This window comes from Melopsittacus undulatus, chromosome 8, assembly GCF_012275295.1.
Source record: "Melopsittacus undulatus isolate bMelUnd1 chromosome 8, bMelUnd1.mat.Z, whole genome shotgun sequence".
In the NCBI taxonomy this organism is placed as follows: Eukaryota; Metazoa; Chordata; class Aves; order Psittaciformes; family Psittaculidae; genus Melopsittacus; species Melopsittacus undulatus.
In genome coordinates this window covers 40997001-41141179 of record NC_047534.1, presented here as the reverse complement: position 1 = coordinate 41141179, position 144179 = coordinate 40997001, and the positions used below count along the sequence as shown (strand labels likewise).

The 144179-nt window shown below is 39.5% G+C and overlaps 5 protein-coding genes across 6 annotated transcripts in view; 2 read left to right on the top strand and 3 right to left on the bottom strand.

Moving 5' to 3' along the window:
* The window catches only part of OLA1 (Obg like ATPase 1), a 102543-nt gene extending 62580 nt beyond the window's left edge, over positions 1-39963 (bottom strand). Inside the window, exons 1-4 of the mRNA XM_034065582.1 lie at positions 39872-39963; positions 39534-39634; positions 37481-37624; positions 26396-26523 (exon numbers count right to left, since the gene is read on the bottom strand). Coding sequence (XP_033921473.1) covers positions 26396-26523; positions 37481-37624; positions 39534-39634 — 373 coding nt within the window. The 5' untranslated portion in view covers positions 39872-39963. The remainder of the gene's footprint in view (positions 1-26395; positions 26524-37480; positions 37625-39533; positions 39635-39871) is intronic.
* Positions 39964-68342: 28379 nt separating this feature from the next.
* On the top strand, positions 68343-70469 carry SP9 (Sp9 transcription factor). Its single transcript, XM_005152596.4, has 2 exons — positions 68343-68363; positions 69114-70469. The coding sequence occupies exons 1-2, from the start codon at positions 68343-68345 to the stop codon at positions 70467-70469; spliced, it is 1377 nt and encodes a 458-aa protein (XP_005152653.2).
* A 6228-nt stretch (positions 70470-76697) lies between these two features.
* Positions 76698-101307, bottom strand: CIR1 (corepressor interacting with RBPJ, CIR1). The gene is made up of 10 exons (XM_005152595.3): positions 101190-101307; positions 100355-100449; positions 99418-99491; positions 97671-97684; positions 97522-97577; positions 97126-97174; positions 96790-96907; positions 81553-81659; positions 80000-80085; positions 76698-78288 (listed from the first exon to the last, which is right to left on the bottom strand). The coding sequence occupies exons 1-10, from the start codon at positions 101259-101261 to the stop codon at positions 77559-77561; spliced, it is 1401 nt and encodes a 466-aa protein (XP_005152652.2). The 5' UTR covers positions 101262-101307; the 3' UTR covers positions 76698-77558.
* A 130-nt stretch (positions 101308-101437) lies between these two features.
* On the top strand, positions 101438-108795 carry SCRN3 (secernin 3). Its single transcript, XM_034065646.1, has 7 exons — positions 101438-101605; positions 101771-101952; positions 102704-102903; positions 103563-103775; positions 106437-106599; positions 106951-107131; positions 107896-108795. The coding sequence occupies exons 1-7, from the start codon at positions 101438-101440 to the stop codon at positions 108049-108051; spliced, it is 1263 nt and encodes a 420-aa protein (XP_033921537.1). The 3' UTR covers positions 108052-108795.
* Positions 108796-111457: 2662 nt separating this feature from the next.
* Positions 111458-140236, bottom strand: GPR155 (G protein-coupled receptor 155). Of its 2 annotated transcripts, none has more exons than XM_005152594.4 (16): positions 139654-140236; positions 135459-135964; positions 130877-131276; positions 129368-129533; positions 127964-128119; positions 126825-126908; positions 125391-125511; positions 123981-124065; positions 123810-123900; positions 122493-122766; positions 121736-121837; positions 119939-120072; positions 118304-118399; positions 116458-116522; positions 115604-115741; positions 111458-113445 (listed from the first exon to the last, which is right to left on the bottom strand). In XM_005152594.4, exons 2-16 carry the CDS (start codon positions 135916-135918, stop codon positions 113223-113225), a joined length of 2595 nt encoding a protein of 864 aa, XP_005152651.2. In that variant the 5' UTR covers positions 135919-135964; positions 139654-140236; the 3' UTR covers positions 111458-113222. The 2 variants fall into 2 exon arrangements, with proteins under 2 accessions (XP_005152651.2, XP_030908123.2); XM_031052263.2 differs by lacking the exon at positions 139654-140236 and adding an exon at positions 139288-139314.
* Between the last annotated feature and the right edge of the window lie 3943 nt (positions 140237-144179).

The following is a 144179-nucleotide window of genomic DNA, read 5'->3' as shown; positions in this document are numbered from 1 at the left end:
ATAAAGATTTAAGCAAAGATTGTTTGATTAGTGCCATTATGTACACATATGCCCTGCACAAGTTTATAATCAAGTGCTGTGTTGCTGAGTGAATAAAATACCTTTAAAAACAAAAGCAAAAAGTCTCTGAGTAAATTTACCTTATATAAACATGTTTCATCATACAACCTTCCCTCTGGACAATCTGGCCAACATTCCTAACGTATTACATAAACTTAATGCAAAAGTAGCAATACAGTTCATCCAGATTTTTCCTTTGCAAATCAATTCACACTTTATAAGAGTTTTGCCTATTGGTTTCTATTAATAGAAATCCTGTTAATAATAATTTAAAAAATTTAATCATTAGCTGGTTAAGGGAGTTTGCTCTTCATACACGATTTTCCATATGCAGTGATTAATTTTCAACAAATTAAAGGTGATTCCCTAGCTCTTAGGACCTCACGTAATGGTACAGGCTTAGAATTGCAAGACGTATCCACTGATCTTTTTAGAACACCACCTGAAATACTGAAAACAAAAGGTAATATATTATTTGCACCTTATTTGAGATGTTAGACCAGATAAAAGGGGGTTGGAATGTTTCCTGTTTGATATTCAAATCTGAATGTAACAATTTTACTTTAGATGTTAGTCCCTTCTTCCTTATAAAACTCAAACCAGCATCCCAACAGAAAACTGAGCATATTACTTGCTACAGATTGGCTGACCAACTACATTGTAAGTTGAGAACTAATTATTTTGTACATTTTAGCAGTGAAGTAATCCCTAAACTCAGGGATTTGCTTTTCTTACTAGTAACATTATATTTCAATCATAACTACATGTCAGTTGTGTTCTGTAACTATCTGGCACCATCTAGTAGCCATTGCAGTCTTCTTTACTAAATCCCATTAACAGATTATGCTAAAAAATTGTGACAAGGGAGACTCACTCAACAGACATGCAAGAAATAACACAAGCTTCTTTATCTGAGTTTCATATGGTCAAGAATGTTTTATGTTTAATAAGATACAGTTACAGTCAGTAACTACTTGTACACTACGTAAATGCCTTCTGCCTTCCTTGAAAAGGTACATGTCATGGGTACACATGGGTCTCCACCAAGAAGGAGAAAAAATGACTGCTACTGCTGAACCCATTACAGTATATTAGATATTTGTGTGTGTTGAAGTTTCCAAGAAAGAATTTAAGAATCTACTGACAAATTTTAACAATAGTTGACAGAATGCATTTTCTTTATGCACTTACACAAACGTTTTCTATTTATTCCCTTTCCCTATCCTGAAAACATGCAAGTTAGAAACTAAGAGAGAAAACATATGCTTTGATTAACTTGAATCCTGGATATACAGGGTGAGTTTTTCCACAACTGCCAAAGCAGCGTCTCCTAGTCTGTAAAACTGGGAAGGAATGGAAGCGGGCAGCAATATGAACATATTGAGGCTACTTCATTATGTTCCCAATGTGTGGCTGGGTAGAAATCTTAGTTTCTTAACAGTACTACTCCTTTAGCCTGCAAGCAAATACAAATACACAGCCCTACCATTCTGCTTCTTGTAAAATAAATACATAAATGTGATACTTTTGCAACATCTAACCACAGCTTTTTAAGCTGAAACAGTTCCTCTCCTTTTACTTTAGATGTCAAATCCATCATAGAAAAGAATTTTGTTTTTAAAAGACTTCCTCAATGAAGCAGTTCATTTCTCTGCCATTTAGCTCACTGTATTTTTACAAGCACCAGGCTGAGCAAACTATGATTGAGAGAAGCCATCTTATGCACATTGCTGTTGTCCCACATCATTCAGAACAAACCTTTTTAGATCGTTAACTACCACAGGAGTGCTGATTACACAGGCACCAGCAATTTCCTAACCAATGACCACCTGAACAATGATGTGTTCAGCTTCTCAGACCCTGAAGCCTTTCAGAGGTGAATCATTTCACAGTTTGGAACTAGATCTCCATAGCAACTTCCCTTTGAGGGTTTTAGAATCACCATCCCGTAATTCTATGATCATCAAGCTCAACCATTCCCAATGGTTCTTTTCACAGCAGATGGAAAAGGAAGCCTTGAAATTTTACAGTCTATTTCAAGCAATTCATCTGGCAGCCTATTAGAATTCAAAATATTTCGACCTTCAATCACAAAGCATGTTATCTGAAGCTGTGGTGATCTCAAGTCAAGACAAGCAGACGTTTTAGTCTAATCATCCATGATGAGAAGAGACTGACAAAAACTCTTAATTCAACCACCATCAAAATGCTTATTTTAACTGCATGAAAGTCTTTCAACAGGCAATGAAAACACACCATGTACCATTTTATCACAACCTTCCATTCAAGGGAAATACGAATTCTGAATATTGGCATGGATCTTTGCACTCCCCGACTGCTTTTGAACAAATATCTGCTTCCTAAAAGTCAGTATAAACCCAATTCTATCACAGTATTTTTCAACAGCTGTCAAGAAAAATGATGGAAGAAAACTGCAATTAAATTTCTCATGATTGAGTACAATAAAGCTGTAAATTAGTTACTTATTGACGGACCCAGTTTGTTATAGGCATCTTCTAAGAAATCCAAATCGGTTACGTCTGAGAAAATAAATACCAATTAAATTATAAAAACATAGCATTGGTTAAAATCTCAGAGCAAAGCTCAGTTTCATGATAATCATCATCAGAGAAGGGGTTTAAAGTTCCTTTCCCCCTCTGTTCCCAATTCCCAACTCAATTCCCTCTGTTTAGAGTTTAAAAAAAAAAAAAATTCTCCTTCTCCTAAATGTTTCAGCCAACCACTGAAACAATCCCATGAGGGCCACAAAAGCTTTACATTTCAGAATCTTTTCACCTAAAGACCAGGTTGATTCATTCATATTTTAAATCAACCTTAAGTACAAGTTAAATTCAAGTGGTTTAAGATCTCAGTCATACACTGCCTACTCTGTTAAGAAAATCAGTTCATCAAATTCCCACCCCTCCAGAAAAAGGGAAAAAAGGGAAGAATACTTTTCCCCACCCCAACAACTCTGTAAGGCTAACTCTAGAAATACCTTATTCTTGTTACGACATTTTCAAAGCACAAAGCATCAAATCACAGTAGTGAATAACTGCTAGCTACATAAACACAAGTTATCTAGGACTAAAGATTCCAGAAGACTTGCAACTTTCCATACAAAAATGCTTCCAATAAGTATTTAGTAGGATGAGCAGTAAGTTTACTATAAAAGTAAAAAAAAAAAGGGGGGGAGGGAATATTACCATTTGGTGACTTGACAGTGAGATCTTGATACTTGAAACAACTGCTGTGAAATATACCTAACTTAAAAGAAACAATGACCCCCCTGTACCAAAGCCCCATTTTCCAATACAAATAGTGAAATAAAAAAAATAACAGGTTTGTTACATTTTATAACATTTGTAGAGGCAGGAACACTTAATTGTTTTATTTTCTTTGAATGAAAATGGGTCTTCAGTGTCCCTAAACAGTTTCTTAACTGCGAGAGTGGCCACAATTGAGACCCTTTCTACAGCACTTAAAATGCCACATTTTATTAGGCTACAGGGGAAAAACAGTCAACCCACCCCCACAGTTGACCTTACCCTCCTTGGTACCGACACAGTTGAGCCATACTCCGACTCTACTTCAAAGAAAAACTCTTTAAAAAGAGAAACTTACTAAACCCCCCCACAAAACTAAAAGATCTTGACTATAACAATGTACTGATTGGTGGTTTATTGAGAGTTAGCATTTTTGGTGAAGTCATTTTGAAAACATTTCTGCAAAAGGAATTATGATGAAAATCTCTGAGGGAATAAACTAGCACATATCTGTCTTCACAGATTTTGCACCGTTTGCAAAGTTAGCTCATGAACAGAGCTATACAGCTGCTTACATTGAACTTCTTGAAGATCTGAGGGGGCGTATGTGAATATAACCACATGGATGAAGCTAGAGTTAAAGATATAGTAACACAAATGAAAAAGTTATGCATCACCTGAACACGTAAACTGTTCATACCTAAGCACAATCAACTGAAATAAACACGAATTTTGTTCTAGCAATCTGAGGGAGAAATACCATGGGGGGGGAGGGGAATAAAAATCTGTTGAGTATTTAAAGCACCACCTCCTGCAAAGACCAGAGATTAAAGCAATTATACATGAACAATATTAACATTCTTAGTAGTTTCCAGTGTTAGATCAGCTATGTCAATAGCCAGTATAAAACAGCTGGCAACATCTTCCTACGGGAAACAAAGAAGTTACAGGATACATTTTACGATATTCTAACGTTTTGCTCAAAAAAAAAAAAAATCAACTTTTTTACTTTAATATGGAAGGTAATCAAATGTATTTATGATAAGTTTTAACTCATCTATAAAGCTTAGCTTACTTTTATTTTTTGTCTGTTGACCAAACGCAACTTCACCATTAAGTACATCCTTTTATTTCCCATTTTCTTTCAAAACGGAATATAAAATTTCCCAGAAGCACCAAGTTATTTAAGCATCTTCCTAATTACAAAGTACAACTACCACTGCAGCAATACTTACATGCACAGAACATATGTGGTAATGCCGCTATTACTAAACGTAATTTGAACAAAAGCATATTTTGAAAATTCTGAAGTGATAGCAAATTATAAGTATTTTGCATTGTACAATTAGACTGTCAGCAAAGGATGCCTATTAGTAACACATACACAAATCATCTGAAAGTTACATCTTTACAATCTATTCTATGATTACACACAGTTGTGATTCAAAGTATTTTCATGTTATTTTCCAGATATTTCTCATAAATAATAATTTTAAAACCTTAAATTGTCTTCATATACTAAGAATAGGACTGCATTTTTAGGTTTTCCTCTTCTCAGTATCCCCACCACCATCTCTGGAAAACCTCATCTTAAGCACAGTAGTTACATATTAGCTCACCGTTTAACCATCTAGAATAACCTTAAGTTTATTTCATAACATATAATCAAGCAACATATGGTAATTAAAGCACACTGAAAACAGCAGTTACTAGCTAATTAACATTACAGAAACACTTTTCTTAATGATAGAAAAAGACAAAGATGCTATAAAGTACCATAGCTCGAGGAACAGTTTGTTAGAAATCTTTTTGTTTAAAACATTAAAAAGTTCCAACCTGGGAGCTTGAAATTACAGTACTTAATGAATTAAAAATGTCAATGTAAGTTATGCTCAGTTAGGTAAGTGGTTTGTTTAGGCACTATGCTTTCACCACATCATTCATGCAGGGCAAGCACCACTAATGCAAATTGCTGCACCCCTCAAGATGGCTCAGCATTTGCAAATACCCCCAGCCTCTTTATTATTCATGCAGAGTTTCACTACTTTTATGACAGTAAGATTTATTTTGCCATCACCACAGCACCTGAACTGGAGTTAGGGACAAGCAGCAAAGAATAACTCTAGCTGTGACAGTGGCACCCTGGGCTGAAGTCAGGGACCACTGCCAAAACAGTCACTGTGTTCTTTTAAATGCACTGGTTTGCAACATCAGTTCAGCAGCATACTTTGTTAGATAATCAGTTTATGTTTTGCAATTAAATTACCACTTTAAAACAGTGGCAATATTTTACCTTCACATGCTATTTTTAAACCCACCTTTTATTTATTACATCATGCTTTATATTTCATATTTGTCTATATTAACAGTAGCATCTGAAAATGTTGACAGGCAAAACTGTGTGTACCCAGTCCCAGCAAGTAGTCTCTTTGGAGATCAACACTTTCGTATGAAAATATCTTCTGATTCTCCCTCCCCCACCCCATAATTTGTATCCCACCATTATTCACCAGCTTTCATACATGCTTATGCATATGAAGGTATATTAGCTTTCCCCACAGACCCATGATTACTAGATGGGTAAACACAAGGTTTACAGCTGCAAATTAGTTGTGAGTAATAAACAAAATCAGGCCTTCCATAAAGCTGGACACATAACCACAATTAATTTTGCACTCACATGCAGGAACAGGAAAGAGCACAAGCAAAAACACATGGCCAACACCAAACGGGTGGAGGACAGCCTATCTCAGCAGTATTGCCATAGTTTCCTAGTCACTACAAGCTGGGAACCCCCCACCTTGGAAGATTTTTTAATTCTGAAATCCAAAAGAAGTGCTTCTATAACAGTACACTCAAGTTCTCAAAGTATCCACAGCTCTCTGCATATGAACACCAGCATGAACATTTGTAGCATGCGGCAAAAAAGTCAAGCAGGCCACCAGAAACTGCCTCTTTGCACGAGGAAACATCTATCTTAGAACATTCCCTCTCTTGATTTAAAGAAGAAAAAAAGATCTATTTCAAATCCAAACATTTCAGAATGAAAAATAATCAATACTACTGTTATCATCCTTCTTTTGACCACTGCCTTTTGAAGCATCACTGCTACTGCAACTTTTTTAATAGGTTGTGATATAAACTATCAAACTCACAGGCAGTCAGAAAGGACTCTAAAAAAAAATTATGTTGGTTGCTAATTCTAGCATGCAGCGTCTTTTGTTCAAGGTCTGGTTTGACACTGGTCTTTTTCTGCTGAAATAAGCCTAAATATCATTCTTAGACAGAATGAAGATCCTCTCCATCTCAAAACACTCTGGTTTTCAAAGAAACTCTCTAGAAGAAAAGGCCCATTCTGACCATCATGCTTCTGGAAATTCTTTAAGTCCCTGCACAAAGTCCCTGTTAATCAGCACTTAAATCTATCTGTTAAAACAAATACGTAATATTTATCCAATTACTGTAGCAAGGGTCCTTGCATTTTTTTCCCCAAAGCTACCATTTTGCATTTGTCTTGGACCTTGCCTATCCTGAAGGTTATCATTTTTATAAAAATATACAGAATTATCTTAGGGTTTCTAAGCCTAGAAGACTCTCAGTAGATACTGACCCATAGTACTTACACTTTTTCACATTAAGTGAAAGACGACAAGGACATGAAAAAGAACATATAATATTTAAGCATTCACACAGATATCTCTAACACTGTTATTACAGACAGCAAATCAAGCCCCATTATGAAGTTTCAACCCAACTTGCAGCCCGTGCACCATTTGTCCATGGGAAAGAGGGCTAACAGGAGCAAGCCAGAGGCCAGAAGAACTGTCTCAGCAGACTTCACATCACCTGCTAGTCGAAAGAGCAGAATATGACAGAAAATAAGATCTCTTCAGAGTTACATCCTATTTTTCAGTAACCTTACGATTTCAAACCAGTTTAACTTTGTTATGAAGACACAGTTCACGGTTTGATTGTTCCCTTTTTTTAACAACCCTGACAAAGAATACTATACATACCTTTTTACATAATGAAATGTTCTACCCTAAATTGGATCAGGGATAAAAAAAATCCGTATCACATAACACAGAAAGAAAATGTTGCCCATCTAAGATTCTTTCCCTTTCATTTGGCAGGAAAACCCTGATGTTCAGAGCTCATGAAAATGTCACGCAGAAACTTCAAACAGGTTAGAAACACACCACAAATCAACAAGGGGCTTCTTTTCTACTACAAAAGAAAAAAAAAATAATGAAGAAAGCATAGCTGCTGCAATGGTGCAAAAAGGGGCCACATTTTACTATTGGCCAGTGTTCACTCAATGCTGATTTTTCAAACAATTTGTTTCTATGAAGTAATTTTCTGAAGTTTCATGAGATGTTATCACAGAGGTGAGGAACTCCCAAAGAGCTACAAAAGCTGTTAGGTTTCTGTTCTGTCATTTATTTAATAGTTCATACACATGTAAAATCTTTTTCTTTAAATAAACTGGTAGGCAGCGTAGCTAAGAAAAAACATGTTAAGTGAGCAGAAGATAGATTACCCTTGACTAGGCTCTCGATTTCAGTGAAAAATCAGAACTCTGATCACAAGATAATTTTCTTTGTGGTTTGCTGATTACTAACCTTAAAAATGTTCTCCGAGTCATTAAAATCATCTGTTTCTTTACAATGTGCTTTCAGTTACTGGTTTTCAATTTTCAACACAACATTGCTGATAATATTACAATATCCCCTCCTCCTAAGAGAGGCCTTTAGAGCCTGTTTGCATTCCACAGGAAGATGCTGCCTTGCTCTTGGATGCAGCTCCATCTGCCTTCCTCCCCCACACTGCCATCCACAAGCCCAGCTTACCCATCTAGTCACTCCATCAAGACATTAAAACTGGTGGCACACCATGCATATGAGACTGATTTATGCATTCAGGCTGCATCATACAAGTAAACTTTTCCCTTACCAAAGATTTCCTAAAGGCTCTTTCTTCTTAAACATGTAAAGTATTACATTCTAGTTATATGGAAATGCTTCCACGGAGTGCTTGTATAAACAAAAATAATGCACTTCAGCATAATTATGCTTATTCTGAAACAAAGAACAGCTATTTATTCTCCAAGGCAAAGCTCAAAACACAGAAAAAAAATGTAACTTCACACTGGTTTTATGGTGAGATTTTTACACCTGTGTTAAACTGGGGGCAACCCATCAAATTCCACCAAATGTAACACATCTATTTAAAACAGATTTCCTCCAACTGCAGTGGTCCCAAAACTATCTAGTGAAGAAGCTTTTAGCTTTCTAAGACTGCAGACAAATTACTGTTTCTCATATACCCTGTTCTTGTATAATAAGTTAACAACATTCAAGTAAATAGCATTGCTGAAGTACAAAATCCTGTTAACCAACTTGATCCTACTGTTACATAGCAAGAAAACAAAAAGTAGGAAGGCAAAAAAAAAACCCAACCAGCAACTACTACCATGTGCAGAGGAATCTGGGAGGGGGGGGGGGGGGGGGGGGGCAAAGAAGAAGAAATCCATAAACAGAAGATGAGAGAAAAGCCTAACTTGAAGTTTTTAGCTGACACAGGCAGTGTTTCTCTCCAGCAGGGAGGAAATTTGGATGTTGCTTATGAGAACCAGATGAAGGACACTGAAGTAAGGTCTCCCTATGTAACTGCGACACACAAGCTGGAAACAAGGGTGATCTACAACAACCTGTCAGTGTGCAGGCGGCTCAGGCAGCCCGAATGCACTTCCCAGGTAGGTAGCACTGCCACCCCTGCAGGCTCCTGGCATCACCCTTCCTGGGAATCCCACTTTCCTCTCCCAGATACGGCCTTACATGCGTCTGACATATAACAGAGCAGAAATCGAGCAAGCTGTCCAGCCTGCAGCAGCAAGGATCAAGCAAGCACAAGGCAGACAAGAACAGGCTTGTACGCCATAAACTAATCATCCTTCCTTTAAGGGATGCAGAGGCATCTGCACAGGACAAGTATGACAACCACAGTTTACATATCCAGACCCCACATACACTATGCCCCTGTACTTAATTGATTCCCTTAGTTCGTTACCCTGCAAGCTGTACATTCCCATCTACAGCAAGACTAGGAAAAGCTGTGACACACTTGGCTGAAACAGTGGCTGCTGAGGAAGATCAGAATTGTGACGTGTTTGCCTTCTGAAGTGTCTAGTCCATCAGATTATTCAATAACAATGCTCAGCTGAGGTAGTCAAAATTTCTTAGCATGATAACATTGCACTGACAGCATGGGAGGAAAATGAAAATCAGATGAGAGACATTTTTTTAAAATAAAAAAAAAGTATAGGGCTTCACTGAAAGTGAATTATTAAATAATTCTGAATGTTTTTTCTTCTGTTAATAACTGAAACCCTGTTGAGATTTAGTGAGCAAGGCACCCAAAAAGCTGAATAGCTGATTTGGCTGGCCAGTACCTTTGCTCTGTGAGGCATATGCCTGCTGCACCCTCCTGTTCTAACAACAGCTAAGGCAAGTCCAGCAGAGCACTGTAACGCTTCTGCAGAAGGGAAAAATATATGCATATAACGAAACTCCCCAATTATTTACTCAATGAGTGCAACTGCATCCATTAATACTCAAAACCACTCACAGTGAAAACATGCAGAAGGGAAAAAAAATTAATCTAAACAAGCATATGGATGTTATTTTAATTCAATATGGGGTAAATCAACTACAAGGAAACATTCTTTCCACACAGGAAGAATATGTATTTGTAAACGATCAATTAATTCATACACTAAATTATTCATTCTATGTAGCACAGACACGTTATCAGTCTGCAAATTTAATCAATACAGGAGAGGGGAGGGTGTTTATTTTTGGTTTTTGTAAATATATACTGATTAGTTTAGGTTCAGACCAAGCCATCTTTATTCACACTGAGCAGAACTTGACTGCAATTCATGGCACTTAAATCACAAACGCAGTAGGAGTAAACAAAAGAACTGCACCCTTGGAAAGGACATAAAAGTGCTTTAAAAGGTCACTTTCGTTCTCTCTTCCTACTTGCTTAACATGCATTTTCCAAGAACAAGAACAGGAAACCATACAAAAGGATGAGAGCAAGAATAGGTAATTGTTGCTAATAGTTTATCAGTTCAAACGCAACTGTGAAATGTGAGCATTAAAATTATCATACTCTTATCAGAGCCACTACATGGGAAAAGAGACTATAAGAATACATTTTTTATACTGTTCAGCATGGTCTTTAGCCTGTGTTTATTTCCTCTTCATATCCCATCACTACAGGATTACTGTTGGAACAGTGCTGTAATTGTTATTTGACTGTAAGCTACTTTTAACTATATTTCTGTCTATGGATTGGGGGATTACCTCAAAATATAATTGCTTATTTTCCCCTTCTCTTGTCAAAACTTTAACTAGCAAAACAAGAAACCTACCAACATCGTGATACCTGGTTTCAAGACATTCAGTATCAAGCTTCAGTAATTTCTGTCCAAGTTGTAACTAGTACAAACAGGCCCCTTGCTCCACCAGAGCCATATAAAGTGGTTGGTACAAATGATCAAACAGAATTGGATTTATTTCATTTCATCATCAGCACAAGGGGAAGGAGGTTTGAGGGAAAAAAATAAATGGATTTGCTAGGGCAAGTGGTCCCTAATCTGAAATACTCCTCAGAAGGATAAGTTACCAGATCAATATTACATGAAAGAATAGGAAAATTGAGTTTATACGAGCATGCCTCAGTTCTTTTGGCCCAAGGAGGAGTGACAGGGTGATAGGTAATGGCAGCCTTCAATGCTCTAGGACGAATATGTAGCCAGAGATTTTATCACAGATTCAGCAGAGCCAGTAACTCCTGCATGCAAACTGCTACAGAATTATGCAGTTGTCACGTATTCCCTACAAAACCAAAGCAATTTAATATGAAAATCAGTAATAATGTAGCTTTCTTATAACCTAATTTCTTCAAATGGGAACTACGCCTCATATAATTTTAAGTAATTTTAAGTATATGGAAATTCTTAAGAGATGTTACTCCTTTCCTAAGGTTATGTGGAACAAAGACAGACCTATTGCATATTTAGCACAACCAACATACAAAAAGCTATACTAATTTTACCTGCTTTATTGAACTATCCACAAAAAAAAAATCACCTTTCACTCAAGACTACAGAATTTGAGGAGGATACAGGAGTATTTTCCACATATTTCCATAGCACTGAGTATCTGTTCTAGCCCAAGGAATACAATTTAACATTAAGAAATCATAACCCAGTCACATGCAAATTTTTCCCATTCACTCTGAAGTTGAAAGACATGTAAATAAAAAAAAATAAAAGCAATAAAAGAGGAAGAGAACATCACCGATTAGGTATTTCCAACAGAGAAAGCCATTCCATAGGTATCTGTACAGTCATTAGTACAGTAGGGTCAGAATGAGAAAACGCTGTGTGCATTATGAAAACCAGAGTTTGCTTTAGGGTTTTGTTTTAAACCACATAAACTAAAACTATTCCGTTCATGTCAAAATGTGTTCATACGGAACAAAACATCTCCTGCAGTCCAGATCACTTTACTGCAAGGCTTTTTTCTCTGTTGCAATATCATCATGTGCCATTAATTTGCCAGTTGGAGAAAAAAAAATACTGAAGCCTAACATGTATTTACATCTACTTGTTAAAAAAAGTACAAGAAAAGCCTTCCATAATGGAGAAAGGCGGAGGAATGGAGGGGGTGGGAGACAAGAACAGGACACAAAAAAACACCTTTTCCAAAGACTGTTCAAGGCAAAAGGGACATGTCATGTTAAACAGTAGTCAATAGCTGTATACAACCAGTAAACAAATTCAGCTCTATGAAAAAAGAACTACATCACCGTTTAGTGGTTGCAATTTAGATTATTCTAGCGTGTAATACTTTAATTGTATAAAACAAAGCTGATGTCACAAACACAAAAGAACTTCTTGCAAAGCAAGCACCACAAGTAATTTTTATGCTGCCACTGATGGCTGACAAGTGATGAGCACTTTGTTAGAATTTATATACTTACGCATCTAAGGCAACAGGTGGCTTCTAAAAAGAAAACACTGGGAGCTTTTTAACTCTTCATTATCAAAATTTTTATAATATGCTTTATCATAATGACTAAACAATCGCTACAAATAAAAGCTCAACACACTAACTACAAAGATGACCTATGGCTCCTGGAAAATTATCCATCATTTTGATAAAAGCAGAAACTGAGGTAAGGTTCTGGATCCCACTGACTTAAACTCTGCCTATGCTCACAATGTTTTGTAATTCCACAAAGCACTCAATATTTAAACAGCACTGTGTGACATATAAATTAAATCAATTTAAGACAAAAAATTTTATATTTTCTGGCTGACTGTCTTTTATAAATCCATCTCAAACAACAGTTGAATATTGTAGCACAGTTGGAAGTGCATTTTTACATTGAGGTCTTTAAACCAACTGAAAGAGCGATGAGTTTGCAGTTGTTTTCGTTGTTACTGTAGTTTTGGGCCAAGAGTGGTATTACAGAAGCACATCGGATTCTTCCCAAATACTGCACAGTCCCACAAGCAAATTTGTTTTCTTTAAGCACACAGAGTTACATAAAATAAAATAATTAAAACATCTACACTACACAGAATGCAGGATAATACTTCACACTTGCATTTTCCAGGCAAAATAAAGGACACTATAAATACACAAGTAATTCACATTAAGATTAAAAATAAATAAATTTTTAAAGGGAACTTAGAGTGGCACTGACTTAGTTACATTAGAAAAAAATGGATGATAACTTGAGAAGGCAAAAAAATGCAGTAAGAATACAAAAACAATCTTCATATTCTGCCTTGTAATTAAACTATGAAATAACCATCTGCTTATGATTAAAACATCTTAGTGTTTGCTGTTTTGGGTAGATTAAATGCACATACCAAGATATTAGACTTTTTCCTCTTCATGGTAATTTCATCATATCATCCTTAACAATTAAAAAATATGACACATCAATATTTTTATCTTGCACACTACATATACACACACAATTTCTATGGTGATGTTCACTGGATTAATCTTTCTGCTTTGTGACAGTTCAGAGCAGCTCAACCCAGAGTCTTAGACTGCCTATCTTTCAGATTCCCTCTTCTTCTTTCCCTATTCTCTCTGAAAGCAAGCAATCCCTCTCAGGTAGACTACATTTTTGTAGCTACATATTTCCCCCCTATTGCAACTCTTTCACACACTTGACTTCCCATTCCTACTGCTGTTTGGTTTTGAGACATCAATTTTCACATCAAATTACCAAAGCTTGGTGCATAAAAATATTCAATAAGCCTCAAGGAACTGTTATCTCAGTAACAGCTATCTCAGTAAGTACTGAAATGCAAACCTATGCTCAAACGTATTTTAAAAGTTTAAAACTAGTAAAGAGAGTTTGAAGTATAGAAGCTTATCTGCCATGATCGTTATTGGGAGAAAAACCTGTATGATGGGATGGTGGTGGGGGAAGAGAAGGAAGAAGGCAGAAAGAAGGAAAAAAGAAGCACTAGTCCTTGATTTCATAAAGACAGCTTTTTAAACTAACTTCAACAGAAAAGAACTTCACTATTTAATGCTTGAATACTCCGAAAAGTAATTTCATATCTAGGGACAAACACTGAGGTTCTGCAGAATCTTGTTGCTGTTGTACCCAAAACCAGATGAAGTCCCACTTTAACTGTGAAACTCAAAATAAAAACTGAAAGTAGCATTTCAGAAGTACTCCAGAAGAGCAAATGCTTGGGTGGATATTTAATGTATTTTATTAATTGCTTCTAGGCATTAAGGCTTAAGGATGTCATTTGAGGCTAGAGACCCTGACACCTTGGCACCAATATTAAAACAGCAGCTTTCAAAGCATCTCTAGCAACTACTGCTAACATCAACATCCAGAACTTAAATCCAGCCCAATGCTAATTTATTCTTCTGTATAAGATTTCAGGACAAAAATACATCCTGAAATACACTAAAAAATAACTGAGACAAACCTGAGAGTAGAAAATGCAACCTCCAAGGAGAACAAAAAACCCAAATCATTAGGTTTTCTGCTGAGATACTATTGATAACTGGCTAATAAATGATCACCTGCAAATCCAAGCAGAAAAGTACAACTTTATCCTTACCCAATAGGAAGCTGGGCTTCATCAAGACAGAAAAGAAGTTTTGGAAAGCACACTGGAAAAATACCAACCATCTTTGTTGAAGGCTCACCAAAAGCAGTCAGCAGATCTCCACATCAATACTTCATCGTCACAGCAACAGCAGAGAGACACATTTGCAATCAAACCCTGCATTTCACTATCATCTCCAGCAATCATTACAGTCATCAAAAAGTCAGTTTTCCTCAGGTTCCAATGGACAACATGCAAGGTTTGATAGAAAACATCTCCAGGCCTTGTAGCCTTGGAAGAGAAAAAAAAGTGCTAATAAAAATAATGCAATTTGCATCACATATTTCCTATGACTGCCTTTTTACAAACATTTTTCAACTTACTGTGCAAGCTTAAATGCTCCCTCAGCTAGAACAGCATGACTGTTTGCTGGATTATATGTTGAATCTGATTAGAGAAATGACCTATTTTTAAATTAACCCAGCAAGAAGAATATGGTTAGTTTTATAAACCAAAAGCCCTATTACTACATGGTTCTACAATCAGTTCCAACAGCACACAAGAAAGTGGCAGCATACAGATGAGAAAAGGTGCTGGTGTACAGAGCTGCTTCAGCTACCAAAAGACAGGCTTAGCCAATGTACGAGTTAGGCACAAAGTGTGACTTGGGAAGGGGCACACACCTATTTTTTTAGAAGCGGCACTTTGGTCATTGTGGAAACCAGGATTACTCCAATAAATGGTGGCCATTCTGAAAGAAAATCAAACCAAAGCATTTTCTGCCAGGTTCTCAAACACTCTCATAGGCTGAAAAAGGTTACACCTGAATTGAATGACAGCTTTTGCTCAGGTGTGACCTCTAAAGCAATTCCTTAGGTAGAAGTAGATATGCTCTTCAGCTTTCTAATGTATGCTAACTGCTGCCAGGAACTTTTAAGCACTTGAGGGACTATGGTTAAAGAAAAATGAATCACTCTGAACTGACACCACGAGGATCTCAGACAGATTTGCTTCACACACACACGCACACAAAACGAAATTGTATTTAATTCTTACAATTACATGTCTTAACTAAGCTAGAAACCTTGTTTAGTTTATCTAGGATAAGTAACTTGTAGCCAGCATAAGAAACCCAGAGCCAGCTTCCTCCTGGTCTTCATTTGCAATATTTACTCTACTGTTCAGTACACAGCAGTATCACAGACATACATCATGGAAATAACAATAAAAGAAATACAGACAATGAGGGAGAATTTAATTCATACATTTTGAGGGCCAAAATACCCAGCAGAGCATAAAGTATATGCAAAATAATTTGAAAGCATAAATACAGTGAACATCTGTCCAATGATGTGCATGCTTGTTTTAGGAACATGAATTGAACATAAGCCTATAACTTGGCAAAATTCTTTTTCATAAAATAAAATAAACCAGCACAAAAGAGCATTTACAGAGCTGACAACTGCTCTTCTTCAAACATATTTTATCCCACTTCATTTAGTAATTCCAGACTTTTTACTTAACATTCTTAGACTTTAGTTCCTATTTAAAGAGAGAAAGAAGAATCTTCAGAGTAACTTGATCTCTTGCCTCAAAGCACTAAAAGCTTTATTACTGCACATCTAGCAGAAGCTGAAGCATTGGTTCCCCTCACCTGGAGGCCACCACTTCCACAGATAATGCACCATAGTCACTTTTGTGAGTGCTCCTTGTCTATTTTAATATTAACTCACCTAATTTCACCTAGTCAGCCTCAGAATTAAATCAGCTCATTGGATGCTGACACACTTGCATATTTGCTTGACATACTCAACTCTGGAGCAATGAAGGGCAAAGATGAAGACTCCCTGAGCATCAACAGTTAGCTCCCACTGCTGTTTCCAAACCCAACATGGGTCTATGCTCTCAGCCATGTAGGGAGCAGAGCCATCTATGGATAAATTAAGAAACAAACAGCGCAGAGCCTATTTCAAAGTTTTCATTAAAACTCTGCATTAAGAAAAATACTAAAAGCAAGAAAGAACAACATCACAACCCAAAATCCCCAAACCTAACTCACTGTCTCTTCTGAAGAATGCACTTTTGAGAAAGCAGCTTTCTGAAAAGAAAGCTATAATATTCTCGGTCTATAAACCACTCACCTTTCTGATGCAATCACTGCACCTAATGAAAGTGATGCTTACTAACAGTCAGCCACTTCTCTTTTTCCTGTTACCAAATGCTTGCAAAGAACTGTTGATTTACCCTGAGGTAGCCTTCTTCCAACCGAAGGAAAAGAGGCCTTCGCATTTCATGTTATAGTCAGGAAAAAAAAAACCCAACAAAATGCACAAGCAAACCTGTAGTGTTTCTCCCTTCAAGCTTTCAAAAAATTCCATGGTGTAGGAAAAAAGAATTACTTCAAAAGTACTAAAGTCTCACTGTCTTACAGCCTGGATATCCTACACCATCAGTAATAACACCTATTCAAACAGGTAAACATATTTCAAAAACAGTCACCTGAACATCCTCTAACACTATCACATACTGATAATTTCTTTGAAGCATTACAGAGACTTATGTCTCATCTGTATAGCAATTACACACTGCCATATGACACACAGAACTATAATAAAAGTAGTTGTAGGTCAAATAATAGCAATGACTTGTAAAAAGAACCTGCCTGGTCTTTATTCTCAGGGAAGGGGGGGGGGACTTACTGGTCAAGTACTTTATGACTCACAGTACAGTATATTAGAAATTTTCTATGTATTCTTTAGAATTGAGAGATTGCCCTTGTAGCTCAGTAGGTAGCTCTCCTGTTTCTGGCCTACGAGGTCATAGTCCCTGCTGAGGAAACTTAACAAGTTCCATCTATAAATAGAATGGCATTAGATGCTGCTACTCTAGCAAGGGTGGTGGCCTTTAGACAAGAAATTTTTATGTTTTCATCTGTTCCGATACGAAAAAAGAATTGCACATAGAGACAGGCAGGATATAAGGCTAAAGATGAATGACAAAGTGGGCTCCAAAAGCCATTGTATCTTCAATTAATATGAGACTTACAATTCCAGCATTATCAAACAACAATAAAGGCTAGAGACGAACGCAAGAACAATAATTCTCCTTCTCAATGAGCATAAGTAATTAACTAAAATCACAGACTTTGTAACATTTGAGACTAAAAAGAAACCTAAGTACTGTACAATCAAAATCTGACTTGCAACATCAAGAGACAACCTCAATATAAAACAAACTTTGGAGTTTCTTATTAGTAACAAAAACATTTGAGCAGTCACAGCTCTCATCTTACTCCTTCTGAAGAAGTATATCCTTGAGACATTTATTTAATTATCAGGCATCAAAATGATACCACTCTGCAATGTTCAAATTTTTGCTTCTCATACCCATATATTTGGGGCACCTTATTCCGGTCTCAGAATAACAATCACCTGTGACAAGTTTCAGAATAAAGCCTATTTAAAATCCTTACCTGAGTTTATTTGTACTTTAAACCGTAATTATGCAGCTTTAGAGGAATATGGATTAAAGCTCAGGTCCCTCTTTCACTCAGCCTTGGCAATGTAATTTACTGCTGGATAAAGACAAAGGCTAACTCAGAGAGCTGACAATTTTCCAGCACCTGTTTCACAATCTGCACCCACAAGCCCAGGAAAACAAATGCACCCCTCTGTGGGAGATAAAGCTGTAAACAGCATACTGCAAACAGTTCTGAGGTACAAACCCGTAAGTTGTGCTCATATACACACATCAAAAGCAAAGAAACCCCAGCACCAAAACAGGAGGTGAGAGTGGTTTTACAATGTGACTTCCTACATCTCAGAAACACAGATATTATGCTCCAGTAAGAACAATGACAGGTCTTGCAAAATTCTTCTGCAATAGTTTAGGTTAGGTTAATGTCCCACCTGTATTAATCTTATTTGCCCAAGTGAGAAAACTGATAAAAGTTTTCCACAGCTGGCCGAATTAAGCTAGTTGATTCCTCACTGGCACTGACGTATTGAACAGGATGTGGGTATTCAGAACATCTCCCTCTTGCAGGTTTAGGATTAGTGGTAGCACTATTTGAAGCTGCACATTGGAAGATTTGGAAGAATCCCATCCTTTAAGTCCACTACTTATATCTGGGCCAATAATGTACTACAAAAATAGCGTCCAAAATGCACACAAAGCTCTTTTCTGCTCTTCATGTTCTTCTACAAAGTAGACTACAACAGACAACTGCTTTGCAGCATAAGCCTTCATCCTGGGGCCTCTTCCAATATAATTGTATTGAAGAGCAAGCATGCAAGAAAAGTAAGAGCCGTTCTACCACACCATGGGATGCCTGGTCTCACGTGTAACCTCCTCCCAATTTCACTTACATCCACTGTCTCTGTTGACGGATGCTACACAAATGCTTACTCCAATCCTACGTAGTTATTTCTCAAGAAGCTTCTTGGAGTGGGTGTCTGCATGTTGGTTTCTTCTCCCTGCCAACACTTTTTCTGAGCAAAAAGATCATTGTGCTGCCATCCTTCAATCAAAAGAGAAAAATTCAACAGCACTAGAGAGCACTAGCTCTCCGAGATAGCTTAAGGCTAGTACATAATGACAACTGCATGTGTTTCTCTGCAACAAATCTTTTGTCGAGGCAATCCTTCTTGAAAAGTAGTCTTTCATGATTCATTACTTCTTCCAATCTCTTTCTTATTGGACATTTTGTGGGTTAGATTTGGGGTTTTTTGGCCTTAATCTGATTTTTGTGACTAAAAGAAAAACAAAACAAAAACCAACCAAACAAAACCCCCAACTTTATCCAAATGTGCTTCCTTCTGGCTGCCTCACGTTATTTAAAAGGGGAAGACTTGTATGCATATAGAATTCCTCTATACAAAATTGTTTGCTTCAGAACTTAACTTCATCTGTCTCCAGAAGGCACCTACCCCAGTCTTGTTCATTACCACACAGAATGTGGTACAGTATCAAGAAAAATGCCAAGCCCTGATCAAATTCAGCTAGTGGTCATTACACATGCAATCTCTTTCTACTTGCGGGTACATAAGTGCTGTAAGGAGGAGAAATCCAGTACTCCACTACTTCTGCTCATATCATCTAAACTAACAAAAGGTCTGAAGTAAAATAAAACTAAGCAGCCTCTGAAAAATCTGCCTCTCCTGCAACAAAAGCGTTTCCTTTTTATATAACAAAAAAACTGTTATGCAAATGTATATGCAACCCTGAGAATAATTTTGCCAGCCTCCCTTCCTTTTCAAGGTGGTGGTCCTCGTGTCTGAATGCTGAGGTAAAATTAACACATGGCCTAAGTCAAACTACCTCCAAGACTGGTGTTTTTTGGTGACCTGATATTCTGAAATTGCAACACAATACAAAAGCAGTCTTGCTAGTAAAAATTAGTTTGGTTTTATTAAGATTCTGCTAAGACAACTGGAGTTTTTATTGTAACTTCAAGATAAAAACAAATGAAGAAATGAATGTCCTATCCAAAGCCTCTTCCCTGAATCAAACCACTTTATAATATTAAATAAAAAGTGCTGTAGGTTAATACAATAAAGTTTTCCACATGGCCACAATCACCACACTTCAATTTGAAAGCTTTCACAATTTCTGGTTTTAATATGAAGAAGTCACTTTAAGCTAATTGGAAGTTCAGCTGAACTGTGAGCTACTCCAAATATTTTATTAAATGTTAATTTAGTTACTCTAACAACAAATAAGAAAGAAGAGAAAAAAATCTCATTAAGAACTATTATCTACGCAACAGCATACAGAAATACATCTTTATTTTGCAATATTAACAAGCTTTATATGTGCAAACTACTTTTAAACTTTGGTAGCTCAGGAGTGAAAGGTCTGTATTTGTAAACAAGGAACCCTAATCGTAACAGGTGACAATTATGTTCTATATTATAAACCTAAAACAATGCATCTTCAAATAATTGAACTGAAATATGTGAAAGACAAAATCTGGTAAGACAACTATGCTTACATCATTTCAAGTTCAATTTTGACACACCATAAAGATGAAAAAACAGCTTTACATATTAGAAGTGACACAGCAGAGATACAGCTGCATAAACAGAGTCACCATGATTCCCAATGCACAGAATACACATGCTGGAGAGAGGAGATGAGACTCATACTTTGTTCACCCAAATGCTAGTGCAGTGGAGTATGGCTAAGTGATATCATCATATGTCTCCTCTCTGTAGCAGTCAGCTTCCAAGAGCAGCAATCAGCAGGTACAGTTCCTTCTTAGAGAACATGGTAGAGGGGGTGGAAAATGCACTGTCTTAAGTACATAAAAGCTCCAGAATGACTGGAATCTTTATACAGAAAATACACACATTTTAATAGAAAATCAAAAACATAAGTCAGAACAGAGGATGCATCTTACCCAGTTAAATAACTTTGTCATCACCACTGATTTTTACATGCAAATCAAAACATTGGCGAGTTCCCAATAACCCTCACGATAATAAAAAACAAAGCCAAGTCAACTTGATTTTAAATGCCGAGCAAAAATCAGTGCAAATATTGTCAACTGAGTTTTGATTAGTTTTTATCTCAAACAAGAATACACTACACTCAAGTTAGGTGATTCATATCCATACAAGTTTTAAATTATATCTATTATAGACGTTACCTAAAACCACGAAGGAGGCAGAACCCCAGGGTGTACTAAACATTTCCAGTTATAACAGACATAAAACTGGAGTAAAAGCAATTAAAGATTCTTAGGAACCAATTCACATTGGTCACATCAGTCCCCTCTATAAGACTGCAGGGGATGTTTACCTAGCTTCATGGTTCTTTCACTCCTGCCACAAAGAACAACATTTCACGGATTACTAGTTGCCAAGCTCCCCATCCTGCCCCTAAAAGGCAGCTGAGGCATCAGAGCACTTCCAGGCACAGGAGCAAAGCAGGAGCTCCTCACCCCTTCCTGCCTGCACTCCCCCAGCACTGTGTCACGGCAGGCAAGTCACACTCTCCTCTGCAGGTCTGTAAGACTAATCGATGGCATGCAGGTGAGCTCTCAAGTTCTGCCACAAAAGCCAACATTGCCTGCCCTACTTCAAACACTGGACATCAAACCCTAAGGTTTTTTAATTTATTAAAAAGAAGCATTTGATAACAAAGTACTATTACAGACAAATCTCCTTCCAATTTCTGTAACTTAGAAGAGACAGACTGGCTTTCATCAAAGAAACTAAAAATAAGAGAAAATTGTGGAACATATTTTCTAAAAAACTAGGACTTTGGGATATCAGTGGGAAGAGAAACTCAAGAACATTAAGAACTCTGGCTACTTATTATCCAGTACACTCAAAAAACTTTTCAGAGCTGTAGCAGGGACTAAATGCTGACATCTACAGTTTTCTTCACCAAAGCATTATTTAAGAGTAATTTATAAATTTACACTTGTAAAAAGGTTGCCATTTTTAGCCCACCATACAAAGTGATTTTCCACAAGTACTTGTGAGTGAACCGCCATAAAAGTTGAAAGGTGGTTAAAACCCTGCACTGCCACAATCCTGAAACAGCCTGCCTTCAGCCACCACTAAAACATTGCTGCCCCAGTTAAAACCCTAATACACTGAGAACCATCGTATATTTACAGTCAAATGTTTCGAATTAAACAGTGAAACCTGGCAGATTAACAAAGCTGTAACTACTTTAAAGCATGTGTCACATTACTATGGTACTTACGCTGTAAACACCACTATCTAGAACAGAAAACCATTTATAAATTAAGTTTCCCATTCATTCAGCCAGTTTAGTAAGCAAGTGTATCTGTCTGAGGTTTTCACCATTGGATTTGGCAAAAATTAAATATACTCCTGCCTTTAAGAAACTGGGATAACCTCTGAAATATTTTAAGTGTATTGAAATCACATGGTTTCTTTTAAATGTCAGTCATTCATTTTCAGTTTGTACACTTTAATGAAAAAAAAATACAGGAAGTATCAAAATCCAAGAATGTAATTTTGTATAGGAAAGCTTATTTGCCTTATTTATTGAGCTAAAAGACTCTATACTGTTACTATCATGCACAAAAATACAGTGGTGCTCAACACAAACTTGCCTCTCTTTCACTTGCCCTATCACCTTACCACGTGCTGTTCTCACACACATTGCTGCTTCTTTAGATACATTAAAATATGTTAAGACATAAAAGCAAAGTTTTCACTGATTTAATGAACACTGTGTCTCCCAGGGAAAATAACAGTGTGCCCAGGAAATGGAAATTTGAAGGGTGAAAATCCATAGCCAGTTCAAGGTGGAAATACTTTTATTTTTCAAATGAGGTACAGAATTAGCCAGACAGAAATAAATCCTGTTTTCCCTCAGCTTTACACCATGCAAGAAACAGTCTCAGTAAATATCACACAGAACTTTCACAGTTCCAACAGAAATGTAGTTACAATTACTTTGAGAGTACTACAGCTGCAGCTCATCTATGCGTCCTGTCGTGGATAAACTGAGAGGAAACAACCTTCTTCAAAAATCATCTCATAACACAAGAAGGTAATAACAGTGATCTCTGTTACAGCAGCTGAAAAAACCCACAACCTTTTGTCATAAAGAAAACATAGTTTAATACATTCTAATGAATGAAAGAAACAGGATCAAAACCTTTAGCCTAGGACTAAAATAAGTCCAGTGAGACTCCCAAAGTTTGCCTTATCATACTCAACAAAAGCTCTCCATTCCTAGATAGCTACTTTGCTGCCCATCATTACCTTAATTAATACAACTTGAGTGAGTTAATTCTCAAACTGCTTTTTCCAAAAAATGCCGACTGAACCAAGCCTTAAGAAGCTTTTTCTTCAATATACTCAGGCATGAAGACCTTGAAATCTACATCACAAAACCCCACAATGATCCGCTTCACATACTAGCCATTGTAATGCATACTGCAAACAGCATAAAAACAGGAAGGTTTCAGTGCTCAAAGGTGAAAATTGGTTCCAGATCAACTCAAAACCTTAGTGAAAACAAGCACTAAATGTTTCATGCTTTTCAAGCATGGTCCACAGATCACTTCCTTACTTCAGCTCTTTAAGATTTGCATCATTCTCATCTCCTCATCTTCATCAACATCTCCTTTCCAGCTAGCTGGTAAACAAAGCATCACCTTCCAGTCCATTGCCTATTACCCTTTAATAGGAGCAACATGTCTGGCTTCCTTTTAAGTTAGCTTCCACCAGCCTGCATAGATTCAGTGCCTACCTCTGAAAAGTGAGAAATGGCCTCAGGGCACTGGCTCCTAAAAAACACACAGTCCATTCAGAACGTGGCCCAAACCCTGGTAAAGGCCAACAAAGAAGCTCAGTCCTCTCAGGATCTGGAACGTTTAAGGATATACAAAAACAGTTTACATAGTTTCTGTAATCTGATACAAACTGCCAATTCCAGGTATGCCACAGACACATAAAAAAGTAATTTTAGATTGGAAGCAATTTTGACAGGTGAGTGGGTATAAAAGCATTACAGCGTTTTAAAAGTTTTATACATTTTCATAAGTTGGCATGGTATGTTCAAAACATCAGTGAGTTACAGGCTTTAACTAGAGCCTGTGCTGTGTAAACCAACAGATTCTTTTATTTTATTATTATTATTCCTTTACTAGAGGGCTATTAGTAACTTTTAGTGTCAAACCATCAGTTTTATAGTACTGTGGGGAAAGTGGAGCTAATATGCATTTTGCGGGGGGGGGGGAGGGGGGAACACCAAAACCCAAAGAGTTTCACATCTCTCAACCACAAAATTTTGCATTAGCTTTTTATTACTATTATTCCTAAGTAATATTTTGAAAATACTTTGTGTTTATTGGGCAGTCAACACACAGAATTTCTACCTCAGTTCATCACTAGCTTGTGTTCTAGTTGAAACGTCTAGAACAGCAGCATAAGAGATAAGGTTAAGATTTTAAAAGGAAAAAGTGCTACTTAAAAAGTAATTCCATTATCTTTTATGCTCCCAAAGAAGAATAGCCACAATTCTTTTATAACCATTACATTTCAGAATCCTTGAAAGAAACTAAAACATGTAACAAGTAAATGAAAGACTATATTAGAAGAAATCGATGCTATTACAAAGTAAGTGTCCAAAGTGGTTTAAAAACCCATAACAATAATCTCATTCCTCTCAATCCCTAGAAAAAAAAATAAATACAAACGGTGTTAACTGTCACAATAGCTATCCAAAACAAATGCTTACAATTTTCAACATACAGATTAAAATGGATCTTCTCCACTAGCTATTACAGTAATCTGTTCCTTAACAAGCATTTATGATACAAGCATCAAAACAGAGTAAGTATGAATTTATCACTTGTTTTCAATTGACACCATGCAAAACAGTAACTACAATGCCATGACAGCAACAGGATTTGGAGGAACTGATCCCCCATTTTTCCTAGGGATACTATAGCAATCATTCTTGTGTAGTTACAAATATTTAAAATATACTGATGTATTAATACAGCCTTCACATATTGAATTTATTCCTAAATGATGCACAAGTTCAAAAGACTTAATTCACTCTATCCGGTAAAGATCTGACCTCACCTTTTCAAACATCTTAAATACTATTAACTGCTTAGCTACAGTCAATAGTTTTATATTATACTGAAAGCATGTGTCAAAAGACTTTAAACAGAAAACAGTACTACTAATAAAAAACATAACGAGGCCAAGTTTGCAAAGGAGAAGTAATGCTCCATCCTGGCATAGTTAAAGACAGCTTTCAGGTACTAGAAGACCTTGAAAAAGTCCACTGACCCCAATAGCATGCTCTGTTTAGCAACAGTATAAGCTTATGAACATAATACCTTTCCCCACAAAGTTTGCCTCACTTGATTGGAAACACAGTACCAGTACTTTGCACCAAATCATTGTCTAGGTGTTCTTAATGCATAATAAATTGCATATGACTCAGGTAGCATACTTACCTACTTACTAAGCATACAGACTGTAGAGGCACATCAGTTCAATGTTCTGTATAGATAATGCTTCAAAAAATAAGCTCATGGGAACAAGGGCTCTAACCATCTAAATCAATACTATCAAATAACAATACTGCATATGCCTTTGGATTTTGTTTTAGAAACAATCTGCCCACAAAATAATATTTTGCTCCAATCACAAAATAAATTTCATTGTTGTTCTATTATTTCATCACTCACTGTATAATAATGGCCAACAAAAAGACAGCAACAAAGGTGTCTGGTTTCCTCAAATCTGAATAAACATTATCTAGTTCAATCTTTTCAGACCAGAAGCCCTTTTCAACAAAGTGTGTCACAAACCAACATACACTTTCAACAAGCTGTTAAGTGCCAGGTTTGTAAGTGCTGTTAATATGACTCTGAGGGCCATTTCTGCATTGTGGTAACAGGTGATGACAGAAAGAATCAAAGCCCTTGGTCTAACTGAAAAATGTTCATAATTCACAGAGATGGGGGCAGGGTGGTGTGTACTCGAGACTCAATAAAAGTCACACAGAAATCAGGAAAGAAAAAGTGAGGCCTGCCCTGTAAGAAACAGAATTCCAGAGTCTGCCACTAGGTCCACATTTTCATTTTCTACTTCCATTTCACTCTATTATCACATTCCATTCCTCCACCTTCATAAAACTAAACAAATCAACTTGCATGCACTGCTGGCAGAAGAAAACAATAAACCATTACTGCAGACTTCTAAAAACCCAGTTTCTTTTTAAGTCTTCAGCACAATACCAATGAAGAAAGATGCACCCATTAGATAGGAGAGGATTTGATTTGAATGGTAAAAGTTGAAACTGTAATGTGTATTTGTTCCACAGATCTTAATTTGAGTACAACAATGCTGTCCTTAAGCTATAAAAAGAACATATAAATAAGTTTACATACGCATCAGATGAAAGATCCCATCACAGGCGTTAATATGAGACAAGAAGGAATTTCCTAAGCCTTGGCCAGTGTGGGCTCCTTTCACAAGACCAGCAATATCCACCACATTCAGAAAGGCTGGAATTTTGCTGAAATATAAAAGTTGTAAGTTTCATTACTGAATATATTAGCTTAGACTTCTGGCACAGAAATAAACTCGCAACATGAAAATCCAACATTTTTCTAGAACAAGAAATATGACAGTAACTTTCTTCCTTGTTTAATGTGGAACATATAAAAGACAAGATTCCCCCTCTCCCACGTAAAACATTAACCAGTCTTTAATTTCTCTGTCATTATTAACATAAAATGAAGTAAACTAATTTCCAAGTGTGGAATCATACTGACAACTATACAAACTATAGTCAACCAGACCAGGAGCACTGCGGCATGAAGTCAGTCACCTATAACAAGCAGTTTTCATACTACTAAAGGGTAAGACATACCAATGGCAATTGCACTCTGCTGTCTCTACCGCACCTCTAAGGTTACCATTTAGCAACTTTTTTGGAAGACAAGGACATTTTTTTAATACAATGGTGAGTAAAACCAGCAGTGTGATCAGGTTATGCAAACAATTTGAAAGAAAGCAGAAAACAAGTTAAGCAGCATCTAGCATTATAAAATAAACAACTGTAATGTTTTCCACCATAAACAGCAATGGGTTAGCAGACACGTCCACATACATTTCATACAGCAACAACAAATTAGTCATGAAGTTCAAATTACCTGACAAAAAAAAAATGTAAAAAGCTTTTAGAGCTATGGGAAATGCATATGGCAATTTATAAACTGCAAGCCTTTTATCCTCTGCAGATTCTCAAGCTGTTTTAAAATGAGCAAATAGCTTTATGGGCATTAATCTTTTCAGGTATATTCTAAACCAAATTACTTTTCAAAATCCAGCTGAGGGAAAAAAAAAAAAAAAAACAAAGCAAAAAAACAACAAACCCAAAACCAGAAAACTTTTCTATAACACATTGACTAGAAGCACCTTCATCTGGTCTATGCAAATGACAACAATACCATAAACAGTGGCAAAGACAGAACCACACAGAAATGCCAGGAATTCCTCGCTTGCAGAAGACCAGAAACTGCAAACCAGAGTCATCAAGACCTCCAACTTAATGGCCTCAAAATAAATAACTGGAACACTGCTGGATTTCAGAACAAACATTTTAAATTATCACACACTTCATTAGCACTATGCTATGATTAATACAACAGTTCTCTACTTTACTACCAGTAAGTAGAAGGCAAAGTACTCAAATCCATAGCTTTAATATCAACAGTGAGAAGGGTGTGACTTATACACGATGAAGTCTGCATGACCCTACAGTGCCAATCTGTATAGTAGTGAAAAGCTGCGTTCTATGGCGAGTATTCTAAATTCTGTGGTCTACCTTAAGATGTCTTTTCGAAAGACCTAACCACTGCAGTGATGCACACAGCTGGAAGCAACCACATAGGTGCAAATGAGTGTTAGGGATGACCCAGTGACCTCCTAGCCAATCCTATACAGAGACCTTCTCTGAACAGTACTGCACTTCTGAAGTCTATACTGTCCACAACTCTAAACTGAGCTTTATTTTTGTAACAGCTTACTGATAAATATATGTAAAAAACCAAATCAAATACTGAAATATGTCAAATCTGTAACAGCAGAAAATTCCACTAGCATCAGAAAAACACCCTTCTCATCCCAATGCCTGGTATGGTAACTATGGCTCAGAGAGACCAAGCTGTAGTTGGGGAAATCTATGATCATCATCTCTGCTAAGAGCAATAGGCTTATGTAGAACAAAACAAGTTTGCAACTTCTTTTTTGTAGTGCTATCCCACTTCCATTTGACTGCAAATAACATAATACATTGTTTAATATTAGCAGATATACTGCCTCAATTGAAATGAACTTCATAACTTGGGAAGATATGGCCCATTAGAATCTATCTTTGCATGCAACATCAATATTTCTGAAGCGTGATGACCTAAAAAGCAAAAGATACTGGTTTTGGTTTCAGTCTTCCTCTAACACTCCCCAAGAAAAAAATATTTTTTTCAAGTAAGCAGATTTCATTATATAAGATTCGAACAAAATATTTTTCTTACCACTGAATTTCAAAGTAGCACTAAACTCGTCAGGTGTAATAAATTAGGATTTAATGATGTTTCGTTAAATGTGATGTGCTTGGTGATTCGGAGAAAACTCCTGGAACAAACTCGCCAACAGTTTCAAGGTGACAAACAGGTATTCTTTATTGCGGCGCCGGAGACACGGGGGACAGCTCCTCCTAACGTGTGTCCCCGTATTGCTCTACAGGCCATCCTTATATGGTCACTGGGCATGCTACATCATTTTCCAGAAAGTTTTACGCATGCATACAAAAATGTGATGGTGGTCTTTAAGGGTCGTTTACTTTTGCCAGCTTAATTAACATTACAAACACAGCGATCACCCTGTCCTTCTTCTTATCAGTTAGTTTAAGTGCTCCCATCCTGGCTATCAGCTAGTCCCAGATACTCCCCAGGTCCTGTTTTCCATTCTGCTTTTCTTACACCTTTTGTACTAAGGTCCTAAGGACCTAAAACTATGTCAACTACCTTCAGGCACTGCAGTTATTTTCCATTACAAAGCCAAACTTAACATTACTTGGAACTGTTTTTGTGCTTCTGTGCCTCATTGTCTCATTAGAAACAACCACAAATAGAACACAATATCCAAGAGTTTAAAAAATACACAAGAAAATATTTACAACACAGCACGAGTTAGTTAAATTCAGGTGCACAACACATAGCCTTCAAGCTTTAATTCACTAGGCACATGAATAAAGGGCCCACCTCTGGGAAGACAGGTGCTGTGTACTGCAAGTTAACGCTGAATGCAGTAGAAAGAACATGAACACAAGAACACTCTGAAGTAAAAAACCTGAAAATTCTCCCACTATGGTTTTCCTAGCAAACTATCTTGCTTTCTCTAACTACAAGTACACAAACTCAAACAGAAAGAGCAAATCCTCAAATTTAAACACACTACAAAGAGCAATGCACATTCAGAAGACAGAAACTAGTAACTCTATTAATGCAATAATCCAATAACTCCTTTTGCCTGACAGAACTGCAGAACTAATACATACCTCAGAAGAAATAGAAGCAACTTCCAGTCAGAATTGTTATAATTCATTGCTTTCTGACACACAACTAAGTCAACAACAAGGTAGAAAAATGCCACTTTTTAAAGTACTCCTCTATTGTCATTTTAAATAATGGAGAAAACAAAGAAATGTTCTCTCCTATTCTTCCCTCTGTTAGGATTCACTTCCTGGGCAGCCATCAGAAGAATTCACACTTTCACTACAAAGATGCCACATTAGAGCAAGACAAATACCTTCATATGCAGATGGACCATTCTGTCACTACAATCAGCCTAATTTGCTAGACAAAAGAAAGAAAACCCCAGGCCATTTATTTCACAATTTACTAACAGGGGCAAGAGATAAGGATTTCTCACCTTCACCTTGGGTACCACAAAGCTAACAAAACAAACCCATCACCATTCTCTGCAGCCGCTTTACTAAGCCTCAATCTCTACTTCATTACAGAAAGATGAATACAGAGAAAAGCATAACAAAGCACAAACTAGTCACACTTGCCTATACTCAGCTCTTAAGGACAAGGAGTACATATTACGAAACTGAATAAACAGAAAGCACAGCAAAGAATAGGGGAAGAGTACCGTATATCTAGAGCGTGGTTTAGTTCTTTAAAATGTAGAGGACGTAACTGGATTGTTCCTTTTTTTTCCTCCCTCCTCTAAACAGATTAATTTCCATTTCTTAAGATTCGTTAGTCATCATTAGCATAATGTCACTGAGATCAAATGATCATCAGGAACAGGTGACATAAACTGATCGTTTGTACAAATCAGTGCAACACCAATCTACCATAAAGCATGTCACAGGAATTAATAATACAAAACATTATCAAACCCAGACATATCTCCCTACTTTAAGTGTAGGCATAACCCCTGAGAAAAAATTTTTTTTCACCTTACTTCAAAATACAGCAGCAGTGATTTTGTGTTTTCATGTGCTACCTTCACTGTACAAGCTAATCCACAACAAAGTGCAAGACTCTCTCTACACCAAAAACATCAGTTTTGTGGTCCAGTGGTTAGGGTGTAAGAGACTTGGGCATCCTACATTTTGTAGGGGAGGAGGCCTATTTCTCACCAACTTTGTTTCAAACTTCTGTCCAAAACAGTTATTTAACAGACAGGAGGAGTTTCTTTACCTGACCTGTTTGTTCAGTGCAGTACTACTGAGCACTACAGTGCAACCAGTTACCTTTCTTCTTTTAAAATGCACACACATACGGTATCTGCAGTTTGTTGTGCGTATTTATTTTTCCAAAACTTAAGGCAAAGAGGCATAAATTTATTTCTCAAGTTTCTTCATTGTTTTGTTGAGAAACCTCACAGGCAGCATACACTGAAGATCTGACTTGGACTGAAACAAGCAAAATGCTGTTTCTCTCCCCGGGTTTCTTTATTCTTCTAAGTTTCCACAATCTCTCTTCTCCAACAAAATCAATACCCCAATAATTTCTCTGCAGCATTTACTACAGTTTAGTGAAATCTCACATCCACCAGGAAACCATGGAAAGCCATGTGACAGCTTCTAGTAAGTTCAAAAATGCAGCAATTTTCCAGTAAGCCTGCTTGATTATTCCCATAACATACACACTTTTTATTCATTTCTTGAATAGCCCAAGAAATTTCTCTCAACTCAAATTCTACATTATTTTACATCCCACATACTAAAAAGGCCAAATTCTTCACTACTAGGGTAAGGTGTCCAGCTTCCATTTTCTCTTCAGTAAAGCCAAATGTGCTATTCATCTTCTGGTTACAGCACAAGCCTTTAAAAGCTGTTATCTGAAATCTGTTAGGAAAGGGTAACTCTTCTTCCTTCCTGAAACTTCATGTAACTTAAGTAGGAATCATCTGTTAATGGTTCACAAATGACCTGAAGTATTAACATAGGAGAACACTCATATTGTGACAACCTGTTATAAAGCTTTCAACAATCAGTCTGTCCTCATTGCTTTTGTTTTTCTTAGCTCATTTCCAAACAGAAAAGAACAGTTCATAGGCCCTCCTGCCCTTCCAGGAGACTGTACTCCCTTATTACACCTTCTGAAGTCAATCGTGCACGCAGTTTTGACCAATGTAAGTACAATACCTCACAGGGTAAAGGCATCTGATTCTGAAGAACTAGGTACAGCAGATGAACCCCAGTCATTTCTAAGCAAGAACAATTTATTAATAGCATTGTATCCATGGTACTGACAAACAAGACCTGAACTTAATAGCACATGAACCAGAAGTGAAAAATCTGCTAACTAAATGTGGCTTACATGAACTATTAAAAAAAGGTAAGGTTCGATGTGGATTATGACACATACTTGGTGTCCCCTGTATCTCAAATGCCTGCATTCTCAAACTGTTCACAAAGTTAATACAACAATAAAATATAACTAATTGAACTTTCCTTCTCTCACCAGGCAGACAAGTCAAGGCTCAAGTCACCACTACTTTAGGTCTTTCATTCACTGCTGGCAAATTGTTCATTTGCAATGCCAGAACACACATCACTACGAAGTTAATTTACACAGGCTCAGAGCTAACTGAAGAGCAGTAATACCAAAGGAAGAAGCACATTAACAACAGGATGTATTCGGCAATTTTCAGTTGCTTTCTGTAAAAAATGGGATTCTCCTACAAATGCTGATATATGGGAGTTGCATCCAGCTAAGTTATTCATGTTTCACTCTCGAATTAGAGGTGGGTTTCATTTACATAAATACTCTTTTTAAACCCAGAATAAGTCCCACATGATGTCATTCAAAAAGTCCCACTGCTGATCTGGTTTCTAAGCAGAACTTTCCACCGATTACATAATTTTCACTTCTCAGAATCACAGAACCACAGAATCCCAAGGGTTGGAAGGTACCTCAAAAGATCACCTACTCCAACTTCAAAACTTGATCAAGTATCTGAGTATGCTATCATACAGTTAACTTCAAGAGAACTTGTATTTAATATCATGTAGGACATCTGTGACCTAAGCAACATGGGAAATTATTCAGATTTAGTTCAACACTAAGGTAAAATCATGTTCTGCCAAAGTACTAGAGAATCATAGATAGTAAGCCTGACTTCAAAAGTTTGCAAACCATTCAGTCTAAAAAAGAAATCACTTATATGCAGCACACATTATTTCTGCAAATATAAGGGAAAAAAAACAAACCAAAACCCAAAAAAGCCAAAGAAACCAACTATTTCTACCAGTGAGATATATAACACCTACAAATGCTGCACCATCTCCTTTGTGTTAATGTGTTAAATGGACTAAATATGACACTTTTGTCAAAGTAGCAAACTTTCTATTGAAGTTTTATTATTTTTTGTTCCTGTATAGATTGCAGCACAATCTCATACAAATATATAAGCTGAAATGAACAGAACAGTAAATATTACAAAATACTAGGAGTGGAAGTCTGAATACACTAGATGCCTTTGGCTTACATTGAAACAACTGCAGAAGGAAATATTTGCACTCTGACGCCTATTTTTATTTATCTATTAGACTATATTCTGTCCTCTGCCTTCCTCTATGGCCACAAAGTTTTTTTCTGTAGTCTGACAGAACACTTTATATTTTTAATTTTGAGAGATGATCAAGCAGAATGCCCTGAAGGTCTCAGGAGTAATCTTAATATACAACCATACTGAGCTGGAGATTCACTTCAGCATGCTTGAGCACTAAAGATCTTGGTGCATGAACTTCAACAATCTATAATGCAACAGAACAAATTAAAGAAATTTACTGACAAAAAGGATGGAGCTCCTTAAGTACACTGGACAGTGACAAGGATGAAGAGGGGTAGTTGCATTTTACATATTATCCTTCTGTAAGATAACAAGGATTGCCTTAAAATTTAAGTTTGGAAAATATATCCAAGATAGATTAAAAAGAGACTACATTAAATAGAAATGTTTGTGGTTTGCAATAAGCATTGTGCTTTGTGAACATATACATGCAAAGCAACACACCTGCTTACAGATGAAAACAAGGAATTAGATGAATACCGATAACGTGAGAAAGGATGAACAAAACTACTTATATTTTACTCACTCCTGCTTATAATCTTGTTTGATTTTAACCAGAGGAAGAAGCAGAAACATAGATTTTTAAAATCACTTCATTATTACTGTTTTCATACAGGGTGATTACTATCAGCCCATAGTCCTTCAGTGTTAACTATTTACAGTTAAAACATAGCCTAGGTTTACATTACTTCTACCTGACTATTTCTTTTACTTAAACATATAGCTTAAAATAAAGGAGAAAGAATATAAATAGCTGTAGTGAGGAGGTTATCTGGACACAAAGTAAATAAATTAATAAATGAGAAGGAGGAAAGAGCAGTTTCCTCCACCTCCCCACTCAAGATCCTTTTGAGGCTTGCATCAAATGTCACCACTGAGATACCAGTCCTGCTCAGGCACAGTAGACTACAGCTGTGGCAGTGGGCAGGGCTGTAGGGGCTAAGTCTGGCAGGTATATAAACTTAAAGGCTTTTGAGACACTTGTGAGTTAAGACACAAGTCACTTGTCCAAATGACATCAGTTTAATATACTTACACCGAAAAGCATTTTTACGCTTAAGGTATTTAATTGAAGTTAGAACAACAACAAAAAAAAAAACCAACAAAAACAAGCATAGCTTTACTAAAGCTTTTATTAAGTTACTAAAATTTCTTTACATGAGCTACACACACAGTTCTTGTCTTGTGTAAGAAACCCATCACTTCTAAACACAAAAAGGCCCATTAAAATACTAATGTCAAGAGATCAACCAGTTTTGGCTTTCAAATACCTGTTTTGAAAGCAGGAGCTACCTGCTGAGATGAAGAACCTCTCTTTTCCATTTTAGAACTAGTAGAGCTCACCCTCTGCCAACTACTTAAGATCCATAGATTGGGGCGGGAGGGACAAAAAAAAACCAACAAAAAACAAACTACACCTTTCTGTTTTAGTTCCTGCTGAAGTTAATCAGTCCAAAGCAAACACTCTTTCCACCTACTGAACTGTAACTAATTCAATCATTAGTCTGTTGAACCTTGCCTGAAAAGTAGGGACAACAAAGTAAGAACCCAGCACTCTTTCCTTTCTGAAAAAACTACATGTTGACACCATGTAGCAAACAAGAGTTTTCACTTGATATTGTATAAATTTAAAACAAATCAGATGCTTACATAAAGTTAGTAACATAATAGAACCTAAGACCTTAAAATAACAAGCATTAAGAATTATTTTTTAAACATTAAAGTCTGTTTGTTTTGTTTTTTGGGTTTTCTTGTGGGTTTTTTTTTTAATATCTACAGTTTCATCTACACCAGAAAGTGAGCAATAAGCAGCATTAAAGCTTAAGGAAATTTGCTCATTTAATTCATTTGGCAGCAAAATAGCAGTTTTTGTGGGAAGTTTTTGGAGCCCACCTTCTGTGTACAGTCTAATCACTGAACTTATTTATTGTTAAGTCATATACATCATCCACTGCTGCACAAAGAAGAAAAAACACGGGTTATCAGTTCTGGCAGCATACTTTAATTTATTAAGTACAGCTTTACCTTGATGTAATAGTCTCCAAAATTGTTGCCTGCATGATTTCATTTACAAACATTTACATTTCCAATTAAGTAATACCACTCAGCTTTAGCATGGGCTAGCAAGTAGCTGCACACCAGTCCCATCCAAGCTGATGCTTCCTTCTTTCAGGGATAGGAATAGATCTTCAAGCAACAAACAGCACCCGAAGAGCCTAACTCTTCCTCCAGTGGCAGAACAGCTGCAGACTCATACTAGCAATATTTTCAGCAATTGAGTCTGTCTCTCTGTAGCAGCAGCAATCCCAGCTCAGTGTGACAGACAGCGACAACCAGTCCAACCCAGTCCCACTCTTCTTTTCCCTCACTCACAGCAGGCATCAAGGCAAAATCACTGGCCTGTCATACACTATTTTAATTAAGACAAAGTCCCCCCTCCTTTTTTTCCCCCACCTCCCAACAATGACTGTAGTTATGTGATGACTAAGTGTAACATATGAGAAATAAAAACCTGAATGCTTTAGACTTTAAAAAACAAATTCTTGAGGCTAGACAAGAGTCTAATTTAAAGAGAACTCACTGTTTATAAAACATTCTGCATGCACAGATGGATTATGTCTACTAATCCATACAAGTAGAAAATTAACACAAAACCTATTACATAAAGATGAAGAACAAAATCAAGACTATACAAGAGAAATTAAGGAATTGTATGTAATTTAAATTCAGTTGTAGATCTTTATGACCATAGCCTTCTTTTCCCAAGTTAGTCTCAGACACAGCAGCACAAACAGTCCAAGAAGAATTACCTCAGTCTACTGTACTACTGAATTATCACTGCCTTATTACTGTTACAGTGAAATATATGCAGCATATGTGAACTCATGAGCTGTAACTACTCACTAATCCCCACATCCATTGATTTTAAGTAACACTCTTAACAATGCCAAAAGACCATTCAAATGAAAGCTAATTATACAGGTTATTATCCAATTTCATTAATATTTTAATGTATTAAGTTTTATTATTAAATATATCTATTTCCATTAATATTTACAGGTGGCTTTTTTCAGGGGGGAGGAGAGGAGGGCAAAGTTTGCAAGTCAGAGAACACACACAGGTGTGCACTCCTTGTAAGAAGAGATGGCCAAAGACAGGATGAGGGGAGAGATGATAACCTCTTTTGTCACTTCAACTGTTAATTTAGAAGTAGCCAATCATAGCTAAGTGAAAAGAAAAAGAGACTACTGACCTGGCCAAAGCAGCAATAACACTACTATTATTTATCAACAAAACTTGAATGCCAAACCATTACCGCTGCACAGACAACAGCCAGAAAGTCTTGTCTCAAATTCAGTAGAGTTTTGGTTTATGATCCATATGGTAACAAGTATACTTAATATTCCCTTGAGCAGGAAAAACAAGATAACATCTTGTAACAATCCACCTAACCAGACAGCTCCATATTAATACATATTTCAATACTTAAGAAGTACACAGCAATTAGAGAAAGCAGCAACCTGTTTGGACCTGAAAACTAAGCACAAATGTTTGGGTTTTTTTGACCAGTGACTAATTAATCTTCTTTCATTGTGGGCATGAGCTTGCCATAAAACTGAGGCTTTGAACAAAGAGTGCATGCTAATTTGCCCTACGATTTATGTACATTCACTTTATTCAAGATCTCTTTGCAAGTAACTGAAAACTGAAATTAACAAGTCACTTATTTAACTTCGTTTTCTGAAAACACCTTAATGCTGTTCAAGCAAGAATCCAGTTCCCACACTGAATATATACAGTAGATTACAGTAACAATCTATAACAAAAATCCATCAATGTGACAAAATTAATACAATCCTAGAATAAGGAACCATTGTAGTAATATCCCCGAATATATCAGATAACAAATAGCAGAGCCTATAAAAAGATCAGGGAAAAAAAGGCTGTTCACAAAGCTTACTGTAAAAGACTGAGAGCACAGGTATGTTGACAGATATGTTTGGCTGCCTACAGCACATGCAATGTTCTGAATGACACAAAATACAGGATAGAAACTTTACAAATGAGTGAGCTCATGACACATTAGGTATGTCCACTACTGTTTGTTTTCCAAATCTCTTCAGAAGATCCTCCAAGTCACTTGGGAGCCACCAGCTTCAAAGACAGGCTCACCACATACCAAATGGTGTTGAGCAACAACTAGCAGCAACTAGGCTTCTCATTCTCATACGTATTACATGAATGTAATTTCACATTCTAAAACGTATGTCCATAAATCTTAAAGACATTACATTAAAATCCTATGAAAACCCTGTGTTCAGTAATACTATTTCAGCTTAACTGCAAAAAAAAAAAAGATGAAGAATTTGAGTTACCTTGGAGGTTTGTGATACTGGCATAGGAAGTCAAATCTGTCATCTGGCACAGGTACTCGACTCTCATTGGGGTCGATAGTACAGAAAGGAAAATTTTCTGCTGCCGCTTGACTCTTTGTTAACACATTGAAAAACGTCGATTTCCTACAAATGAAATACACACATTCTTAAAGAAGTTCAGATTAGAATTATTTAAAGGGGCTGAATAGAAAGGCATCTTACTCCAACTCAAAAGCAATACTGAATTTTCTCTGTGGGACCACTGCCCTGACTGTGGTACAGGACACTTTCAAATACACATTTAGAGTGCCCACTGGAACACACTGATGGTTACCTCTTCCCTGCTCTTGAAAATTACCCTAAGTGAGGACATTACATGTCAGTTAGCAAAGAAGTTTTCAGTCAAAAGCAAAGCACAGCTGTACTAGCCACTACACATTTTCCTCAAGAGCAAAGTGAGAAATGGATAAGGATGCCTGAAACTTACTCTGAAAGAACTGGTTTGCCAAGACTCACAAGCCCTTTCCCCAAATGTATTGTTTCTTCAGATTTATTTATGTATTAACATCATTTCAGTATCTAAGCAATAAAAGTCAACAATCAAGAGAGAAAAAAGGGGCATAGAAAGCAAACCACAACAATTAATCAATTATAAGTAATCTTCTGTGCATATAAAAAGACACAGTTCTACCTTAGCAAATATTTGTCCCTGCCCATGGCAGGGGGGTTGGAACTAGATGATCTTGAGGTCCTTTCCAATCCTAACTATTCTATGATTCTATGATTTTTCATCCTTGTTAAATATCAGTGGAAAAAAATGCAAGTGGTATCAACAGAAAAAAAGAATATTTCCACTTAAACCAAGTGGCTGATTATTTTGCTAGTTAATATTTATTTAACCAAAAGAGAGCAATACTTGAGTTCTTGTTAAGAGAAAATTCTTAACTCCTGAATCTTCTACTGTCAGTATTCTGGAGTTTTGGGGTGTGTTTTTTTACACCCACAGAACTTCTCAGGCCTGGGGGAGGAAAAAAAAACCTGACAGTTGCCCTGCATGCAGCCAATATGTTCAAAAGTCAGTAACAGCCTTATTTGAAAGTTACATCATAACATAACTGCAAATGCTCTTTTTCCCTATTGACATGTTACATACACAATGTTACTGCTAATTATTTCCTTTCTGGTGTGCAGCTTACCTACACCCCAAAATTAAAATAAATGGTAATGTAAAGGAAGCAGCACTCATGGCGCTGAGACATGCTCAAAGACTTTTCCTGTAACTTTTAAAAATATTTCAAATTTGAGACTGCTGACAACTTCTTTCAGTAAATAGGATACACAGACTAACACCAACAGTTCACACAAGTATTCTCCAGGTAATTCATCATCATCTTTAAATGCCTTAAGTACAGGTTCTTTGAGGAGCTATAACAACTGCAGATGAGAAGTGTGACAGAGAGATTCATCTTGCAGCATCTCTCCTAAACTGTAGCAACTTTTTATACAACTTTTTCCATTACTCTGAAAAAGTTTCAAGAACGTAAGTCCTCTTCACTGCTAATGACACTTACGGTATCATTTACCCTTTCCTGTACATACCACCCTCTCCAAAAAAAAAAACCCTACAACATAAATGGAATTTGTATACACAGGACTGTGTGCATCTGCGCTTGCATAAAAACTTCTGTTACAAATGTAGTACAAAGGAAAGAAATGCAAAATATGTAGGGTTTTATAAAAATCAGCAAATGCTATGACTTTTCTTCCTTTTAATTCTATACTACTACCTAGTCCAGACTTACACATACCAGCCTCACACTACCTGTTTGATTATCTCTCCACCTATACGCAGCTCAAGCTGAATATGTAAGCCTATCGTGAAGCAAATAGACTCACACTGTATCCCCCACTGCGTACACACAGAGACACCTCTCCTCACCCAGGAACTGTGTCAGGTCTCTATCTGGAGCAGGCATAAGCTTCGGGAGAGTGGAGCCCCGGCCTGCTCCTCTGCCAGCAGCCAGCCCCCAGCCCAGCGCTCCCTATCACCTACCCGACGTTAGGCAACCCGACGATCCCGATCTTCAGGGACGTCCCAAACCTGCCGATGATCGGGTGCGATTTAACCCCGTCGCCTCCCTTTTTCGGGGGCATCTGAAAGCACAGAACGGGAGCACGCTTAGGCCGCACCACAGCCCCGGGTCCCGCCGCGCACTCTCCACCCAGCTCCTCCCGGCACACCCGGGGCCTCCGCCTCGAAAAGGCCGAGAAGAAACAGCCGCTCCGCGCTGCCAGCCGGAGCCGCGGCTGCTCCCCAGGGCCCGGAGCCTCCCCCACCGCAGTGCCCCACTCCCCGGCCCGCGGGCAAGCGCGGAGCTCGGCGGGGCTCACCTCAACTGGCGGAGCCGGGCTGCGCGCTCCCCGCCCCGGACTAGGAAGAGGCACGAGCGGCCCCTTCACCCGCGGAACACGCCGGCGGAACAGGCGGGACCGAGCCCGCTCATTGGTCGGGAGCCGCGCGAGGGGAAAGGTCGCCCCAGGAGGGCGGCGCTGCCGAGGAGCCTGCCCCGTGTCCGGCGCGCACTGGCCGCGCCGTGCTGGGAGCCGGTGGCCTCTGCTTCGCGTTCCTCCGTATCCGCGCTCCTAGCGCAGGGTTCCATGTGAGGCCCGCTGGTGGCCACGGCGGAAGGTCCTGAGGAGAGCACTGGCCCCAGTGAGGAGAGCACTGGGCACCCCGAGCTTGGTTCCTAGAAGCAGCACTTGGCCTCCCGTTCTCCACCTCCGACCCAGAAATCAGCAAGGCGCAGAGCCATGCTTCTGGGAAGAAGGGCCACGTGGTGAATCCGATGGAAGAAAGATGGTGGGGCAGGTACAACATTGTTTGAGGAATCCATACAGAAAAGGAGCATCTGGCCAGGGTTCTTCACCCTTTCATGTCCTAGGAGTAGGACAAGGCCTTCATTGGCTACATTCTCCCCAGACTGGGGGTAACAAAACTCAGGTTTACTTTTCTAACCTTTTGGTTTTGTTCTGTAGCCCTTTCTCTGAGGGATGGTTCCCTCCCAGTTCCATGTCAGGCACACAGTGTGGAAATAAGCCACAAAGAGGCTACACAGACTCACTCTGCAGCTCTGGTGCATGGCACAATGAACCATTAGGGTTTTTTCCCTGTAACAGCTTGGGGGGGTCACTACCTACTCGCTGTCAGGACTCACAGCTGCTTTACAAAACTGAGTATTTGCATCACTTCTACACAGAAAACTGGAATGTAAGGAAAAGTCAATTTTTTTTCCCAAGCCCAGTGGCTCAGAGCTGGAGGCAAGAGCAGAACCCCTGGGAGAGTTGCTGCAGATGAGGAGTCCAATCTCCACATCCAGAAGAGGAGCAATAAACCCTGCTGTGGGTGTTCTGTCCAGGGGTAACCATCAAAGTGGGCAGGAGGAAGTAAAGGGATCTTCAAAAGCTTACAATTATCTACACATAGGGGTTCCATTTAAACTGTAAATAAGAATTTAGTGTAATGAGCAATCATTATTATAAACTGCACTTTTGCTGCTTCAGCATTGGCTCTCCAAAGTCAATTTTGCTGTCCCTTAGAAGAGCAACACAGGAATGCAAAGCCTGTTTATTCAGTCTCCAGATTTGACCCTTGGGTCAGTTCTGGGAGGAGGTGACTGGTTTCAGAAGTCAGTAGCGCTCATAGTTCTCAGAATAAGTGTTGGGTTTTTTTTCCATTTGCTGTTTCAAACAAGTATATAATTTAGTCTGTAAGCAGAATGAAGGTAGTTTTGTCCCTGCCCATGGCAGAGGTGTTGGAACTAGGTGATATTAAGATCCTTTCCAACCCTAACTATTCTATGATTCTAACCAGCTATAAGAGCCATTAAGAACACCAATTCCCATTCATATCATTATTTTGATTATATAATTTATACAGAAAAAGATACTTTAAATTAATATGAGTCAGTAATGATTACATCTCATCTGCATTCCATTTCTCAGCCAGTTTTCTCTTTTGTCATAAATCTGTGCTAATGTTATCTTCAGAAACTATCAAGAACGTAAATACCTTAATTTTATGTGCAGTATCCTTTTGTGAGTCTTTTAAAAATGTTTTAACTGACAAAGAATTCCTTTTCCACCTAACTTCATCTAAGTTCTGTAGAAAGAATTTTCAAAAAATAAGTCTTCATCAAGAAAACAACAATTCTCTCAACCTAAATTTGCCCTGTCAAAATACGTGATGCTGTTATTTAGGATGTCCTTCTCTACAGGCTTTGTTAGTGAACGTGAACTTCAAAAGCTTTCCAAGATGATTATGGCTTGCAAGGAGACTGAACAAGAACCTGTACCCTTGTGGAAATAATAACATAAATGAAAGGGAAATATCAAGGCACAAAGAGTAACACCGTTCACGACAAGTAGAGACAAGTAGAGACGTGGGCTCACATTTTCTGGTCTTCTGTTTCCTGCCCCAAGAATCCTGCACCAGAGTGGGGAGCTCTGGAAAGGTGAAATACCCAGCACCCTGAGAAGTACCCTGAGCATCCGTGTGCTCTTTGGATTAAAAGGAGCGCTGGTGGTTAGGCACATTACTAGATTTTTATTCATGCTTATCTAGAGGCTTATAAAAATGGTGTGTGTTCAAGAGGAGCCCATTGTAAACACATTGGGATTTATTGATAACAATTCGTGTAGCAATTGCATAAACAGTAATCATCCTCTTAAAAGGAAATAAAATAGAGAATTCAGGAACAAAACATGAAACATTTAGGATCCATGAAAAACAGTTGTGGAATGTTACAGATGTCAGACCAGGACTCTTCAAAAAATTAAAGACATTTTTCCAACTCAGGCTCCGCTTCTCTGAACCATTAAAGACAGGCACCATCAAGTGTTTGCCTGCTAGGAAAATTGAAGGAGAGAAGGCAGTAAAAACTGTTCTTACAGCATGTCCTATTTTAAGTCCATAAGATAAAATTCTCAAAACTTGAAAAACACCAGAGCAAAGGAGTCAAGGTGAGAGTATCATCAGATTATATATCATCTCTGTCACGATAAAAGGAATATAATCTTGAGCATTTAAAAAAAAAAACAACCAACCAAACAAAAACACATTTTTTTTTAAGAAAGGACACTTACTAAGACTAATTTGGAATTACATATAAAATATTGTTCCAAATTAATGTTTTTTTCTGTGACATGAGGTTTTCTTACAACAATTTCATTGAGGAAAAGAACACAGTATCTGCTCAGAGCTTTTCTATTGGTATAGTGACAGTGACAGCAAGAACAGCCAGTTCTTGTTTGTAACATGCTTATATGGTCTTTCTACCATCTTAAAAGCTAACATTAGACGTTTAAAAGGGAAAAAAGAAATATCAGTCAACTAATTCAGATTAAAATGTAATTACGTAGTGGTTGAATAAAGCTAATGCATTACCACACGGAACAGTCAAAATATTGACAATAACCAAAAATATTTACAAATAGCTGCAGAGCAGCCCTTGCATCCTTCACATCCCTAAATCACAAGCTTCAGTAACCAAAATTAGTTTCCTTTTCAGGAATGGAACAAACATATCTTAGTTTTCCATCCTTCTGAAGTTCAAGACAGTCCACTTTTAACCACAGTCGTCTTGAAATAGGCTCATGTGAGACCACTCCACAGCAACAATAAGGGGTGGATTTGCCTAGCTCTGTTAAAAAGACCAGGCTTCCTGAAAGGCTACTTTTGAGGAGTTTTTCCATTTACTACATTGATCTCTGTATCTAATTTACTGTTAGCATAGCCACTTCACTAAATACAGATATAGGACTTTAAAGCATTTGATTCCTTCAGCTGGAAGTCATTCCTTGACAATGTAAGACTTCATTTTACATGCTTTTGATTTCAAGTTGCTTTTAGATTCATGGTTTGCCTTACTTGGTTGAATGTTCCTATCCAAGTCTGTCATAATGGCAAAACCCTAATTTTAAACAGGCATACGTAGTTTAAATCATTATAATCTTAACTGTATTACATTCAAAATCTGCTTTATAAGTTTAATGGAAAAAAACATCTAGAGAACAACCATCTCAATGTCAACTCTCCAACACAGAAATAGCGCACAAATACAGCTTACTGTACAGCTGAAACACGTGCAGAAGTCAAACAGCCCTGGAGCAACTCCACCTGATTAAAAACAATGTTTAAAGGAGAGTAATAAAACAAACACTCTGTGGTTTGTGCCACCAACATACTCTTTGCTTTTTGCTGCCCAGAACATGTATTTACTGCAAAGTCACCGTTAACTGCAAAAAATAAGTGGTTTTGTAGAACTCAAAGAATAAAGACAGAGCCCCTGATCCTTGCTGTGACCAGGCAATGTTCAGTGCAACCCAGGGGGTGAGAAGAACACAGCTGCTTTTGCACACCACTACTCCTGAATTGCCTGGATCTGTGCCACTTGGAGAGAACTGGATGCCTCCCAGTAATACAGTCTTTCTAAAAAGAAACACTGTTCAAGGGCACGGTCCAAACTAAATGCTGTTCATTGAGTTGTGTGGAGTTTAAAGGTACTCATCATCCAGCTGAACTCTGCTTTAATACAATATTCTTAAAAATTACGTTTGGTAGGGTTCAATAGGGTTTGTTCTTTTAACTGTGGATTCATCCAGCTTTATAATCTAACCTTATACTGTTCTTCATACGCTTAAATTTATACTATGTGGTTTATATTCATTCATTTTCACATTTCTGTATTGTGCTAACTAGTCTTGTTAAAACAATGATTTCCCTTCCCCCATAAAAAAAGCTAACACTATATATTTAAAAAGGAGGAAAAAAATAATATCAACCAACTAATTGAGGTTAAAATATAGTTAGTTAGTGGTAAAGAATGGTGACGGGTTGTTAATGATGTTTGTACTGCTCCAAACACAGTCAGAATTGCTGTGGAGGTATAAAGCAACTCTCACTCCTTTCTGCAATATCCCAGACTGTGGCAGTCTAGAAGCACGTAATGCAGAACAGTCTGATCTGCCACATATTGATAATATTTCTAGATCATGAATCTGGAAATTTAGCCCAATTTCATAACTTTAACATGGACAACGTCACTAACACTCAGTATAACGTGTACTAAGATTATCATAGCTAGAATAGCGAAAGACAGATTAACCCACTGAAAAGGAGCAAAAGCCAAGGAGAGAGAGGTACTATAGTAGGAGAAATTACGTAGGAATTAATGAAATTTCAGTTCAAAAATGACAGGTCTACTTTGAACTTTTCAGTAGCCTAGCAAGTGACAGTGTAAAAGAAAGTACCAATCTAAACTAAAAATAGGTATATGATTACTACTAATAAAAACAGAAAATTGTCTAAATGGAGACTGATTATGGAGTGGGCAACACAAGGCTTTTTCTAAGCTTCAAAGATGCAAAGACCATCCTAGCATGATCACTGGTTGTTGCTGGTTTGGGCTTTTTTCTCCAAATGAAACCCTAAGGACCATTAAAGAGAAGAAATGGTAGTGGTCTAAGAAAAATCATAGATTTAGTTTTATTTAGCATTGGGGATGGTAGCACTGAAGGACAGTTGAACAAGTATGAGAAAGGAACAAGAGTGTAAAACAGTTCTTGTACCTTGAAGGGTATTATTAAACATGGAAGGGGATGGTCTAATCTACAAGTAGGGAGACTTCTGTTCCTGAATTCAGGCTATAATTCTCATAATTCTCTACTTGGAAAAAGCTCAGCAGCTCAGCAAAGCTTCACTCAACACCAGTATTTTCCCCATAATTTATTTACAAGCTTGTTCCTAACTTTCTGCTCCAAATTGTGCTGTACTCTCTTGGCAATATTCCTGTACCCAAGTGTTAAGGGCCCAGTGCAACTGAATACAAAGCTATGTTTAGCCATCATCTACCCATTGTATCCCATGCCCTGTTTTCCCAAAATGAGAATTAAATTCATGTCAGTAATAGGAAGAATTCACTGTCCCACCTTGCTAGTGCTGGGGTGGAGGATGCACTCAGCAGGACAGAACTAGCACACCACGAGTGCTCAGTGATCAGCCAACAGCCTTAGAAGACCTCTGCAGAAGGGTTCTGGAAGGACTATGAAATCCTATTACCAAACACCAGGAAATTACTCACCAAGTGGTAAAGCTTACTACCATTGTGTTACGGAATACAATCATAGAAATCCCATTGCCTCATAATACTAATATTTTTGTGGGTGCAACCAAAGTATGACATAACAGTGTGGATGCTTGAATACACATTTCACCAATATGGATTTCAGAACCCAAATTCCACACAGGGATTTTCAGACACTATGGGCTGCCAGTATGTAGTTCCTGTGCCCCTGGAGAAACACAAGAGCATAACCTACCACAAATAATTATTCTTCTGCAAATCTAATCCACATCTACACATACATTTTATATACCAGTCTCCCTTTTAAACCAAAATTTGGCTTACAGAGTATTTTAATTCTTCTCAATAGCTTTACTTAGATCACTATGCCCTTACTACAAAGTAAAAGAAAGGTTAGTGTATTTGCAGTCAGCTGAATGTGAACACTGAAGACTACTGCTGAGAAGCCGTGGCAAGGCACCAAAATAACATCAATGACCTGCTACGAAAGGAAGAAAACACATGGGCCCCTCTTCTGTCAGATGCAGAACCTTTAACAGTTTAATTTGTTACATGAGTGAAACGGATCAACTGATTGTATCTCTGCAACACTGAAATTTTGCCTGTCACAAGGAATTCTCGTAGGGAAGAGTGATCTTTATCAGGAAAGGTACTCACTCGCTCTGCTTTCTCACTAAGCAAGATCTTCCATTTGACATGCCAGCTACAATTTACAGGACTCCTGACAACATCATCTGAGAAATTACACATTTGTGTTGGTCTTTTTTAGAAATCAGGTTCTTAAAGTGTGACCCCGTGTTTCTAACCACAGGCTATGTGACGGGGAGTGAATACAGTTGTCAGCTGGTGGGGCATAAATTTTTAATGTCAAGAACCTAAGAATCTCAGAAAGCTCCATAGCCTGTAGTCATGGGTGTCTAATACAAGTGGGTGGCTTAAGTAATTTGGGAAGAAAAGTTTTATTTCCTGCCTGCACAGAGCTGACTGCCAACATATATATATATATATTTTTTTTCTGTTCAAGGTGGGGAACAGTGTGCCCTTGCACATCATGTGAACTTAAAGTAGAATGTATTACTACGGATTTGAAGCACCTAGCTGTCTTACATTGCTTGAAAAAAAAAATCAAACTGGTACCTGAAGATACACAAGATCCTCTTAAATCATTTATTGATCACTGGATATCAGAAAATATCCTTTGCTTACTTTCCTAAATATCTCTTCTATAAAGCATCATTTTAAAATAAATGTGCACTGCTAATTAATATTGCTGTGGTTCTCTTTTAAGATTTATGTTGTGATTGTTTATCACACTTCCCATAACAACATCTTTTGTGAATTCTGTTCGTTTTCCTGAAGGTCTCATGATCCAATCTCCAACCTATTTAAAAGAAAATGCTTTGTATGCCATTTTGTACTCATGGTCATTTGGAGTTCTATTTCAGCTTCATTAATATTGATGCAACTTGTCTCTCCACTCATTCTCAGTAGATACTTTGAAATTAATCTTCAGCATTTGCTGTGATTTGTTTCTGTTTTGTGCTTCAGCCCCGAGTCCAGCTCTTCTCTAGTTAATTTTGTTTGCTTTCTTCTTAACCGCTTGCTATGACTGTTCTACTACTTGTGCCACTGTGGTGTGTCAGCCCTTTATAGGATCCCTGTTTCGTCTCTGCCTTTCACTGTGATTTTCCATCATTATGGGCCTCTTGAATAAAAATGTAGCCCTTGTTTCTGACAAAGTCCATGTTCCTTTTCTTTATGTGTGATTTTCCATCATTACAGTTCTTAAATTTCTTGAATAATGATATATACTATGAACAAATGGATGGAGCAGTAATGGCTTCATCAGTGTTTTCTAAAATATATCTGCAGCTTTTAGAGCATACAGTACTACAGCAGTGCCTGTGCCATGTTTGTAAAAGCATGATTTTAAAAGTGTATTTTGTAGCCATTCTGCATTAATAATTTGCCTTCTTTCTAATGTTACCGACTTCTCAGGATAGTGGTTCCAAAATGATATCAAAGTTGAAGTATAAGCACTGCACATCTTTGAATAAAATGATGAAAACAATCACTTTCTGATGTTTACAGCAATACCACTATGTTATGGAAATAACAGGATTCTTATTAGGCCTTTTACATCCAGGATATATTCATAGGTTTCAGAATCATTATTAAAATAAGTCAAGGTTCTAATTTGAAGCAGCAAATAATAATAAAAAAGTAAACAAAATAAATGCTTTAAAAATCTGTCTGCAAAAAAGTGATAAATGAAAAGTTGTAACTAAATAGTACTGAACTACATTTGCCTTATGTCAAATACATGATGGAAACCAAAGGTGTGAAAATATTTAGAATTAAGTTTTCAATGAACAATGTTAATTTGCCGATTTGAACAATGGAAGTCTCTAATAAGTCATAAATTAGGGATCAAAATATGATAAAATATTTCCTACCTTATTTGATAGTAGTGACACAGTAACTTATTCCAGAGTCCTTCAGTGATTGTAAAGGGAGTTAATTACAAAACATTAATCAAGTATGTCAACAACATTAGCTTTACTTTTTATTATTTCTTTTTTCTCCCCCCATCTTTTGTTAAATGTTAGTTAGTATTTCATTTTGGATGACAGATGAAAAGCTCAAATGTCTCAAGGATCTGGAGTGACTGCAGAAGTGAACCACTGTTTCCAAAAACATTTGTAATGATATTTACAATTAGCTACAGTCTTTCCCACCAATATATGCAGGTCTTTTGCTTTTAATTAAGAGGAAAAAAATCTGGTCCTTATGTGCCCTGTTCTCTTTCATTCAAATTACAAATTTCCAAATTCCTTGAAGCTCTCCTTGAGGGGAGTCTCCTGGGCTGGAGACACTGTCTTCTTCCCACCAGGGCAGCTGGTGGCCTGGAGCAGGCAAGCCACCTGCAGAACTCCAGCCAGGCACTCAGTAGGAGGAGCAGCCCCACAGTATGTGAGCAAGAAGAGCAAAGCAGGTTTGGTAATGGCAGCCAGGATCAGCCAAAAGTCCAATAACTGCCAGGAAAGCTCACAGTGACAAAGCAGGTCTGCGATCAAGCCAGGCAGCCAAGTAAAAACAGGTTGGAGATTGGATCACAAGATCTTCGCAAAAGGTCACAGAACTAGGAGCAGGCACACCTACCACCTTGCACCTGAGGGTATATGAGCACAGACAGCAAGCCCTGAGCAAGATGCTCTCTCACAGCACCCCAGCCCCAGGTCACACACTGCACAGCACCAGAGCTGCCCTGAGCACAGGCAGGAGGAAGAGGCTGCAGTGCCTTTATGCTTCACTTGGGCTTTGCCCAAGCAGCTTTCAGTAACTGATGCTCCTTACTTTGGTGCCTTGACTTAGCCTGAAACATACAGCTAAGAATGTTTATATATATCCCTTTCAGTTTATCTTCCAAAGAATCAGTGACTGTTTAATAGTGTTTGTATTAATGATTTCTTCTTACTACTTTCCCTTTCAATGCGAGTTTGGTGCCTCAGTGACAATAATTTAGCTGCACTGCTGGTTCAGTGAAAAGCCTTGGGAAGATTGCTAATTTATGATATATATCTGCCAAGTGATGATCCCACTCCAATTGTCTTCCCTCGCAGTTTCTTAGGTTGGAATGTGTAGGTAGGTGGCCAAGTTTGAATAGCTGTGTTATGTTAGTTCAGTAACAGTGAACAGTTATTATTCTGGGCTAATGCTAAAGCATAACTACTGTATGGCCTCATACACATCTGAAATTTTTACAGCTTCCAAAAAAGAAATATACACAGTCATTTACAGGGCTGTGTCCAATCATTCTAATGAGAAAATAGATTGTTTTGCAGCACAAAGTGGGAGAAGACTTAATAGAATCAGTCACAGTTTTAGTAGCGCCTTTGCTTCAATACCCAATTCATGTCAATTTGTACCCAATTTTCTTAAGTGGATGGTTGAGAACAATATTACTATTTTTTATCTTCCAGGTAAGTGTATTTCTCTTTCCATTTTAGCCAAGGTAAGTTACGAAGTTGCTTCTCTAATGCAAGTTTCAGTCCATCGTTGAATAATAACTTGAATGATTGTCCCTCTTTTCTTATCCCTAGGATTAGAAACATAATTGAACAGTCTGAATCTGCAAGTTTCATCCCAACCATTCTTCATTTTGTCAGAGAAGTACTGACAAAACTAGTATTTGGCCACTGTCCCTAGCAATCTCAATACATATTTCAGCAATAAAGTTATAAAAGGCTTCAATTGTATCTAAGATGTTTAACTCTGGAATAGACTCTTCATTAGGAACTGTAGTGATAGGACAAGGGGTAATGGGTTGAAACTTAAACAGGGGAAGTTTAGACTGGATATAAGGAAGAAATTCTTTACTGTAAGGGTGGTGAGGCACTGGAATGGGTTGCCTAGGGGAGTTGTGAATGCTCCATCCCTGGTGGTGTTCAAGGCCAGTTTGGAAAGAGCCTTGGGTGACGTGGTTTATTGTGAGGTGTCCCTGCCCATGGCAGGGGGGTTGGAACTGGATGATCTTAAGGTCCTTTCCAACTATTCTATGATTCTAACTCAGCAGCCTGAGGGATGAAACTACATGATTAAGTTCTTGATTATGTTACACAAATAGCCAAGCAAAGCCATGCCCTGTTTTCAAAATAAAAAGTTAATTCAAATACATAGAAAACAAAAAGGCTTTCAGTATCAGAAACTGCAATTAAAAATTAAGAAAATAAGTGATTCAGAATTCTGCCTCAATAGCCACTACACTTCAGAATAAACACAGAAGCTCACACATTCATTGCTTATTTCACTGGCTAAAATGGGAAATCCAAATGACTTCACAACAGAATCTTGAATAAAGTTGACTATTTTCACAGCAATTGTCCAGGATACTTTTCACATTAGCTAGCACTTTTCTGCATGATCCCAGCAGAAGCACAGGCTACTTTTAAAGGCATTCAACAACCCAGCAAGATTTCAAGTCCTTGGAAACCCACCCCAATGCAAATCTCAATACACTTACCAACTCACAGCATTTTCTTGTAGGAAACTGGTGATTATGTTCTGCCTACATCTTCTGCATATTTCTGAGCTATTAACACATGGCAACACAGAAGGTCTCCTGTGAGCTCACTTTCAGTGTCATGTGTCATATATTAAAGGGGCTTAGCAACAGCAACATTTGCAAACTCATCTATCTGCAAGGCAAAGTAAGAACCCCTCATGACTGAGTCCAAAAGCAATCTCAAGTTTCTCCTGTTATTCCCTCAGTCATTTCTGGGGGTCTTTCACTCAGCACTTGGTGTATCAGTGGAATTAGATGATACTGAAATATTACTTGCCTCAGAATTCTTTTAAGATTCCCACATCTCTGAAGAGGTGTACTGGCAAGCACAAAACACCTAAGAATGGCATTCAGTCAGGAAAGAGATGATGGTCACTAGTGCCAGTATTCATCTCACTACTGTGATAACACAAGGGGCTAACTGACTTCCTCAGCATTGAACTTGAAGTTGTCTGCTGTCAGATCATCAGCTGTGCTAGCCACAAAGTTATCTATAACAGCCAGGTTCAGTAAAGCACAAAAAAATACCCCCAATACATTGTTTGCTTAGATGATACACAAATCCCAGCCACCTACCCACTCAGCACCTGGAAATATGAATGACAGAACAGCCCTAATACAGTCCCCACTTCTCAAAGCTAGGAGAGGAGTAAGGCAACTGAATACCTGAACTGGCCTTTTATACCCCTGTTTCACTTAGCACTTGCTTGAAATCCTTCTGCCCAGCTGAGAAGCATCAAGCTGTTTCAGAAACACCCAAGCAAGGGCTTTTGGGAAACAGCCAAAGCTCAAGGACTCTTTGGCATCCTCAGAGCTTAGGAAAGAAAATCTAGAAATCTTCTGTAGTGTTTCAGGAAACTACAAGATGAGTTAAAGCCATTAATTGCATAATCACAGGTGGTGTTCTGTGGATTAACTTAGTTTCTCAGCCATTATTCACAGACCTCTTTAGAAATAATCCAAAGGTCCCAGCGGTCCATGAATCACAATCACTGCCTGGGAGATGCTATGTCTAAGAGCGTGAATAAATGTAATCATTACATATACAAAATAAATATTTTCTGGTTTGTTGGTTTGTTTGTTGGGGTTTTTTTTCTTCCTCAAGAGGTCAATTTCATATCAACATTATCGAGTACTCAACATAGTATGATATGCTATGCACTGAGATTGTTTATAAAATGGTTTCCAAAGTAGTTTTACTTCTTCTATTTTCTGTACTTAAAGTCAAATTAGTGTGTATCAATGTTTGACCATGACAGAACTCAAAAATCCCTTTGACTTGAAAATAATAAGAACATGCGGCATTTTGGAGGGAGAAAAGGTAAACAATTTTTTTATTTTTGCACCACTAAGGAGAGCTGTTAACTTCTCCTCACAAATTTCAGCCTTCAGTAAATTTATAGAATCATAGAATAGTTAGGATTGGAAAGGACCTCAAGATCATCTAGTTCCAACCCCCCTGCCAAGGTTGCCACCTCACACTAAACCATATCACCCAAGGCTTCATCCAGCCTGGGCTTGAACACTGCCAGGGATGAAGCATTCACTACCTCCCTGGGCAACCCATTCCAGCACCTCACCACCCTCACAGTAAAGAATTTCTTCCTTATATCCAGTCTAAACCTCTGCTGTGTAAGTTTCAACCCACTACCCCTTGTCATGTCACTACAGTCCCTAATGAATAGTCCCTCCCCAGCATCCGTGTAGGCCCCCTTCAGATACTGGAAGGCTGCTATGAGGTCTCCACACAGCCTTCTCTTCTCCAGGCTGAACAGCCCCAACTTTCTCAGCCTGTCTTCATATGGGAGGTGCTCCAGTCCCCTGATCATCCTCGTGGCCTCCTCTGGACTTGTTCCAACAGTTCCATGTCCTTTTTATGTTGAGGACACCAGAACTGCACACAATACTCCAAGTGAGGTCTCACGAGAGCAGAGTAGAGGGGCAGGATCACCTCCTTCGACCTGCTGGTCATGCTCCTCTTGATGCAGCCCAGGATACGGTTGGCTTTCTGGGCTGTGAGTGCACACTGCTGGCTCATGTTCATTTTCTCATTGACCAACACCCCCAAGTCCTTCTCTGCAGGACTGCCATGAATTTCCTTTTTGCCCAACCTGTAGCTGTGCCTAGGATTGCTCTGACCCAGGTGTAGGACCTTGCACTTGTCATGGTTAAACTCCATGAGGTTGGCATCAGCCCACCTCACAAGTGTGTCCAGGTCCCTCTGAATGGCATTCCTTCCCTCTAGTGTATCACCAGAAGCACACTATAGAACATAACTATGCCTGGCTGCAGCTACAAGTGGGATGCAGAAGCTGCAGGGTATTGAAGCCACTCTCATAATATTTAAGCCAGGGTGTACATCAAACCAGGAGATTCATAGTAATCCCCTGCTATTAGACAAACTTTTCCTGAAAGTGTGAGTTCCCCTATTGGCTGCTCAGGAGGGGACCCCATTTACCCTGCAAGCTTCCTGAAGTGGTCTGGGGTATGCAAAATGTTTAAATTCGGGGAGAACCACAACAGTGCTATCTCCAGAGTACAAAACATGACCTATTTTTTTTAATTGCTCACAAAACAAGACATATTCAAAGTGACACAGATACAAATAGCTTCACTTGAATTTGCCTAAAGCCAGCTCTGTAACTCACATATCATAAGAAGGATTTGGTGCTGAAACCTTGTCAGCTAAGTCAACAATCCATCAGGTGAAAAACTGATGCTCCAGTATCTCGGAGCCCAGCCTTCTTGGAAAGAAGACATTATAACAAAGGCAAGGCCACCTCAGGTTTTGGTTGGTTTTCTCCTACCTGACAAAGAGCCTCCTGGTAAAAAGCATTTTGTCAGCAGTTTCAATACTGCAACTTTATATTCCTGAAATTCCTGAAGACTACAAGAGTTAAGCATTTTCAAAACACTTAATATCTTAAGGCTCTAAGATGTTTCTCCCTTTTTCAGTATGTACCTTTCAGCATTACTGACTGGAGAAATATCAGCCTGCTTAATTTTTAAATGTGAAATTGTGATAGATTGTGAGCTGTGGTGGGTATCTGCACCTACAGGCTGAGAATTCCCCCAGCGAAAACACCTGGGCAAAAAAACCTCATGATTTAAAAAGCCCTAAATACTGTTTCTTGTGAACATTCAATAAAACGTGTCTGTTCTTAAGAAGACCAATCTTTTGTTTAGCTGAGGTTGAAAATGATAATCTAAAGTCTTGGAACCCTGAATCACAAACATTTGTCACAGTCCTGCTTATAAAAATGTTATAGTAAAATCTTAATTCTATTATTGCTGTGATGGGATGGATGAATGCTAAACAAGAAGTTCTGTAACTGATTCTGAATATAGATTCTAATCATGAGGTAATAATCTGGTTAGGTATCAAGCATTTTATGATAAGTCTTTCATTTATTGTTTACATTTTGTTTTCACATCTAGCTTCAACTCTTCTGAAAGAGATTAAATGAAGACTATTTTTAATTTTTATACCAACAACTGCAAAGTAATCCTTGAGATTTAGTAATACTGATCCACAATTAAACAATTTGCAAATGTGGGCTAGATAAAATTAGTATGACTTGCTGAATGAGCTCTTCGCATTTTTAACAGTCATGGCTCTGTTGGTTTGAGGACAGAATCACTTTAGAGTCAATGTTGACTTCAGATAGCGGGGCAGTGCTGAAAGCATATTCCTATAGTAACCACTACCCATCACTAATGGAGAGCTGCATTTGGAAGGCTTTTCTTCAGACTGATAGTTCAAATGTGAATACAAGCTATGAGTCTTTTCCATTGCACATATCTCTGTGGCTACATATTCCCTCCAGTCATTACTAAAAATAATAATAATATTTAAATCAATGAGAATTACTGGTACATGGCATTTTCTTACTGTTACATCTGGACAGTTGCAGCATTGCACTGGCACATTAAACGGCAACTTGCATATTCATAATGTTAATGTATTCACAGCAAATAGGTAATAAGTTTGCATTTTGCTTCCATCACAGGAAAAACTAATAAAATTGACAAATCAATGTTTTGGATTTTTTTTTCCCCTTGGCTTGTCCAAAAATAGAAATTGAAGTTACAAGGTTTTTGTTTTGGAATTGAAAAGCTATATATGCAACTGAGCAGCGGGCATATGACACCAAAGTTGGGTAGGCCTTTTCTCCTTTCTATTTAATAAATACTTGTTTGCAAACATCAGATCTCATCCTAGAGCTAATATATACAGCTAATATATAATTACTATGAGATTAGATGTGATCCTAATCTACTAGCTAGCAATTAGAGTATAAATGAAGTGGGATTTTTAAATTAACCCTCCTGTGTAGGCCAGTTCAGTATGTCTTAACATCAGCCCAAGTCCTTTCATTGTCAAGACTCCACATATAGTAGTGTTTTACTTCCTTAGACAGAGTAAAACTTCTTTTGGCAGCTGCTTTTATGAGTAAAGTTTCAACATTTGAGAAGATTGTGAGACTATACAGGAATTTAACTATAGTAAAGGTTCTGAGGCCCTGGGATTTCAGTGTCAGCTTTCTCTTCCAGATGGTTATACTCAACTATTTTTCCTGAGTTACCTAAGTATTACTCATATACTACATATACTAAATAATTTGGCTAATAATATCCCCAAACTGTTCTCTGCTGGGAAGTCAGTGTTAACCAAATCCAGGGTTCTCAGATTCATACACAATGTGATCATTTGAAGAACAAAGCAATGGTAACCAGAACTCCCTCCACTGTGGAAGGAGCATCCTCTCCAGCCACAAAGTAGGAGGAAAAGTTTTGGCGCAAGTAGAGACAACAGTTTAATATATTCCTAAAGAATTGTTTAATTGGCTTTGCATAACTATTTCCCCTCCTGCTCAGATATTGGTATGTCCCCATTCCTATTCTCCTAACCATGTGGAACACATACTCTCCTGCCATATGTTAGATTTCATACTTTATACTTTTTAAATACAACAGGACTGTGTGTTATTAATCAAAATCTAAATATTTTGGAGCTGTTTGTTAAACAATTTTCTAGCATCAAAACCTTACAAAATCACAGTCTGAGACACTCAGCTGCCTTGAAGCTCTCTTCAGAGAACACTTCAAAGAAGGAGTCTTTTGTAGAGGTCACTTAACTGTATTCAACCCTACAAATGCAATGAAACATTTTTTTGTATTTTAAAAGCTAGAAAGAAAAAATGCTATGCAATTGTTTTAAGTTGTTGGACTATTGAAAAAGTCATGTTAAAGTAGTTAAGTTCCATGATGAGACTTGCCTTATAACTTCTGACATGCATAAGCTATAAAGCATGCCTATCATTAATTTCAGAGTTTCAGATACCTACACTGAATTGAACTGTCACAGCTGATGTAATTATTAATCAAGATTATAGACCATGCTCAGAAGTTCAAATAGTGCCTATTTTGAAAGTCCCCTCAGTAGTTATGAGTCCTAGAGCAAGCTACAATGACTAGTCACATCAGAGAGAGCAGTATATGAAAGCTCTTTTTGTTTAAAGCTTGTCTTCTCAGTCCAGGTTACAGCAGAGTGGTGTCAGTACAAGAGGTTTTAGTTATTAATAAATCTAATGCATCTCATCAGCATCTTTAACACACATAAGACCAATATGGAGCAGAAAAAAGGAGTATGTAGTACTTGTCACTTGATTTCAAAAATGTGGTTTTGCTGCCTGCATGAAATGATCTCAGACTGAGTAACATCACTGCAGCAAATAAAAAGTAGCAGACAGTTGTGTGGATGAACATTCTTGATATCACCAGTCAAACTGCAGGCATCTGTAGTACCACTTTCACCTTTTTATATCAAGTGATGTGTGATCAAGAGTGTTAGATCAGCCCTGACACAGCTCTGTTGCTAAATCAGGAAGAAAGACTCCAGCAGACAGCCTAATGCTGGACCTGATGCATGCTTAAAAGTGGAATTAACATCCTTCAAAGCAGAAATACGTCAATGTACGTATTATAACACAATCAGTGTATGCTTTTAAATACACTGAAATGTGGGGAAAACTAATGTACTTGCAGAAATATATTCAAGTACATATTAGAAATCTGAACAACACAGGAAAAAAAATGCTATCTAATCTGAATTTTAAACAGAGCAAGAGGATTTGTGATGCTGTTTACAACACTGCTGTTTTCAGGTTCACTGGAATGTTTGATACCTTCACAAACTAAACTGAAGATTCGATCTTGTAGCAGTAAACTCACTGAAGCCTTATGACCAGATAACCACTTCATTTTACAATGTCATTTTTACTTGTGTGAATCTGGAATATCCTCTCTGGAACTAATTTAAACTACTCTTGTGAATGCAGATTTACGGAAAAAGAGAATGGAAATGAAAGCACATTGTTTAACAACTCTTTCTACTTTTAAAGGTTTTAAAATATTCTTTTATCTACTACAACGAAAACACAGGCACACACTCACAGTACACACTTGCACACCTTCCCTAGGAAAGTAGCAAGCCAGTGCTGGCTGCTAGGCATTTTCATCCAAGTAATCAACATAGAAATAATGAACAGCTCTTTTTTTTTTCTCCTCTGAGAAATTTTAGATAGCAACACTTAAGTAATTCACGGAACCTTTTCTTGTTCTATGTTAACAACATAAAAGAAATAATAAAACAACTTACACTAAAACATGGTTCTAGTTGATTATAAAATTATAAAAAGCTGATTATAAAATAAGCCTTGCAAAAATAAATAGTTTTGTTCCTGTTTCCAGAAACAAGATGGTATTAGCAGAAAAATTACTAAATCTAATAATCTGGACATGTTTGCTATAGTCAAGTGTGTGGAAGGCTTGGAAAATTATTATTTCTTAGTCATGCATATTACTTGAACCCAAAATAAAATTGCCAGTGTTTCTGGGCCAGCATGAGTGTTTAAATCACTTAAGATTTAAGTCCCTTTCTTTCATTTTCTTCCAATTGTTTTTATAGTAACTTCTGTTTGATTGTGATAAACCACTCTCATCTACAGCATTTACCTTAAGAGTTTAGGAAAATACACACTGTAGAATAAGGAAAAAATACTGGCCTCCTGAAGCATTTGTACCTCCTTTCTTCCTCCTTCTCCTTTGTTTTTGTTGTTGTTATACATATGTGTCTAAGGTCTATCTCTTGGTATTTGGTACACTACCACTATGTTAAAAGAAAATCTACGGTTCTGTCTGATGTAGTTTTTCAGGGGTAGAACACTTTCTGCTGACAGGTATCAAGCACCTTGTCTCCTGGCAAATGGCTGTTTCCAAATCCTGTCCTAACTGATATTTGCTCTTTGGGGCTACGAAAAAAACCACAACATGTTTTCTAAAGCTCAAATTGGCCTTATCAAACAAAACATCTGAGATTTGTGAGTGGCTTGTGACAGCAGGAGACATCAGCACTGGCCTCCCCAACAGAAGTCACTGCAGTTAATGGAAGCTATTACGGAAGAATTCTGGCAAGATCTTTTTTATTTTTTTTTTTAAACAGCTAAAAAAAATTAAAAGAAAAACATGTTGTTATGGTAACAGCCCTTTGAAAAATACTGTAACAAAAGGCAACCGAATATCAAACGACCAAGCTACTACTTCGACTATTTGGTTTTCTTTTTAAGCAGTTTTATGTACAGAGATCCCCTCCTTCTTCCTCATGCAGCTACAAGTGTGATTGGACATGCTCAGGTAAAACACCATCTGCAAACAGTTTGTGTTTGAGCAATTTCAGTCTTGGAGCTGCAAAACTCCAGATACCGCAGATTTTTACACAACACTAGCATACCCAGCGTTACATGGGCTGAGTCCCTCCCTCACCTTTTGTAGCATTCCCAGGCTGCACTTCTGGCACAAAGAGGTGTTCTTCTTGCACTCCTGTTGCTTCATGGGATATGAGTAGTCTCTTTGCAGGTACCACAGCTACTCCCTGGAAAAATACACTATCATATCCCTGTGGTCTGAGAAGCAGAACATACCAACTGCTGGGAAAACAAAGTTCCAAAAGAGTTTGGGAAGTTAAAGCCGAATGCAGCAACACACCTTTCCAAAGCCTGACCCTGGATTTTGCACTTTAAAACTTTTTAGAACATTTTCTCTGAATGACTACACATTTCTACATGCACTAACTTCAACATCTTACTTCAAATAGGAGGAGCAGGTAGTCCTCTCTCAGATAAAGTTTCTGTTGAAGTTAGTGCATAACAACTTGGGTAACGGCTGAAAGGTCTGGCTACTTCATTTTACATCCTGATGTATGTACAGTGGTAATGTGAAAGAGCTGGAGGACGCTGCCAGCGCTTCCTTTTAGGCCTGTACTTTCATCTGTCACAATTACAAAGAAGCAGACAAACAGCACACAGATTTGTTGTACTTGTCTCAGGCTGAGCAAACCTAGGAGCTTTGCTAAATTTCCTCCAAACTGCATAATGGAGGATGAAGTTACACTAAGTACTGCGTGAGAATTGTGAGCATCCTATTTCTTAATACTGAGGTGACATTTTAGATATGTAAACTTAAACCTTGTTTCACTGCTTTCAATCTCTCTGAGGTGTCTAATGGTCTGTACTTAGAGACAGTCTCATTTGAAGCAGAGTAACTGATGGGATTTATCTAACAGGATTATGAATGGGGAGCAGGGTGTGATAGAGATGCTGCCTTCTAGGTGCTTTGCTGTAACTGGGAATTTTGTAGCTGTGTTATTTTTTAAATAGACAAATGTTTGTTAGTGTGACATTAACAAGTAGCCATGTTCATGGGCAATAAAGGCCATGAGAAATAATGGATAGCAGAAATCCACAGCGGCTTGTTTTGCACCGCTTTGCAAAAGAGGAGGTGAGCTATCTGTTCTCTGCATTCCTCCAAATTCAGCACCAATATGATATATAGGTCCTACCAGCACTCATAAGTATACATGGGACCGCTTTTGGAAACTGAATGCAAATGGTGGTATTTTCTAACCCACTCAAAATCCCTTGAGCATTTCAGACATTCTAGTCAAAGTGATTCTTTAATGTGGGACCTACTTACCACATTTGTTTTACATTAGAAAATGCTGTATAGGTTGTTTATGTTTGGAAAAGTCAGTGAAGAGGGATTTCTGTGTGTTCTGAAAGAAAGCTTGCACCCTTACTGTAACAAGGACAATTACAGACAGACACAGGTAATAGCTGTTTAGAAAATGTTAGGAGCATTATGGTGTATAATAGGCATTCTTTTCTCAGCATTGCCCTTGCCTGAGATTCATTTTCCATTGGTGTTGTCCGCCTAGATTGCTTAAAACAGCTGTAGTCTTCTTATTTACATTAAGGCAACAGAAAGTTGACTGCTGGGTTGTCCCAGATGGAGTTCATCTGTATAAAGGTCTGAAACTGTGAGGGAATACCTAAAATGTCAGATATGTCCAGTATCTAGTGCTGCTGCAAATTATCACCTCTTCCAGGTCAGAAAGGCCAAAATAATTTCCAGCTCTATTTTTCTAAAAGCCATTTTCATTTAATCTGTCCTTTACAAATGGTAAATTTAATGAGAACTTCAGGAATAATTCAAACTAAAATTAAGAAAAAACCTTGATATATATGTATTAAATTCAAATGTATTTTAGTAAGCAACAACCTGGCCACTATTGAAATAGTTCTCAAGTACTATTGAAATAATAGGCATGTTCGCAAAGGAAACCTGCTTTCTTTTAAAGTGACTGTATGCATTATTTCAGCTGCTTCTGATAATAGCACATTTAATACCCAGGCCAAGATGCAATCAATCTTTTTTGTTGGAAGAAGGTGTTATATTGTACCCGTATGCTTATATTCACCTAGCAGTTTCAATCTGCTAAGCAGCCTGAAGTTCAGCAGGGCTGCTGCTTGCTTGGTCTCCGCTGTGTTCCTCTTGCCTGCTTTACAGGGGGGAGCAAAGAAGGTGAGAGTGGGAATGACAAAAAGGAAGGGGTCTGTCTCTAAAGAGACACTGAATTAGACTGGAGTGAATAGCTGACGTTCTCTGTAATTATACACACATTGAACTCCTTACAGTTGTCTTAAGTTACTTCAAACTGCATTGGTGTGGCCCTCCATATTGATTAAAACAGCATCTATTTACCTTAACAATAAATGTGGAGATTAGTAAAATTTCACTTGATCACAATAAGAAGATGGATAATTAAAGGGCAATGCAACCCAGATGGAATGTAAATGCCTGAAGCAGCATATTAGGAAGCTCAGGCTGCTTTTGTACAAAGAGGGTGTATGTGTGTGTAGGTTAAGGCTTGCAGAAGGCATTTCAGGTAGACAGTTTTTGTGGAGATACTTATAGTAGAGGAAGGCCAGAACCTGTCCTGAGAGGGCTGGCCCAGCAATTCTCCCTGGTAAAGTGACAAACACAAAGCTCTGGAAAAGGAAAAAGGCTTTAAAATACAATGTGACTAAAGGGATAACCTCTACACGTTTGAAAGAGGCCTCCATATCTTTTATTCTTTTTTCCCATATCCTCTATGAGAAAGAACAAGTTTAAAGTAAGCAGGACACTGCTGATTTTACGGGTGAAGTTCTTGATGGCATAGGGTCTATAAGAAAGAGAACTGGGTTTAGTATGTGACAGATTCCATAGAAACACACCTCCTCTCTTTGTGGTATCTCCTATAGGGAAGGGGAAGGACACCTCTTATTCCTGTCACATCTATCATTCCATTTACGTGGTAGACGTTGCATTTTACTAATCCCTTTTTATCAAGCAAGCAAACAGCTGATTACTACAAAAGTAAGTGAATAGTCTCAATCCCATACGGACAACCTAGAAAATCAGAAGTGCCATATCCATGCTTTGTAATGAAACAGTCATATCTCTTGACAGGACTTGACACTAACCCCTTGCTTCTTTTCTTTGTACCAATATTGATGTGCTGTGTGCTTACCCCTTTGCAGAAAATGATGTGATAAAATGGTGACTTTTGACAAGCATTGCAGTTGCCAGAGACCAGAATGTAGAAAACAGTAGACCAGACTGTTAGTGAAACACAAATAATAATAGGGATCTTAATCACATTCTGCCTCATGGGATATCTCAAAATAAATTTCCACCTGAACAAAACCTTATAAATGTTTTGGGTTTTTTCTAACTAACACTATCACCAGTTACACTGCTCCCATCAAAGTCCCATTTTAAAGAACAGTTTAGTTAGCTCACATGGGGTGAAGGGGGTTGTTTCTCAGTTTGAATTGGAAACATGTCAGAATTGTTTAACACCAAGCCAAAGATTAATTCAGTCACTTTGTAGCTATAGAGAAGACTAATTTTGCAGTGCTAAGTAGCAAAGCAAGGTTAGCAAAAAAACCCATGGAAAATACAAGAAACAGATGCCATCAACTGAGCAAATGCAAGGCATGATCCTACCCCTTCCAACCTGCATCTCTGTACCCCTAACAAACCGGTGGCAAGCACAAAGTCACCAGCCTCTTCCAGCCCCTCACTCTGGGGCTGCCACAGCTGGGAGGAATTTCCCAGGCATGAGTTTTTCCCTGAGTCTTCTGGAGGGGAGCAGACACAGAGAGACCAAGGCCTATGGGGCAGCTGCTCTGGCTTTCATAGCAGCCAACACTTTGACATTTCTTTGCTGTAGAATGGTTAGAATACTTATCCATGGTGAAGAAGGCTGCTCATACTCCCTTCCTCCCTCACCTGGCACATCCCAGCCCGCTCTTCACTCCATACCTGCCTTGGAACTTCCAGGGCCGATGGTTCTGTGCCCACGATGTCATGAAAAGGCTACACCAAAAGCTACTCAAACATTTTGTTAAACACATGTGTATGCTACTGCTTTCCTCCTTGCGTTACATACGCACAGTGGATTACTGAGTTGTTTAGGGAGCAGTCAGGAATCTCTTTGTTTCCTTCTTTCAGGTACAAGGTGAATTAATCCATTTGGAAACCAGCAAATTCACCCCTCCCCTCCTCCCCCCATATGCTTGATTTCTCCAGCCTGCATCTCCTTACAATAAAGACAGATAAAGCTCGGGTATCCTTCCAGATGAAAGAACTGAGCCTGCTTCTTTGCATGGAAGTTTTCTAAATAAATCGCTTTTGTTGTTTAAATCTGTGATGAATGGAGACACAGGGCCAGGTTGGTCGCTGGAATAGTACAATGGATGTAGGAAGGTTTTTTTCTTTGCCATATAAATCATTCACATTGTTTAAGGTACATTGATCAATCTAATGGCTTGTAATAGGCTCCTAATTGCCACTAGGAAAGTATTGCAAGCTTGCATTTGAACGTGAAATGGTTCATGATCTGAGCTGAAATTCACCTTAAGCCCGAGCTCCAGCAATTACAGAACACAGAAGGAGCACAATGAACGATTCCCCGTCTTCCCTCGCCCTAATCCCAGGACAGGGGGAGGGAAGAGAGAGGAACATACGAAGGGGGGTGGGGGATATCCAGCCTATTTTCCTCTTCCAAACCAGCAATTCATTAAGGGGCGAAACCTGCAGGAGGATTTATTGGTCATCGTGGACGGAAGACAACTTTGTAATGTCAATCATCCTGCCTATTACGCTCCCACATGTCTCTATCTGCAGATAGACAGCTTGCTTAATCACAGCCAACATTCTGAGTCACGCCTGGCTAAAAATGTGGTATAAGGAGCTCGGCCGGTATCAGAGGCGGGATACCAGGAGGAACGTGGGGACGGGACTCTTGTGCCATAAGGACGCTCTCCCGCCTCCTTGAAGGGGGCTGCCCCTCCCCTCGGCCCTGGCCAGCCACGCTGGGAGAGCGTCAGCAGCCGCCGGGACCCCCCGGGACAAGGGCACTGCCGCCGGGGCCGACCGGGACCTGCCGTGGTGACACTACCGCCGGGAGCGGCTGGGACAGTGACAGTGCCAATGAAACCCTGCCAGGACAGTGGCACAGCAGCCGGGACCGGTGGCGGTCGCTGCCCCCGTGCCTAAACCCAGAGCTCATCATCAAGTCACCGGAGCTTCTTTAATAGACTTGTGTGAGAAGGTGGTTTTACGCTCTATAAATGTGGGTCCAGCCGTTCCCTAACTAAAGTGCTATTTAGAAACACCTTTTTACGAAAGCTTTATGAGCGCTGGCACTGGCTGGCACCTGCTGTAGCAAGCCCGAGCTTGTCATGCCCAACCTATACATCCTAACAGCGCTGGGAAACATGTGAACCAAGAGATAAAATCCTCGTACAACGTTCCTCACACAATGTTCCTCAGACTTTCCTACCAAGGCAGAAAACAAATCCATGATGCTGTTGAATAATCTTCCAATAATTGTAGTAATTAAAATCATCACACAGGTTGCAGTCATCTTCCTTCCTTTGACACTAGTCTTCCGCGGGATTAACGTCTCTTCGGCTGAGATAAACAGAACAAGGGAGGTTTAAAATACACGGTCCAAATAAATTTAGCGGAAGATAATTAGTTCCATAGACACTGTTTTGGCTGAGTTCCGTAGACCGGAGGGTTTTTAGAACTACCCTGGGGTTTTTTTAAGCGCCGGTAGGATGGGTGGCCCTGTCGCTCCTGAGCAGTGTCACCTTAAAGACCGAGGAAGAGCTGCAAGCCCTGTCTGATGCTCCACCTCGGGGCTCTCCGTGCGGGGGCCAGGAGGAGAGGGGACTCCTGCACTCTGCCACAAACACAATCTGAAAGCTCACGCAGGGGTTGCTGGAGAGTGCCATAATTTTCATTTAATTCCCATGATCTATTTGATCCCAGTGCTCATTCCCTTTTTATTAACTATAAAAGATTTCCTTCTAATCAAAAGCTGTTCTTCATCTTTATCCACAAATGAAGAACTCTGTAGTGGCAAGAATTCAGCGGGCTCAACAGGCACCAGGGGCTGTATTTTAACACTATCCTTCCCCCTTTTAATAGCTAGTCTTGGGCAGCATAGTGGGGATGCTTTCCCTTAACTGAAGTTATTAATTTATCACTAGGTCCCCCTCTGAGTTGCTCTGATAATCAATGGGGGATTCTAGACCACGTAAATGCAAAGTGTAATTGAGAGGGGGGAGGAGAGGGGACTCTTCAGCACGGAAGTCCTGTTGCTTAAAAAAAATAAAAACATTAAAAAATAAAAGCTGGCAGGACGCGATTCTTCCCCTCGGCGATGAGCACTTCGCCTGTTTCCTGCCCACCTCCCTTCTGCTTGGCAGCAGCAGAGGCTGCTTCTCTTCAACTTGGAAGGGTTTGCCCTTCTCCCACCCGTAACATCCATGTGTAAAACTGCCTGCCCCTCCTAGGGTTCAGGGGAAATTGTACAGCAACCTCACATTTAACTGCTGGTAAATCGATTTAGTTGGGAAATATTTGGCAGCTCTGTCCCCGAGCTGCGTTTGAACAGCAGAGCCATTCCATCTGACGCTCTTGAGGATGAACCCAGAGCCTCCCAATCAGCTTTAATGAAGGAATTGTTTCCCAGCTTTACCTCCTAAAGACAGCAACTTTAGTAGTCGCGCAGATCAAAAGACACGCGTGAAGGGAAGATGGGAAACAATATTGTTCAAAGGAAGTGAACTGTTGCATTTAATTAGGCTATTCTTTATTAGCATTCATACGGAGGGTTTATACTATTTTTTTAATAGATTTATGTTGATTTAACCGTAATGTATTTCTGATGTAAATATATTCCGAGATGAAAACGTCACGGATCAATTGTAAAGGACCCGGATACATAATTTTCAAAAATCAGTTTCAGTTTATATGAGGTTCTCACCCCACTTTCGCTTCTTAGTCAGATTTGTTTATGCAGAATCGACATTTAATAGTGCTAATTGCACTCCAGTTAAATTGCCCTGATTGCAGAAAGGGAAGCAATTTTCGTGCTCTCTGTCTGGGTTTGGAAGAAATTGTTTTATATTCACCTCTTTATAAAGAAGTGGAGATAAGGCACCGAGCCTTTGCACAAATTGCACTTACGGGCTGACTGGCAGCATTCAGGCGCTATAATAGAGCATTATTTGGCCGGTTTGAATAATGTAAAGCGTTTGCTGAAAGCTATTCTCCTGAAAATTGCTTTAACTTTTAAAAGGGTGATGATTCACTCCAAACCAGGCCTTTGTTACATTGTCATTATCCCCCCAAATGTTTTAACAGTCAGCTCAACACTTTAGCATAACACATTGATCTTTGTTTAAAAACTCGATTTTTTGGAGTATGGAAAAAAAAAAATCTGTCAGAAAATACTTGACCCCCTAAAGATTTTAGCAAGCCTTCCCTTCCTCGCCGCCATCCGCACAGCCTTTCCCCGCCGCCTGCCTCGCTCCCGCGGATTTCAGTCCCTTTCCCGGTTGGGAAGGGGCGCAGGGATGGCCGGCGGTGAGGCAGAGCCGCCCGCCACAGGCACAGCGGAGACCCGGGTACATCGGGAAGGGACGGCGGGCGGGCAGCGGATGCCTTTACTCGCTGATGTGGAGGCAGCATTTCCGAACGTCATGCTTTCGGTCTCTGCCTCCCAGCCTTATTTTATTGATGACTTTCCCCGAGGAGAGGGGAAAGACCCTCTCCCCCCGCCGCCCGGGGGCTGGCCAGAAGCGTCTCGCTATCACTTGACGACCACCTCGGCAGGCTCCTGGGAAGGAGCGGGGTTCTCCCCAGGGGGAGGAAAGAGGGAAGGAAGGAGGGAAGGAAGAGAGGAGTCACCTGTTGGGCGATTGCTCCCGGGTGCCCCTGTTGGACTCCTCGCCTCTCCCGCGGGGGTTATGTCGCTCCCCCCGCTACCGCCTTAAATCGCCTCCTCCCGTCGAGTGCTCCAGCCCCCCCGGCTAAAGCCGCCGCTCGCCATCCGCGCCAGGCAGAGCTCCCTCCCGGAGGAAGGGCTCGCCATGCACTGCCCGGACCCCTGGCTGGCTGCGAGTCAATGTGGAAAGAATTAAGCGCAGAAAAGCGTTTCCTCCTACTGCCCCGACTCTGCTTAATACGCGGCGACAAAAAGGCGAGCGCCCTTTGAAAATAGCCTTAGACGTTTAAATAAAAGCTAATCTCCAGGGACATCCTTTCCTAGCGTGGCAGGCGTCCTGCAGGTCGCATAACACAATGTACAACAAAACGCAATGCCCGCCCTGTTTAAGCACAGGGAAAAAACCCACCAAAACCCAACAACATCAAAACAAGTAAAGAAAAGCGAAATCCCCTCAAATTCACGGTTTCTTCATCTTGCTCCTCAGCGATGCCTATTTTGCATCTGCTAGGAGGTTTTACACTGGATGGCTGAGGCGGCACCGAGGAGAAGGAAATATTGACTCTAACGCAGAGCGTTGCTTGAACGTATTCGTATTGCTGGTTCAGAGCTGCACCCAGCTGCACGGGGGACGGCAGCAGCGCAGGGAAGAGCTCCTACTCCCAGCCTCGCAGGGACGGTCGCAACGATGAAAAAAGTTGCACGCCTATTGATCTTCCGCCGACACAGTACGGGCAAGTTCTAGCCAATTACTTAAGAAGCCTCCACTAATTGCGAATCAAAGGGACTAGCTCGCAAGAGATGGAGGAGCCGAGGTTTGAACTGACATGTCGCACATGCAGAGCGCAGGTAAAGCCTGTGTCGCTCACTGGGCGTGGGGAGAGTGCACAGAGCAGAGGCCACAAGCGGGTGCTGGGCAGGCTTGTTCCGCGGCACTGCCCGGAGGGAGCCTGCCTTCTGCCGTGAGCAGCCCTGTTCCACGGGGGTATGTGGGGTTTGAAAACCTGCTGCAGGCTGCCAATTCCACTTTCAAAGTATTTTGCTGGGGACTACGCTGTAAAATAAAATCGTCTCTTAAAAGACAGAATGCCATATGCCCCTCGTTCCCCCTCCCGCCCAGGTACGAGGGCAAGTGGATGCCTTTGGATTCTTTTTTTTTCTGTTGCTTTGTACGACTAAAGCCCCCTCCTCGGTTCCTCTAGCAAAGAAACTCGGGAATACGTTGTGCCCGGAATCACGTCTAGTATTTAGCCAAGCAAAACCAAAAAATTAACCCGCTTTCACAGAATGCCATTAGGCACTGCCAGGCTGTTTGTACCCAGCGCGGTCAGCCGCCCAGTGACGGCCTGCAAAGGGCCTGTTGAACAGCAGCGCTGCAGGTAGGGCTCGGCGGACGGGGGGACGGCAGGTGGCTGCGGCGCAGGGGGGATCTCCCACCTCCCGCCGCACACGTTACAGGCGGCGGCGCCAGGCGCGACCCCGGCCGTGCGTCCGACCCCCCGCTCTCGACTGCTGCCCTCTGCGCCTCCCCTCGCCCCGGTGCGGGGTGCGGTGCCGGTCTCCGCGGCCTCAGGCCGGCGGCTCGGGCCGTCGGGAGTCACAACCCGGCGTTTGTAGTTAATTGCGGCCGCGATCGCCGCAGTCCGGAGCGCAGAGTAGTTGGGGGTGGCGGGTGGGGGTGGAGGGGGTTTACCTCCCCGCGCGCTGACTGGCACGCGCCCCGAGCCCCGGCGCCGGCACCTCCGCCGCAGCCTGATTGGCTGTCGGGCCGCTCCGGGCCGCTCCGCCCGCGCCCTCATTGGGCGAGCGCCGCCGCCAGCGGTACTTCAAAGCGGGCGCTGCCCGCACTTAGGCAGAGTTTAGCCCCGCCGAGCCGGAGTGTCCTCAGCGCCGCCGGGCAGCGCGGGGCGCACACCGAGCGCCGTCCCCCTCCGCCCCGCGCCCCTCTGCCCGGCCCAGCGACGTGCTATGGCTACGTCTATCCTCGGGGTAAGTCGGCTCCGCGCGCTGCCCTCCGGAACAGCCAGCCTACCAAAAACCAACAACCAAACTGTTGCTGCCGCCGCCGAGCAGCGGCTGCCCCTCGGGCAAAGCGCGCTGGCCCGCGAGCGAGGGGTGATCCCGCCCTTCTCGGGGGATTTCGCTGCGGATCTTCCATCGAGTCGTTTGGTTTGAAAACTCGCTTGGCCGGAGAGAAACCAGGCTGCTTGCGCCCTCCTTTCGTTTGTTATTTTCTTCCTTTTTTTTTCTTTGATCATTTTTTGTTTGTTGACCCGAAGCAGCACGCTAAATGTCCAAAGATTTTCCCCGCTAGCTCAGCTTCGCGATCGGCGCCGGTCGCAGGGCTCCGCGCCCTGCCTGCCTTCCTGCCGTCTCGGTTTTCCGCTGCTCCTGTACAGGGGCCCAAGGAGACGCCGCATTCTGCTCCCAAGGGGTTTTCGGTTTATCGGTGGTGGGCTGCAGCAGCCCGGCGCTGCTCGGGGCGCCCGTGCCCAGCCGCCCTTTCTTGACACGCGTGTCGCCCGTCCCCGTCGGGATCCGCTTCCGATGTAAATCCCTCGGGCGCCGAAACCGGTCCCCGGCGGAAAACGAGTTGCGTCTAGTGGGGCAGGGCCGGAGCCTACCTCCAAAACTTTTTCGCGGTGTCCCTCGTCGCGGCGGGGTTCTGCCCGCGTCCGTGTAGGAGCCCGGCGTGGCGGCAGGGGTGAGGCTGACGGGCCGGCTTTGTCTCTCCCGCAGGAGGAGCCGAGATTTGGAACGACTCCCCTGGCCATGCTGGCCGCAACCTGCAACAAGATCGGCAACACGAGCCCCCTAACTACTCTGCCCGAGTCCAGCGCCTTCGCCAAAGGGGGCTTCCACCCCTGGAAACGCTCCACATCCAGCTGCAACCTGGGCTCCAGCCTCTCGGGCTTCACGGTGGCCACGAGCAGAGGCTCCAGCGGACTGGCCAGCGGCTCGGGCACCGCCAACAGCGCCTTCTGCCTGGCCTCCACCTCGCCCACCTCGTCGGCCTTCAGCAGCGACTACGGCGGCCTCTTCTCCAACTCGGCGGCGGCGGCGGGCGTGTCCCCGCAGGAGCCCGGCGGGCAGTCGGCCTTCATCTCCAAAGTACACAGCTCGGCGGCCGAGAGCCTCTACCCGCGGGTGGGCATGGCGCACCCCTACGAGTCCTGGTACAAGTCGGGCTTCCATTCCACGCTGTCGGCGGGCGAGGTGGCCAACGGGGCGGCCTCCTCCTGGTGGGACGTGCACACCAACCCGGGCTCCTGGCTGGAGGTGCAGAACCCTGCGGGGGGGCTGCAGAGCTCTCTGCACTCGGGCGCCCCCCAGGCCTCGCTGCACTCCCAGCTGGGCACCTACAACCCCGACTTCAGCTCCCTCACCCACTCCGCCTTCAGCTCCACCGGCCTGGGCTCCACTGCCGCCTCGCACCTACTCTCCACCAGCCAGCACCTGCTCACCCAGGAGGGCTTCAAGCCCGTGCTGCCCTCCTACACGGACTCCAGTGCGGCAGTGGCGGCGGCCAGCGCCATGATCTCGGGCGCCGCCGCTGCCGCCGCCGGGGGCGGCTCTGCCCGCTCCGCCCGCCGCTACTCGGGCCGCGCCACCTGCGACTGTCCCAACTGCCAGGAGGCCGAGCGGCTGGGGCCAGCCGGGGCCAGCCTGCGGCGGAAGGGGCTGCACAGCTGCCACATCCCCGGCTGCGGGAAGGTCTACGGCAAGACCTCGCACCTGAAGGCGCACCTGCGCTGGCACACGGGCGAGCGGCCCTTCGTCTGCAACTGGCTCTTCTGTGGGAAGCGCTTCACCCGCTCCGACGAGCTGCAGCGGCACCTGCGGACTCACACGGGCGAGAAGCGCTTCGCCTGTCCCGTCTGCAACAAGCGCTTCATGCGCAGCGACCACCTCAGCAAGCACATCAAAACGCACAACGGGGGCGGCGGGGGCAAAAAGGGCAGCGACAGCGACACGGACGCCAGCAACCTGGAGACGCCACGCTCCGAGTCCCCCGACCTCATTCTGCACGACGGGGTGGGCGCCGCCGCCCGTGGACCGGGCAAGGAACCTACCGTGGGGCCCGGCGACTCCTAGGGGCAGCGCCACCCGGCTCTGTCCCCGGTCCCTGTCCCCGTTGGGAGCCCCCGGGGAGCGCCCGGACTCTGCCCCTCGCCGGCCGGAGGGACGCGAGCCGCCCCTCGCCGCGGACGGTGCCCGGGGCCTCGGTGGAGCGGAGCGGACGGCGGGGCCGGAGAGGGGCGGCCCTTCATCCCCCATCCCGCCCGGCCAATAGGTTCCAAGTGACACTTTCTTCCGTTTTCCTTTTTCTGTTGGAAGGAAAGCATCCTGAGAGAGGCGTAAGGTGAGAAATCAAACTGCAAATCCGAAACGGTTCCTCTGTATCGCATAAACATCTGTATAAATAGGATTCAAAAAAAAAAAGAAGAAAAAAAAAAGCAAAAAAAAAAAAAAAGAAAACCAGATCGTGTTCGCTTATTTTTCTTGTAAATGTTGATCTGAAAGGGGTTGGGGGGGGGTATTTTTTTTTCCCCTTAATTATTGGTGAATTCCTGAAATTCAGGGAGGTTTTGGGGGTTTTGGTTCCTTTTTTTAATTATTATTTTAAATTTCTGATGCACTTTGTGGAAGTCAGTATATATGTAAAAGATATTTAAAATGTTGAGTTAACATTTCACTCAAACACACGTAAGTTAAGGTCTCTTAAAGAAATTTAAATGCGTTTATCTGTATGGAAGAAAAAATCTTGACATATTTTCATTTTGGTATTATTAAAGGACTCTGAACCATAGACTCACGGGTTTTGTTGTTCTTTGTGCCCCCTCCTCCTGCCCAGCCCTCGCCGGGGTCTGGTTTTTAGGAGGGACTCTTCCGCACCCCTCCCTCCCTGTCCACCTTCTAGTGACCGGGATTAACAGCCGGCGGGTGCTGAGAGCCGGGAGTGGATGGAGCTGGCCGCCGAGCCAGCCCTGTCCGTGTCTCTTTTCAAACAGTCTTAGTTTTGGTTTTTCGTTGGGGTTTGGTTTGTTTATGGGTTTTTAGACGAATTTAAAGTGCGCCGCTCTCCTCCAGCCGGACCCAGGCTGAGCCCTCAGCGCCTTTAGCAAAACCGGCCCCAAAACCCGAACTGTGAAGGGGAGCTATTTATTTAATTTAGAAGAAGCCTTCAGCGCCACAAGGCTGTCGGGGTTGGGAGGTGGTCTCGGGGGAATAAATCGTCAGAGTCAATACTCCGGAAAAGACATTTCATGCCTAAATGAAAATCTTGTTAAATGTTATTAATTTTGACTTAGAGCACACAGCAGCCCCCTGTGCCTTGTATTCCCTTATTAGGGATTCATGTCTTATCAAATATCTAATTAATCTCCTAGACATCATTTGTTCTGGCCAACTTTATCTCAGCTGGTCCACGGGGAAAACTCCGAATATTCTCGGTGACAAAGCTCCCTTGAAGATCCTTTTAATTGTCCAAATTAACTGCACCAAATTTGCATGTCAAACGGTAAAGGGCAACCTGAGATAAAATGTAAACGTTTTAAAAGCCCCAAACTAAGCACTTGATTTGATAACTAGGCTTTTTAATGTTATGGAAGACAACTGCTCCTTTCCTTTTCAAAGACAGTTGATCTATGCAAATAGTGAATTGGAAATGCTTATGTCCCCATGCAGTCAAATGGTCCTTGCATGTTATTTGAATATCAGTGGCTCTGCTATTGAAAAGGTTCAAGGATGCTCTCTGACTTCTTTGTGATTACTCAGTGCAGCGTCTTATTCTGAAGAAAAAAACCTCGGGAATAATTAAAGGCTGGGCTAAGGCCTGGGAACACATTTGGGACAGGAATCTCATTTAGACAGGCTCTTTCAAAATAAGGCACAGTTAAATTGACCAGAAGGCAATTATTGAAATGAAAATTATTTTCACTCCCTTTGTCTCCTGACCACCAACCTAACAGCCACAGTATTTTTTTAAAGGCAAATTGTTAAATGAGATAATTGTGTTATTAAAAAAAATATAAGGAGAGGGGAAGGAAAAAAAAGTTAATTTGATCTGCGTGGTACAGATTGGAGGAACACAAATATTTTAATCCTCCATAAAACCGGGAATGCAAATAACATCGGGAAACGGATTCTGCTGTCGGCCACCAACTGCAATAAAGACGTTGCGTTAAAGAAAAATACATCTGCCCAGAATACTAATAACCGCGTCCCACCTCCGCCTCACAAAAGCGGACGGGCAGCGCCGGCGCCGCCTCTGCCCGGGGCGGTGGGTAGGACCCCGCGGCTGTTCCGCGGGCAGCCTCCCGGGAGAGGTACCTCGCTGCCCGCAGCACCCTCCCCGAGATAGAGCCACGCAGGAATTCTTCCGGCCTAAAGCATACCGGCAAGGTGCCGCCGGCTGCAGGGTGCGGGGAGGGGAGCGGCTGAGGAGACGTGCTCGGGCAGAGGTAAACCACCGTCGGGGCACGGCTGCCCTCCCGCCCTCCCCTTCCCTCCCCGCCGGGCGCTGCCGGGGTTGCGGAGGAATGCACCGTGCGGGGTGCGGGGCAGAAGTCAGCTTTGTTTTCGATTTATAATAAAACACATCAAAGGACACCATCCAGGTCCAGTTTCTGCCAGGCCGGGGTTACAATTCTCAGCTCAATGATCAAGGACCTCTTTGCATTGCCTTTGCCCCTTCGGGTCAGAAAACGTCCATCACTTACAGACTCCCCAGAAACGAAGAAGGGAGCAGCTCTGGGCCGCAGAGCCGGTTCGTTTAACCAGGAAAATAGAAAGCATGTCACCTTTTTAAAAATAAATGACACCATTCTTTCGTACATGTTGGCGATAATTATATGGTCTGGGGAACTTCTACACAAAGAAAACTAAAGAACAGGCGGTGTGAGAATCAGGGGGGAGAAAGAAAAAGAAAATCTAATTTCACTATTTAAATCCATAGTTCATCAAGGAGGAGACGCCGACCCGAGAGCAGAGGGGCACCGGGAGGGAGGGATGCCCTCCCGGGCCCCGGCTGGGAAGGAGGTAGAGGGCAGAGCCAGGCTCCCCACACCTCTAAGTGTTCGCGTCTCGGGCGGCTCTAACTCACACCTCGCCCCAACTACCGCTTCCCGTTCCCACACCTCGCGGGCAGCAGCTTTACCCCGTTCCTTCTACCCCCTCAAAACGTAGCTAAAACCTGGCCAGCGATGGCAACACCAACCAACGGGAAAAGAGAAAATGCCAAGGGAAGTCACTTAGCAAACGCCGTCTGACCAGCAAGTCCCTATTTGCAGGAACCGTGTCCCCTGCCCCCTGCTGCGACTCTCAGCCCCGACGGCTCGTTTTACACTTAAAAGGTAACATTAATGGTTTTGTCCTAATGAGATAATATATAAACACCCGATCTCGTGCCCGGACAGTTTCTTAATTGCGTCTTTCAGCTCACATGGAAACTTTATCTGCGGGAGCTGTAATTTATTCGCAGCCATTATCTGCTCGCCGGGGCCCTCTCCCACCCCTCCGACACGCAGATGAAGGGAATCCAACGGGAAGCCCGCCCCTTCGGGTAATTGGTGCGCTAAGTGTTTATTTTAAGTGAGAATAATTTCGCTACAAATTCCCCTCAAGGAATAACATTCTTAACACATTAGAAACGACAAGACCCCCCCACTCTGCAACCCGCGAGTCGCGCTCGCTCCCGGCCGTGCCCCAGCGCCGGCCGCATGGCGGCTGCTGGGCGCCACCTAGCGGCCCGTACCGCCCCGAGCGCCGGGCGCTGGGCTCGGGGGCACGGACGGGGCCTGGGCCGAGCCGGGCCACAGGGAGAACCGGCGGCGGGAACGCGGGGGGACCTCTGCGGGTGGAGAAGGGGGGAGCGGCGGAGCCCGAATCCCGTGAGCGGGACGGGGGAAAGCGAGGACATCACTGCATGAAGTCCTGTGGGGGACGGCGAGGGTGGCCCGCGGCGGCACGGACTCACCTGAGGGCCGGCGACGCGCAGGGCTCGGCTCGGCAGCTCCTCCGAGGCCGTCCCCGGGCGGGCGCAGCGCAGTGAGAGCCGGCGCCCCGCCGCGGGGAGGGGAGTCACTGCTCCCCGTCCGCCGCGCAGCCCCGCGGGCCGGCCCCGCAGCCGCAGCTGACCCGGGGGTGCTGGGGCTTGGCGCCCGGCGGTGACCCGGCGGCGGTGCCTCGCCTTCTTGCCGCTGTTTTAACACAAACCTGCGGCAGCGCCTGCTCCCGAGATGCGGTAATTGCTACTTGGGTGGCAGGGCGCGGAGTCCTTGTCCGCTCCCTAGTACAAAGTAGGTTGCTAGAAAAATTTGAAATTGCCTTTCAGCCTAAAGCTGCCTTACCTGAATGTCATAATTACAGTAATTATGTACATCCAAATTACATGCTAATTAAATTAGAATCAAATCGCTCTAAATCGAAATCAAATGAGGTAGTGAGAATTAATCAATGACAACATAAATAAAGAGCTTCCTTCAGGGATATTTATTGTAACGATCCACGCAGGAACCCGATCTGGAATCACCTGTTTATTTACTGGTGGAACAGTAATGACTCGCAGCTCAGCGCTAATTGGAAACGATCGGTTCCGCTGGGCAGTAAAGCTGAAGGGCGGCCCGGGCTCCCCTGGCCCCAGAACGGATGTCCGCGGCCGCCCGCCTCCGGGTGAAACTCCGAGGGCCGCTTAACCTAGCCGGCCCTGTCCCCTCAGCGCTGCCCGCTCGCCCTCAGGGAGCCGCCTGCCCGCCCTCAGCCCCAGCTGCTCCCGCTCCGACCGCGGAGAGCCCCGGCCCCTGCGCAGGGCTGCACCGCTGGGCCTCGGCCCTCCCCGCCGAGCTGAGGGAGCCGCCTCACGGCGCCGCGGACCTCAGCCTGGGCAGAGGGTTAACCACATCCCGCGGCTTTTAAGGCAGAAATTAATAATAAAGAAACGCTCTTACCTTCATCTGTGAACCGACAGCACCTCCTACCGGGCCCCGCCGGCGCTGCCGAGCAGCCGGACAGGGCCGGAGAGCGTCCCGCGGCGGAATACCGGTTGGGCCGGGGCGGGGCACGAGGCGGGCCCAGCGCCGTGAGGGCCCTCACTGGGCGCATCGTCCCAGGACCCCACCCCTTCTGCTGTTAAGGCACCCAAGGGTGGTGAGAGGGCCCCGTCCTTCCGCAGCCGGCTGGCTCCTCACACCGGTGCAATGCCACAGGCCGGCCTGGGGAACGCAGTGCCATCCTCCCTCCAGAGCTGCACCGACCTTCACCAGGCCTGCACTGAAAGCAGAACAGGTGTCAAGAGGACTACAGTTGTGCTCTTCAACAGGTAGTCTTTGAACTAGATACATCCAAAACGCTGCTATTCTTCTGGTCTAATTTTCATTCACCATGGCCACCATCACAGTAAGCTCATGCCATCTGCCACTCTTCGTATGTGAAAAGGCAAGATGTATGTACATCATATACATTTTAACTACATGCAAAAGGAAAATAGAAAATGCATAGCCCACAAAAATGCAGAGCCTGGTGGATGTTGAGCAGTCTTTCCTTCTTCAGCTAAAAGTCAGCACTGCAGTTGGCAGATTCCTGTGCCACACACACAATCCGACAGACCTGTAAACAAGAGACCTTACTTCAGAAGAGAACCTTGCAGTACTCACTGGCTGTTCCTCCTATCTTTCACGCTGCACTTAACATGAAAACGTTCTACCAGAATTTGCCTTTTCCCCTATCATATTTCTCTGTCCTCTCTTGCACAGAAGCATAATAACTTCTTCAGAAGAGGTTTTGTTCAGATTGTTCGTACGGGCGTTTTGTCAGTCTCCTCCTGTTCTCTTTACATCGGAGCTCCCACACACACATGAATATGGGGCCTGACTCTACTGAATTGTGCACGCCCTTCAGCTCCCAGCTGCTCCAGCAAGAACGCCTGGAGCAACTTAGCACAAATGCTTATAAAAGAAGGTGACATCCCTTAATGGCTCACACTTTCAAACCCATTCAACATGCACTACAAGATAAGCCAGGTCACTTCCACCATGTATCATACTCTGTGTGATACTGAAAAGCTTCTGAGTGACTGTTGTAAGAAGAAGTGGACTGGTAATAAAAGACAGTCCTATTTGTCCTGTGAGTGAGGAGGGGAAGAAAGTTGCTTGCCAGAATATAGAGGATTCTGAAAAGGCGATGTCTTTCCACCTGCCGACTAACCAATGTACTCCCATTGGCAACCTCTAAATGGCAGAGAAGAATTTCTTTTGCAAGAAAACCCCTGTGAAGCATTGCCTCATGCATTTGTACTGGTTCAGAACTTGGAGAAGACAGCAATTCTTACTGTTTTTAAAGAATAAAGTCTTTTATTATGGAAGTTCATCTTCACAACAATGTGTGCAGAAAATGACAATCATTAAAAAAACCCTCAAGTTTGTTTCATGAAAACAAAAGGATGACTATTAACATTCACTTCCTACCACAAACAATGAAATACCTGAAGCAGTTGAGGCAGTAAATATTCTTTTCATGTCTTGAGAGATTATTGAACAGTAACTTGACATTGTACTGACACGCACCAACAGGGGTTTAAGATGTTTAGATAGCCCTGACCAAGCTGTACACTGCAGGAGGTCAGAAAATGTTGGCTACACACTTATGTGAACCATGTCTTCTCTGTTGTTTTAACTCAGGAAATTGATCTCTTACAGGGAACTTTAGGAAAAATGCTTCAGCATGAAAAAAACCCAAACCCTTGACAATACGATGTTTTGATATCTGAAGCAGTGACTTTATCGAGAACTATCTCAACTGTTTGCTAGCATTCAGCACATCCCAGGACTCCTCCCAAATTACTCTCTGCTTCCCCTGACAGTTGCATCTAAACAGAAATCATCACTGACAGAACCAAAAATACTACATACTGCTCTGAAATATTTTAAACCCCTAAAATCAGGTCTATGTATTACTGCATGTATACAAGAGGTATTTACCAACAAGGATATTTATACAGTAAGAAAAATACCATAACATTTATACCTAATTTACAAATATTCCAACATTACAGAAATTATGTCGTTGGCTTTATGTAGGAAAATCTAGTTACAGAGGTTGGAAAATGAACAGCAATGCGTAATTGAGCCCTTGTTAAAGGTATTCATCAAAACCCAGAGATGTTCTTGTTTGCACCTGTCCCCTATGCTATCTCTTTTTTTTTCTCTCTCTGCTTCTGCTTCTACTGCGTCTGCTCCTTTCTCTGTGTTCCGCTTTACTGCACTTCTCCCCATAGCTCTCTCTGCTTCTTTTCTTGTCTCTGTGAACATCTGTGCTGGGGCTTCTGGTTTCATGTTTCCTGTGCCGCTCTTCACTAAGGCTTTGACTTGGACTTTCTCTTATTTGCCTTTGCCTGGAACTGCTGTGACTTGTGCAAGGGCTTCTCCTGCTCCTCTCATCCATGCCTGGGCTTCTACAATTCCTCTCCTTTCTTTCAGTTTCTCTCTCATTGGTGCTATGGTATCTGCTTCTGGACCTTCTTTCCCCCTCACAGGAGCTCCATTTGTTGTTCTCTGCAGAACTGTCTTGCTTTAAAGGCCTGTATATCTCCCTGTCTTTGTCTTTGTTACCGTGACTACTGGAGAGATCTTCATAAAGTTTTTCCTTCCTTGTCTTTGCCTTTCCTTCTGAATCACTGCTGCTGCTGCTAGCCTCTGAAAACTTGTCTTTTTTTCTTTTCTTAGAATCCACCTTCTTTTGTGCTGCTTTATCTCTGCTGTCAGTCTCGCTATCACTGCTGCTTACTGAAGTCTCACTGGAGGATGAGGAAGAGGATTTCGTCTTATGTTTCTTGTGTTTACTTTTACTTTTCTTCTTTTGCTGCTTTTTCTTCTTTCTCTCTTTCTTTTTCTTTTTCTTCTCCAGACGATCCAACTTCCTTTTAATTTCAAAACAGAACAGTAGCGCAATCAGATGCGTTAAGATACTGTAAATTACAATGACTTTTAAAGTTCACTACTTCTGATGACCTACACTATAGCAAGTATGCTGTTTTCATACAAACATGTTGAATTCCTCTCCTCTTTCAGCAAAATATTATGTATAAGCTTCTAACCTGAGGTTAACCATACTAAGAATCCTCCTGTAATCCACAGCTGCTCCCTCACAACAGGGGGATATGATTTTTTAAATTCTTTAATTTTAACAAAGATAAGTAAGATGTGTCAATTTTAGCCTTGTAACGAGGAATAAATACATTCAGTAGTGCTTATCCCCCTTGTCAGCCTGCTCTGGAGACTGGGAAATCATCACTGCTTTTGTTTGTACATTTTTAGAAGAGATTTTGAAAATTAAACAAACCCCGCACAATTAACATTCACCTTCTATTAATGATGGAAACAGACACTATAAAACCTGCATCTCTGAGTTTTACAGGCAAATAGTATTGTCTTTTCAATAACCTCTTCTGACACAACTACGTATTTCCATCTTCCAGCCATAAGTACAATATTCCACCATGCACATGATGCATTCACTGTTATTTGACTGCTTTCACCTAGTTTTAATTTTATGTCTGTGCTTACTTTTCTCTTATTCAGTGATTGAATAGTGAAACTACTTTCAGTGTACTTAAAAAAATCCCTTCAGAGTAGTAAAATCTAAAGGACCTAAGTATTTACTGAACTTCAACTTTCAAAATATAAAGTATTATAATTTCACTGTGTTGGGCCAGAAGAAATTAAAACAAAATATCATTTTTTTTAATTACTCAAACTCCATACACATTCCTTACTTAAAAGTAACATAAAATACGCCAGTTGCTTTCAGAGAACTATTTATTATATATGCAAACACCATACCTACCTGCCTGCTCATGTACCTACTTAGCCATTCACCTTTCTCCTTTCCTCCCACTGCCCATGTACATGCCCATGTCTTTTAACCTAAAAGGCCATTTTAACTAATGATACCTGTATGGGATCTACTAGGTAGGAAGTAGTTAATATTTTTAATTTTAAATATTTTCAGGTTATTTCAAGATAATACTGCAAAATAACAGAGCAAAAAGAAAGAAATATCAGTAGGATAGAAGCAAAGAATGAAAAGCCCATTGACTTTGTATTAGAACAAGTCCACAGGGAGCTCCCTCTGCTGGAGCACCAAATGGGAAGCCCTGAGCTGAGAGCAGTGTGGAGGTGAGCCAGCCTTGGCCCTGGGGTGTAAGGTGAGGTTCAGTTTAGCCACACAAACCTTGCCAAGTTGTAAACCAGTAAACAAGAACATGGTATTTTTAATCCTGGAAGAAGATGCTATAAACAATGGAGTGCAAAATCATTATCTTAAAACAGCAACCGACAGCATCTTCAGTGAGCCAACTGTTACTACATCAGTATACATGTTAAACTGGAAACACGCCCCAGTGCGAAGGCATCACAACTATACTAGAACAACCAGATTAAACCAAAACCAATTGGATTAAAAGCCCATGCTGCATAATGCCATTTGTGGTCAGGTGCATGCTCAACTAAACTGAGTTTCTTCTGTACTGATGGTGCTAAATTCTTGAGTGGCATAGAAGAGTTACAGGAACAACCACAGAGTCAGAACTCCTGGTGATACAGATCCCCTTCACCGGATATCACACTTACCTTAGAAGTTTCTGTTTCTGTTTGGTTGACAGTGATTTTAAAAATTCAACTTCTGGATCATCCTCTCCTTCACTTGCAATGAATTCCTAGGAAAATAGGGCAAGATGTTAAGTTCTTACATACAAAAATTATCTCTTCATTCAGATTTCTGTACTTAAAGTGATGCCTCTATGCACCTTATTTTTTCACTGGCACAAATATAATCATATTACTAAGTCAGCTTAAGAGTCTCTGGAAAGAGCAGCACACTCACTGCAAAGCAAAAAAATCCCCCACATTCTGTCTCAAAAGCTGAGTAGGTGTTTAATGTGGAGTTATACAACAGGAGTTATTAGGAACACATGAAAAAATCACTGCTAGGGAAAGAAACATTTCTGAAATAGTTAATAAAAATGAGCCCATTCTGGAGCCCACATGATTCCCTAGGATAAGTCACTCCATTGTTATCATGCTTGGATGAATAGGTAAGATGCTAGTCCTGCTTGAACCCAGGGTAATTTAAGCAAATTACTTTTCTGTCTCGTTTTAGTCATTAGGAAAATGGGTATTAACACATCTACCTCACTGTTGTGCTATTAGTCTTCAAATGTTCATAAAATGTTCTATCAATGCAAAATACCGTAATAATATAATTACGTACAGTAACGCAATCAGCAAAGCATAGTTACTTTGAAGACCCTGAATTCTTCAAATTATGTGCATCTGGTACACTACAGTTCTCCACCGTGATGTTTTTAATTTTAGCCACACTCAGGAGCAGAAACAAGAAATAAAGATTAAAAGCCCATCCAAAAGAACCCCTCCACCACACCTAACATGAACTAAACACATTGTTATCACTGTGGTTCATTAACAGTGCCCCCATGCTAGGTTTTTCTGGGGTACCCAGCTTTTTTAAATGCAAAGGTACATCCATCTGTGGAGACACAATGAACTGTTGATTTACTTAAGATGTCAAGGCCAGCTTGAAGTCGTCCCCTCTTTACAAGTGGTTTGACTATCCTGCCATATGGACAGAGGGCATTTCATGGTGGCTCACTCAAGGAACGTATATGAATTTTTCATTTTAAGTTTTTATTAAAGTACCTCAAGTAGAAATGTACCCCGTGCAGTCTAAGTAAAGACAATTACACATTTTCACTCCCTAAAATAATAAATGTAACGATAGTCAATCAATTAATTTGACTGACTCAGATACAGCATTCCTGGCAGCAATTACTCGTGCATACTTCCTTAAACTTCATCCAAATGTTAGCATTGTATCAGAAGCATGCAGCAAAAGCCCTAACCACTGCCTTCAGGTAAAATTCAATTTCTAGTCACCCAGAGGAGGGATTTAATTTATTACATGTGATTTTAAAAGAAGTAATTTATGATTCACCATTCTGACTGAAACAAAGCTGGAAAGCAGTGAGGTTTTGGACATTTTTCTACTCGTATAGCTATTCAGCTTTCCTATGGATATGCATATTTGAAAACATTAAGTAACAATTCACAAGCAATCACATTTAGATTTATAGACATTTTCAGCTTACTGGTAAAAAGATCATTACCTGTGATGGATCATTTGCGGTCAAGTTTCTCCCCAGTACATTTTGTTTCAGTGCAAACCCACTGTTTCTCATCTCCGCTATTAGCTCCGAGGGGTGCATTGATGGCCCTGTTCACAAAAATCACAGTCTGAATGTATCATTTATATCTCTCTACCTTTTTTGGACTCCACAGTAGGAATTCAGCTGAAGCTTTGTTAAGTAAAATCACAGCTAAATCAACTCAATAATCTTCTGCTGAGCAAATAATCAGATATGATTTTCTAAAACAGCAGTCTGGAGATTCAGAATAGAAAATAATTGCATTTTTCTGTAAGTACAAGGGGATTCTCTTATGTAACTTTGTCATGTTGAAAACAATATATTTAGGTAAGTCTAGAATACATTTCTATTATAGTAAAAAAGTATAGGACACCTAAAGAAAGCACATTAAATAAGACTACAAGGTACCTCCTCTCCTTTAAAACAACACAAAAATGCTCTTCTAGTATGTCACTAATAAAGCATTCTTCATAATGATACAAATTTTTGAACTTGAATGTAAAAAGTCATAATTATTTGAATGTCAGTATACATACAGAATATAAATAAATACATGAAAAAATTAGCTATGTCTTTACTTATTTACTTGGGACACTCAGGTATGTTTGGCCTCAAGGCTGTTACCTCCTCAGAGATTTCTGGTTTATCAGTTTAAAAATCACACTCTATGTTGCACTAGAGGAAATGTTTGGGATTAGGCACTTGTCATCTTTCTTTCTAAACATCTAACAAGTAGTAAAAAATGAGATGTATTTTGTGTCATTCAGACTCAACTGCACAATTTATAACCCCTATAGCTCACTCTTTTACTTTAACTGAGTACTTGTGATCATCAAAACTTCATGTACTTGTCCAGTTAGGTACTTCTTCTTCACCCTAAACATAGATTCTTTTGTTAGGTTGCTTTCAGTATATTTTCTCACTAGTTAATTCATGAACCTTCCTGTCAATGAATTAGCACAATTGTGTAAAGGTAAATCTAAATTAGAAGGAAAGTAAAACAGAGCATGAAGCATATGATAACTATTACTTCAGTAAACTAACTGTAAATTATAAGATTAACTAGTCTTATGAAACTTACTGATCCTGCTTTGTGGTTTTAAGAGTTTTTTAGTTACTGAGATAGACAAGACTCATAGATTTCTTATGCAGAGTAGTATGGAAAGATTTTTAATATGGAAAATATATGGAAAGTAAACTAGCATTGTTTCAAAATGTGTTAGCTTCGACTTCTTAGTTTTCCCATATAATACACTGTGTACAGAAACAGGCAGGCCTATATGTAAAGTAGGAAGGAAGAAGATAAAACTTTGAAAATGGCTAAGGAGCCCTTGCATTACTTTCTTTTCACAAGTCCCTCATTTTGCCTGGCAAAAGAATTTTCTAATCAGATACCTTACAGGTTTTCCTTGAGTTTACACTTTTATTAAGTAGGGGTTTGCTTCCCACACCCTCACCATAGATTTTACCAAAAGTGTTTTTTCTTCTTACACGTTACAGTGTAATTGTAAGCTCACTGACAGCTGATGAATGGGCTCTAGCATCTACATTTTTTGCTTATTTCAAATTTACAATCTTGCTCTGTTTGCCCAAGTCTACTCTGGCTGCAGCCAAAACCAACATTAGACAGAAACCTAACAAGAGAACTTGGTTGTCTTGATTTGAAAAAGCAACATAAACCAGCCATGCAATTCAGTCAAATACCCTGTACAAGGAACTTGAAAGGAGACAAAGTGTAGTATCATGAAAGAAAATTTCACCATACCAAAGAAGCCAAACCATTTGATCAGACTAAAGCCTGGAATACCCCTACTACACAAAGGCAGTAAGAGCCACTGCCTACCAAACCCAACTAATTTTTCAGGTATTCCCCCTTCGGTGTCTCAGCACTGTACCCATGTTGATGTGTACTGGATACCTATTCTCATTAGCATGATTAGATAAATAGATGAATATAACTTCTCCCAGTCTATACAGATTTGCAAAACAACTACGACAGAAGCTCTAACTTTATGGTTCTATAGAAGGACTACAGACAGAATCTAGACCAGAGAGACACAAAGGCATACTGGCCTTCAATAGCACTATTTCACATTATTTTCTAGAAACAAACCCCTCAGGTTTATTTTGTGCATAGCACTGGAAAGACGTAAGCAAAACCATTTCCTCTCTTACAATGCTTACAGAGAATGCACAGTATTACCAATTTCTGCGCATTTGTGCCCAGTGGATGTGAGTTGTGCTGCATCACACTGATCCATGCAAGTGAACAAGAGAAATACTGGTGTGCTGCTCCAGCTGGGACCCAACACACAACTGCATACAAATGTTTGAGCTAGCTTCCACAACTTTTTAGAGGTGAAATCAACACCAGGTTTAGAAAGCAAAACCACAGGGAGGCTTAGAAGGAAAACAAGCCAGGCAAAAAAATACTAACAATTACATTACTTTTGTTTCCTTGTTTGTCAATGATGTCAGAAATGTTCATATATTCTACAAAATTTTAGTCACAACATGGCATTGCCATGACAAGGACAGTTAATAAATCTATGTTATTCTTGTTTTGTAGATGTATAAAGGCACCTCAGAACCTTGAGACTAAAGCAGTTTGTAAGATAAATTTTGGTCTTCCTTTAATGAGGGAAACAGCAATTTAGGTCCAGCCTAGCTTGTAAGGAGCTGCAAGCTGCATATCTCCATGAAGATTTATTAGGTACATTATTTTCACTGTAACTGAAGGTTTTAGACAATGCCAGGAAATGAGATTCAGAATATAAGTGCAGCCCATAAATAGAAGTAAGAGTCAGAACAGTGTTATTTCACAACCCCCCTGTGTGCAGATCTCAGTACATGCACACTGTCCACTACAGTTGATTATGGAGCACTCTGTAAGCACCATGTGATCTCTCAGTTTTAAAAACATGGACATTTTTGAGAGGATGACACAGGTGAACAGCCAATGCCACTGAACTTCTCAGTTGTTCTGCTGCACAATGACATCAACACTGCATCGCTACCTTTGCTCAGGTAGCAATGCTAGGCCACAGTAGGGAGAAAACAGTATCTAATCTGGGAAGTCTTAAAGAGAGCATTTTCTATCTGCTTACAAAGCCAAGAGGCTTAACTAAGCCATTGTATTTTACAATGGCTGCACAGCTTAAAGTAAAGCTCTATTACTATCTACTTTTATTCTGCAACACGACAAGAATAAATAAAATTTTTATTCTCACAATTGAACTCCTTTGCTTGGAATCACAGGAATCAAAACTTGGTGACTTTCTTTTAACATTCATGACTCAAGAGGCTGATTTTGATTTATACTTTAATGATTACAATTTAATTATTTTGATAAGCAGATCTGATTTTCTTTGAAATATCAGTGACAGTCTGAGATCTCCCAGGGTTCCTGGGCATAAATATTTCATGTGACAGCACTGGGGCTTGTAACACACTTCTTTTTGGGCTGCTTCTTCACAGTGTCTTAAAAGATGTAGATGCCTAAATGTGTGAGCAAATGATCACACTCCCATTTCCACACTGCAAGTAAGTGTGGAACTGTAAGTAAGGAATTTCTCCTGGCCAATACAAACGAGAGACAAAAACTGTAAAAGCAACTCCAAACACTGAACCTCACTTAACACAGGTTTGCAAAACTCAACTTCTCAGAGGGGTCCCTGGCTTCTCTACTTAGGAGCCAAAACTTGTATCTTGGATCTACCAGTACACTGGTTGGTAGAGGGCCTCTTCCTCTGTTTGGTGAATTGCCTCAGGAGTCCTGCTTCTTGGAGGTGTGATTATGCCGAGTGTGATCAAACCTGGTTTGCCTGGTATGCCAGACTGGTGGGTCTTCTCAGCCTTTGGGTAATGACTACACTTAATGTCATCACCCTCCAAGATCTTCAGACAGAACAGTACTAAGTATACCTGATAGCTAGCTGTCTGCCTGGCTTAAGTTCCAACTAAGTCATAGACTGTAAAACAGATGGTAAGATTGAGCTGAGAAGCTCTCAGCTGGCTAAATCTTCAGAAATGGTGTTAGCTAAGTACTCTTGGACAGCACCCATCAACTTGCAACAAATCACTCCTGCATCAAGCATAGAAAAATACTTTGTGTGGTATGAAAACTGTCCTCATGGATGAATTCTGTATGGACTCGTGACAGCATCTGTGATCAAGCTACCTGCGTGATCTCATGTAGGTGAAAACATCTGGAGATGACACTATGCCATGAGTTGACAGAGTGTTAGATATGGGAATCCTGTAAAAATAGCTGAATGTTACAGTTTCTGACAAGTAGTCTCTCAGCATTCATCCATCAGCAAGCTAAAAATAAGTTCAAAGTTACAACGTTTCATCATCTGTTTCTTATTCTTTCTGAAACAAGTCAAATACAGTACCTTGCTATTTTTGAATCTGACTGTCAAGCTTATTTTCTGGAATTTACATTTTGATAGGGGAAAAAAAAGAAAAGAAAAACCCCTTAAAACTTTTCCAGATGACACTTGCTTAAAACTAAAACATTTATCTGCTTTAAAATTAAGCCACAGTCTTGGAAAAGCTTTTTACCATATAGTTGAATTAATTGCACACTGATATCATACTTATTTTTATGCACTGAGACAACTGACAACTTATTAAGTTTTCTTCAGCTACAGGTATTTAAGATTATATTAAGGGCTTGCGCAAAAGAGGTTCCATAGTAAAAGACCCATCAAAGGATTTTTAAAACATTTTTTCATGGCTTTTAGAATTCTTAAGAAACAGTGTTGTCAAGCAAATAGGCTACAGCTTCTTCCTGGTTCTTAATTCCCACTGAAGTTCTTTCTTCACTAATTCTGTGTTATCTTCTGTTTAAGATATTAAGGAAAAAATCCAGATAACTCAACTGACTCAGAGTCAGGGTGCAAAATCAGGACACTCAAACCATTCAGTAAAGTATGAAAAGAAGGATATTAGTCTACACGAAGTACAACCTGAGTGCAACCCTGGCTCAACAGCTGTTGGTGTACCTTCGTATTTGTACAATTAAATAAACAGAAGAGCTGTAAATAGATTTTTTTTCTTCTGAAGCCTATATGAGGATCAATTATACTGGATTACAGAAGGGTAACACACTAGGATTTCTACAACATATTGTAAATGCCTTTTTTTATACCAAACAAAGATCACTCTGATTTCTTATCATGCTTAATTGAGATCTATTTAACAGAATCAGTTCTAGTTCTACCAAACAACCAGGGGGGAAATACAATTCTGGATTTCAGTTATTTAAATGCCTAGCTTAGAGCAAGCTCTACCAACCCTTCACTACTGCCCCCACTCCTGGCTCAGAAACAAGAGAAACCTATAGCTGCAATTAATGTTGGATTCTTTCTGTACTGCTCCTGAAGCTACAAATGCAGAATGTACATAACACGCTGTTCTTGCCAGAGCGTTTCCTCTACGGTGCTTGGTCACAGGAGAATGGCACTAGCTGTAATGCACCATCTATCAGATCTGCATTAAAACATCTAAAGCACATTTTTCAAGTTATCCAGTATTAGAGAGCAGTATGCTAAAGCCTCCATTCATAATGACTGTAATGATTAAATGCCAGTTTTTCTGCAACGGTTTCAGTGGCAGTGAAGACAGACCATAATGTTATGATTGCCAGTATCATCAAAAATAGCAGTTTTAATTCTATCTACTCATGATGCACAATCTTGACAGTATCTGCTCAATTTATTGATAAAAGCTTTTGCTGCTGTCACAGTGCAGATAAGCAAAGTGAATTATTCTTTGCAATCAATTAAGATTTAAATGGATTTTTATTTGGAATACATATAGAAAGCAAATGGATAAGAAACAGTAATAATGTAACCACTATTCCCACCTGTGGCAGGGGAAATTACAGTAACCAGATGTACTTAAGACAGCAGCAGTTATGCATGGTTATGAAAGGAAATAGACTACTCAGTATAAAAATTACTGGAAAATGCATGGTAACATTTTAATTATAACTTTTTAACCTTTATTTTTAACTAATGCCCATCTTGTGCATCATTAAAACTGAACATTTGGAATATGGCTTTTGTAGAGATTTGCCTTCCTGAGAATGTCTTCCTGTGTGGGACTTCTTTTAATTTATAGATGTGCTGATTTTAACCTAAAAATGTCACCATCATCATACCATCACACTTCGGACTTGGTAGTGGAGAGGTAATTTATATGAACATGAATGTAAACAAAACACGTGCATATCTGCTATCAGTTCACTGGTACATGTCACACTTAGTATACTCCACTCCAACATGCTTAAAAATCAATTTATTAATGAAGGACAAGACACTTTCAAGGCTTAACCTTTATTACTACCTATTTTTTGTTAACAAAGCAGGCCTAAAGCATGTTGTCTTCATTCTTTCTTATATGCATTTTGAACAACACAAGGCCATAATTCTTCCAAAGGGAAATCTGATCTTCTGTGATAACTAAAGTTAACAGTGATAACTAAACCCATGCTCTGCTGCAGAAAAATAACTAACTACTCCAGGGAGTATGCAAACAGCTCTTCCACATGAACTACATTTCCAAAACCCATTCTGCTGGTGGGTTTCAGTTTAGCACACCATCACATGGAAAACGAATATACTCCATATTCAGAATGCTGCCTTCTCTGGGTGGTGGCAAAGGTGTAACGCATCATAAAAGGCTTTTTAGGTTTTGCCTTGAAAAAGTAACTATCTTTAAAATCAGCACAGACAGTTTTGTCAATACATCCATGTACTTTCTCTGCAGAGTTTTGGGTGTCTTTTTTCATATGGCTAAAAAGGAAATTGAACAAAAATGGAGAAAAAAAAATAGAAGTCACAGACTGAGCCTAATCACACTGTATCGTCTGTGAACTTTTACAGCGGTTGTGACAGAGATAGTAGACATTTATTTGCCTAAAGGACAAAGAACTACTATCAAAGTTATGTGCTCATGATTCCTGGTTATGCAGAACATAGCACATTTATGCTGCCTCCACTAATTCAGAATTGATCATTCTTTTTTACTGATAATTTTCCCATCCATTTCAGAGATGGCTGCATTCAGACTGTATTTACACTTCAAAGCGACTGCTGCAGTTGGCATTGAGAGAAATCGATGAATAAAAAAACTCTGGCTTTTAATTAGCTCTTCTTCAGAGGGTCTGCAGTTGAACTGAATTTGACACTTTACCACTGATTTCAGTATAATTTGCCATGCTTTTGTCATTGGGTATTTCAGAGAAACCCAAATTTCCTTTTGACTTTTTTTTTCTGAGTAGTAAAAACCATTTAACATTATCAAACTGCTTTAGGAATCCATATTTGTTGCTTTAATGCTAAGCACAAGGCTTCTAATAGAAATCTGTATTTTATGCATTCACACCAAATACAAAGTCTTCTGAAACATAAATAGAGGATTATTCTAAAACATGACAGTTAACTATGTGAAGATTTAGTTAAGGTTCCTACTGTTCACAATCAAAGGTCTCAGCTGCAGATCATAAAGGAAGGTTTCATACACTGTGTGTTCCTACAGATGACCATTTATACAAATATTCACAGTTAACATATTCAAATACCTTTTCTTTGTTGCTATAGATTCAACAGAATACAAATAAATTTTTGCATTCCTGATACAATGCAGATTTCTATCTATTTGAAAAAAAAATATCGTATTTGTCACTAAAAATACACAATCTAGACATACTATAGATTTCCTTTTTTGCTGTCTCCTTATGACAGATTAATATAAATGATTACTATGGAAAGGAATTTCACTCAAAAGCTAAATATCAGATGAACACACTAAGTGACAGACTGATGGAAACTACAACCACAATTAGTTTTAGGGCACTCAGGCAGTGAAGAAAGAGGACATAGACTGTAGAAGCTGATAATGAGTCTTTAGAAGGCTGTATTTTCATAGACATACCTAGAGTTTCTTTCTCTCTGTAGACCATAAGACACTAGATGCATACACATGTTACTCCATTACGTTTTTACCGTTTTTGCCTGAATTTTCCACAACACGCTGATCACTTTACAGTACTCTGTTTCTCCTTGGTATTTCCACTGGACAGGTCACATACAGAGCCATCTGGCTGTCAATCATTCAAAGTAGTCCATAGCAAAGAAGGATGCTCAGCACTCTCCAGTCTTAGGTTTCACAGGCCAAGAGCTTTAGAAACATTTTTAATCTTACCATCCCACTTCTAACTATATCATTCATAAAATTACCTCCCCATCTGAGACGCTAGCCTGACTTGCTGATAGTAGTAACAGGTTACTTGTTCAGAAAAACCCCAGATGATTAAAGCTGTAAGCATTTAAGCTTTCACAGCTTTTTATCAATCCCAGCTCCTCAACCCTTACTGAATAAGATAGATTGCCTGGGGGAAAAAAAGAATAATATAAATAAGACTAACAATTAAAAAGTAGTTTGTCCTACCTTTACCTGACCAAGAAAACTGCATGCAATTTTGAAGTAAAATAACAGTATGACTTTAAAGCCATACTAAAGCACAGAAAACCTAACAGCCTCCATTCTTAAAAAGTCAAAGGCTTTTCAGGCTTCACAAACAAAAGGTACTGAAAAGCACATGAATCAACAAATGCTGCTGTTTAATGATAAAAAAGGATTGTAAAAACAGGCAAACTTTTAGATACTACAGATCTGTGGTTGTTTTTCTGGTGTATATTACATCTCCTACACATGTACATATGCACAGTCAGAACCACAACTGATATTTTCATCTTGTCTGAAATCTGAAAGTTAGGATTTTATCAGTAAAAAACCTCGTAAATCAGTTTAGCCAAAGAAGCATTTTGATTGCCTAATTTAGCTTTGTAAAGGAGAACTAAATCTTATAAGTTGGTCCCTGTAAGCCTCACAGCTGGAATATTCTAACACTACTTTGCAGTTTCCAGTGATCAAAGTAAGTTACTTTCTATCTAAAACTAAGAATTTCATAATGGAAATAATGCAACACCAGGGGGTGCAGTTATCATGAAATAATTACACTCCTGGGAGATTACAGACAAGGCTGTACCCCAGGGGTGTGATTATCCCATGATAACCACATCCACTGAAATTGCCTTATTGCAAAAATAATCTCTATTCACTGGTGAGATATTATTCAATACGCACTTTTTTAACGGAATGATTATTATTTTTTTGTATGAATTACCAGCTAGATGAGTAAAAAAGGTCCCAGAAGCAAAATAACCAAGCCACCGTGCCTAAGTTAAGGTACCGATTGTGATTTTTTTTGTTTGCTGGAGCACTGCAGTGTACGTCAAATCTTGAACAACAGCAGCCTCTTCTCACAGAACACAGTTCTGTGCCACAGACGTACATTTGCCTTGCAGTGGTTCCACCTGAGTGAACTGAAGTCCACAAGTGGTCTTTGCATACAAGATATTCAACACTGAATCCAAACCAGCAATTGCCATCAGTTTATGTGCAAAAAGGAAGATTACAATGCAGTCTTCACCAAAGATTCTAAGACAAGTGTCCTTCTGCTGAAATAAGAGAATCGCAGCTTATAGAATTTATGTGGCAGAAAAAAACTATGTTGGTGCTTATTTTGTGATGTGGAAAAAAGAAGTACGTAGGTGATCAATAACTCTTTCCTCACAGAGAATCAGAGTAGGAACTTTACATAATACAACTAAATTGGACGTAGGAGTTTCATTTTCATTCATTTGAACTCAAGCATTTCCTCTGAGGCTGAAAAAATACTCTTAGTCCAAATAAGACATTCTGGTTTGATCTCCTGAAGCAGGAAAAAAATTAGAACAAAACACAAACTGCATTTTTATCAAGTGCTCTTGAATTTGGCTTCTGCATTACTTAACTTTTTTTCAACTCAAGAAGTCTACATGCTCCTGAAACACACTGATTTGGGCATTTGAACAAACCAACCAACCAACCCCACTAATTTCTGGGATTTTGTTAAACCAAAGTTACCACTAAATTAAAAACTTTGAAGGGCCAGTTCTTGGACAAAGTGAGAAGGGTGGGGTTATCGTAATAATAGGATTTGGTTATCTTTTTAATATTACCTTCATTTTCTGTCAAAAGCTTTTGCTTTTAATCAAGGAGAAAGATGAAAATGTCCCTCCAAATAAGGAATTGCGAATCCTTTATACACACATGAAGATTTGTTAGCAATACTATGGCCATCACTGTTTGTACTGGCTTTGGCTGGGATATTTTTTTTCTGCAGTAGCTTGTATGGGGCTGTGTTTTGGGTTTGTGCTGAAAACAGGGTTGATAATTCAGGGATGGTTTAGTTATTGCTGAACAGTGCTCGCACAGCATCAAGGCCTTTTCTGCTTCTCACCTCACTAGTGAGTAGGCCAGGGCTACACAAGAAGTTGGAAGCGGACACAGCTGAACAGCTCACCCCAACTGACAAGAGGGATATCCCACACCATATGACTTCATGCTCAGCGTATAAACATATATGTTCAGAATTAGGGTATTTGTCTTCCCAAGTAACCGTTATGCATGATGGAGCCATTCCTGGAGATAACAACACCTACCTCCCAATCAGAAGTAGTGAATGAACTTTGATTTTGCTTTACCTCCTTAAGCTGTCTATCTTAACCCAAGAGTTTTCTCACCTTACCATGCTGATTCTCTCCCCCATACTGCTGTGTGGGCCATGAGCGAATGCTCTGGGGATGAGCTGCCTACCTGCGCTAAACCACCCTGTTTCCTTTCCCGGTTAATTAACTCTGTTCAGTAACGTTCCGGAGAGCAGTCACCCTTCTACATTAGATATTTTTAAAGACTTCAAAGTTATTACATGATGGAATTCAGTCACGAGTCTAACTGATACATAATGTACTTCTCCTGTGGTTCCTAAACTTGTATGTATGAGATGTTTCCATCCTTTATAGCAGAGCAGCTAAATTCCTACATACTCTTCTGTAGACAGAAATACACTTGGGTAAACAGAGTAAGACAGCAATGAACAAAACACACAGGGAAATAGACTGACTTTATGTGTGCTTCTCTAAAGCAAAAGAACAAGGTTCAGAAAAACAAGGCCTGTTGAAAGTCTCCTACAGGGAAGCCAGACCATTTCTTTAAAGCTACATCTGCAGAAATTTGTGATGTCAATGTCCTTACAATATCAGACTCAGAACCATAACGCCAAGGGTTCCCAAGTACTGATTGCTTAGATATTCATTACCAGCCAAGATGCTTTGCAGTGCAGGGACTAGCATCTTCCAACAGTGCACTCTAACAAGGGAGAATGTTTTCAAACTTTAAAGAATCCTAAGTTAAATTTAAGTAGTGTAGCTACCATACACTGCCTAGAAAAAGTTAGTTCAGTTTGCAAGAAAACAATGAGAGATCATCTTCTATTAGAATGAAGACTATAACTCACAAGAAATGAAGTGCTACCAAGTAACTAAATTTGAAGCAATAGAGATCTTTTCAGACTTCATAAGAATATTACAAAAATTTGCTCTTAAAAAAATAATAAATTCAATGATTTACAGCTTAAATTGGGTCCTTCTAATATACTTCATAAAAGAACTAGAGTGCAGGTATATTGACTATTGTACTAAAGTTTTATTCCTTATTATATCTGCAGTTATCAGATGTACCCTTCCATTTATGAGACAATATTTATATTTCAGCTTCCTGACATAGAGGCTAGGAACAATCTTTCAAAGATGACTTTCTACATATACAGTTACTTCCTGACCTCTGAAAGCATTATTTGCTCTAAAGCTTTAGTCTAACATTTGTCAGCTTTGAGACCTGATTGCAAACATTATTTGTTACACATTTATCTATTAAAACCCTGAGTCAAATAAATTAAATACACATTCCAGGCTTGCTGTATACCATAAGCAATCATTCCCTATCCTTGAAAACTCTACTGATTGCTCTCTTCAGAGATACGTTTTCTTCTACATTCTAAAAATGGACAGCTTCTGGAAATTGCTCTTTGGAGTTCAGACCTTAAATGCCAAGTCGTTTCATAATTTATATATATATTTTGGTGAGGTACTGGAATGGGTTGCCCAGGGAGGCAGTGAATGCTCCATCCCTGGCAGTGTTCAAGACCAGGTTGGATGAAGCCTTGGGTGATATGGTTTAGTGTGAGGTGTCCCTGCTCATAGCAGGGGGGTTGGAACTAGATGATCTTGAGGTCCTTTCCAATCCTAACTATTCTATGATTCTATATTTATTGATAATCATAATTAATGAAAACTCTGGACTATTTACATGGGTTTTACCGGTTTTCTAAGCATGAAGAGACACTTATTTGTGATACATGGTGGGGGAGTGTGGAGAAGGGTGGGAAAAAAATTTAAGTGCTTTTGGTTTGTTTGTGGTTTTTTAAACCTAATCATAAAGGTTTCATTAAAAAAATTACATAATTACAAGTGTCTGTCCCTTAAAATGCAGTATTTTTTGCAGTTCTGGCCAATCTAAGTAAGAATAGTGTGGCAATGGACATGTTTGCAGTACTAGAACACAATCAGAAAATAATTAGGAATTTAGCCTAGAAACACAAAAGCAGCTTAGGAGTGCATGCAATTACTGATAAAGAGGAGCAGGAAGAAGCAGAGCTTGAGAGGATGTGCTGTAGAGAGGAACAGAAGAAAGTCCTTAAGAGGTGGATACTGATTCAGCATTAGAGCTAGCAACAAAGCATTAAGTAGAAGTAATGAGAGGAAACAGAAAGCAGCTAAGAGAAACCATCAAGACAAGATTATATTGTTGGGGGATACTGATCAGAACATGATAGAATTTGTCTTGTTAATGTTGCAGTGTCTTGACAGAAAATGCAAAACCACTGTTTTACCTTCAGTGTAGGTCAGTATTACATAGCTAACTGCAGATCTGTAGCACTGTAACAACTGGGTACAATTAGCAGCAAGGCAAAAATAACTACTTACTGCCATCCCAGACAAGATGGGACTGTTGTCAGGGTTTAGTTAAAAAAAAAACACAACTTTTCTTTTAAATGTGCGATGCAAGCTTTAACTTGCCATGCAGATGAATCACGAGTCTTAAGAGAGTCAGTGAATTCCATAACTTGTGTTCTCTCTCACTTAACTGTAGTGCTTCATTTGCATACATGGAATTTCCAGAAGGTGTCAAGGGAGCGTAATTTAGCTTGTTATTAAATCAGATGAAGTTTTAGAAAAGCTGATGAAAGGATTGTATTCCTGGGGTTACAAAAAGTAGGCAACCTTTCATATGATGATCTAATTAATGATATTACCACTTCCTATAAGCTTTGTATCTGCTGTTAAATCAAGAACTTAAAATTATTTTAAACTTTACCTACAGTGTTTTTACATAGTTTCCCTGAAAGGAAGAAAATGTATCAGTATCATTACAGCTGACTATTCAAATCCAGGAACAGTGTCTTACAAATTATATATACAAACCCTGATCTGTCACCCACCTCTACGCCCTGAAATCCTTCCTTAACCTATAAAAAAGTCTATGCTCAGCATAGAACACTGTCTTCGAAGTTCCAGAGTTGAAAATGAGAGGGCACTGGCACACTCTGAGAACAACTGACTAATTTTACAGCACTGTTCTTCATACAAAATTAATTATCTGTGCTAAATCCTTCTCTTTAGGCTTAGAACATGGTTTGGAAAGCTACCCAGGGAACATTTCTCTGACTAGGAAACATCCACAGCAGTCAAACATTGCCTTTATCTAGATGCATAGTTCAGTTAGGTATGAAACAAGCAGTTAGCCTTATTTTGACATAGCAAAGTGTTCATATCACACTTTTATGAACGAACATTTTCAAGGTCATGCAAGCAAGTACAAATACTTTCTGCTTTCCCAGCCAAACACATCTAACATTTACCCACTTGAACTTGGGGGGGGGGGGGGAGCAAGCTCTGCAGCGCAAAAGCATATCTGATATGCAAGAGCTGCACAATACAATTCTACCACCACCAAATGCTCCAAGCACAATTTCTTCTAAGATAAGAATGAGGCAAGAAAATAATTTAATGTTATAACCGACTGGAAAAGAAAGGCTAAGAATGTCAACTACAGGTTGGCTCACACAATGGTATAATAATTAGACAGTGCCTACAAAAAGGGATGTGCAAGAGGCACCTTTTCCTTTAACTCCAGTCTTCCAGTACTAATCTCAAGGAAATGACATATCCAAGTCACCTAATTCTGAAAAGCAAGATTGTTGGTAGGCTAAATATGGAATAAAACTAAGAGCTACTACATAAAACAGATAACCTGATGAAAGACAGAAGAAACTAGGTATTATCAAGTGTGCAACTGTAATGGTATTCCTGCAAAACCAAATACACAACATGGCACATGATCTTAAAGCACAGTACAGCAAGGCTGAAGACTCACCTATGTTACAAAGTGTTTCTTTACAGTGCAACAATCTCTTAGAAGTATTACAGCTTATGGAAAACAAAGTATCATAGGTAAAAAAGAGATTAAATTTGAATGTTTATATAAAATCATAGAACAGTTAGGGTAGGAAAGGACCTTTAGATCATTTCTTTCCATATCCCCTGCCATTGGCAGGTGCACCTCAGACTAGAATACCCACTTCTTCAAACCTTGTCTAACACTGTGATTTCAAGTTAGAGGAAAACTAACGAAGGAAAAAAAGCGTAGCTCACGAAGCAGCAAGAAGCCACTGAAAGGAAGCCAGGCATTTGGAAATCTAGATTTCAACTGCTTGTCCACTTACAGAAGCACAATTACATATATAAAACAACCCCAAACCTCTCCTTTTTTTCAAGTAATTCACAAAGATACATTGATACAATTCCAGCTTTTCCAAGCAGTTTGCCAGAATCTGAACTGGGACAGTCTTTGATGATCTATTACAGGTTTTTTTCTTTTGTGACACAAATACTTCATGGCGATATAAACAATCTTGTTGCAGCTTCTCAATTTTTGCCACAGATAGAAGCAAAGCAACATTCATTATGTTATCATTTTAGAATGGGTTACTAATTAAAAAATTAAGTCCCTGTCATTTGGAATATTTAACTTGAAATTGTGGATCCTACATTTAGAATAAAGAAGCGTTTTCCCTATTTCACCTACTCTTTGAAATACTGACACTTAAACATCCTAAAATTAAACATGGTAAGCTCCCCAAAGGTTTCTAATGCACGTCTTTAAAAGCTATTAATTGCCTACCTGAACCATCAGTGGAGACAGAACTCGCATTAATTCCAGAGAGGCCAAACAAGGGACATTCTCGGTCAGTGTTTACATGGCCCCACTTGTGGCATTTAATACATTTCACATTCCGCACCTAAAAGGATCAAAAAGAATAAAAATAAAAGACTTGACATAATTTAGTTAACGACATAGCTTAACATTTACAGAAATGTCTATTATTAGGTGTAAGAGAAGCTTTTAAATTCACTGAGAAACAGATGATAAAATTAAGAGAGCTCATGTGAATGCTGCAGCTAGACAACATTTGACAGACACCCAAGACATCCACAGAGTGAAATTCATGTAACTTGCCTGGATACCAAAAGGCTGATCTCTGATATTCATATCATCCTTAGCGTACCTGTACACAAACACAAAAGAAAACAAATACTGAGTTTACATTATTTTTTAAACCATCATATACAAAACTATCTTTGATTGTTAAGTGCGCATCCATTTCAGAGATGTACTTCCAGTAAACATTAGTTTTAATGTGTTTGACAGACAGATGTAAAAGTCAAACAAGAACTTGAGCTTATCAAGGAAATAGTTCCAGGCTTACAGGTTTTACTAATTAACTGCCAGGATATGATGAGATTATACAAGTGACCTCCTCAAAAATAAAAATGGGGAAGGAAAAACAGAGAAAATGATCTGAAAGGCAGGTAATAAGAAATACATTTATTCAGATAAAATCAGACATCTTACTTTTCTCGAGGGGCCACTTTTTGCCATTCAAATTTGTATTCTGTCTCTCCTTCTTGCTATAAAATAGAAAACATGGTAAGTTTGATTCTTTTTTTTCAATACATTTCAAGTAAGTAGGAAGAAAACAAAGAAATGATGCAATGAAATACCTCTTTAGTTTCCTCTTGGAATTTTCAGAAATCATGGAAAGAAAAGAAATAATATGTTACTCATACACGTAAAATGCAGCTGGTGTCTAAGCTGGAGATAAAACATTTTGTTTACATTAATACAATAGTGCAAATACTCAGAAAGCAACTAGAAAGTAAATACAGCACACATAAATAATCAGCATCTAGCATATGGTTACAAATCCTGCGAAACAAGAATAATCTTTCAAAACTACAGTGATTTGGTATAAAAATACAAAAAAAAAATAATCCTTTTTTTCCCCAAAAAGTAGTGATAATACTTTAAATTAAAAAAAAAAACTTTTTTAGCAAAAATTACTAGTTTAAAATTGCATTTGCTCTAAGCTTCAAGGATTAAAGAGTTCTAGAAACAACTGCAAAAGTTGCTAAATGAGAATGAGCCCCTCCAAGCATTTCCAAGGGTTTTAACGCAAGTGGAAAAGATGCATTTTAAAGGGAACATGTTTTCTTTTAATGGGAGTACATTGTGTTAGTTCTGCACTTATATTCAGATTTCCCTAAAATTGACTGATATAAGTATCCATGGGGTAGTCAGTAACTTCTGTTTATGAATCTATTAAATACAGTCATAGTCACACCTACCAGAGTCAGGTTAGCCAGCATTTCTGGCTAAAGAATCTCTGTATTTATTATTTATAAAACTCCACCTAATTAACTTACTGCTTGGGTATTTCCTGTGCATGACATGCATCAAGCTGACTTATGGGCAGAAATTTAAGTGAAAGTAACTCTGCCAAATACAGGTTTGTGTGGTCTTAGTCATCACCTTGGTAAAGCATAGTCTCCTCATCCACCGGCTTTAAAATCGGCTAAAGAAACACTCTGGTCAAGGACAGTATTTCTGCTGTTGTCAGGAAAGATATTTTATCTTTCTTTTTCCCTTCACATTGTACTGTTGTCGCGGTTTAAAACCAATGTCCGCACAGCTCATTCACTCACTCCCCCCCCTTGCTCCCCCAACTCCCGGAGAGTTAGGAAGGAGAATCCAAAGAATGTAGCCCCCACAGATTGACATAAGAATGTTTTAATAACTAAGGCATAACACAAATCACTTCTGCTACTACTACCACAAATAATAATGATAAAGCCAATAACAAGTGAAGAAAATACAACACCTCACCAGCCACCGACCCATAACTCACCCCACCCTGCCCAACCGAGCACCAACCGATACCTCCTCCATCCCCCCAGAGCTCCAGCCCTTCTGGGTCTCTCCCGGTTACCTCCTGGGTATGACATGCTATGGTATGGAATACCTCTTTGGCTAGCCTGGGTCAGGTGTCCTGTCTCTCCTTCCTCCCGGCCTCCCCTCCTCCCTGGCAGAGCATGAGCTCAGAAAAAGTCCTTGGACAAACCAAACATTTGAGCAGTAACTCAAAACATACTTGCTATCAGCAACCGTTCCCAGCCCGAAAGTCAAACCACAGCACTGCACCAGCTACCAAGAAGGAGAAAAATGACTGCTACTGCTCAAATCAGGACAACTGTTATTTAAAAAGAAAACCCAACCCCCCTCAGTCTGAACGTAAAGCATTGCGAGATCAAAATTGTTACATACTATGTATGCCTGCATATTCCCAAAGGAAGAACTGGAAATCACCTCACTATGAACACACTATTTTAAAATAAAAGACATGATGCTTATTTCTTGTGAAGGTTTTTAGCTCTGCAGTCCTGTCTGCTCACGATCAGGAAACCACAGTACCTTTCTTTGCTCCAGGTGGGGCCTCATACATGAAATTAAGTCCATTCTTCACACGCTCATCCCCCATAAGCAATCTAAATAAAAAGGACAGAGTTTGGGCTATTATTTATATATATAAAAAAGTGCAACAGGAAATTGTTATAATAACTGGCAATTTTTCATTTGTTAACTTCAGTAACAAAAGTTGAGTGCCAAGAAAAACTGAGACCAGTCAATACTTTCACATGTTCCACTGCATACCAAAACCTATACATTTCAACCACAGCTGAAACCTAACTGTTTCCACAGAATTATGAGAGACAGATCTGTTCAGCCTGGAGAAGAAAGGGCTCCAGGAAGACCTTATAACAGTCTTCCAGTACCTAAAGGGGGCCTACAAGAAATCTGGAGAGGGACTTTTTAGAAGGCCACATAGAGAGAACAACCTGAAATGACTTTAAGCTGACGGAGGGGAGATTTAGATTAGGCATTAGGAAAAAATTCTTCCCTGTGAGGGGGGTGAGGCACTGGCACAGGCTGCCCAGAGAAGCTGTGGCTGCCCCATCCCTGGCAGTGTTCAAGGCCAGGCCAGATGAGGCTTTGAGCAACCTCATCTAGTGGAAGGTGTTCCCTGCCCATAGCAGGGGAGTTGTAACTGGATGAATTTTCAGGTCCCTTCCAATCCAAACCATTCTGTAATCTACAAAATATATTGTCACACAAAGGTACTTGCTGTTCTGTGCAACACAGCATATTCTGCAATCAATTAGAAGACATGAACCACTTTAAAGAAGTTCTTGTGACCTTTAGTTAATCATGAATCAATTTATGAGTCACTGTCCTCTCCTCCTACCACAGCAAATGGGAGGCAGCATTCCAAATAACCCACAATATGCTCTTTACTGCCATGAAAACCAGAAGCAGTGAAAAAAGTGTGTGATCTTATGGCAGTTCTCACCTGTTATCATAGGATTCCTGTTCTTTCAGATACTGTTGCATTAATTCTTCTTGTCTCTTCTTATCATACGATATTTTCTGTTCTGCCATCCATACCTAGTTAAAACAAGTTTGTACTTCAAACAAATACAAACCCGACCACTAAATATGTTCACGTATAAATACTTAACTGGTTTAATCTATTAAAAATACTTAACAAGTGAAAATTTCCATTCTAATCACATACACTATTTTCATCTGGCATTTCAACAAATGAGCTTCGCAAAAGCAGTGTGATTTTTATAAGCTACAACTCCAATACGATTTAAAAACTGAACAAATATGAGAAAATTGAGTAATCCAAAGGGAAGAGCAGGCTCAGAAGACACCGTAGTTGTGAGACTGTCTTTCCCACTGCAACACTTCCTGACAGAAGTCTCAGAGCCTCCAAACCCCAGGTTCTCTTGGAGCCCCTGGAATGGTCCAGCTCTGGGAAAGCGAGATTTGGAACCAGGTCAAGACAGGTGTGAAACATTGGGAAAACATGCGTACGTTGCGGCAGTTTTCCTGTGCGGTGTGCGGTACCTATTCATCCAGATATGAAACAGTGGAGCCAGGAACAAGCGATGCGGCACCGGTTATACGCACCGGTGCGCGAGTAAACCTGAACTTCAGCTATCTCATCACTTCTCTCCCTGTCTCTCCTTTCTCCCAGCCCCATTCCCATCTCATTAAAGCCGATATGCCGTTGCGGTACCCGGCCCCCTCCCAGCGCCCCGATGCGTGCCTCACACGGCCTGACCGACCGCCCGAGGGGCCAGAGCAGCCGCGGGCAAGGGCTCCGCCGCCTCTCTCACCTTCTTGATGTTGGACTTGGAGGCGGGGTGAAAATCCTTCTTGCACATGAAGTTGGCGAAAGACTTCCCCATGGCGACGGTGAGACAGAACCCCCTACAACGACCCGGACCCTCAGCCAGCCGCCCCCGCCGGGCCTTCCGGGTCGGCGGGCGGGCCTTCCTGCGGGGCGGGCCTGAGCGGCGGCCCAGCCCCGCCCCGCTCCGCCACTGCCACCGCCGGGCCCCTTGGATCGGCCGCTGCCGCCAGCATGTTCCCCGGGCCGCTGCCTCGCTCCTGCGACACCTTCGTGGCGCTGCCGCCCGCCGCGGCGGGGGCACGCGTTGTCTTCGGGAAGAACTCGGACCGGCCGGCGGACGAGGTGCAGGAGGTCGTGCACTTCCCGGCCGCCGCGCATCCGCCCGGCGCCGCGCTGGAGGTGAGGGCGCGGGGGGGAGGGGGCGAGCCCTTCGGGAAAAACACACCTCTTAATCCCATTTTCTGTGTAATTTTAGCCCACGATTTGGTGGTTTAACCAAGGGGAGGTGCTCGCCAAAGCGATAGCGGGAAAGGTAAAGCTGTTGCGGGCTCTGACTTCTTGCAGTGCACGTACATCACGATCGAGCAAGTGGAGAAGACCTGCGCGGTGGTCCTGAGCCGGCCCGCCTGGCTCTGGGGGGCTGAGATGGGCGCCAACGAGCACGGCGTGTGCATCGGGAACGAAGCGGTGTGGGGCAGAGAGGAGGTGGGCGGTGAGGAAGCTCTTCTCGGCATGGACCTCGTAAGGTTTGCACGGGCTATCCTGGTAAATGGTACCCAACTCAGAACCTAGTTTTGAAACGTCTGGCTTGAGCTGTATGGGGATATACGTGCGTTCACTATCAGAAGCCATGTCTGCCTGCTGTTCTAGAGCCATGGTTAAAAGTTAAGTATTGCTTGGCACAGGCATTATATCACTGCCAGGAGCTGGGAGCCCATGAGGGGTATTAGACATGAGAGCAGAATCCATCAAGGAAATCATCAAACATTTTTTTCTCTCTACAATGTTGATACTAAACTGAAACAAGACATTTAACAAGAGCACAGCTGGACCTCAGGATCTCATGTGGGGCCTTTTTCTAGGGTCTGTACTCGTTTCCTAATGGTTTCACGCACATATTTTCAAGTTTCAGTCTTTGCTACACATCTCCACATAAATAATGCAGCTTCTTGTGCATGTCTTACTGCGTGCCAGTGTTAAGTCTATTAACCTACAGCAGACTGTCAGTCCCATACCTGTACAGGTATTACAGACATTTCCTGTCCTAGGCCCACTGTCTCCCTGCTTTTCTCTGCTTCTATTTGGTTGGTTTTCCCCATGTCAAGGACAAAGAGGACCTACTTCAAACCCTTTAAGTGACTTGCTCCTTTCTGTTACCAGAGCATACAAGCATCAAGTGCATATAGAAATAGTATTCCAAGTTGATCTGAATACTTAGACTGTATAGTTTTATGTGACATTTATAGCTCCCAAGATAACATCTTCCTTTTTTTTTAGGCTTGGACTTGAGAGAGCAGACACAGCTGAAAAGGCTCTTACTGTCATAGTCGATTTGCTAGAAAAATATGGACAGGGAGGAAACTGTATGGAGAGCCACATGGCATTTACATACTATAACAGCTTTCTGATAGCTGACAGAAAGGAAGCATGGGTGCTGGAGACATCAGGAAAATACTGGGCAGCAGAAAAAGTAGAAGGTATGGATGATGCTTTTGGTTTTAAACATTTCAAATGCAATGACGATTAGCAGTTCTCCACTTTTCATTCATTAAGGCATCATATGTATGTGTGCCTATAAACAACAGAAGTTGCTTCCTAGGTCATCAGTGTGCAGTGGCTAGCCCTTTCACAGAGGAGCTGAGTCACAGGGGGCCTTTTCAGAGTCAGAGGACCAGTTCTGCACTTGCAAAAGAGAGGGCAGCAAGAGGGTCACAGCATGAAAGTGACAGCATTATGTGTGCTCCTAAAGATGTTGGCAATCAATGACAATTCCATTTGATGGCAGGTTAGCACTGACAGGATCAGTGCATTGGGCCCTCAAGTGGCTGATTCTTCCAGCTGACTTAAGAGGACAAGATTTGGAGCTCTAAGAGGAAGAACATAAAGATAAGAATAATCAAGGCAGAACCTGAAGTATGATGTTGGAACTAGAAGTGAGTCAGAACTGAGCACCAGTGGAATTTCAATCGGAAGGATATATATATAGCCAGGGAGAGAGGGCCAAAAATAAAACCACAGGACTCTCAGATCTTGTAGAAAACTCTTCAGTGCATAATTTACTTCAATAAGGTAATTGTAAACAAAATGCCAATAAAATCAGTGTATTAAAATGATTCTTTCCTTACCTTACAAACAGGAGGTGTACGAAATATTTCCAACCAGCTCTCTATCACAACCAAGATTGACAGAGAACACCCAGGACTGAGGGAATACGCCAAAAGCAAGGGCTGGTGGGATGGGGAAAAGGAATTTGATTTTGCTGCCACGTATTCTTATGTAAATACTGCCAGAATGACCACATCCAGAGGGCGATATTGTGAAGGCTATAAACTTCTGAACAAACACAAAGGTACCATTTTTTTATATATATATATTTTAAGATAGGCAAAGCATTTAGTGAGCCATATTAATTTAAATCATAAATGATTAGACATCTAATGTGGGTAGTCATTCATGTCATATGGTGAACCTGAACTTACTAGAATAACTTTTTGCCCAAAGGAGAAACACTGAAGTCTTCTATCCATTATTGCCTATTTGTTGGTGAGGCAAAATTAAACAAGGGTCAAGTGTCAAACACACAGCTACACTAACAACACTGAGAGGTCACATTCTGACCCTACCGCTAAACACTCTGTAAGACCTGCTTTGAAACATTTTGCTATGCATTATTACTAAACTTCTGAAAAAAAAAAAAAAAAACACCCAACCCCAAAACAGACTCTCAGTAGTTTGCAGCCACAAACAGAACCTTATGAACAGCTTCAGTATGGTACCATTCATAGAGGCCTAAGACAACAGAGCAGCATTCAGACACAAAACTTGCATTTATTTTTTGAGATTGGTTTTAAACCTTTGTAGTTTTACAGTAACTGCTACTCTAACCTTGTGCAGTCTGATAAAACACCCTGAGAGGAGAACAAAATGTGTTTCTGTCTACACAGGTGCTCCTAATCACTAACTTATTCACTTATTTTTCAGACCTCTATAGAAAAAAAGCTATTACTTCTCTTCCAGCTGCATGCACCTGGCAGGTTTTTGCTGTGTCTGTATTCACTTACTCATTTGAAGTAATTAGTCTGAACCCAAATTACATTGTGCCCGTGTTTTTTTATTTATTTGTCTGAGCTCTGCCAGACCAAGTTTAGCATTTAGTTAATGCATCAGAATGAATCACCTTTTGCTATCCTGCCTTAGTGATCATGTAAATCCTGCATTCATTTTGGGAATTGCAGGTTCTGAATACTGAAAGCATTTTCATAATACCTGTATTTACTTGTATTATAAAAATGCTGAGATTCTATCAGTGTTTTCATTCTAAATCCCCATTTTCAGGCATTTAACTGAGCCATTTGAAAAATCACACTAGGTTATCAGCCTCATATGGTTTCAGTTTGTTTAGATTTATTTTAAATAGGTGCCCTAACTAAAAGCTATTTGGTTTACAGCATAAGTAAAATCGCTGGTTTGTTAATGTATCCTTCCCAGCTTTTTCACTCAGTGGCATTACATTTTTTCCAGGCTGCCTACCATGAGAAGACCATTTTTAGATAAACATTATTTCTATTTCATAAAATAGGGACTGTATTTCAGGAATACGAAATAATAAAAATGTCTAGTGGAAAACATGCAATACCTTCTTTCCTGCTGGACAAGTTGCTAACTGGCAGTTGACAAACTCATTGTTTCTTCTTTTAATATCCTTAATTCAAGACCAGGTTGGATGAAGCCTTGGGTGATATGGTTTAGTGTGAGGTGTCCCTGCCCATGGCAGGGGGGTTGGAACTAGATGATCTTGAGGTCCTTTCCAATCCTAACTATTCTATGATTCATCTAGCTTGCTGATTGCTTGAATTCTCTGACTTTCCCAAGCTACTGTGGGAATACTCAAGAGCATTTCCTTGCTGAAATGTAGTGCTGCATGCCTGTCCACAGCAAATTGAATTGTGTATAAAAAATAATACTAGAGAAATCTGACTCAGCGGCAGAATCATTATTTTAAGAGAAAACAGCAAGGCAGTTAAGTATTTATGCAGGTAGAATTTCACTGAGGGAAACACTAAAAGATTAAATGGTAGATTACACCTTCAAATAAAATAAAATTGCATAAATTCCTGTTTTCTGCCATAATCATACCCTCAGCTGATACATCAGAAAACTGCAAGTGCTGCCTGTTACAGTATTGGATTGTTTGGTGATACTGTGCTGGTATTTAAGCTTCAGTGTATGCTATACACTATCAGCAATATCATTTGAACATTAGATGCAGAGCCATATGTGGAAAGGGGATTGTGTCACCCAAGAAGAATTCAAAGAGACATTTGGCAGTATACCTCACATAAGTAGTTGATTAAGACTTCTTTACAAATGGATGTACTATTGTAGTTTCTGAGTATAGAAAGTGTTACTCCAGTGCATCCTTTCTATTATCAATTTAAAGCCTAAGTGCTTTGGAAGGTCAGATAACTGAAAATATATAATAATAAAAAAAAAAAGTGACAGTTTTGGTGTTTCATTTGCAAAGTTACACACAAAATCTGTGCACAGTTGTTATATTTATGTTTCTAAAGCAACATAGTAGTATTAACTGTGTACAAATACTAATAACTATTATAATGATTTATCTCCCGTGCAGTGCTCAGAAATGCCAGCCTTTAATTCAAGCTACTAATTTTCAACTGTAAAATTACTGTTTGAATGACCATTTGCTAGCCATATGTATTTTACCTTTCTGGGAAGCATCATGTGTTGTCGTCCTCCCCCTTCTCCAAGTCATAAATGTTACAGCTCATTATCACCTACTCCTTGAAATAAACACTTTGGGGAAAACAATAAAGTGTATTACATATTAAGGTATGCTGTTGAAAGGATTATTTTTTTGTGCCAACATGGACAAACTAAAATTAGCATTGCCTACTACAGGAAAAAGCAGCCAGTTGTGAAGAACATGCCATTTAGCTGGTATTATAAGTAGCAGTGTGTGTAAATAATTGTATTGTATCTTTAATAGGATCTATCACTTCTGAAATAATGATGGAAATTCTTCGTGACAAAGAGAGTGGCATTAATATGGAAGGTGGATTTATGACAACTGGAAGTATGGTGTCTGTGTTGCCTCAGCAGCCTAATCTGCCATGTATTCACTTCTTTACTGGAACTCCAGATCCTGCAAGGTGATGTGGCAACAAGTAATTAGGATAAAATTCACAAATATCTAAACTAAGAAGTGATGCAGTTTTTCTAATTATATTCTTTTTTAGTCCAGCCCATCATGTTCTGTTTTGTCCTCCCCCAAAAAGCACAATCAAAAAGTAGGAGGAACATGATGTGCGTTATACTATATACCAACCTATTTAACAAAACACTGCTGCGTTACTGACTTAAACATCAGGAGATAATTTTTTTTTTAAAGACATTTCTTAAAAGAAGGAATTAGAAGAATGGGGAAAATACAGCAATTTACCCATTCAACAATTTTATACAAACTATCAGTGAAGGATCTCTGCTCTGTTTTCTCTTTCTAGGTCTGTATTCAAGCCTTTCATTTTTGTGCCCAATGTTGCTCAGTTGCTGAAAACCAGCTCCCCTACTTTTGGCCAAGATGATCCAGTTAAGAAGCAACCACGTTTTCAGACTAAGCCAGATCGAAGACACGAGCTCTATAAAAAACATGAAACTGCTGCTGTAGTTATGGAAACTACCGAGGTACATTGATTAAATTAGATTTCAATGCAAGCAGGTGGTTTATATAAGCTCACATTTTGTTAATGTGTTACTGTATAATGCCCTTTGATGGATTGTGAAGAATATTGTAGTGTACCAGAAGCAGCCCATGGTGTTGGCATCTGGCAGGCATATGTTTCAGCACTAAAAACTGCAACTAGCATTTTGGTGTACTCCCAGGCCTAGCCACAGATAGGTATCTGTAATGCTCATCTTACAAAGCAGCAGGCCACACATACTCCTGCACTAGTCAGATAATGGGGAAATACTTGAGCAGCCACAGGCTCCTGGTAAGAGTACTTAAAACTCTTCAAGGCCCTGGTCTCAGGCAATAAGGAGGGTATGCCTTTTATCACTGCTTAAGGAAACATCAGAAAGGTAGAGGGACACAAAGGTAAAGCAGGGATGTAGTTGCTTGCCTTAACAGTAGCATCTCTCCTATTTACAGATACATGTTCTAAAAAATAAGGCACATGCCCACTTATGTTTTGGTAGCATAAATACCTAGAGAGCTTTAATTTTGTTCATTTTCAGTCCATCAGACAAGGATGTAGGCAGATGAAGATATTACATATCAAGAAAGATATCTAGGGAAACCTGTCATAGAGCTAATTTCTACCAACACAAACTTGTACCCCAGCAACTATTAAGAGGTTAAAATAGAGACAGTAGAACAGAATTTTGTTAGGGTGAACACTACATGCTCTGTATAGCTTTTAGTGAAATACAGACATTTCTTTCTGCAGGGCAAAGGTAAAGAGATGCTGAAAGATATACAGGAGTTGGAGAAACAGAAGATAAATGAAATGGAATCAATCCTGCAAAATGGATGTCTCGACACTAGCCAAGCAGTTAACCTTTTTTCACAGTGTGTAGAAGAAGAACTCAAAATATATAGCTAAAACTACTATTTGAATGTGGTAAAATTCAGCTTTATAATGAACTTTTCTTCTAAAGAAGTGGGTATATAGATTACATCTTATTTTCAATATGCCAGTTAGTATGGACAGTTTTAAAGATATGTATTCATATTCAGGCCAAACAGCTTTTGGCTGTATGAAGCAATGCTGAAAAGGTTCTTAAGAGCTAGGCACTGGTTTTGTCTGTACGTGGCATAAAGCTGTCAGCAGAGATTGATTTTGCCAAGAAACAGATGCAGTTAGACTGTAATAGCTTGATTAAATTGCAGAACAACTTCGTCTCTGGATGAAGAACAACTCAGATTTGGAGAACTCTGTTCTAGTGTACACACATGTAGCTTTTATAGTAAGATAATCATAGCAGAATTTCATATTGCCAGAATTTAAATGGCCATGCTGAAGGACTTTCTAAAATATAGAAGCTATTGCTTGCACTGAATAAAAATGATATGCAAAGTCAAGTAAGATTGATATTCAGATGTTTAATAAAACCATTCTAAGGTACGTTTCATATATAAGCCTTCTATTACTTCAGTGCAAAATGAGGTTAAGAGTTCAAGGTATATTAGAACCAAATCACAGTTACAATTTTAGCATGATTTGTTGTGAAATCTGATTACATGGAATTCAGTGATGCAAGCACTCTGCAAGTTACCACACAATTTTCACTTCCCTTATTTTCCCCACCCTGATACTGAAAAATAAACTTAATTACATACACTATGATCATTGTCGAATTAATTCTGCAATACATTTTATAGCATCATTTTTTAATGTTTCCTGAATTGTCACTTTTTAAAATTGGACAAAGAGAAAGGAAGAAGCTGGGGTACACAAGTATATTCATGTACTCAGTGGTACACTTACAGTTTTACTTCATATAATGCTTTTTAACCATGACTTGTCTTGCCAAAATTGCTAGACTACAGAGTTATTTTAATCAAGCTTTTTTGCCCTGCCAGGAAATCCTTCCTCCCTGATCCTGCTTAAGAGTATTGGTAAACAGGTAACACTAATTATACTATCTCTGGCAAAAGACAAACTGAGCAGACAAGAAAGAAAGAAGATTCTAGCTTTACTATATGATCAAGCAGGATAAAAATGAGTGAAAGAAAAAAGCCCAAACAAAACAAAAACGCAAAACCCAGCACTTCTGCAAACCTTCAGAAGAGAACATGTAGAGTGAAATGGAGCATTAGAGCTGCAGAAACAGTATGTGACATGACACAGCACCCCCCCAGCAGACCACAGAAAGACCATTCTTCTCTGTTTTTTCTAGATTTAGTCAGTTTCTAGAGTTATTCCAGAGGCCAAAGGTGGGGCTACACACATACATCATTTTGGAAACTGTTCTATTCCCCCACTGGTAAAAAAAGTAAGTATAGCAAACAATATATATACAATGAAGTTTGGCGAATGAGTAAGAAAGTTAAGAACTTGGCAGAATTTGTTCTTCCTGATGCTACAATGAAAGTAGAAGTTAATTTGGGATACCGTGTTCAGAGCCACAGCAAGAAACTAATGGGTCAGGAAAGTTTCTTGAACTTTCTTGTTCTAGCGATCCTGTGTACCAAGTGACAGTAGCAAGTAAAATAGAGTAGGAGGTAAGACAGAAGGTAAGCTTGAGTACACTTTGACCCCTTTTGTTGCCAACAAAATTTCTTGGAAGTTCAATAGTACAGTGGATATTTATGAGCTGCATGGTATCTTTAATCAAATTTTGCTATATTTACCTGTTTTCCTCATGGATGTCTATATCTGACAGTCATGTGTATCTTTTTCCTATATTTCATAATCCACACTATCTCTTTGATGACTTCAAAGCATAAATAAATACCAGGTAAAACTGCTGGAAATCAATGTATGAGTCAAGTTTACAGGTAGCATAGCAAAACAAGAAAAACAATTTTATGCTACAATGCAAATATAGTGAAGTTACACAGGAATGAAAGTAGTGAAGGTGGTGGAGAAAGCCTTTAAGTGAACTTTTTGTCCACTTAATCATGGGATGGTAATTTACCAGGTTAAGTATATTGGTCTGAGTGTAATATAGGCAGATAACACTCCAACCGTTTCTCTAGTTTCTGTGCTGTTTTTTTTTTTATTGGCTGGTCTACAGGATACAAAGTAAAACCAATGTGATGTGTGGTGACAGATCAAGTGATGGCCAACAGAGTACGGAATATTTTGGTACCTTTTTTTTCCAGGGATTTCATCCTCCTAGAACACATGCAGTGTAAAAACAGAAAATGAAGATGAGATCAGGAGGAATAAATACCCCCCCCCCTCCAACAATCATACATAAAAAATAATTCAGAATATCCTCTAGAGGGCAATCTTTGCATGTATTTCATCTAGGAATACTGTTACGGGTTATTTTATTCATGTCCATTATCATAATCATTATTAGATTAGTGCTAGGAAAAAAGATCCAGTTTTTCACTGGAGGCTCTTCTGGGGTTATTTGTTCAGTGGTGTTTTCATGGAACATCAGTTCAATAAACTTATCCCAAACTAATCCACTTTCAAAATAAAAGAATCATTGCACCACTGACCACATCTTCAAGGCAAAGTTATTTCCATTCACCAAAATTTCTCACATCAGTAGATCAGCTATTAACATACATCAAATTGTCAACTATTTTAAAGCTTGCCAGTGCTCCTTGGAAAAAGCAAATGTCAGATAAAAGTTAGTTAACTTTCTAAAACTATTCAAAGTCTCTTCTTAGCTGCCAGAATTACCCAGTGATCTAGAAACAGATGATCATATCCCATATTTAATTCCTAGTTTCTTTAGTTATTGGGCTAAAGGGTATGATGCCAGCAGTCACAATGTTGTAACAATCTAACAGAAATTGGTGTCAGGTGTTAATTAAAGGTGTCAGATTAGTAACAGGGAGCCTTCTCTAAGCAGATATTTTGAGCAATTACTTAAACCAGACATGTTCAAATCTAGAAAACAGCATAGCTGTTGTAAGTAAGGAGGGAAGGGCAGGACTTTATGATGAAATTGAGAAAAATGAGAGTGCAAGAACAATGACTATGCGCAGGACCATAAAACTTACCCGAGATCAACTTCTTTAACATTTGAAGAACAAACAAAACCCCATATATTTGGTAAATAGATGATATTTGGTAAGTAGATTATAATGTGAAATGTTCATAAAGATCTGCTTAGGCTGCTAGATGAAAACTGGTATCTTTGTGTAAACACCCATTAACAAGCCATGTGCCTATTTAAAAAGCATCAAGGGTGGATATAAGAAACACCAAATCTGAAACCCAAGAGCCACTTAAGCAAATCTCCCAGAAAATCAATACATTTGTCATAAATCTTGACATGCACACATAACCCTCCCACGCCTCACAGCACATCAAAGCTCGGAACTCTGAAATCAAGTAACAGATTTATTGACAAGTTACAGTATTTAGAAGCCAGACATACACATGGCTTCTGCTCTTAAGTCACACATATCTAATTATTCCAAAATATTTGATATAGCTGTCTTCAGCACTATTGTTTTCCTTTGTGGCCACAGCCCGATATAAATGTCAATTATTCTGCTGCTGGAAAACATTAAAATATGTCAGTTTGTATAGCACACATATGCAGTTGCATGCAGTTGTGTTTCTGTGCACACTGCAGAAGTGCAGTGTGACTGACAGTAATAGGATTTTTTTCCAATCTAAGTCTTGCATGGAGTTAGAGCTACCACAAAGCAACTGTTTCTTGAACAGTAGGTTATGCTGCTAAAATCACTTTTAATACAAAGTAGGTGCATAGGAGCTGTAATAAAAATCTGTGTACTAAAAAAAACAAGAGCAAAACCAGGGAAAGACTTTTTTTTTTTTTAAAAAAAAGGATGAGAAATTATTCATATGCTTGAGCAAAAAAAAAAAAATTTTTTTTAAATACCTGGGATCCTTTCCCTCACTATGAAATTTTTATATAGCTATAAAAATGCTGTTCCTGCAGTTTTAACAGGGCAGCATAATGGCTATCAGATACTACAGTTTGTCTTCAACCTTAGCAAAATACTGCAGAAGACACACTGATTATCAGATTCTGCCTTCAGTGCAGAGGAATCTGAATGACACTACATTAACTATTTCAACATCATAGGAGGGTACCTGAGGCTTATTATAAACCCATGTTAGGCAACCAATACTAAAACTTTAGGATCTTTAGCTACTCTAAACCCCAACTCGGATGTTCAGTTAGGATTCTTTATATAGTAGATTCAAAAAAGTCACTCTATTTCATTTAAAAGGTTTTAGGAGTTGATAAATTTTTCATCCTGACTTGCACAGGTATCCAGTGCTTCCATAACATCTTTACTTGAGGCTGGCACTTCTGAATTAAACTGGAACGGTTAAATCAGAAGGCAAAAATCTACTCTTGACAAAGTTACTATCACCATAAGGCAAAAGTACAGAACCACTTGCTTATCTGAAATTCCATTATCTCATTTCCATTATCTGGGAGAACGTTGGGTATCTTGAGGTTTTTAAGATTTAGTAAATTTGTACAAAATCATTATTTGTTCCACTCAATATTTCCTCAGCTTTAACACTCTGACATCAGAATGATGTGAGAAACAAGCCACCTGATCTGAGGTGTAAACAACTTGAACAAGTTCTTGGTGTTAGAAAGGAGTGGAGTATTAAAAACTGAGATATGATAGAAGAAATTCTACTTTTATGAAATCAGGAGATGCCTGACTGTGAAAAGGAATCAGTATTTTATCATATTAAATTATGGAAAACATACAGCAACATGAAAAATACCCCTCATTCATATTGGTTTTTTCCCCACTGTGGCATCAGTCACTAAAGCTGCCTCTAATAATGCCTCTATATAATATGACAGTGACACATCATTTTACTATTTGTTTTGCTCAAAATGGTGAAAAAAAAATGCTCTAAATCTAGAGCATCTTGTTTTGTTCTATTGCATTTTGTTTGGAATGCTCCCTAAGTACCACTTGCTACCATTTCCTTCAGAACAGGCACAAGTAGAACCACATCTCCTAACTTTACAAGAGAGAATAAAAATTATCTGAGAGCCCCGAATACTTCCAATTTCAGTGGTGAAGGCAGAGGAGGTGTTCACACTCACCCCTAACTGCCTGTACTCTGACTACACATTCAGGTCAATGGCTCTCAACTGCAACTGATCTCTTAGGAATAAAGCGGTAATACAGATATTCATCCCGAAATTCAAATTCATTCGTAATATGCTGGATGACGCCTCCTTTCATCAGTCTGTCTCCATACACCACAGCTTCACCACGGTCAGAGGCAAGGCCAACTTGCATGAGCCAGTTCACCAGGTCACAGCCAAAGAAGATGCCAGTGGAGATCTTTGCACCACACCTGTATGTCAAAGGAATGATTCACCCACATGTTCTGTAAATCTGGTATCACCACTGCACGATGGGGAAAGGCAAGGAAAAATAGCAGGAAACAAGGAAAGACATCATGACAGTTAAGAGCATGTTAGGAAGAGAGTTTGCAAGTTTTCTACATTAGGGACATGCCAATGTTCACTACCTTTTCCTACAGACACTTTAGTAAGAAGCAAAAGAATCTGCAGTTATTTAAGGCTTGTGCAAAGAAACTTCAGTGAACATTAAGGAGCAATTTTCCTCAAAGCACACACAATGTAATTCTATTTCTTGGATATTCACTTCCCATCTATTCATTAACATGATCATTTCTGCAACAAAATATCTGAGTTGAGTGCAGCAACAAGGACTCAATCTGCACGTCAATTCTATTTTACAATTTCTCTACAGTTTTAAACAGACACTAACTGCTCACATATATTGTAAACAAAAACTATTTAAGATGCAGATCCAGTTAAATATTTACCACACAGGCAGTACTAACAAATAAAGCCTTTACAGCAAAACTAATTTTCTTTTACATATTTATGAGAATGCCACTAACCATCTACCTAGTTGCAGTAAAAATACCATTCAGAAATCTACCTGTAGCAATGAATGTTGCTAGTTATCTAAAATCTGCTCTATGGAACCCAAGTGCAGGGTTTCTGAAGATGATGAACAGCTACACAAGACAGCAAACCCCAAACTTCTTTCCCTATTTTTTTTTAAGTCAAAAGCAGTAGAAACACAGAGCAATTGTTAACCTCTAATAGCAGAGAAGCAACAATACATAAAAATCCATTATTACAAGGTCTCAGTATGGTATGTTTGATATGTTTAAATCAAAGAGGATAGGATCGAGTTGGATGATTATTTTAACTGAAAAGATTAATGCTTTCTTTTGATTCACAAGGAGAAATAAGACATGAAACTAGTTCTGCACAAGCATAACATTAAACAAGGGAGCAACAAATGTCAGATTTTGATGTATTCTCAAGTGGATGTATGATTAATAAGAACCACAAAACACAACCAAATGAACAGCCCAAAGTTCAAGAAACCACAACAGCAGCAGAGGCACAGGAAACACAGCTGTGAAACCTGCTCTGTTTGAAAACTAACATTTTCTGATACCTCTTTTCTCTCTGGCACAAAGAAGCAAGTCCTTGAACTGCCATACTCCATTTTTCCTAAATGCACAACTTTATTTCTTATGGAACATTACTGAGTTCTAAGGGGACTGAGCAAAATCGTGATACTGTAAAAAAGAGTTATGGAATATGGTTTTGGACTACCTGACCATTAAAAGACCACCCCAGTACACCAAACTAGTCTACTTAAAAGCTCACATGACAAGAAAAGTCAAAGCGTCCTATCAGAAGAATTCTTCATGTCTCCACTTCAAACAATAGTATCTGAAGTCAGGCAGAATCTTTTTTTTTGCTCCTGCTTCTTCTGTCTGCATTTCTCTTTTTGTCCAGCTACACATATCTGAATTCATAATTGTTGATTTGGGTATCCTAATCTGCCTCTGAAAGCTCTGCTGATCTCATAAAATGAGGTTTAGGTCTCACAAAAGGAATGAGCAAAAGAAACTGTATGAACTCAAAAGGTGTAAAGGTCCTAAACCCACAATAATGTCACATATTGAGTGGCCTCCAAGTACACACTGACATAAGTTGCAACTGTTTTGCCTCTTGTAAAAGCTATTTATTAGTAAACACTCCATCACTTATATACTGAAACATTTTTAATCTCAAAACAAAACATATGAAAGGTCTCCAGTTTGACAAAACTCAGACACATGCACTCTATTACAGGCATTATCATATATATTTTTTCAGAAAGATTTTCTCTCCTGAACTCCAGGTAAATGCAAAAACTTGGGCAATACCTTAATAATATAAAACTTTTTATAATTTATACAAAACATAGATAGGGTGATGTGATAAATTGCACCTCAATGTTCCAGTGTGAGACTAAAAACATGTTACTGCTGAATTCTTAATTCTTATTCAAACCAGGAGGTTTGAATAAATATACCACAACAGGTATCAGCCACAGACATTAAACTGCATTTAATTATTTCCAGAAGGTGAGCTATGATCTTTGTAACAGGTTATATGAGCAGGGAGAAACCTTACCTTCTACCTTTGACAATACTTTTGACACAGTGATCTCTATGGTAATGAACAAACTGTTGACAGGTCATCCTGATTTCCTCAGGTACACAGGGATCTGTGTGCCCTGCTGCCTCTCTTCCTCCCCAGAAGAACTCAAGTCTTAAGAAAAACAGAGGGAGAGAAAATAAATGAAAACCAGTAAATCAAACAGAGGCATTTTAAAGGAAATTGCAAATAATAGAACAGGACCCATAGGAAGCTTATCGCAACCGTTTCATTGGGTTTGTGCCTGATACTTTATATACAATCTTACTAATATACTTGTAAGGTCTTTGAACACTGGGAGGTTTTATTCTAGGCTCAGCCAGAAAGAAAGAGAGTAACTGGGAGGCAGCTTTAGCTGCTGTATTCACATCACAGCCAGCCAGCTCTGAGTTAAAGATGGCTTTGTATGTGTGTATCCACAGTGAGAGTGTCCATCCACACAGAATACTTGTACAAGGTTATGAATACGGGGCTTTAAAACAGTGATAGATGTGAATGCTAAACCAGATTCCAAGTTTTAATTTATCAGCTGAGATTATTTCTGAAGATCCATCATCTCACTAATCCAGTTGGATCCTTCACCATCATTTGCCAAAGATTTTGTCTATAAGGAGCTTGTGGGATTTTTGTCTCAGGGGGCATCATAAGGATAGGAGTAAAAACTCATGCACAGTGAACAGCAATTAGCTCTCTGCAACTGGGATAGAAAAGAAATTTGGAAGATCAAACAAACAGTAAATGCAATGCAATGGAACTGAACACTCAATACCCCTTAAAAGTTATTATCATTAATAGTTGAGTTTATAGGTGAAATGTAAAGATTTATTTACCTTCGCTTGAACGGTAGAATGATTAAATGCTTATCTAAGCCAAAAATACCAAAGCAAATGAAGCCCTGGGGGAAAAAAACACAGGAAAAGAAACATTAAACAAAATTTTTAGTTTCTATAGAACAGAAATAAAATATTAAAAAACTCATTGCCAAAAGACACATTAAAAGTATCCCTCTTCTCTAGATATCATTCAAAATGCATTTTGTTTCTGGTTTGATTTTTCATTTGGGGCTTCAAAATACAGATTAATACATAACAGCACATCAAAGAAACTCTTCCTATCATTACATTCAGAGGGACCTTGACACGCTTGTGAGGTGGTGGGCTGATGCCAACCTCATGAAGTTTAACCATGACAAGTGCAAGGTCCTACACCTGGGTCGGAGCAATCCCAGGCACAGCTACAGGTTGGACAAAAAGGAAATTCAGAGCAGCCCTGCAGAGAAGGACTTGGAGGTGTTGGTCAATGAGAAAATGAACATGAGCCGGCTTCAGTGTGCGCTTATAGCCCAGAAAGCCAACCGTGTCCTGGGCTGCATCAAAAGAAGCATGACCAGCAGGTTGAAGGAGGTGATCCTGCCCCTCTACTCTGCTCTTGTGAGACCTCACTTGGAGTATTGTGTGCAGTTCTGGTGTTCTCAACATAAAAAGGACATGGAACTGTTGGAACAAGTCCAGAGGAGGGCCACGAGGATGATCAGGGGACTGGAGCACCTCCCATATGAAGACAGGCTGAGAAAGTTGGGGCTGTTCAGCCTGGAGAAGAGAAGGCTGCATGGAGACCTCATAGCAGCCTTCCAGTATCTGAAGGGGGGGGGCCTACAGGGATGCTGGGGAGGGACTGTTCATCAGGGACAGTAGTGATAGGACAAGGGGTAACGGGTTGAAACTTAAAGAGCAGAGGTTTAGATTGAATATAAGGAAGAAATTCTTTACTGTTAGGGTGGTGAGGCACTTGAATGTGTTGCCCAAGAAAACTGTGAATGCTCCATCCCTGGCAGTATTCAAGCCCAGGTTGGACAGAGCCTTGGGTGACATGGTTTAGTGTGAGGTGTCCCTGCCCATGGCAGGGGGGTTGGAACTAGATGATCTTAAGGTCCTTTCCAACCCTAACTGTTCTATGATTCTATGATTACATAGCCAGTTATTTAAATCTGGCTTTGTTAATGTCAAGATAAGAACTGACTTGCTGTCACTTGAATGCTAGAATACTCTCCAGTTAATTCATTTTTCTGTGCTGCTTTTGTATCAAAACTCCTATCATTACCTGATACTGCAGTGCATCTTGTAGGCACACCTGTCCATGGATCTGTATCTAGCAGGTGTATTAACATTGCCTTGCTTTCACCTTCACATGTAACAAAGCTACCTTGGGTAGGTTTGCATTGAAATAGGCCATGGGTAGCTGAAACAGTCACCCATCTAACTATCAGCTATCAGTTAATGGTGCTGTAACTGAAAATGAAGAGATAACAAAGCTTTACAGCAAAAGCATCCATGTAGCCATCTTGCATCTATTTATTTAGTTATACTGGTGTAACTCCATGGAAGCAACACTGGTGAAGCTTTCTGGTACAAAAAAGGCTAAAATTCTACTCAGTTTCCATGTGCATCTGCCATTTTGTTGCCATTTGCACCTTTGAAAGTGTTCATGCACATGAAAGACATGCATTATGGTAAGAGAGCTATCAAAGAAAAAGAAAAAGCTTGAGGAAACAAAGGCAACATAAGGAGCTGGTGACTTCAGTGTTGTTTGAAGACTTCAGCTTACAGTGCTTGTAACCAGCACCTGCTTGCAACACCCACTAACCAAGGCATTTTCAGAACAAGCACTGATAAATACCTGACCAAAATTAAACACAGCACAGAAGAACTGCAATTCCACATACAGCCTTCCAGGCTCTTGGTTGAACAGCCACCACAAACAACTGGAAAGATTCTGTTAAGAAAAACAAACAAAGAAACCAAAAACCAGAAACCTAATCTGACTGTTAAAAATCAAAAGTACTTTCTTACTCTTCACATGTTAATAGATTCCTGCACGATTTTCATTGTCCTTACTTAACAAATGATTCAGATAAAGACAATTAAGAGGGAATAAGCACCTTAAAACATCATTTCAGTTCAGATTAATAGCTCTGGGGGAGAGCTTGGCTGTTTTTAAGCAAAATGATGGAAAACATACCAGTGTAGAGGTCCAACCCCTCACATGTTTACATAAGAAACTTGCCTTAAGTACACTTAGGTATTCAACCTAACACAGACAATATTAGCCCAGACAGATTTGCAGTATTTGTCTTTAGGCCTGTTTAGCTGAGACCAGTGCTTTCTACATATTTTCTGCATAGCTAAGATTGCAGTAAGCTGAAGCACATACCACTTCAGCTATTTTAAATGCCTGACAGAAGGAAAAAATCCTCTGAAGTTAACCCCTTTGGTTGTAAAGACTAATTCTTTAATGTAACTGGTCTCATTTCATAGTATCTGTGTAATTATTCAGATGCAACTTAAACAGAGGCTAACATTTGGGACACCTTTTAAATACAGAAGCTGACACCTCCCCCCCCCCCTTATTACAATGGAATATTTGATAAAGGAAATTTGAAAGAGAGGAAGACTCCCATTTTGTAATTTAGCAGAACCTGAAATGCAACGGTAGTAGCTATTACATTACATAGTTGTGCCACATTGTCCTGCTTTGCAGTATCACATATTTGTGCCATAGTATTTTTCATTTCAAATAAAAATAATTCCCCCCATTTGCCATCGACAAGAAGATCACCTTTGAGCATAATATTCAAACAGTTGTTTCTCATTTTAGCCACAGTTCAAAACTTAAATTCTATCCCTATGCATTGCATTCTGGTATTTCACACTTTTACACAGAAGCAGCCACCTTCACAGCTGGGATCTAGTCAGTAATGATGCTTGGCAACACCAGTTTAGCTACACTGCCACTAAACCACCACTAAAAGCAACAAAACTGCAGTTTTTCATTTCAAATAAAGTTTGACATTATTCTTCATTACTAAAGCATCACAGAGAAATCCAAGTTCCAAATATAAGCACAATCAGATAGAACAATTTGTGTATAGTCTCCTTCAGAAGTAGACTTTACTTGGTATTTTTAATTGATTATTGTCTAGGGAAAAAGACTAGCTCTTGAGAAAAATGGGAAGAGGACTGGTAGTGATGATTTCATTACTAAATGACAATCTCATTTTTTTCCCTTGAGGCTTCTCCAGTGTGGCTTCCTCACTAACATCATCAATCTTAACTTGCTTTCAATTTATGATGTGGCATAGAAAAACTAATTTTATGGTATCCCTCTTCCAGTAAAGGACCAAAATAAAGCTTCTAATTTACTTAATGAATAGTTACATGATGAATTGGAAGATTTTTACTGGACTGTCTACATTGCTCATTCCATCTCAATGAGTTAAACAATGTGGGGAGAAAAAAAAAACAACATATTTACAGCAAACAGGCCAACAATAAGAAGTAGACATAGCAGCACGTGTCTGGCCAGCTGTTTGTCTCCGGTCTGTAGAAGCTGTTCTTCCTGTGCCAATACACAGGTTTGAGCACTGCAATGACTCATGCACTGATCAGCTGAAAAACAAATGAGGATTTTTCATGAGGCTTCCTAACATGTTAATGTAACTTGCCAAGTTAAATTCCCTTGTAAGCATCTGCAATGAAGTCACACACACACGATATTAGCTTTGACAACAACCTATTCAGACATCTATTCCAAAATTAAAGAGTACTTCATATGTGCTCCTAAAAAGAAGAAACTTTCTGCATCAGAACTCTTCTTTCAAAAGTTTAATGGAAAGTTATATCATGGTAAACATTTGAAAACACTACTAGAAATGAACTTAGGGTTAATTTCTGCAATAACTATTTCAAATATACTGTCAGCTCGAATTTTTACTCTGTATCTCAGCATTGTTGAGCTCTAGACAAGTTCTGTATTATTAACATGGTATACCAGAACATACAAAAAGATCCAAACATACACTCAAAAAGATCCAGACATACTGAGAATGGATGCTTGGCTTCCAGCCACAGAGATCTAAGGAATTCTGAGTGTCTTCCTCTAGATGGCAGTGAAAAACTTCCTGGCAAGGACATACGTAAGAATTTCAACAAGATACCTATCACAGTAGTCCAGTGGGATAGTGGAAGGATTTTTAATTATTGCAGCCAAAGTTACACAAGTGTATTCATTAAAATTAGCTTTTCCTGATGTATGGTTCTGAAGTGTTCACTCAGTATGGCAAAAAAAAACTTCCACTCAATCACAAGATATTTTCTACATTATCTTTTAGGATAAGAAAATTAAAGTGGCCTTCTTCTATTACTGAAAAGCATTCTTGTGATGCTTGTCTGAATTACCTAATAGGTAAAATAGTTGGCAATAGGTGGAAAGCTAGTATTTTGTGAGAGGAGACACAGCTAAGTATATTTCAGTGTGAACTATTTAGATTTGTCCAAAGTTGCATCCAAGCAAAGCATAAGGATATGAACTTCCTTGTAAGGATGTAACAGAAAAAAAGAAAGGAAAATAATTATAAGGGAAATGTTGCATTGCAACTAGCTTTGATTACTGAAAGCGATGTACAATGAGAATGGGCTGAGCATGCAGTTTTCCATCAGGTGCTGAACAGTCGCTTTGATTCAATTTTTTTCTATTTCAGTGTCTCCTAAGGCCCCCCATAGTCAACTCTCCATCCTTCTCCTCTAGACATGAATAGCACAGCAGCATGGACATTTGATATAAGCTGCAATAATTACTTGCTCCTCTAGACCTCATCCAGGTTTTTCATTCACTTGGTGCATGATTACAGCAAAGGCTTCAAGACTTTTTCAGAAGACACAAGATACGAATATGAGGATGTAAAAAAGTGTGTTTAAGCTGAAAACTTCAGGCAAAGTAGGGTTATACATTCAATGTCCTAGCATCCAAATAAGGCAATGATAGAGAGGTAGTGTCTGAATGCTCAGAAGAACATGTTGAAGTAGCTTAGTAGTAAAAAAAAATTATCAATCCAAACCAACTGTATGCCTTGAGCACTGAAAGATCACTAATAACTATCAGGCAGAAGAGAACAAACACCTAATCAACCCTAATGCTTGAACTGAATATGAAATACAAGTTATCCAAATAGAGTTGAGGAAAAAAGCCCCAGCAGTTTCATTGTGAGAACAATACACATAAATGTTGTAGAAGAGTTTGTAGTATTAAACCAAGGAGATGCTACTGCTTTACCTGTCTCAATTGGAAGAACCTTGCTTTCAACAGCATTTGACACTGCTTTGTTTTCTTTAGCACAGGATAATTCACCATTTGTCGTTTGACAAGAACAGCAACCTGTTAAGCATATATAGTAACAGGACAGTTAGCTTCCTTCACTACCACAATTTATTTTCCAAGTATAACAATATAGTCTATATAGCTTTAACTATTATGCTCCAAAATAACCCAAAGGAGAAAGCAGACTTATTTTTTCCAATTTGCTTAGAGGGTAAATGTGTTACAATGCTAATACAGAGAAATATTTAACATAGCACTACCACCATGAAAGAAACATGAGTACTTTAGCTAGAGGGAAATCATCACTGAAAGTGATCAAAAGGCTACAAACAAAAAAGGAAGATTTGAAACACACTGAGTAGCAATACTGTTGGCATATAATTCATTCTCAGAGAGACAGTTTAGTGGGTAAACAATCTAAGATGCCTCATGGACTGCATTTATCACATCCTTATCAAGATACCACTACTTACATAAAAACCATACACATGGTTTCTTTCCTGTCAACTTCCCCCACCCTTACAGTGATAACCATCAAACTTTCCTTAGAAACATAAACCTAAATCCTTAGGCTATTATATCTAGATTTATTTGTGTCCTAGTGAAACACTTGAAGGTCTAAAAAACCATCTTTCCCAGGCCAGAATCAAAATTGGAACACTAGTTTATTGTATTCTGAGTCATGCATTCTTTTGCAAATCTATTTTTCTACCTCTTGCTGCTGATGGCTGTGCAGAAGATCCTGGAGAAGGCTGTGCAGAAGAACCTGGAGAAGCCTGTGCAGAAGAACTTGGAGAAGGCTGAGGCACAGTGGCTGAAGCTCGATTCCCCTCATTCCCTCCCACTTCAACCTCCTCTACTTGGCTACGTGGTGAATATGGGTTCAATACCTCATAGCTTGACTCTTGCCTATTTCTGTTCATGCACATTAGTGAGATACCTGACATCAATATACTGACGAACAGGACCCCTGCTGTGGTAATTATCTGTTAAGAAGGCAAGTAAAACACATTTAAATATATATATGTGTGTAGGAAAATAAGTGCATATATCTAACTTCTCCATTTCAAAAACGTACTAAGAAATGCATCCAAATAAGAGTTTTCTATATTTACTGCTCTTATATCTTGTGGCACTGAAAGAGCCATCAGTACATAGCACTAATTTTCCTTGTCTGAGTAACTTTTTTTCTTAGTGGCACTCCTATTTCCATGCAATCCAAAAGCATCCCCTCATCATCATGTTTCCAGCTTAAGTTCTATTAAGGTACCTGTTAGTTCCAAAGAGGAATGTCCTCTTGTCAACCTCTCGCACAGCGCTAATTTTCATGTTTTTGACAAGGAGGAGCATCATATTAATTAACCTTTCCTTCTAAACATCTGCCACCAATACTCAGAGTCCACTCGAGACTATTCAATACTTGTGAAAGTGCCGTATGAATAATCCAGAGAGACTCATAGACTCTATTCATAGGATGGAGGGGAAACATGGCAAATATCTACACTAGTGCACTTTACATCCTCTGATATGAGGAACTATTTATTGGTAAAAACAGTAGTTCATGCTCAGGAATTTCAATCCATGATTGTGCAGAGAAGTGCAAGCAGTTACTGCCACACAGGTAATGCAGACACTATCACAGAACAAAGGCCATTAATTAGCTATTGGATACTAACAATTTTAGATAATTATCAAGTGAGACTACAAATTAGTCACCAGGAAAAGGACTCTGCAACTCCCTACCACTCCTTCTAAGCCTTTCTTTGGGAAGCCTACCCCCTTTTTTTCTTAGTCATAGTTGCCTAACCATCAAGGCGCCTGTTCAAACAAATCTTCCTAATGGTTTATTACAGAAATACATTTTTGTATCGATCTATAAGCATTCTATAATGATACTGTTATTACAGAAGCCTGTACTTCAACTGAAAGCTACTTACATAAGAAGGAAATAGAGAACACAATTTCTCAATAATGTTTTGGACATGGCAGAAGTTTGAAGTGACAAGAACAGAACATATTCAATTCATACCTGATATTTTCCATAGAAAAATGCAGAGTCAATACTACTGCTGTTATGTTCACCAACAATTAGTAAGATTCCCACCAGTAGTGTTGGGACTCTGAAAGAGCAAAATAGGACAAAGTAACATATTCAGCATGCTCCCACTAATCCTACAGGGAAACATCCAAATTAACTTACCCCCATCCAGCTATGATAATAAACCCAATGGGAATCTTTACTGTTTCTCTCTTCCTCAATAGAAACAAAGAGAAAGATAGAAAACCTACAAAAGAACCAAAAGAAATGCCTTGCTTATTATTAAAAAGGAAATTGATAAATACAGTCTAGAAACTCTATGATGTGACCTGCTCAATAACCAAGATATTTTTCTCAGACAGACCTTCAAATAGTCCAAAATTGCTTTTCTAGTTGCATTTTGAGAAAGTAAAATAGAAACACCTATTACTTTAAAAAAAAAACAAATCATATCAATAATGTAACATTGAAGAAATGTCAGGACATTTTATATTAAGCATCCACTTCTAAATATTTAAAAAGGTTCACAAGTGTATAAGAGATATCATAAGAACATTTAAAATACAAGTAACTAACTTCTTAAAGTATCAACAGCAGTTGTTCTGGACTGGCACTCTTAAGCAGACAACAGATTATGTTGTATTTGCCTACAGTATTTCTTTAAAAACTGACTAGTCCTTTCTAAAGTCACTGATAAATGTAACAAAATATTTTATGTATATTTACATACATAACTATATATGTGAGTATCTTCTGGAACAGCCTATTTTATTCACAGCTCAGAATCTCAGCAACATTCTTCATGCTGAAGCAAAGCTAGTAGTTATGTTAGTCAGTACTGATCATGAGCTACCCATTTCAGCTAAACACAAACACAGGTTACTCCACAAAACCACCACAGACTTCTGGACTCAAGAATGGTGAAAAAAAAAAAAAAAAAAAAAAAAAAAAAAGGAATATGTTTCCTGAATAGTCAGTCTCTTTTTTAATTATACAGATAAAGTTCTCTGAGCTTCTTGATGCAGCTTTAAATTCTGCCTATTTCAAGGAATTCTTTTGTTAATCACCTACACCTACAGAACACACATGCTTTTAGAAGTTATGATTGCTGTGTGAAAGAAACTTTAAAGCTGCTTTGGTATTTCCTTTCATTCTGTATTTCCTACTTTTTTGAGGCACAAAGTTTTAAAATCCATCTAATGCTAAATAATTAAAATCTTAACTCTGCATTCATTTAAAAACTGCCAATAAAATTTGAACTAGCTGAAGGGCAACCCTCCACACTCACACCATTTAGAATTGCTTCTGCCTCCAGAGAGGGCTTAGTTTTTGTTACAAGATAGCAAGGCTGCTGTGTCTAGCAAAGACAAGACCTGACCCAGATACAAGCTTCTAGTAGCAGAGGCAGTGCCTGAAGCAGCCCAGTTCCACTAATTTGGCACAATTTACATGTATGCATATATGTAGATTTACATACAAGTGAAAAGAACAATTACTCTGAAGAATATAATAAAATTATTCCAGAACATTAATGTTTTATTACAATACCTGTTTTGCCTAGAAAAATCATACCTGTCCACAGGTAGGTGCTATAAAGTGAGCTGTAGAGGAATATAAATACGAGGATCTGCACAGTAAGGTCTTTCTGTTTAACAATGAAATTCCATGCCACCATTCCAATGCAAGCAATAAACTGAAAAGAAAGATAAGATGCCATCATTTAGATCGGGAAAGCACAAAAAAACTGAACAATATGCTTTGAAATTCCACCCCCAGACTGACTGGAGTGTGATTTTATGAACTGGACACTTCTCATAGCAAAAAGCACTGCAGCAGTAAATTCAGTATTACGCATATGTCACCAACTACGGTACGCTATTTTCAGGAGGGTTTTTTTTGATAGCAGTTATATAGCTCAAATAAATTGGAAATAAGGCAAACCAGAAAAAAACCCTCATAGTCTTTATATATCTTATAATAACAAAAACTTTACATTTTAGTTAAGTACAAACAATTTATCTGAAATAATCTGGACATGAATATATTTGTTCAGCCAGACATTTGTTCAGCCAAGAATTATACAAGTTTTCACCCAATGGCACTGGCCATATGACAGTTTTAGTACTGAAGGAATCTGAAGATAGGTTGAAATATTATGGAAACAGTAAGACAACAGTTAAATTTTGTTTTTTTAAGATGAAATGTATCTTTACTGTTACAGACAAGAAATACCTGCAGCTCTTATACATGACTCTTTTTCAAATAAAGGACTCCATGATCAGCCTCAGAGTTTACATACGTATATATATACACATATATACAATTTGTTTAAACTACTGAACACTTCAAAAAGCACTACCACACACATATTACAAGTACAGGCTGCACTCACTGAATTTAACAGCAGTTGTGCACTTGACTTTAAGGGAAGAAGGAACATGTACACTCCATTTTTTTCTCAGTTTAAATAACAATTAAAATTAATCCAGAGCTATTTGGTTTTGCCCTTCCCTAGCCACAAGCTACACATTCCCACACCCCTTCCTTACATCAGCACTGGCACCTCTCTCTCCGATCCTTCAGGAAGCTGCTTCTGGGATCTAAACCAGCAGGGGGATAAGTTTCCTGTTTAGTTCCTTGAATCAGGTCACCATAGAGTCAAACACACACTGCTGCAGCTCCTGGCATTGCTAACTTCAGATTGGCATAAATCAGTACAGAAGTGCACTCAACAGTCTTAGGCAGTAAATAAAAATGTATTTCCGAAACTGCTCTCCATTCTGACTGCTTATTGCTCTGCTTGAGAGCCACGCTTCCAACATCAGCTATCATTTTCTTCAAGGGTATATTTTAAGGCACAGAAATTGTTTAGACAAGTCACACATCAGACTCCCCTGCCCTCCACAGATGGCTACAAAGGTATCAAAGTAAGACATTTAAAAAACCAAAACTCTTTTAATTAAAAGAGACTGTTAAAAAACTAACAGCATTCTTCTTACTACTGACCTGAGCAACAAGTAGATTTGTTGTAATCATATGAGGAAGCTGTTTGTATTTCTTACTCAGAAGAACAACAATAAGAGACCACATCTGTAACATTCAAGAAAAAAAAATAATTTAAGACTAAAAACCCCAAAAAAACAAGATAAGTATTCTGTCAGGCTGTGGTGAACTTAAATATACAACAAATCTTCTTCAAAAGTTTCTTAGCAACAGGATGGCTGTAGTCAGCTCTACAGCATCTGCTGCCAGTCCCTATGCCTAAGCAACTACAGCCAGACGAAGCAATGCATCATGGTGTTCTCATGGTGGTGAAGTATTCCCACAAAGCACCAAGAACCTGCCTGAAGTGTGTAAAAGCCTGGTCATTCCTCAGGACATAAATGATCACAGTGAAGCCTGGCAATTTAGAACTTAAAATTCCTCACCCTCCCCTGAATCTCCTAAGAGGACCCATGACAGCAGGAGGTAGTGCTCACTTGTGGCTTCCTTCGAGGCACAGTTCCAAGACAAGAGGACTTCAGTGAGACAATACCTTGAGAAAATTCCAACTCCCTCCAACACAGATGTTTTTATTTAAAAAAAGCAAACAAAATAAACACCCTATCTGTACTGCCTACAAACCAAAGGACAATTCACATCAGATTTCTGGATTATCATCCCACTTTTAAAGCAAAGTATTTCTAGAAAGGAAATCAGTAAAGTAAAATTAAAACTTCTAAGTTAAACATTTTCATTAATATTTCATTGAATAAACACCCAGTGATGTTTCTGGAGCTGAAATTTGTATACAGCCTCCATTACTGTGATATCCAAGCACCTCACATGGCCTGATGTAATTATTCCCTGTGGTGAAACCTAGTACTGCTCTTCTCCCACACCCTGTTATTTAAAAAAAAACCCCAAACCATAAAGGACAAACTCCTAAGCCCTGCACTGGTGCTCCTTTCACTTACCCTCCTTCTTTTACAGTGCAGCTTTCCAGCTGACCCATTGCTAAATTAAAAAGGTTTTTAACTCCTTCCTCATTCTTCTGCAACAGGATAAGATGAGAATATGAGTCTCATGACTCAATTTACTGCTTGTGTACTAATGCTACCCTGCCATGACAGCATGCTTTTGTATTTCACTTCATCAACACCTACCAGAGAAATGAGGCTGACAATACTTATGTCAAAGCTAACATTTTGGAGAGCAGATGCCAGTGGGTTGGGGTCCATAGATGGTATGGTCAACAGCCATGCAGAAACATACATAATAGGTGCAGACACAAAAGTGCTTATTACCATGCCTGAGGTAATCTGAAAACAGAAATAAGAACAGAGTTATTTTAATCTCAAACTAAACGACTTGCTTCCAGGAATACAATTACTGCCAAAATTAAACCTTTGAATTAAACATACAGAGAACTTCAACAAATCACTGATTTAGAATTTGAGCTAGAAAGTATCCATTTTATATATACGGTTAAACTAAACACTTTAACAAGCTCCTGAAATATTAGCAATAGAGAGCTCCATACTGCAAATTCTCACAGAGCTTTTTCATGAGTGTCAAATATTCTCATGACTACAGTCTAGAGGTGGATTTACAATGTCACAATTTACTTCAGATGCAGAATTTACATTGCAAATAAATGAGAAAACATGTAGTTATGCAAATACTGATGTGCACCAATTCATGAGAATAAGCCATATATTTACATCTAAGTGATTTCTATTTTGGCTTCTCATTGTCTTTATTTTCTAGAATTTGCACAGTATGGAAGTATAAGTTGTTACTCATATTCAAGATCCCATTTTTAAAGAGAATTTCTGAGTGTGCTGGGTGCAAAATTCTATCTTGTAAAGTTTACTTTTAGCCTTTTTTTTCCCTTTTTCTTAAAAAAACAATAAAACAACAAAAAAGAAACCCACCACAACAAAAACCCAACTAAACAAACCAAAAATAGGCAACATTAAAACCAGTGAAAGTCAACAAGAATATTTCAATATCACTTCAACTCGTAGAAAGGAAACAGTTATAAAATTTGTATTTTAAGTTGAAGATTGATACTCTTTACTATTAAAAAGAAAAATGTATTTGCATTGCAAGATTTAACTGAAAGGTACCACAACAGAATAAATTAAAGCATAAATTCTATCATAATTTTTCAGCATTAAGCTAACACTGTTCTTAATGAAGTCAGTAACATAGTACCTTTTTTTTTCTCTACAAAAACAGTAGCTTCAAGATAAGGAAACAAAACAAGACCAAACAAAAGAAAGTTACAGGATCTTTAAAGTTATCCCAGTTCTCCCTAATAAAAACATGAATAAGATAAGTGTGACGACTTATTCATGTATGTGTACTATCAAGACACTTGAGACATCAAGAAAGAGTACTTTGCTTAATAGATTGTTTTTCAGATTATTAAAGATCTAGGGAGTACAATTAAATCTAAGGAATCTATATTACAGAAAAGCAAATTCATCATTCATATTTAAGTGTCTCATTAACAAAGTTAAGCTCAAAGCTAGTAAAATGTTTGGGAAAGTTTAACTACGTACAATTCCTACTTCCATATTAAATTGACTTGCGAATATCGCAACACCAGGTGCTGCTGGAAAAACTCCATAAAGAAATGCATAGTTTGATAAACTGGTGTGGTTGACTATGCTGTCACTCTTGTCCAAGAGTTCCACCATTTCTCTACAGAGAAATGGCATCATAAGTCTGAAAAGAGATGGAAAAAAAGTAATTAAAAAAAATAATTACTCAAGTCATAGCAATAGACTTTTTACTCAGAAAATGAAACAAAAGAAAATTTAAGGTTTGTTTGAATAGTATTTATCAGAAGCAAAATACTGACATGGCTTTGAATGATTGCCTTCAGTTACCACAACATTTACCAGTTGATTAAAAGTTTTATGCCACAAGTTACACCAAAACAAAACAAAAAACCCCATCACAGTAAAAATGACAACAAACTCTGGGTTATGAGCACATTCTCTGATTGTGCAGACACGTTCTTTGCATAAAACTCAGATTTGGAAGGGTAAAATATTAAAAAACCCTCCTTTTTCAACTGTTAAAGTAGTAGTAGCTATAAGCAATCAACAGCTTTGAAACTCACACCACCTTTCTGCAAGCTGTCAAATAACAAGGGCGAAGATTTGGCCAGCAACAAAACTCTACATCAATGCTGTTTTGTTTTGCTCTAGCAATACCCCAGATCTCACACAGACTCACTGTGTAAGCCTTACACAGCTAATTACATAAACTCACCAGTAAAGCAAAGTGGCAATATTAAAAAACTTTTTTTTTCATGTTCTTACAAAATTTGCTGTTGAGCTGGTTTGCAAACAAGGTCTTTGAGTTTGCTACTTAGTTGTACCGATAGTCAAATGCACTTTCAAATTTTACAATATAAACTTAACCACCAGACAATTGTTCTGTTATGTTAATTGTAGCTCTGCAGCAAATAAAATATTTAGCTCACCAGTAACTGAGATATAGTCAAGGGAAAATAATGATGGCATAAGTTCTAAATATAAGTTGTCATTTATTCATGCTTAAAAGCCAGACAGTTCAAGTGTAATGTGACTGGTTTTAAGCTGTTTCAATATAGCTGCTTCAAAGACTTACAGACAAAACAAGGAAATAATTTAGAGATGTATTGTGTAATCCAAAGAAAATACAAACACTAACCAAATAACACTTAAACTCACCCTTGTCTAACTATTTACCTAGTAAATTTTAAATCAAGCTAGAAATTTAAGCTAGTAAAACTCCAAACACCCAATTGGTGACAGATGGTCTGCAGGCAGTCCATGAAGCCACAGCACCCCTGATGATTTTTCTCTGCAGAGCCTGACAAGTGGTTTGTGGTCTGCTAAATTTCCTTGATAAGTTAACAGTTGTATACCATCAAAGAATCTGGGAAGCACCCACCCAAAAAACTGGAAGTGAAACATTCTATCAGTAAAACAATTTTGAAAGAAAAGCTATTTGGCCCCTATATTCAGAGCTTAAACATCTAGAGAACAAAATTACAAAAGTACATAACTCAAACTTACAGTTTAGCTGTGATGAGAAGGATCAGTGCAACAAACATACCCTTTGTCAGTTTTTTTGTTTGTCCCACCATAGTTAATCCAAGGTAAAAAAGTGCAGAGCCAGAAAATGAACTGCCCAGTCCATCAAGGAAGTTTTCAAGGTATTCGGGAATTTTCTGGCCAAGAATAAAGTTTGAGGCAATTCCTATGAAGACCATGAACACAATTGGATTCTGCAAAACTCGCAGGAGTGCTAGGCCCACTATTTTGATTTTGCTGTGTGACACAGTGCGATTATTCCTCCACTTCTGGATTTCACAGAGGATAAACCCCAGAGGGTTTAGCATCATAAGAGATATTGGAGCCACTAGGTAAATGTACTGGAGATATTCTGGGTATGTGGTTTGATATAAAGCTTCAACTAGAAGACAGGAAATTAAAAGTGATGAGTGATAACATTTCTGTACAAAAAAAACACATTTTATTTGAAATGAAATTTTGCTGCCTAAAAACTAAAGAAAAAAAAATTCACTATTCTTCAGAAGTAACTGCATTTATAACCAATATTAAGATGATGAAGTGAGAGAATTATATCCAGTTACCATTAGGCACTGTCATCTTATAAACATATTAAAGATCAAATATTAACTATCCCACTATTTAATGATTCTATGAATATTCAACATGTACAGAAAAAAAGAAATAATATAACAAACCCCTGCACCCTCTGAGTCATACCAAATGCTAAAAAAAAACTGAAAAAACCAAAAGCACAGGAGTTTTACTGTTTATTTCTGAATTGCTTTTCCTCCCTCTACACATGAGAGTTGTGCAAAATGAAATGCATCTTTGCAGGACACAAGTTGTGTCTTATCTTAGGGGAGTCTCACATCTCTGAAATTTAATCAGTTTTCAGTGGGTAAGTCAAGTGTGATCTTTCTACATTGATTCACTACCAAATAAAAGATACATTCTCACATAATTATTAGTTCATTCTCTGGGACAAGAGTTGTAGCTGTCATTCTGATCCCTCAAGCAACTTTAAATCGGGAGCATTTGTTTTCATTGCTACTGCATACTTCTGAGTCAAGGCAGAATTCTTCCTATTTCAAGTCTGTATTAACAGCACTTCAAAATATCATGAGAAGACTCTGGAAAGATATACAAGATGATTCTATTCTAGGGTGAATAAAAAAAAAAAAACTTAACAATGTTTTTAAAGGAGGATTTGATCTTTTACCTGCTGTATAATGTTATTACTACCAATAATTTTCAGAAATATGCAAAGTGTTGCTTCCCATTTCAGTTTTTCCTACCCGAGTTTGACAAACACATTCTTCCCCAGGCAGAAGTATCTAAATATGCAGATGCAATTCTACCTGTACTACAAAGAATATTTATTTTTAAAAAGGGAAGTACTACTGAATAAATACAACTACTAGACCTTTCTGTGGGCTAACTTGGGACCCAAAGTACTAAATAAAGTGTAACAGCACTAAGCAGTCAACTGTTGCAGGTATTTTCATTTCCCTGTATACTAAACCTGTTCTCTTTTTTTTGAAGTTTTCTCTCATGACTATGTTTTTCAAAATCCAAAATGATACCTTCATATCATTTAAGCATCTGCTAAATCAGCACTTAACTATAAACAGTCTCCTCCTTTGATTGAATAAACTTGACATTCCCAATCGGTTGATTTTCAGTATGTAAGAAAAGACACTGAAGGTGTTTTTCCTCTTACATGATTCAAGTATGTATATGACAGCTACCTAAAATCCTGAACAATCCTGCTGAGCAGAACTATGACATTTGCAGTTAGTTACTGCATTTAACAAGGCAGTTTAACACTACATATATTCTGATAGATAAACCCACATTAAATATGCTGGACACTTTTTTATCTAAGTAAATTTTTTTTCTAAAACCTCAAAGTAATGTTTTTATGCTGCTTTATATAGAATGCCCATTTCAGTCACGTACAACTCAATGTAAGTCACATGTAAATAATGCCCAAGTAAAATATTGAATAAATCATTACTTTGTTTTGGCAAAGTTTAACTGTATACTAACACAATGTTTAAAGCCTGCAATTACTTTAACTGACTGGCCTATGAAGTCACAATGCATTTTCCTGGGTAGGAAAAGTGGAAACAATGCAAATCACTGAGTCAGTGGGAATCATTAAAAGAGTAAAAATTATCCACAGATATCTCAGATGAAAAAAACCTTTTTATTTTAATGAATTGCTGATTGCAACAAAAACAAAAAGATGCTTTAGTACTTGAAAAATCATTTCTTCCCATCCCACCTGCTCAAAATTACATATAAATCACACACTAGTTGTTCCTGCTTAATACAATTAGCACCATTAAAGTTATGGTAGCTGAATCATCATCCACACAACACTTCCGCTACACCTGTGCTATAACATTATAGCACGAGAGTTGCTCTGTCAGAGTTGTATCATCTCATCCAGTAATAAAAAAAAACACCAAACAGACAAAGCTTTCTATCACAATAATTCTGTCTGCATGGGGGTGGGATGCTAGCAAGTTTCTGTGACAGTTGGTTTTCACCCCAACATCACTTTGTAGATTAGAACTGTTTTAACAATGATTTGTTAAGCAGCAAAAAAGATAGCACAAAAGTTATTAGAAAAATTACCTGGTATGAAAATGCAGGATGTTATTTAAGAGTTCAAATTGCCTTTTTAAATAGTGTTATCATAATACACAGATTTGTCAATACCGATTGCTTTCCTTTACAAATTTCAACTGAGGCTGCCTTTAAAAAACATTTCCACTAAAAGATCAGGTTTTGCTCAAAGCACTACTTATCACCATATATAAAAGGAATAAGCAGGGCATTCTTTGTTGCTGGTCCTGCAACCATTTCAGAGAAGACACTAACAGTAAGAGGTTTGCACAGGTGACAACACAAACCAAACACTGCTGAAAGTTTGGGGATGGGAGAAGAGAAGAAACAGGAAAGGAAATAAGCAACTCAAGAAATAAATAACATGAACACTGTAGGGCTTAAGGGTTAAGTATTACTGTAAAGCTCTGAATTTGCTAAATGTTGTGAATTTGGCTACACTGCAAAGAGAAAAAATATTAATCATATCTTATAAATCATGAAATACTTGAAGAAAAACGTAGCCTGACAAGAAAGTCATTCAAACTAGGAAGAATGCTTTAACTAGAAGGATACAATCTAAGTAAGAAAAAGTTTGCAATTGCGTTTGTCTGTATCTTATACATATCCAGCAGATTTGAAGAGATTAAGAAAGACTGAAGATTCTCCTGAGCACGCTGCCCTGGAACAGGGAGAAAGAAACTGCCAACTGCTCAAGTAATCCAAAATATGGAGTTATTTGTTGTTATGTATATTCATGAACTGCACGTTAAAGATTCCCTTTTGTAACTGTTTTTCAATTCTGTGATCAAGTATCTTGCTTTTTACTTTGCTAGAAAAAACTTGATTTCTTTTTTTGTTTTTAGCCTTGATTATCCACCAGCCACATGGGAAGCCTGAGAAGAGGCAGCACTGAAAACTACATTGGCACAACAGAGCCTCCCAGGCAGGTAAAAAACTCTGCAATTCAGACAAGTAGCAGGTGGGAGAAACTTGCTATAACTCTGGATCTCTTATAACTCCAGTATCACAATATACATGGCTAAAATCACGTTAACATACCATTAAGAAAACTTATAAAAGCAAAATAAATAACACTGCTTGGAATTCAGAGTATAGGCTTACATGAATACACAGCTATACAAGTTACACACCGAATGCCCCTCTGTCTTCTGGGTTTTTTTTTGTTTTTCAGCTCCAGTGGAATAGTAGTTAGTTCCATATGTCGAGAATGGCATCACAGATGCCTAAAATTCTGATCTGGGACCCACGGCAAGTTAGCATAAATCATGTAGCAATTTTGCTTTTAAAAGACTAACTTCTTCCAAGTCTATATCCTAAAGCATGTCTACTGTCTAGAATAGAAGAAAGATTAAGGGACAAAACATGACTGGCTGCATAAATTATGTTAAGCTCACAAAAATCAGAAGTTTCTTTTGAACAGATTTAATGTCTGACACACACCCCACAACAAGTAAACACCAAATTATGGTTAGATATTTCCTTTGAGCTACACTAAGAGCTAATGCCAACCAGTAGAAAAACCCCATGCTATGGCTGTTTCAGAGGCCAGAGGTACAGGGTCATACTTTGCAAAGCAAGGAATTTTGGTCTTGAGGGAAACTCTGGCAATTACCCATAAGGAGAATTGCCTGAAGCAAGTGCAAGGTAATTTATACCAATTTTGAAATTATACTCAAAATAATTTTATTTTACTTTTTAATCTGATTTACTTTAACATGACAAGATCATACAGACAACAGTAGTTGGATTGATTTAAATTCTGTATGATTTATATAAACAGTTTTCTTCCCTTACTAAAAAGTACATGGTCTGAAATCAAGAAACGTGACTTGAGAAATGGCTTTGACAGCCCATAACTTCTGTTGTTAATTTCAAATTATGGAAAAATAAAAGTGAACATGTCTAATATACTGACAAATAATTTTAAAGAAGAAAGCATACTTACCTATTGGATATCCCAGTGCAAAGTCATTGCTTTGTGTAGCAAAAATAGGGAACAAACCTGCTTTGCTAAATCGATTCTCAGGACTGGCTACCAACAATGTTAAAACACAGACTAAGAAAAACACAGCAGCTTTGGCAATTAAAATACTGTACAGGAAGGACCAATGCACATTGGAAAAGTTAAGTACCACCATGTTTTTGAACAATAGAGCTGGGAGTGCAAAACGGGACACAAAATTTCCCAGTCCTTTGGCCTGAGTTGATGTGATGATGTTGGCTCTTCCAGCTATGTAGCCACAAAGAATTATTCCAAAGCATTCTAACAGGGCTGGGAAAAGCCTACTTATTGACATAGAAGGAGTATCGCTGGTGGCATTGAGTCCGATTTGTCCAGGCAAAGAAATAGACATATTAGCTATAGTTGAGAGGTTCTCTGCATCGAAGTCTGAATAGCTATCCATTTCCTTTCGCCACCTCTTCCACAAAGAGAGTATGAAATGATCTCATCTGTAAAAGAAACAAAAGTTTATATTAACTTCCAAAACTGTGCTTGTGAATATTTACAGTATTAAGCTTGCTGTCAGAAGAGTTTACACTTACAAGTGCATTACAAATAAATAATGAGGCAAAGCAACAACTCTGAGAAAGATGAATACTGAAAACAGACTCCATACACATGTGATCTTTACACATCTTCTCACAACTCCACACAATTCAACAAGACAATTGATAGACGCTAAAAATCCCCAATGAAATTCAAGGGTAACAGTGAAATATTAAAACTAAACAGACTGGACACTCGAAAAGAAAATCTGTTGGAAATAAGGGAGATAAACAAGGACTTTTTAATTTTTTATTCTAGGACCTAAAAACCATTTTGAATAAATTACAGTCCTTCAGCATTTTTCCAGTCATTGTTTCAGAAAACAGTAATTGCTAATTCTTACTGCATATTCTTTGCTTTTCTGGACTGCCATTAGTTAGTTAGCCTAATTAACTTGCTAACAAAAAAGCACAAGACTCTACGTATTCGTCAGCAACTTGTAAACATTCTTACCCACTCAGCTTACTGTCAGCTCTGAACTACAATTCTCTTATACTCTTTGCTTTCAATTATCAATTTTTTAGTTTTATAACTCCTTTTGTTTGCCCCAGGATATCTTATCTCAGGTCCTCCTTAAACCATGTCTTACTTGATCCTTTTTCCTTCACAATAAAAATACACTTTAAACTCCCAATATTAAAATCCTATCCTTGACCTCTGTTTAACTATTGCTGTTCACCTCTGCTTCCATGCACCCAGCTTTACGTGTGGTCAAGAGGCTTCCTTCACCTCCATCTTTAGATCCTATTTAAATCCAGGTTTTACCCTTGAAATAACACTTATCAGAGTGCTAAGAGGCCAAAATCTTCTTGAACTCTCAGCATTGGTGTTCCATCTTCATCCTTTGTGACAGTCATACACCTTTATCATAATAATTCTCATACTGGTATTTTGCCTTTCCCATATCTTCTGTAACTACAGCAGTTCTTAACTATCCTCCCATCTCTACTTACATTTACACAGGAGGGTCCATCTAAATTTCTGTAGGTGCTGATAGGGCTCCTTGTTCCTCTTTTGCCTCCCTAATTCTTTGCTACACAAACCCATACTTTTAAACCAAAGCTGCACCTAAATTAAACACCTCTCTTCCCTCTGTATTAAAATTATTATCCTTCCTCATAAAACCACTACAAAATATAGAAGTACCCTTGTTCCCATTTTATAATTCATTACTTAAATAAATACGGAGAAGAGTGACTCTTGAGTTGTATCAGTCAGTAGCACATGCTAAATCCTGCATCTTCCTCACTACATCAAAACTGACATGGATATACACCCACACGTCCTACAACTATCTTCTGTGAAATGCCACAGGTACCCCTGCAGCCCTCCTTCAGGCTATCTTCACCTTGAATTTCATTACAAGGGACCCCATAAAGTCAGTCAAATGTAATTTTTGGTGAACCACATACATGAGTTTCAAAAGAGAAACTGCATTACAGTAAAAGCTGCTCAGAGGGCTTTAAGCATGAATCATCTTTTCAGCTCCAGAGATGCGTGCATCCTAATACATTCACAGGTAACTATCTGTTGCAGAGCAGTGGGTATTTTCCAGAAAAGAAAGCTCTTGCACAGTGTGCTGCTTAACATAGAAAATACACCTCTCAGCCCCTTTTGCTCTATAGGACACATGCATTTACATAACTGTTGTCAGATTATGTAACAACTAATTGCAGATTTAACATCCAACCTCATCATACCTGGGGCTTCACTCAAACTAGCATCATATTTAAGCAAAATGCCCTCAATTTTCAGTTCTTAATGAAATAAAAAATATTTATCTGATGCAAGACCAAACCGTTATATATTCTACATAGAAATTCACCTGTTCTTACAATAAATGTAAGAAATTAGCTAGTCAAATGACACTAAAGTAAGGAAATATAATACAATTCCAAAGGAAAACGCTTAGCTTTGACTCCATAGGGCATATGATTTGTGGTTACCCCTTCAGGGACTGAGGCTTGAGATTCAAATCCTTGAAAACTCAGCTATAGATGCATTGTTGGGAACTGCAGGCCAATAAAGACAAAGCTTTTAGTCAACAGCAGATAAGCCAGTGCTATTCCTGTGTCAAACATAGCTCCTTGCAGCAGACTGTCAGCTTGCAGTTGTAAGGGATAGCACAGCCACCACGAGAGGAAGCCTGGTATGAAGATCAACAATAGACAGAGAGCAAGGAAAAAGTGCAGTTTACTATTCCTTTGAAACAAACTGGAGCACTGATATTTGCCCACTTCTCTTGTAGGCTGTCAATATTTGTAAAGTGTTAAAATTCACCAGACCAGAAACTCCATCAGCTGTGAGTTAAGCAACATCAGGTTCCTCTCCAAACACCAAAATAGAGAAGTCATCTCCTTTTCCAGCAGGAAAATCCCTTTTGTCTTCTTTTTTAATGAAAGTCAAAGACAGTATAAGAGAATAGAAGAGATAACCTCAATGTTCATCTTCTCTCTGGTCTCTCACTCTCAAATTTTCAGCTGATACTCACTCTCAGGATAATTACTGTCACACTGGCAAGGCTGTGCATATTGTTCATAAATTATATCCCACAACGTGACCTCGTTTTCTACTGTAATGCAACATAGAAACATCCTCAGCATGACACATTATTCTATTCAGAAGGCTGAAAGTGGAATGGGGCAGGAAGAGTTCACATTCTGGCAGTTCTAACACCTTATCCTCAGTGCAGATGAGAGAATGTTCCATATGCATTTTCATGTAAGAGTTTATACAATAAGTCAAAGAAGAAGCAACTTTGGAGAGCTACAATGATAAAATTATGTGGGAAGAAGTAATTCACGCAATTCCTATTCTTGCAAGTTAACCACAATTTTTACTTTTCCTTTACTGGTCTAAGAAAGCAAATGGAGGACAAGATCATAACAGCAATTATTCCAAGAAGTGGGCCACTCATAGCTTGAAATTCAGACAATATCACAAGAAATAATCAGACTTTGGTGTTTCTGAACACTTGTATTTCAAAACCACATTTCCTTTTTCACTTTGGTTTTCTATGCTGCGATTACAGACAGCACCTGTGCAGCAGAGAGGCGCGGGAAGCTACGTTCACAGGAAGCCCTAGGAAGTTGAGGCCTCCCCTGAGCACAGGGCTGCCAGAGCTTGCAATGGCAACAGTTAAATCTACACCAAAATTTGCAACAGTTGCCAACAACGCAATACACCAAAGCAAAAAAACCCAAACCAAAACAAACATAAACCATACCTTTCAATTAGGCTCATCTTAGGGCTTGCCAACACATAAATACATACTTGTGAAGCAAACAGCAAAACGTTTTCCAAAAGACAGATTATTGTCAGCACCCCTTTAAAAGCTCTTCACTTACCCCACTTGCCAAATAGGGATGAAACATCGTTTGACTTACAGCAAGAAAGCCACAACAAAACCAATGCCTAATACCTACCCCTTTCCTGCCCATCACTGCCCTCCTTTCCATGGTCACTCCAGCTAAAAGCACACAGCATTTTCAGTCAGAAACATCCCAGATAAAAAATAACAGCACAGCTCTGTGTGACAGCTGTCTCTTTAGAAAATAAAGCCAGAAGTCGGGGGAAGGAGAGGGTAACTTACCTACTTAGCTTTTGGAAGGCGCCTTGGCACAGGGGCACATGTAGAGGATTTGTACTCTACCAAGGTGAGAGCCTGTCCAAGGCCGACCCCGCCGGTACCGCGGCCCAGGAGGGGAGGGCCGGCCCGGCCCGGCCTGCCCCGCCCCGCCAGCCGGCACTCGCAGCCGGTGGGGCCGGGGACTGAATGTCTGTCTCGCACCGCCTCCCGCCGCTCGCTGAGCGCTCCGGAGGGCAGGCCCGGGCCGGCCCAGAGCAGGGCCCGCGGGTGGGCTGCGGGTGGGCCGGGGCACAGGGCTGCGCGGCGTCCGCCGGCGAAGGGAGAGGAGTCAGCCGCAAGATGGCGGCGGCGCGCGGCAAGCCCCCTCGGCCGCCGGGCCAAGCTCTCCACGGCCCCGGTTCGGCGTGACCCCGCTGCGGCCTTTACCCGAGGGCTGCTCCCCCTCTCAGGTGCTGCCTTCCCGGACACGAGTGGAGCAAGCTCCTGCCTCCTGCGGCTGCTTCGCGAAGCAGACCAAGCTCCCTGCTGCCACCTGCCCTCAGCCGAGCTCAGGGCCCGGTCCGGTGGCGAGGCGCTGCCTCCCAGTGGGGGAAAAAGAGAGCGGGGGCAGAACCTGCAGTCACACCACTGGGGCAAAACACAGTCCCCGAATCCGGCTGAGGCCAGTGTGGGGCTCACCCCCATTTATCTGCCCGAGTCAGGGCTACCGCCCTCGGCTGGACACGGGCCGATAGCGGGGCTGGCCCCCAGCCTTCCTGCCTGAGGGGCAGCCCTCAGCACTGCACTTTGTACGCTAATTCAAACTGTTTTAGCAGTTAAGAGTACTTAAAACCAAAACGCCATGTTTGCCACATGGCATCGGGTCCCCAAGGCTGGTAGCAAGTCAATTATTGCACCAGTAAAAACTAAGATACAGCTTTCTCATGGCTTCCCGTTTGTAATGCGGTTGAGGAGACAGTAGTTCACGCTGCCCGTTTGCTAGAAACTAAGCCAGATACTGCTGCCACAAAGAGAAAGCGTGTGAAGTTGTGTCTATTGTATACTTTCTTCTGTCATTTATTTGACCTAAACCAGCTTGTCTCACTTGTTAACTGTAGCAGACATATGGCAATAGGTGTTTAACTGTAGCAAGTGAACTATCCTGTCAGACATGATGCCATCCAGAGTACTCATGTTCAGAAGCTTTCCCCCCTTCAAACTGGGAACTTCAAGCAAAACCAGAACTGCTCCTCTTCCACATAACACACAAAGGAGACCAAAACAGAGGGGAAAGGCAAACAGTCTCAACAAAAAGAACACCCAAAACAATACATGTGATGAGTGACAGTTTATGAAGCACTGTCTCAGATATGATGTAATACATTCACCGAGTCAGTTCAGTTTACAAGGTCTGCCATCAAAATGCTTGCAGGAGCCTTACCTGAGAAACAAGGCAGATAGGTACTACATATAAAGAGCAGCAACATCAGTAATAACAACAAAAAACCCCAAACTACACGTGTTTGAGAGAATTAAATGAGAAGCCAGGATAGGGTTAAGAAAATTCCATAAAGAATGCAGGCAGGGATAGAAACTTCTAGGGCTAAAAACGACTGTTGGAAACTTTTAGAAAGTACCATATTGTTGATATTGGAGGTCTTCTTTCATCTTAATTATAAGGTACTGATACTGAATGAGTTTTGTGTTGCTGCATTAAAAATATGTACACATACTACAGACCCCAACTGACATTTAGCAGTGATACTGACACATTTGTTTGGCACCTGACAAAGGCAAATTTGAAACTGACTTGGATTTGTTTTTGAAAGTACAGTATAATGGGATCTTTCAGATTTTTTGGCTTTCTTCCTTGCACTCTTCCTTATAGAAATGACATGCCTTATGGGGACATGCTCTGAGGAGCAGCAACAGAGGCATACTAGACTGTACTAAGAAATCTTGGCATGAACTTATGCTTTCCCTTCTCTTGAACTCATTTCTTCCTTTTAGAAAGACCACTGGTGATTCAGCATTTAATAAAGCATTTAAAATATGGTCATCCTTCACTTCATTCTTTTATAAAAGCATAAATTTGGCTGGATAGGCTGCTGGTTGATTGCTGTTGGTATCCACCAACCAATAGCATGTTTTTCCAGGGGATGAGCAGGTACAGAAGAGAGGGCTATACTTCCACCTTGACTCTAGCATGTACACACTCCTAGATAAGGAAAGTGCACTTGACCCAAGTCTTGTGTTTTCTGTTGTGGAACACTGAGGAATGGAAATATTCAAAAGTATGGCATTGTAGTACCAAAGGCACATGATAAGATAAAAAAATAGAAAAAATACAATTAAATTATATTCAACATTCATATTAAAGTTGTGTGAATTAAAGCTGTTGTCAAAAAAAAAGGAAGATGATATGCACTAAAATAAATAATTAGGGATTGATATAATATATTCTTTGTGTTCCAGCACCCTGCATTTATAATAGAGTTTACTTTGCTTTTAAGATCATTCTAAGCTGAGGATGGCCATCATGAACACCAGTTCTTGTGGAGTTTCACCCAACCACAGAAGTATCTGAAAGTATTATTCATTAATAATGACCCAACATTAATAATGACCCAACATTAATAATAACCCCCAACATTTGAGCTAGCAATGACCATAGCTCTAATATTCTAAGTTATGAGGAAGGCAAGTTTTTTGTCTACAGACTATTGAGAGGACAGATTTATACAGTGCATCAGCAGTTGATCACATCTGTCCTCTACCACTGGCAAGTCAACTTTGGCAGTTTAACTGTAGATCACAGAAAACACCATTACTGGCATGGCAAAGTCAAGCTTTCTGATAGCTACTAAATGGACATAAAACTGAAAGTTGTCCACAAAATCTTAATTTGATCCTCTTGAGCATCCCCATACCATTCATTATGTAATCATGAACTGCTTCTCCCCTTGATTTTTGTTCTGTTTTTATGCAAATTGGACATTTCCATCCATTTATGTGCCATCAAAGTAGTCAACCAAGTGTATGGGGGGGAAAGTTGCTGTCTTTTTATCCAAGCAATGGCTTGGCCAGTGAAAAGCAGCTGGAGCAACCATCACGTGAGTTGTGCTGCTGACCTGCGGCTTTCATCATACTCGTTTACCTATCACAATTACACATACACAGGCTGGCCCCACACAGGAACTGCAAGAGGCCTAGCTCTCAATGAGAACAGGCATCAGATAATTTACCATTCAAGATCTAGCAATGACTGCATGCAAACACATTTTTCAAAGGCATACAATTAAGCCAATTTGGACAGATTTTCAGGGGACCACAAATGTATCTTTGTACTTGATATGAAGGCCACTTTATTGGTAAACTGCAAGTGCTTGTTGCAAAGCCTGAAAGGCTGGAGTATTCTAAAGGAAAACCCTCATGAATTTATTGTGAGCAAGTACATTTCTCCAGTTTGTTTCTGAAAATACTAAAAGTAATTGCTAGGATATGGTGATAACTGAAAGACAGCACTGCCATACAATGGGAAGTACCAGGTGAGCTTCAAAGCAGCACTGCTGACTGAAAATATCACAACATCTCCCTGAATAACCTCTCAGTAGAATATGACAAAAAGTGACTTTGTAATACTGGACAGAAAAAGAATACATAGGATGAGAAGACAGCAAGAATGATGGCAAATGCATCAGGATGGAATCTGCCTGGAAATCTACAGGTGTGTAATCTCAATGTGATTTCCAGACAGCTGTGGAGCTAGTTTTCAACAGCATGTAAAGATCTATCTTACTAACATAGTAATTACAACAATGGGTAGAGAGACTAGCACTTCTTAGGTAATCTCTTTGTATTCAATTACAGGAAAAATGTACTTACTCAGTGCTCTAGGAAAAATACTTACTCAATGCTCTCTGCCTATTGACAGTGAGCCAAATTTTAAATGAAGACTAGGCTTATGCCTAGTGACAACATGGCCTTGTAACTACTACTGGAAGAAGTACTGTTCTCATATTGCTCAATGCTTAACAAGTAAATGGATGATATAATGTACAAGGTAGGGACTTGTGCTCAACCTGTGTTAAATTTTCTAAGCAGACTCCATCTGAAAGTGCATATCTGACTCTGGTTATCTAAAAATGCATTGCAGGACTTGGAAAGTGTGTTGGTTTCTAACACCTGTTCTATTGCAGTTGTGCGTAGGATGTTCCGGAAGAACATTAAGTGTTTATCTGTATCTAGATGTGTCTGATCACTTACGCTGACTCATAGGCTAACTGGAAAATAAACTATAGCTTACAGTATACCTATGCTTGATGAGGCAGTTAAGCAACAAGGGAAACCTGAAGAAAATTAACCTGTAGACAAGCAATAGGGGATTTCTTCTCTGGAGGGGGGTGTCAAATAAAAAGCACTTAACAGTCCCATGAAAGAATTTCTCAAACTTTTGAGGCTTAAACACCATGAAAAATCCAGCATCGGTGTCCCTGAGAGCAATCTAACCCAGAGGCTGGCCAAATGCCTACCCACATGCTTTAACCCAC

What these genes read in the sequence shown, in the direction of transcription:
- SP9 (XM_005152596.4), top strand. Translation starts at nt 68,343, where the DNA reads ATGGCTACGTCTATCCTCGGG. An exon ending in TGGCTACGTCTATCCTCGGG is followed by an intron (nt 68,364 to 69,113) that starts GTAAGTCGGCTC and finishes TCTCTCCCGCAG; the next exon opens with GAGGAGCCGAGATTTGGAAC.
- CIR1 (XM_005152595.3), bottom strand. Translation starts at nt 101,261, where the DNA reads ATGGGGAAGTCTTTCGCCAACTTCATGTGCAAGAAGGATTTTCACCCC. An exon ending in CAGGAATCCTATGATAACAG is followed by an intron (nt 99,492 to 100,354) that starts GTGAGAACTGCC and finishes CTTTTTATTTAG; the next exon opens with ATTGCTTATGGGGGATGAGC. An exon ending in AAAGTGGCCCCTCGAGAAAA is followed by an intron (nt 97,175 to 97,521) that starts GTAAGATGTCTG and finishes GTTTGTGTACAG; the next exon opens with GTACGCTAAGGATGATATGA.
- SCRN3 (XM_034065646.1), top strand. Translation starts at nt 101,438, where the DNA reads ATGTTCCCCGGGCCGCTGCCTCGCTCCTGCGACACCTTCGTGGCGCTG. An exon ending in CTCGGCATGGACCTCGTAAG is followed by an intron (nt 101,953 to 102,703) that starts GTTTGCACGGGC and finishes CTTTTTTTTTAG; the next exon opens with GCTTGGACTTGAGAGAGCAG. An exon ending in ACTTCTGAACAAACACAAAG is followed by an intron (nt 103,776 to 106,436) that starts GTACCATTTTTT and finishes TATCTTTAATAG; the next exon opens with GATCTATCACTTCTGAAATA.
- GPR155 (XM_005152594.4), bottom strand. Translation starts at nt 135,918, where the DNA reads ATGGATAGCTATTCAGACTTCGATGCAGAGAACCTCTCAACTATAGCT. An exon ending in TTGTCAGCCTCATTTCTCTG is followed by an intron (nt 126,909 to 127,963) that starts GTAGGTGTTGAT and finishes TGAATGTTACAG; the next exon opens with ATGTGGTCTCTTATTGTTGT. An exon ending in CTGTGTTTAATTTTGGTCAG is followed by an intron (nt 116,523 to 118,303) that starts GTATTTATCAGT and finishes TTTTTCCCCCAG; the next exon opens with GGCTTCATTTGCTTTGGTAT.